Source organism: Sinohyriopsis cumingii, chromosome 6 (assembly GCF_028554795.1).
Source record: "Sinohyriopsis cumingii isolate HCF-2022 chromosome 6, ASM2855479v2, whole genome shotgun sequence".
NCBI lineage: Eukaryota > Metazoa > Mollusca > Bivalvia > Unionida > Unionidae > Sinohyriopsis > Sinohyriopsis cumingii.
The window spans coordinates 113,660,823-113,805,001 of NC_142966.1; the positions used below are offsets into that span (position 1 = coordinate 113,660,823).

A 144,179-nucleotide genomic window follows, 5' to 3' on the forward strand; every position below is an offset into this window, starting at 1 on the left:
CATTTCCGATCTTATCAATGCAATCATCAATTATTGGTAATGGAAAGAATCTATTTTAGTCACACTGTTCACCTTCCTATAATCAGTTAACATACTGAAAGTTTTATCTAGTTTTGGAACAAGTATACGCGGTGAACTCCAACCACTTTTACTGGGATCTATGGAATCGTTTTCCAGCAAATACTGAATTTTCTTTTTTCAAGTATTCCTGTTTGAGAGGATTAATTCTGTACGGATGATGTTTCACATGTGTAGAATTTGCAATTTCAACGTCATGGTAAAGTTTGTTTGTTCTCGTAGGAACATCTGGAAATAAGTGCTCATATTCCAAAATTAATGTTTAAGTTCTTTTCGTTCATAATTTCTGAATTCCGAATTTTTGTTGCTCCAAAATCAGTAGAGTCCGATGATATACCTTCACTTAAATCTTCACTGAATGGGACGGGTATAACTAAATTAATTGTATGTTTAACCTGGCTATCTCTCTCAATAAACTGGTACTCCTTTAAGTTATTTAGATGCCAGGAGTACTATCATTGCAACTTAACTCATTCATTTTCTTCTTAACTTTGTAAGGCCACATTCAGTAGAGACATTTTTTATCAAAACTTTTACTGTTGTTTTAGATTTAATATTTTCCAAAGAAAATTGCCTCTGGAAACCTTGCTGACGCACACATTATGGTCAACAAGTATTGGTTACCTGACTTGGTCTTGGGTAAGTGACCAACATAATCTACCATTATTCTGTTAAATGGTTCGTCAAATGCAAACATAGATTACAGATAAGCCTTATGTATTTTCTGACTGGGATTTCCTACCATTTGACAAATATGACAAGATCTACAGTATTTCGAAACATCACTTTTAATTCTTGACCAATAGAAGTGAGTTAAGATCTTGTGATAAGTCTCTTAATCCCTAAATGACCAGCCAAAGGTTTTTCATGAGCCAGACTAAGTATTTCCTGTTTGTAAGATTTTGGAACTACAACTTGATAGTTCACTGACCACTCGTCAACAGCAGGTACCTCAGGAAGTTTACATTTGCTCACAATATACCCATATTTAATGAAATAACAGACAGGTACTTCAGTGGCTTCAGTGTCACTAATGGCCCTTTGAAACAAACAGGAGATCTCAGGATATTATTCCTGTTTGACGACAAGTGATTTTTTTTGTTTGTCACCCTGATTAGAATAACGAAAATGAGTAGTTAAACGATTATCACTGTTATCAATACCTTTTGATTGCTCCAAAACAAGAGTGAAATGACCTCATCAAAAGCCTGAACAATACATGTGTCAGCTAAAGAATACTTTACTGATCAAAATCATTCTCAAGAGCTTTCTCTGCCACAGTTCTAGTAACTGCACAAGAAGGGTATAAATCAGGGAGTTATTTTTCAATAGAATCAACTTTCTAATCCAAACAAGGCTTGTCAGTTACAAGTGGATTAACCACGACCCTATCTCCAGCTAGGTCGTTCATTAGCAATAAAAGATTGCCCTCAACGGGAAAAGCAGGCACTCTTCCGATTGTCACGGGTCTTGAGACTAAGTCCGATGACAAATTTACACATTGGAGAGGAACATTAACGAAGCTGCAGTATACTCCTTGAATAACAACAATTTCATTAGAAGAAGACATCTCAGGAAAAGGCGAAGTACCTGAGAATAATAACCTCTGAGAAGCTTCTGTGTCCCTTAAAATTGTAATAGGGATGGGAGTGGCAGAATCGCCCAAGAGTGATATAGAACCCTTCGACATGAATGGTTAATAATTCTCCATAATAAAATCAGACTGGAATTTATTAGACCAAACAAATGGATGACCGTGACCTTGACCTTTTAGTAATAAGAGAATTTGGAATAGGTCTGTCTTGATTCTGATGCTTATTTGTCAATTTGTAGCGATTTGAAATAATGTGTCCTTTCGTCTTGTAATAGGTACCCGTAGGAAGAGACAAGGATTTTTGATCAAGCTCAACAGAAGCTCGAATTTTAAAGGTTGTGCCAGAATGTGTGTGTGTGTGTGTGTGTGTGTGTGTGTGTGGGTGGGTGGGTGTGTGTGTGTTTGTGAATTGGATTGTTAACGTAGCTTTAACAATTTTTCAGTCATATCGCTACGATGTCTGCAGTGTGGCAGTTTATAGTGATGCCTACCACTGGGGCATCATGTCGCAGAAATGTAGGAAGATGTCCCACCCAGTCACATTATACTGGCACCAAACCTACCAGTCCTAACACTAACCTCTTAATGCTGAGCGCCAAGGGAGACAGCTGTTAGTACCATTTTTGTAAGTCTTTGGTATGACTCGGCCGGGGATCGAACCAATCACCTCCCGCATACGATTATGCATTCCTAAACCACATCATATTCAGTACTTTGCTGTGGAGATAGTGAATGGTAAATATCATGACCTTTACCAGTAAGTACACATTGTAATAATATCGTCCAATGCTCCCTTGGCCATTTCAAATTTTCCGCAATTTATTTCAGAACGAGGAAAATATTTGTTTACTTCTTTTTATCTGAAAGCGGGCACTAACCTAAGATTCTTTGCAACATCAAAACTTGAATTTGTATCTAAAGTGGGAATGTGCTTTTCACTTGCCAGATCTATTTCTTTTATTCTAAACTGATATTCCCTCTCTTCCTTCCTCTTTGCATTTGCATCTGTCTATGTCTCTCTCTCTCTCTCTCTCAGTCTCTCTCTGTCTGTCTGTCTATCTCTCTGTCTGTCTCCTTTATCTAATTGCATTTGTTTCTCCTCTTTCAGTAACTGAATTTGTTTTTCTTTCTCTCTCCTTTAAATTCATTTGTTCATTTTGTAACTGTATTTGTCTTTCTCTCTCCTGTTTCTCCGCTTGTAACTGCATTTCTTTTTCTTTTTATCTTTCTGAAGTTATAGCTTCCTTAACTCTAATTCAATCTTGTATTTTAATTTTAATTTCTTTACTTTTATGTCAGAGTCTGATACAGACTTACTGATTGAAACCAAAGCACTTCTATCCAAAACACTCTTTTCTACCAAATACTGGACCAAAATATTTTCTAGTTCTTCCTTCGTTACGGACGGAAGCATTTGCCTCAGAAAGATCATATTTTTTTGCAAGTTGAATCAATTCATCTTTTTTCAAAAAGTCTAAGTGTTCGTGGGTAGGATTTCCACTTTTGATGACATTGTTATAAAAGCTTGCTGATTTCACTAAAGACTTCAAAATTGTAAACTAATACTTGGTATTTACAATATTTCAAACACCAGGGGAATTCAAATTTAAAAAACAAAGCTTTCTGAAATATTTTAGCCAAATTCATATTATCATGGACGAGCAACCTAATTTTCCTTGTTACGTTGTTTAGGCCCTTGAACAAACGTAACAAGAATAATTAATTTTCCAAGAAAAACAACGTAAAAATGAGAAAAAGATATTATGGTTTTACGAATCAAATCCAAAATTAATCCAAGAATAATTCAAGATTTAAAAAGTTTAAGTCCTAGTAAAAAGAAGTCCTAATGAAACTCAGTTCAAATCCCGATGAAATCCAAAATGGAGGGCGATAACGTATGGTGTGGTCAGCGTCGTACTGATGTGTGAACAGTTTGTTGAATCACAGAAAATACTATTCCAGTATTTGAAAACTGTGTAAATTTTAGAACTGTCCTTGTCCAATAATTAATTTAGAGCACAAGCATTTCCAGGAGAAAATGATCTCTTGAATGCCAACAAATTTGAAGAAAACAAAAAAAAAATCGCCCCAAAACTTGTCACTGCATAAAACACCTTGACGTCTCTAGTGTTAAGCCAAGTAATGACTATTCTTTCTCAAAACATCTGTAATAAATCTAGCTGCGACAAAAACAGACACCCGGATGTGGGTAAATCCTCTGGAAAAACCTAACTGATACATGTTATTTGTCACGTACTCCATGTATGGCCTCGATTTCACTTTATGAATCTTACTCAGAGAAAGAATATAAAAAACAGGGGCCTAGGGTAACCGAGTGATGTAAGGCGCTGGCCTTTACTCTCTCTCAACTCACCTCTGTCCGTGGGTGTGCGAGAAAGCTTGCCAGTAGCTTCTTGTCGGGCGGCGATTCTTCTCGGTTCAGTTGGTTCTTCCCTCACCTGATAACTGGTCGGCATTTATAGCCTATCGTGTGCTAAAAATTATGCTAAACCTTCAAAAGCAAAAATAATAGAATCGCGAATATTTCCCTAACACATTGATAGGTTCTCATCATCCCTGGCATTATTTACGTTCGAGCTGTGACAATTCATTTATCGACACACTCGCCCGCCTGAATGACCTTTGGGCCAAGGTCATAAGACAGTGACGATAAAGTAATTTATAGCTTTCTTCATGTGTTTAATATATCCTAAACTCATAAATAGATATTATTCTTCCTGGGGTATTAATCATGATAAAGCCAAGACGCGACGCTCTATATTGCCCGTTTGATATCTAGGGCAAGGCCAAAATCATGGAAAGTATGTTACATTTTTTACTAATGTTTTTTATTTGCTTTTATTTTTGCTAAATCCCTTGATTTATATTAAGAAGACACTTTTAGAGTATCCGCAGAAGACAGTTTTTCAATCTCTTTGTCGGGTGGGTGGGTGTGCCGACGTAGAAGCAAGCCTAGAGTCCAACACAGATCTAATTGCAAACCGTTTCGTAACATGGGTGAGTTCGGATGTTTATCAGAGGGGCACTTGGCAAGAAACAAATGTAAATTAAAAAAATCAGTTACATTACGAATTGTTTGTGCACGTCTGTAGCCGCCTGGTCTATAGAAGCGCAGTACACACGTGCAGCCGTGAAAAGGTCATCGAGACTTTAAAGCCACGTGTCAGTAGTTGAAATGTCGATCAGCATGTAGGAAGGCCTTCACATTTTGGACTTATTTTAGTTTATGCAGTATGTCTGTAAAATGTCGTATGTTTGATACATATAAACAATTGTCTTATGCGAAAGAGGGAGGGGTCTTAGTGCAAATGTCAGAAAGGCCCATTACTGCATACTGCATGTTTACCATGTACGTCGAGCTCACAACCCTGTTTCTGAGTCAGTCCACTTTTGTTTACATAAATTTACATTTTGAGCAGAGTCCGTATGTGCCAACAAAACTTTGTTTCCTTGCAAAATTCTCCTGAAAAAGAAAAATACTAAATAAATATTTGCAATTATTTTTAAAAATAACATATGATATGGTTTTGTTGATTTTAACGCCATTTCTGAGCACATGATACATATAGATACAAATACACGGTCACCAGTGTATTTGGAAATCCCTAGGAAGTACCAACCACCCACGAGATGCTGCTAAATTACTGGCAAGCTTTCTCACATACCCGCGTTGGTCAAATCCACATGGACAGAGGTGAGATAGGAGTGATATGTAAATATGAGCACCACGTGGGCCCCGTAAAAAAAAAAAACGGATACAAAGGCTGTATAGTTCGATCAATCGAATGAGACATTCAGGGATTTACACAAGAACTTTATACCCCTCAGAAATATAATATTTTATTCTTGTTGTTGTCATTGTTGTGGGCTACACACAGTGGCCAGCATAACTAATGGAGAAAAACGCCCGAAAAATCTTGTGAAGAACCATCGACCCACGAGAAGCTGCTGGCAAGATTTTCTCATATACCAACAAACGCCGAGCCTGAAACTCGAACCCACGTGGATAGTGGTGAGATGGCAGTGATCGGTAAAGGCGCGCGCTTTAGACCACTTGTTCACCCAGGGCCAAATAAGATCATGTACATAGTTGAAAACCCATTTATTATTATGTTGGATGTTGCATTTTTCTGTGCTCATGATCGTGTTTTGTGTTTGTGTGTGCAGTGACTGCTTGCCTTTGGCAAAGGAACACGTAGGTCCCAAAAGTGCGCCAGCTAGTTAACGCTGGTTTTGCACACACACACACACACACACACGCACACACACACACACACACAACACGCGCGCGCACACACACACACACACACATTCACAACGGTTAACTCTGGTTTGAAAGTTTCAATTTCAATAAATGTTTTCATGTATATGTACTGCATTCCTAAATGACAGTCCCTTGGCTTTATGAATATTGCCAAGTGAAGAAAAAAAGTATGGTCTCCATGCGAGTGAGTTCTCCTGCACCTCAAGTCCTTTCTTTTGATCTGGTTCCTTCGTTTTTTTTACCGCTCCGGTGTCTAGCGGTTAGAGCGTCCGCCTCGGATGCGGGAGATCGTGGGTTCGATCTCCGGCCGAGTCATACCAAAGACTTACAAAAATGGTACTAACAGCTGCCTCGCTTGGCGCTCAGCATTAAGAGGTTAGCGTTAGGACTGGTCGGCCTGGTGTCAGGATAATGTGACTGGGTGGGACATCAAGCTACATGTCTGCGTCTTGATGCCCCAGTGTTATGCATCACATTAAAGTGACACACTGCAGACATCGCAACGAAATGACTGAAAAATTGTTAAAGCTACGTAAAAGAACCCAAATCACATCACATCACAACACACCTTCGTTTTGGAGATGAGTACATGGGGAGAGATGGATTAGGTCTCCGGTTCATGACAGCAAAGCGATGATATCGTTGCTAGAGGCCCGGGATCGATTCCTGCCTAGAGCGAATTATAAGTTCCAACCGGCTTGAGTATGTCGGTGTCATGAAAAAGAAAAAAAGATTGTTTAATCTGAGACTCGTGTTTGTCTTTTTAAAGCGATTTAAATACTATTGTAAACCATTCTTTTTAGACATAATTGTTATGAACCGGAAGATGTCTTCACCACTCCTTCTGGCAAACTTTTAACACAAAAACAAATGAGTTTCTCATTTCACATATAAGAATTATTTATTATCAATCAATAGTGTCACTACATGTACACTAAACATCACAGCCATCGTCCTTCTCCGCCCTAAACTTCCATTGTGTTTTCTTGGATCATTAATCCTGTTTTCCGAAGGATTAAATGAAATAAATCTCAAAATACGCCATCGTTTCTATCTCTTACGGCAGGTTTCACATACATAAAGCTTTGAACTCGCCAATATACAAATCAAAGACTTTGTCGCACCCCACTATTGTGGGTTTAACTGTTAACAATACCCATATCCCAGCGACTTAGACTTTGTTAAGAATTTACTAATCTCTAAATGAAGAAAAATGTATTCAATTTTCAACCGATATGAGAAAAAATACGGGTTTTATATTTCTACAGAGAGCTGATTAGGACAGAATCAATAGAATTTCTTTCTAGTCAAATCGCACTGAAAGCGTAATTGATTCTATCCATTCGTACAGTATCCGATCTTCCACACTGCTAGTTTCCAGCTTTAACCCACTAGGAACAGCGGCAAAAGAGCTAGAAGCCTGTGGACAGTTGACATACGATTCAAATTTACGGGGAATTAATCAAATCGAGTAACACTGATGGAGATAATTTCAATTATTTCCTCCCATAAAAAATCTTAAAGCCTCAATAAATAATTGTCCATTGGCCTATAGGCTTTCTTGCGCTACTCATATTGGGCGGGTGAAGATTAATTTTGACATGTCCTTAAAACTATTATACCGCCTTCTGTATGGGGTAATTAAGTTTTCTTGATGCGCGAATTCGATAACTAAAATGTTTTTTTTTTCTTTCCCATTACGATTTGTGACAAAAGAACTGCAGTAAAAACTAGTGTAATTTTAGACGTAATTCTCTTTCACAGTGTAAATGGACAATATTCTATTTATATATCTATCTATCGATCTGTCTGCCTGTCTATTTATCCGTCTGTTTGTCTGTCTATCTATCTATCTATCAATCTATCTATCTATCTATCTATCTATCTATCTATCTATCTGTTGTCTGTCAGAAAGAGAGAGAGAGAGAGAGAGAGAGAGATCGTTGTTATGTAACCATCATGTGATCGTTATCTTGCTGTCATTTTTTGTAGTTTTGGAAACAGAATTAATATGCCATTCCACAAACCACATGTTAATGAAATAGCAATAAATAAAAAAGAAGCTATATTGGCAGAATTCACTTCGCCAAACGGTGTTGAGTTCAACGTTATCACAGAATTCCAGGTCTTAACCTGACAATGTGAAGATGTACACACATAAATATTTTGGAGGAAAGAAACATTTTTGTTTGCTGTTTGAAGAATAAGACTTCCCAGATCGATTTTAACACCATAAAATGTTTCCATTGTCGACGATATCAGCAGAAGCGGTTTACGTTTCTAGGCATGCGATGTTCCTTGTAAACGACAACATCAGAAGCGTTTACGTTTCTACATAAGCTATGTTGAATGCATATTTGCACGTCATTATTAAACTGACATAATATGATGCCATTATTTTAAGGGACGTAATATGATGTCATTATTGTAACTGATGTAATATGATTTAATTATTACAACTGACGTAATATGATGTCATTATTGTAACTGATGTAATATGATTTAATTATTACAACTGACGTAATATGATGGCATTATTATAACTGACGTAATGTGATGTCACTATTGCAACTGACGTAATATTATTTCATTAGTACAACTGACGTAATATGATGTCACTATTGTAAATGACGTAATATGATGGCATTATTACAACGTAATATGATGTGGACTAAAAGCATCTGCAGATATACTACTGTGTTTTGCACTACATATGATTGCAGGCAGGCCCAATGGGGAGGGGTAGCAGGAGTCTATTATGGCCCGAGCCTCAAGCCCTTAGGGGACTCCGATTTTATGAATAATTATATAATATTAACTATACTTCGTTGTATACTTAGCTGCCTGTTTAATCTTTATATTTTAAATTATATATACTTTTTTGGCATTCGATTCATTTCCAAATTTCAATATTATCAGGACCTATTGGCCTCAAACTCTCAAAATGTCTCGGGCCTCTCTCAGCCTCTGAAGTGGCATGATTCCAATATCAGTTTTTTTCAAAAAATTCAGTTTCATATACTCATTTTGATACAACGAAAAAGATACGTGGGTCGTAAGTAATAAAAAAGAAGACCAGAAATATACTCGAAAAAATTACGATAAAGGCTATATATTCATTTTATGTAAATCAAAATTGACTTTCCTACTGTTTATTTTTTTTGGGGGGGGGGGCTGATTTTGTTATGAAATAACATTAGTACAACTATAAATTGTTACAATGTTGTTGGGTCAGAGCATAGATCTTCACATCATTGAAAGCAGGTAGAGAAACCGAAAAGTAAGTCTGTCTGTTTGTGTCTGACTATATGTATGTCTGAATATGTATGTCTGACTTCATATATATCTGTCTGTTTGCTTGTATGTATGTATGTATGTATGTAGTGTGATCTTATCTCCCAAGCATCACTTTACGTGCATACCGTCTCTCATCCAATATTAGTATTTTTAATTGGTCTCTGTCCTTGTCTGTCTGTCTGTATTTCTCTCTCTCTCTCTCTCTCTCTCTCTCTCTCTCTCTCCGTACGTAATTAATACATATCGTCATCACTGTAAAAAGTAGTCCCTTCGAACTTTATCGGTAATGGTTTGAAGTCATATTCTTTTATGGCTATCATGGTTGTGGTTATTAATGGTTGCTCCTAAATTACTGGTTATAATATGCCCTACCCTATTTGGCTTGAGAAAAATTGATATTAATATGTGATATAATAGCTGGATGGGGCAACTGGCCATATACCGACAACGAGAATGCGAAGTTGCCTTGTCAATTTACAGCAGTATCATTATGTCGGGTTAGATCACGTTGCATTGGGACTCGTCTTATGCAAATTATTATGTCATGCTAGACAATGAGGGCAACTGGTCCTGTGGAGAGGACAAACCCTTCGTTAGTCGAACGACATCACTAAGTTATATCCGTGCGTAAAGGCACATGTGCTTATTATGCAAAGTAGCTTCCGCTGTTGCCACGGCAACGGCCAGGTGTTTTAATTTGTAAAAATTTAAATGCATCATTGTTAGCAGGTTATTCCTAAAATATGTAAGCGAATTGCTTGACACAAGGGAACATCCGCTCTATTGTTTTTTTCTTTTACTACGAGCTTAAATTTCAAAACTATATACGACACTTTTCAATTGATGTCGAACTCCTATTTATCCTTAATAATACAGTATTCCAACCCCGTTAATGCTGCATACAATATCTCCACTATTATTATTATTATTATTATTATTATCATTATTATTATTATTATTATTATTATTATTATTATTATTACACTATTAATTGCAAATTTATTATTGATTTTGGTGTCTCGCCATCAACGAACTTTGTTATATATGCATTTATGCTCATGCACCAGTTTTCCTACACACAAATAAAGATCTTCTCTAGTAACCTATCAAGTGCTATTGAAGCGGAAGATGATGACAACGATAATGAAGATAATAACAATAATAATAATAATAATAATAATAGCAGTAGCAGTAGTAGTAGTAGTATCAAAAGTAGCAGGAACATTATCAGTAGTAGTAGTGGTAGTAGTAGTAGCGAAGGTGGAATGGTGGTGGTGGTAGCGTAAACAACGTTTCTAACTATTTAACTTTAAAAAAATTCTAAGTGTCATCGTTTGAAACAGATCATCTTCCACCGATTAGTTTATTTCCTATTTACGTACTCGATCACGAACTACGAAGGGACTTTTTTTTATACTTATCCTTGTATTATATTATATTATGTTTGTACTTATTTAATCTCGTAAATCTTTTCAAAGAGTAAGGTCGTCATGAAAATAAACCCTGACAGAAAATTAATGAGTCCAAAATGTTAAACTGGATAAAATATTAATAAAACCGCCCAATCAAAGGTCCGAATTAATGAAAAATGAATTTGGCTTGTACCCAGATTAATTGTGCGGGGTTTGTAAGTTTAGTACAATCTTGGCAGCACCACGGGATGCTAGAGTGGACAGATGCTAAACTTACTCCAGAAAGGCTAAAGTCTTTTTTAGGCAAATTTACCCAAATGCCTTCAACAGACCTGTCAGTTCCAGAGACACTTTATATTTTTTTCTTTTACAGAACATAATTTTAATATACAGTGTATACGTTGAAAGTGCCCTTCACCCTCCAGTGTACCTCCACCCTCCCTTTCCTTGCCTGCATCGCAACAAGGGAAAATATATAGAGTTACATGCTATTTTAGAATCGTATAGTAAAATCTTCAAAGTCTACGATGGCTGTAGTTTGAAGCCTTAGAATATTAAAGTTCAACAGATCTCCGTAGCACACTGGACCGGCTTGTTTGGGGCACGAAAAGGGAATAAACATATCCAATATAGTGGTGAAAAATTACTGGCACTATTGTCACTAACCGTTCGACCACTCTGTAGTAAAAACTCTCTTGTGTCAATTGTCCGTTAGACAATTGACCCCAGGGCCAGACCCTTAACAAGAGAAACTATATAAACCATGAAGCCACGATGATTGCTTGTTAAATATTTACAAAGATTTTGATAACAAACTTGAATATATTTGCTATGCTTAAGTGCGATCACTTCATTCAAATAAATACTCGTCTAAGTGGTTCCGTGAATATAAAGGTTAAGCAAACAAACAAGAAGAACGACAAGAAAAAGAAAACGCGTTTGCCATTAATTAAATGACATTAAAAATACAATTAAAGATCATCTCTGTTGGAACACAGATAATAAAAAAAAAACAGATAATAAAAAAATTTCAATTTATATCTTTGTTACGCAAGGTAAAAGAATCGTTTATTGTTAAAGAAAGATTTTATAAAAATTGTTTATCTTCTAACTACGTAGGGACATACTGGCATCCTTACTCTCACTCTCTCTCTATCTATATATATATATATATATATATATATATATATATATATATATATATATATATATATATATATATATATATATATATATATATATATATATATATATATATATATATATATATATATATATATATATATATATATATATATATATATATATATATATATATATATATGTGTGTGTGTGTGTGTGTGTGTGTGTGTGTGTGTGTGTGTGTGTCTGGCAGCTGAGGAATAATAAATACACATATGGCCAGTCGTTTTAACCGACTTTATCACACCAGTCAGACCTGAAATTGATATTTTGGTGTGTATAACTGACTTACTGACTTTGTTTCCACGTCAACAGAGTATGTATGTATGTAGGTAGGTAGGTAGGTAGGTAGGTATAGAACAGCACACCTCAGGTTGTATAACTCTGATTGAAAGTTGTAATTGTTCATTTTTAAGACTGAAAAATTTCAAACAAGTTTCGAAAGAAAAAACATTTAAAATAGAAGTAAACATGCACTCCCATCATGTGAAGCACTACGTAAAGATTAATTTTTGCTTATGTTTTTTCGTTTTGGTGGATTTTTTTTCTTCTTCGGTTTTGGGGACTTTTTGTTGAAAATTACATGCATAAACAGTAAAATCTTTAAAATTTAGATTACATTTTTGTTTAAAAGAACTGCATTCTTTTACAAATCTAAAGATTTTCTCTGATGGTAAATCTTCGAAAACTATTATTTGAATATCTGATGATTAAATGGGTTAAACATATGAGAAACATAACTAAATAAACAGAGTTTAAAGACACAATGCAAGTCTAGAAATGAAAATAAAAAATTTAAGAGATGCAAGATTCTATCAAACCACTTCGAGTTACCTCCCTTCCAATGCTTTATCACATGAACCATGAGATAATCTGTTTCGGCAAGCATGAAGTATTCCCTGTGAATCTTTCAGTTTTCCACAAGTTTTGAAAGTGTCATTTTTATATCATTGATTTAACAAGAAGTTTAAAATTGGCTAAAAAAAAAAGTTCACGTTATATGAACTCTCTAACGCATATCCAAAATAGGCTATGAATTTAGTCAGTATGGAAATGTAGACATTTTGTACGTTGTGCGAGAGAAAGTTCGTTTGATATTAAACAGTACTGTTTCGCTATGTTTTGATGGATGGAGACAGGACGTTCATGGGGGGGGGGTACATTTGCCCCGCCCCCCTCTCCGAATTAGCATGTGCTGTAAAATTGTTGTAGCCTATATACAAAAATTAACAAGCCCGTCAAGTTTTGCCCTCTCCCCATCAAGTTTGCCCCCCCCCCCAAGTTGAAATAAAGTCTCTGGATGGAGATAATTATATCATTGTTAGTCAGTAATATTTTATATTTATTTTATAAATTTTATACCTATCTAGTTTACTAATTTGGCACGGAAACATAACCCTTGACCCAACATGTCAAAGGTTAATACTCAGACTTTCGAGCACAAGATGAGCATACATGGTAATGAAAGACGATGATAACGTTATGGACTCACATGCATAAGAATATATAATAAATAAATACGTCAATAACAATGCCGCTGTCGCAAATTATATTTCTTGGCAGCTTTTATCTCTCCTCCCACCGAAAGTATGTATGAAGTTGATACGTATTTTTAAAAAAAATACATGACTTGAGTATGTGTCGTTTGCAAAAACTTTAATATCTCGTGCATTTAAGCCCCTGATTTCCTCCTGTCTCAGACTTGGCGGCTAAAGTCAACACTGCGGATAACATAGATCGGTCTCTAGGTGGTTTCCCCGCCTCTTGTACGATGAGAAGCCTGCCTCGTTGTACCGGCAGTCAAAACTCAGGCACATTTTAATTTGCCTGGGCCGCTAGTCCATTAATCAATGGAACCCGGTCACAATTTATCAAACACACTTTTACTTCTGTCATAGAAACAAATCAGCTTGAATACTGGCGTTGTGTACGTTAACTCTCTAAAGTCAATATTACGTTACATCGGACATTGCCTCCATGTGGTTTGAATTATAGTTGACGTACATGTCCGATTAGGCTTATAATTTTGTCCAAAGCCTGATCAGAAGGTAAAGGTAAACATCAATCCTTAAATGTGTGAATGGTTGTTTTAGAAATGGACTAATTACTTTTCTAAATAGGGTACCACGCATAAATGCACGCCACGCACGTACACAAGGACATACATACATACATACATACATACATACATACATACATACATACATACATACATGTACAAGAGAGGAGGAGGCCCTTTTAAGTCGTCATATATTATACGCGTATGGTAGAGGGACTGTCGGACATACTGGCAATGAAGGTTCTTCAAGTTAGTCTTCTAGATATACTTCTTTGAACTCGTGCCATGTTCACATTTTGTGACTTTATTTGTTTTGCTTGCGTGACAACGATTCGAAGAAACGGGTGGAAACAGCAACTGTTTTCAACTGGCTGACATTATTTCTCTGTTCTTTCTCTTTTTCTTTAAAGTAAAAGGTGTGCAATAAAAGAATTAAAGTAGTCCGAAGGAGTCTTACTACGCAAGAAACACTCTTATAAAGATAGTTTGAACACGTGACAAAATGAAAAAATAACCAAATCAGATTTTGGAATGCCCCTTTGAAATGTATTGTTATACAGATTCATTCGAAAATAACATGAGGGTAAGCAATGGACAAACTTTGTATTTCACACCAGGAGCTTAGACTTTGAAACGGAAAACTGGGGTTTGTATCCCATATGAACCATTGATTTCGCCGCAACCATATTTAATTTACCATTTACTGACATCAAAATTTGACCGATCCGGTGGCGTAGTGGTTAGAGGTTCGGATGCGGGAGATCGCAGGTTCGAACCCCGGCCGAGTCATACCAAAGACTTATTTAAAAAATGGTACCAACATCTGCTTCGCTAAGAGATTAGTGTTAGGACCGATCGGCCTGGTGTCAGGATAATGTGACGGGGTGGGACATCATGCTACATGTCTGCCCTAGTGATACACATCACTATAAACTGTCACACTGTAGACATCGTAGCGATGAGACTGAAAACTTGTTAAAGCTACGCTAAAAATCCAAATCACACACACACACACACAAATCACACATCAAATTTAATTTGTATACCTCAACGTTGAAATGTTTGAGTTTTCAGCGTATAACGATTTTCATACGACAATATGGTTCTACGTCACAGATCAAGGTTCTTCCAAGCGTCAGTCACGTGTAGATATATATTTGAGATAAACCATAGCATGGTAAAAGAAATGAGGCGATCAGAAAAATTAAAACGTTCTCGAGCTCCTTATAGCCGTCAACACTTCGAGATTTACGATGCCCTTGAAAGATGCCATAATATAATAATGATGATTCGTCACGGGCATCGTTCGTGTGCGTATTTAATCAAATAAAATGTCTTCTCGCGTCAACCAAATAATCGCATTTAAATCGATCGCTGGCGATCATTACAGCCCGCATGAATACTCATGTTTACAAATGAGACGGAAAGTTTGGATGAAAGTGAAATCATCACAGAATATTAAACGCATATTTCGGAGTAAAGATATCGATTTAGATAACATTTAGAACCAAATGATATGCACAATCATAACATCAGTCGAAGTCACGTGTTGTCGAATAAGGGTCACTTCATATTTAACGTGATCAATCGGTCAATTAATTTTGAGGCTCGCGCTCTTTGACGCATTTAATACTGTCAGAACTTGCACGTGTTTCGCTCGGTATAGTTTAGCGATTTACTAAATAATCGATAACAAAACCAATACCTGTAAACTGTGGAGTGGACGATAGTCTTCTAATTTGATTATTCACAACACATTATCCTGTGAAAAAAACGAGCAAACAACGTGTTAACATCACAGAGGGATTGCGATAAAATAAATTGTCTATTGAGAGCGTGCTTGAATAGATAGAATCATGATAAATCGACTTGCCCTGATCAAGTCAAGCCTCTAGACTGCCCCCAACTATACACACAGCCTCGATTTCCAATCCTCGGTAAAAAAGCCGTCACAAATTTTATCCTACCGGATCAAGACGTTTTTTACGATTCCAGCAGATTCGTTCCAAATCCCGGTTAACGGCATGTGTAACTGATCCGAGGTCTTAGGCAATTTTAAGTCTTGTACTTTGCAGTGACTGGAATGTCTAGTCGTGCAAATACGGCTTACACCGTATGAGACAAGACTCCTTTCACCGGCGACTTTACTAAAATAGGCGCTCTATCTTTGCTCGTGAAGACATAAATTTCTGTGGATTATCTTGTCATCTGCTGATTCTTTCTTTATTCTCACGTCCAGAAAATAGATTTACTCAACTAGATTTGTATCAGGGATTTGAAATGCTTGTAAATAAAATGATATCAAGGATTAGATTTAGCTAGCTTCCTCGACTACCTGGACTAACTGGTCAAGAGGATATATTGACAGAGATTAGGATGTGTAGGAATGTATCCTGTCTTCTTCAGGTGTCGATCCATTCGGGAAACTTTAATAATAAAAGAAACAAAAATGTATTTGATGCACTTTAGACTTCAGTCAAGTGCGGCAGGTGATAAGTGACACACAAGAGTATATATAACTAATATAAACATCAATCTTGTCTGCAATTCGGACATACACCGTCTCGTTCATCTCTGCATTATCCCTCGTCTCCTTTTCATTATTCTTTCCCTTTTTCCGTTCTACCTGAATTGAATTTTGTTGTTTTGCAACCTAAATGACCAAAGAGCAAAAAGGCATTCAGTAAGAACACAGTATATCCGAGGCTTTCTACTCTGTCCAGTGGATTCATAAAGACCTTGCACACGTTGTGCCTCCGAAACAATAAAGTCCCTGTATCAGTTAAAAGAACAAACACTCCCGCACAAGCGTACACACACACACACACACACACACACACAGCTAGACTGTGTGCGACAAGAGTACAACAAGTTGTAATTATTGTAGAGTGATTCTTGGTTCAAACCTGTAGGTATGGATAGGGTTAATAGAGGTGCGTGGTATTACCGGTGTACCGGTATACCGCGTTCTTTTTCCGTTGGTAAGTACCACAGAACATTTTCTATACCGATATGTCGGTAGTTTCCGTCAGTAATGAGTGCACGTAGATTACAGAATAATCTTGTTACAGCTTTATTGACGTGTTTTCATTATTCGTGATAAAGTAGTCCAAAATATTGTATCTTTTTTTTTTGCACACATCTTCTATCTGTCAAACATTAATGGTGACTATTGCAACTATAATCATATTTATGATTTTGTAATCACATATCTGACACGTATCACGTATGCCAACGCAGTGGCTAAATGGAATATTTTGAAACATATTCGAGTCAAATCCCACTTTCTGAAAATTTCAGGAAAAAAAACTACATATCGACGTCTAGTTATTTACTTTCGTGTACGAATGTATTAAGTATATGTATTCCTTTGTAAGACTGCGAATTATATTACACATTTTAAATTAGAACACTTCTTTTCTTTTCTGTCTGAACTTTGTAATTTCTCAAGTCACTAAATTTGTTCTCGTGTTGAATGTGTTTTATATTCACTCGCCCTTTATGATCAGTATTTTGCCCAGGCTTTGGTATCCCACTCAAAGTTTCCCTGCCTTTAGATGCTTCAAGATAAAGTCATTAGCAGGCGCTATTCTGCCCATTCCAACCGGATGATGGGAAACCTATTAGTGTCTCCTATATGTGATCAACAAAATTGACCATTTTGAACAAGGCATACTGAAGCAAAACCAGCTTATAAATTAAAAATATAGGTATTGGCATGAAGCCTGTTCTGCGTTATGTTGATTTATGTATATTTTATAACAATATCTTGAGATTAAATTAATTAATTTTAACTTCCAAACACCATATAACTCAATGGTCAATCTGCCAGCACACCACATATATGGCCGCTGATGACGTCATTCGGGATCTATCTATTATTTCAATAGTAAAGCTCACCAATATCAGTACGATGTCTTTCGCATTATCAGCTACAGTGTAAGCTTAATCATCCCACCTTGGTTACAGCATACACTTAGCAAATGCATCTAGTATAAGGTACTGGCCATTTAACTAAGGGTGGGGGTGGGCGGGTTTGTGATTTTCTTTTCATCTGAAACATTCCCTTTTCTTTTAATCTCAATATAATTCATATTTTTCAAAATAATATTATAGACAGAATGTCATTTTATTTAGCTATAAATTAGAGCAAGATATTTCTCCCGCTATTGACAGACGGAAATTTAACAAAAAAAAGTGTCAGGCCCCTTTCCCAGGTCATTAAATTGTTAGCCCTTAATATAATTACGGTATTGCGTGGTGCGTATCGCGGTATGCCCCGAAATACCGCGGTACAAATATTTCGTGTTAAACTCTAAGGGTTAAGACTCTTAACTAAAGGAAACCATGATGGTCAAATCTATTTATGAAAATGGTATTACTCTTCAGAGTGTGAGAACCGTGCACATACGTTATCATTGTTCCATGCATTTTCTTTTAAACAAAGTCCGTAAATTATAATGAAGTTATGAAATAAATTAATAATCGTCAAAAACAAAATAGCTGGGAATTTAATAAAAAAAATGTCTTGATTAGTAAAATACTAAATTATTTGAATGCCACCTTTGAACATTTGTCAAGTTGTATGTCATTGAAACCATTTTTAAAAAGTCAGACCCAGTTAGTTTCGCATGAATATTTTCAGACGTACACAAAAATCCTATTATTGTTAATTACCCTGTGTTAGGGAATGCGGAATACTCATCTGTTTAGTTATTGTGGGTATACTAGCAACAAATCCAATAGGACCAATTGGAAACCGGAAGATAATAATATAGTTTTCAAAAGAGGTTCTTGTATAACAAGATTTAAATTGCTTGTTCCATTGCAAAATTATCTTGCCCGTGCGCATCATTTGGTGAAACCCACTTTGCTTAATTTTTTTTTTTTCTCTTATGGTAGAATTTTCTGTGGCGTCTTAGCTGTGTTTTATTCAGAATTAGGCGACACTATGTGTATACAGGGAAATGCACTATATAAAAATACTGGACGGAATTTTTTTTACGATAAGATATCCTTTGGTTTAACTGATTCTTTCATATTTGGAGCACTGCTCGCTACAAAAGTTTGATTGGGAGTGGGGTTGGGTCGGGGTGGGATGAGATGGGGTGGTGGTGAATAATTCATATAAAATTACATCACACAATTTAGATTTCGCAGTAAGATGAGAAAAAAAGACCTTATATTTGGAAAGTACGAGACTGCTGTCAGGGGGAACTATTTTGTCATTGTCAGGCAACATTCTGTACAGAAATAATTTATCGAGATATCGGATATGGTGATGAATGCAAGCTATTTAAGTATTTATTTGATATACATTTTCGATATAGATTCTTGTTTGTAACCATTTGCTTGGTATCAGCAGGCTTCATGAGGCTACTATGGCAACCGGTCGCCTTTATTTACGTTGTCTTTTGTGTCCCACATTTAGCAATTACGAACTCTACATCAGTCTAGGAATAGTGTTATTCTGTTTTGGTTTAACGTCATTTCTCAGCACAAGATAGGTTATACATGGTGGCCAGTATAACTGGTGGAGGAAGGACTCGTTAAAACCCTTGTAAGAGCCTCCTATCCACTGGAAGCTACTGACAATCTTTCTCACGTACCCAAAGTGGCCCAGCCCTTGACTCGAACCCACGCGAACAGAGGTAAGATGGCAGTAATCGATAAAGGCGGGCACTTTAGACCACTCAGCCACTCAGCCACCCGGGGCCCCTCCTGGAATGTAAACGTTGGTGCCATGTTCTGCAAATGGGTTATTTGTCACGGTCTAAGAAGTTGGAATTTGTCCAGCCTAAGCCGTTTCATTTCCATATTGTACAGTTGCCTTTGGCAATGACTCCAGTTTGTGCAAGATATCACCAGCACCAGCTAGGATCAAAAGGCGCATCAAACAACACTTTTCGCATATTTTGGTGTGTGATTCAACACGACAACGTCGTTTAAGACTTTCTTCAAAAGGACAACATCTTCTATGTGTTGTACTAGAACATTATTTTCCAATTCATCATCCATTTATTTCAGATACTCGTCAGTTTTTTTCCCAACTCTTTTTGTTCTATCCATTGGATTGATTTATTATCCTTGTTGTTATTTTTTTAAAATTATGATTGATTTTGTCAGGCTTCTACAGTAATCGTTGAAATTCAAACTGTTGCTCTTGTCTAGTGATTGTCATTTTGCCATGGTACGTGATGATGACGAGTTGCATGCAGCGTTGAGTGCTGAATTCATCTTGTTAGGGCGTTTTGCTATTGAACACGTGTGAGATTTCACGTGTTCATTAGTCAGTGTGAGCAATAAGGATGCTATATAGGCATGCAAAGGGACTATTTAGGTAGAGACACAAGGAACCCCTTGTTACTGAATATGACAAAATGCTATATTTACACTAACAGTCCCTATTTGTTACGGTTAAGACCTATTTATAGTTAAATGTTCGCTATAAATGGTCAATAACTTTTTGTGGCATGCAAACATAGACTTTTTTTGTGCTGAGTCAGGTCTTAAGATACAAATACCAAGCAACGCGAGAACATGGAAATGTACTGTGGGTCGCACCGGCCTTGTCCTTCACGAGTGCCTTTGTCGTTCTTTGGAAAGAAGCGCATTGTCAGAATCTCTAAAGATGCACTAGATTTTACATCATTTATGTGGCGTGGGAACTCTTACCATATCGTATGACTTTGGTCAGTTTTAAATCAATTCTTTGTAACTGAAGGTTTGTTCTGATGTGTTAAAATTGTACATGGTAAGCATTTTGATAAAGAATAAATTTTGATTTTGCAGTGGCACCAGTTTCTAACATACCTTCTTTTTGCATAAGTTTCCAGTATCCTCATCATTGCATCAACATATGCGAAATTTTCAATACAGCGTATCTGTTCAAAATCTCATATGCTAGTTTCCAATCATTTACATTGTATTTATTATTTCGATTTTATAGACATAATTGGAATAAGCTTAACACTTTGAATGTTGTCTCTTTGTATTTGTTCTATGATGTCAGTTATAACAGGTTATGATATTATTAATATTGTCGTCGCCCCATCAATGTTTTTCACGTGTTCCTTGCATGCTGATCTTGATTCTACATGCTATTGTGAGTTCTCTTGATTACATCTATCTATAGTATTTGTACAATACATACAAATATGCAAACTTACATGCACCATCAACACAATCCGCCGTGCAGATAATGATTTGTATATAAATCGCAGATGCATGTATAGATTTGTATGGATATGCCACTTGTCGAATCGCGGAACCCTGCTTCTTGCAGAATCGGCAAGTAGTTAGGTTGTACAGTTGAACTTATGCCGTGAACGTGGCCTCATCGGTTACACTAAGTTGAAAAATTAACGGGCTAGCTGTATATAGTGTATGAAAAAGATTCACATGTATAAATTAGAAACCTCAAACAATAATTAAACGTTCTTATGTTATTTATTGTGGTATTTTTATGATCTCCCTGCATCTTCTTATAAGCGAAACAAACTTGGTGCAATGATGCCATTTGATTTAGGTTTGGAATTGTTATCATTAAACGTTTCTCGGGTTAATTTTGGCGTTGGGTGCTTGTGATAACAATCTATTTCTGATTGGCGAGAGTTCATTCATCGGGATACGTAAACGTATTGGTATCTAATGCACTAGGAGGACGTGTAAATAGATGTAACAGTTTAAATAATAATTAACGAAACTTTCTCTCTGTCTCGGTTTCTGTTTCTCTTTCAGTCTTTCATGTAATCAGTCAATTATCTTTTAGATGAAGTCTGCAGGTCTTGCATTTTACTCCGTAATTCTTCTAGATATGTCATGCGTATTTTTTGTTTTCTTTCAGTTCCGTCTGAATCAAATAATTTGAATGGGATGTTGCTTCTTGTGAATCCTAGACTGCTACTTTTTGTTTCTTCTTCTGCCGTTTTCGTCAGTTATTTCACAAAATGTTTGCTTTTCTCAAAACATTTTGTTGCTTTTAGGAAAAAACAATTTCAGTAATGATTTCAGTTTGCAAGCCGGTGCACCCACCATGCTATTTACATACTTTGTTAATTGTTAACGAATTATTCTGTATTTTCTCACTGTAACATTGATGAAGAAATCTAGAATGATAAACAGCCTCGTGATCCATATTGACTAAAATTTTCTATTTGCTAGTCTTGTGTAGAAATTCTGATTGCCGTGAGGCATATATATATATATATATATATATATATATATATATATATATATATATATATATATATATATATATATATATATATGTATATAAAGCTCCTAACAATGAAGCGAAAGTTGATATGAAAATGTTTATTGGCCCTTTCATGTATTTGATTTAAATAGAAGTTCTTATCTCTGGAGGAATTAGAACTATATTTTCTTAACCTCACCTTTAAAAAAATACTAACCGGTTAGGATTACTTCTGATTTGGAGCAATGCGAAACTTGTGAAGCACTAGTCAGTATGCCATGCGTTTTGTTTGTTTTTACTTCATGAAACATGTCTTTGCTTTTATCGACTTCATATTGAGTTTATCCATTGTTACACATAATAGAGGACTTCATAGTGAGTTTATCGATTATAACACACAACGGAGGACTTTATATTGTGTTTGTTCAGTGTAACACACAACGGAGGACTTCATAATGAGTTTATTGTAACACATAACAGAGGACTCTTTAAGCCTACTTCAGTGTTGAATTTTTATCGTATCCATATTTTCGTGTAGTTGAGTTCATACTAGATCAATTCTACCGTTTAATGCAATAGTCTTTTGACGTATTTCACTTTTAACTAAATATATTTCATTTTATGCTCTTGTAAAATGAATTATATATTTATTTCAAACATTTCAAACAATAGTTAATTTCGTTTAATGTACATTGCATCACACCGATATTTATATTTCTTTCATGAACTGTATAGTCTTGCATATTTCTCATTGATTATTCCACTCAGCGCGTAAACTGTTGTAAAACTTTTGAACTGCTACGTCGTTTGTCGTTTTGATCTTCTGACTTGATCATTCTTACATCAATCGTAAGTTATTTTCACTGATCTTGTCATGTTCACTATGAATTTGCATCCTGGAAAGGTTTTGTTTTCTGTTCATTTATGTTTCCTTTGAACACTCAGCGAGTATAAGTTCTAGTAATTATCATCTAAACTCAGTAATCTATGTCCTAAAATCATTCGTTAGTATTTTACTTCTTTCTTAAGTTTTCTTAGAGTTAATGTTACAAATCCTTTTGTAACGTATCGTCCAGTGGTTTGTTTTTGTGTTATATTTTCTCAATTTACTTCTCCCAATCATCTATTTCACTGTCTGTTCAGTTGGTTGTAAATACTTTTGAATGTTATGTAATGTAATTTCCGTCACTGCCTGCAAAGCCTGTACATCTTTACACAAGTTATTCAACTGTGTGAGCATTAAATGTTATGTAATGTAATTTCTGTCACTGCCTGCAAAGCCTGTACATCTTTACACAAGTTATTCAACTGTGTGAGCAATTTCTGTACATTGAAAACATCTGTTCTGTTGTCATTCAATCTGTCTGTATATCTCACATTTGTTTTCTGTTCATTAACACACGGTACATTGCCAGCGAATGTATTGTCTCCATTTCGTGTCAGACTATTCTCCTCTGATGCCTAGTGTTTGAATATAAGGTAGACTAGCTGGCTCTGAGTGTTTAACGGATCTGCTACATTAGTATCATGGCTGTTGCTGACATTAAAGTTACTGTTTATTTTGTTGTTGTGGAGTTTAATTATAGTGGCGTGCGCACAAATGTGGCATGTGCCACCATTTTCTGACTGCACCGCAGCCTGCTAGTTGTTCCTGGGGAAGTGAATGGTGCCACCTCCCCCAGGCTTTTATGGGTTCAAGGAACCCTGATAGTTTGGCCTCAGTCTGTGGGTCCATTAACTGTTTATTGATTAACTTAGTGTTGCACATTGATTTGCTGTGTGCTTTTGCGAATTCTCCCACATATTTTCTACGAAATTGGATCCTAAGTCACAATGACCTTTTAAAGAGATGGCTTTTTCGGCATTCATGCTAACGATTTTGATATATATGCTTGTGGCATTCCGAGAACATTCTTCAGTTTCTTTGTGGTACCCATCCCTAAGTGATTCTAACGACCATTAACAGTGTAAAATGCAAATAGGTCCGTAAAAATATATATTTCAAAAAGACTGGTTACAATGGAAGTGGGGTTTAGTGTTGTTGCGATATTCAATGCATTTATACATTTGGGATTTTCAACAATCTACCAACAATATCAGATTCATGTGATGCCACCAATATGGCTTTGGATAATGAGTCCTTGCAATGTATTTTCATGGTCGGTTATATGTTATTCAGAGTGATTTAAACATTTGAGTGTTTCAGACGTTATGCATCCATAATTTAATTCTGGATCTTAAGTACAGTTATTTCTTCTTTGACCAATTGAGATGCTTTACAGGGTTGTAAGTCATTAAGAATTATTCTTGTCATTGTTTTTGAGGTAATCTGAAATATTTGAGAAAATCTGAAATAGTATAATAGCCAAGAATAACTGCAACATTTGCAACTGTACTAAATAAAATTGCAGTTTCTGATTGCAGTTGGATTGATCAGAATTACATCTTTATTATGGAGTCCTTCGATCGCAATATAAATGTCATTAAAGCTATCGGAAGCATTTAAAGCTATCGATTCAATTTGCATCTTTTGCCGTGATTGTGCTCTGCGCATGTTCTTTTAGGACAATGATGATCGTGTTGTCCAAGGACACCATGCTTTCCACAGGTTTCTTTACTGTTTTGTGTAACCGCTCCGGTGGCCCAGTGGTTTGAGCGTCCGCCTCGGATGCGGGAGGTCGTGGGTTCGATCCCCGGCCGAGTCATACCAAAGACTTACAAAAATGGTACTAACAGCTGCCTCGCTTGGCGCTCAGCATTAATAGGTTAGTGTTAGGACTGGTTGGCCTGGTGTCAGGATAATGTGACTGGGTGGGACATCGTACTACATATCTGCGGCATGATGCCCCAGTGATAGACATCACTTTAAACTGCCACACTGCAGACATCGTAGCGATATGACTGAAAAATTGTTTTAGCTACGTTAAAAATCCAAATCACACACACACACTTACTATTTTGTCGTCCATCTTTGTTCATCTCTTTCTGTCGAAGTTGTAGCCATTATCTCTTTATGTGTTTTATGTGCAATAGCTATGTTTTATTTCTCTTTGTACTCTTCGAAATTGGAAGAAATGGGATAAATGCAAGTTTTGGCATCAGTAAGTCCTAATTTTTTGTCCACTTGAACATTTTTCATTTATTAATGGGAAAATGTTTGCTCTTTAATAACCAAAAGATACTTAAAAAGGTGCTTAAAGTTTTGAAATGAAGGAATTTGAAAATCCTTAATAAAAAAGATTGTGAAGATTGCATTTGTAGATATCGAAACCGCAACCGGTAATACTGTCAATACTTTTATTAAGTTTGATGACGAAGTCCTAAGACAATATGATACTGGAAAATGATCCATAGAAACAAAACAAATTCTAGTTCTTGTTATCAAGTTTGCTTGTACTTTGTAATTAAATCTGCGAGACATATATGTACACATATTACGGGTGATATACGGATCACAATCTGGTCATGTGGTTGGTTTGACAATCACCCGGATTGGTGGTACAAATCTATTTGCTCCCAGTACGATAAAGAGGGAAGCAGCAGGATTTGATTTTGAACGAATTAAATGCTGCAGATTTTGTAAATGTACAAGCTGTGTCTGCTTCCATCGTGGCAGATGAGATACAGGATAGACGAAATAGGTGAACGGCTGTTCCCACTGTTTTAAACTACGCCACTACAGTATATACTTAATATGAACTATTGTTATTTCTATTGTACAGACTGTGAGATGTGCTGTCATTAGGAGGGTGTGGGAATGCTGCTTCAGCAGCAGGCAAATACACAATTCTTTGGTTGGCAGAAATAAAAGTGGGTTAATACATATTGGCAATTATTTTTAGAGTTAGCCACACATAGAATAGCTGCAGCAGCTTTACACGGTGGTATTGAAGGTTTATTATGCTGTTCATTTAGCAGTGCTGGCCATATTCTTTCTTACTTGGCATAACATATTTCATTAGTGGATTTGTTATCTGCAGTTTCGATCGGAGGGGTATATAAACCATATAGCAGAAATATACCATGATGTAGGCTATGTATACTGACGTAAAGATTTTACTATATCCATATTTCAAACACTATTACAAAACGCTCACTCAGACGTTGGTATCAGTATAAATGATGGCACCAATGTTTCACGGTCTGTATTGATTTATTACTGTTCTCAGTTTTCATTTGTCATCATACCTTCTGAGGATCGGATTGAATTAGGAGATCTGACTGAAGGAATGTCATCATCACAATCCTTTTTTCAAATGTAATTTTTCCCCCCTTTGTCTTCTTTGTTTTCTCTACAATTCCGTGTCCTACTGTATGCGTCATTTTCAGAGTCTCTGTACTTTTTAAACCCATGTTGTAGACAACGATGCTACTACTTTTCGTAACTATATCACTGGATAACATAAAGGACACCATCAACTCTGAAGTTTTAAACGTATGATTTGATGTAGATTGATGTAAACTCGCAACTCTGTTTTCATTATCGCCATAACCTTGATTTCCTAAAATTATAGGTCACTTTAGCCGTGTTTTCAAAAGTGGCTAAATGTGTAACGGATGTTCTACTGTAGGTCTGTAATTAAAAAATAAATAAATACATACATTTAGTGCGAACCTGCCGAAACGTTTAAGTTACTCACTCATAAAGTAGTTTACCCTTATGAGTACATTGGCGACTGCGACAAGTTTACTGAAACTCGTTTACCACAAATTAAGGTATTTGATTCAACGCTGTCTGGCGACGGAATTGCCACCAAAGACTATGCACATGCAAAGAATGTCCGGTCCTTGTTTGGTTGACAAAATGAAGGTGACTATTACAACCTGTATTTGCACACGATGTTTTGCGTTTCGTGGAACTGCAGTGTAGTAGTATTGGTTGGCCCAGCATACTACTTCTCATCACCGGGAATAGACTGGGAGACTGGCACGCATTGTTGAATAAAACCTGTGTCGAACTGGGACTGCTTACTGACATTGACCAGCATCTGTTTGTGGAACGTGGTATCCGTGGTAGGATTTCAATTTCAAGCCAATGCTACGCTAGGGCCAACAATCTGCTAGGGGACGGATACGACACCTGCTGTACCAAACAGTTACATGTACTTCGACGGCTGTAACTTGTATGAAATGGCGATGATGCATACCTATGTCAGTAGGGGAGTTTCATTTTGTCGATCCCTCCAATGTAGACATACACGTATACGAGTACAACAGCAACAGTGACAATCGATACGTCTTTGAAGTTGATCTAAAGCGTTGGTGGTACCTCGTGGAGGTTATCCCCGTAACAGGGTTGAGTTGTACCCAATTCATCAAGCTTGTCCCGAGTCTTCGGACTGAAATCAACTCTGTTGTCCACATACAAAACCTGCAGGTGCATTGATGCCTCGAAATGCGTATGATGTGAGTCCACTGGGTGCTGATATTTTGTCGGCGTGACTGGAAGGCACCGTGTATACAAAATAAATACGAATCTGCGTACAAAAGCCACGAAAGAATTTGAGAAAGATTTCTTCAAACTGATAAATAATGCTGTGTGTGTGTGTGTGTGTGTGTGTGTGTAAAACCATAGAGAAACTTCAAAAACGAATCCGAGTAGATATTTGTTCGGGAGAGTGGGCAAGACAAACTCAACCGTTTGATTGTTGACCCGGCGTTTGAGTCATGCAAAATATTTGATGGCGGGATCGTTGCCTTACACAGTGAGAAAAGTTAAGCGGAGGTTGCCCAAACCGATCCAATTATGGCTTGTCCGTGTTGGATTGGTAAATATATTCTCGTGTACGAGGTTTACTAAGACTAATTTAAACGCGGCATGGTGACAAAATTAAGATCCTGCGCACGGGTACAAACTCGTTGCTGATGCATAATACCTCCAGTGGCGTGTATGTGGACATGGCCGAACCATGTTTGGTAGATGAGAATTAAAACGATCATTCGCTGTTTATTATCATAAGCAAGGAAGTTGTAGGACATTTAGAAGATGAATGTGCGTGTAATCTCATCGAGCAATGCGCCCAAAAATGCATTCAACTGTGGGTGATTCAGGTAAAAAATATTAGCGAAAGAAATTCGTCGGGCTGTTGATTCAAACGATATTACACATGTCATATCAGTGGAATGCCTCAAGAGCAAGGCGAATGCACACAAACAGCAAATATGATCCGGTCGAAGAAACATTACATGGGTATATATCGTTGCACAAAGGTGAGTTTGTCACCGCTTGTCACCAAGCGATGGATATTACTGGGCTGAATTACCACTTACCCGTTTGGCCATCATGGGGATGTGTAACTTCTTGCGATTTTAGAACGCACCTTGGTGATATTTCTTTATTCCCTGAACCGACTTGCTCTGTTTTTTGTGTACGAAGTCCACTCTGTGTTGCATGCTGCAGTTGTAGAGCAGAACGGTGTCCTGCTCGTTCTCCAGCGTGTCCTACAAAATAGCGTGTTTGCTGTCTTGAAATATCAATCCAGTCCGAGACTGTAAATGTATCAATGGACTGGGTCAGTAGACCAAATTTGCCCGTCTACTAACTCCACCTATCCATACAGATATCGAAATAAATTGTTTACGAGTTGTTGAGAAATCATTTTGTATGTAACTCTGAGCTTTCTGCGCATGATTAATTTAGCAGTTCCTGCGCGTACTGATATCCGAACAATTATTCCGTAAGTGTATCGTTAAATCATTCCTTGATAGCCTGGTCGCAATGTATGTTAACATGTCCAACTCGAACCCACACCTTAAATCTTCTTAACAACGCACAACTCTGATAAATTATTTGACCCAATCCGTCTGCAACTGATATGGCCATGCTAGTGATGAACGTGTGCAAATACATTTAAACGTGTCTGCAATTTACCGAATCTTTAAACGACAACGGTTCCGCTTCTTTGTATCTGCTAGAAACATATACAATGATTTACTTGTCCTTGTATGTGCGCTTGCGTACCAGATTATGCGGCAGAAACAAACGGCCAGTCTGATGAACTTTAATTCATCAAGTCATCCACGGGATATGTTTCTTAGTACGAGAAAAAATTACCGTACGAATCTGGACAATTTCGAAATGTGATAAACTAAAGAAAAAGTTCGGAAAGTCGCGGAAACCACCATCGAAATGTGATAAACTAAGGAAAAAGTTCGGAAAGTCTTGGAAACCACCACAGCGGTGATTAGATCTGAAGAGGAAGCTGGTCCCAGTACGCGTGCGCAAGCACAATTAGCACCGATTCAAAATGGATTAGAGGACATGCAAAAGTATGCTGGAGACGCACATGAGAATCGTTCACTACAACAACCACCCACTTACGAATCAAAGTTAGAAACACTAATTTAAAGCTATAATGAACAGGTGCAATAGGTGATCATTGACTATTTCCTAAGGTTTGCTGCTAGAGTACCTGATCCAAAACAATTAAAAGGTTATATATTTGCGACTGAACTATGCGCGGTTACGTGATCGGGTTTCCTCAACAGGGAATGGGACGGATGGGTATTCCATGTGTCTGAACTAGCCACGGATACGCGACGTGGCTTATTCAACAGGGAATGGGTCAGATGAGCATTCCAGGTGTGGACTGGATTAAAAGGTCATAGAGTAATGATCCTATGTGGACTGATCTTCATAACAGTTTTCAGCTTCAGCATAAATAAGTGAAAAGACCAAACTAAACATTTGATAATTGCTTGCGTACATACCAAAAAATTCATGCAAAAGTTCTAATGATACGGATTTTATGATGCAGCCTCAGAAAGTCGACGCGCCTCCCGATTAAGAAGAATATCTCTCCCCATCGGATGAGGAACCAGGTGTTAGCAACGATATCCGCTCAAATACATGTAGCAAGTTCATAGAACACAGTCCAATGAATATTAACCAACAAAGCAAAGAAGAAACTGAAGGCGTAGTAATTTGAGACTATTTTTCAATGTTGTCGGGAAGCTTTTGATACATATTTCACATGTTAAATCAACATTGATCCTACTGAGAAGAGAAAGATTTCGGTTGTTATTGTACAAAGACGAACTAGTCCGCTGCACTTCTTGGATAAAAGGCATGATTCGCGTGTTTCTAAATAACGTGGTGTCACACTCCCAGAGTGCACAATCAACGGAGACATATATATTGAGTAGGAATATACTTTCTATGATTGCATCACAGTTGTGTCTGAGAAGTAAAATGCTCGATTGGAAATACGATAAGGCCAGATTGTCGAGCAGCCAGTCCACAAGATGAGAATATTAATTGATGAAGTATGATAGACCCTCAAATTTACAAATAAGAAAAACAATAGAAGTGGAGCAACAAATGCGAGATGAAATCACCAAGAGAACCGCGTTACACATGAAATACAAAATGCGTGAGTTGCAACTATCATAGCAACATCAACCGGGATTGTTGTTTAGGGCTATATAGATAGTAACCGGTGTTACGAGCGGTGCTGGTGAAATAATTTCGATACAATTACTTTCACGAATATGTATATATTCGAACTTTTTGCAGCAGCATAAAGTTGCAATACTATTAATAAATTACACTCGATGGCTAGCGAGATAAAATAATTAGAATCTTTTTGTTAGAGGCTTTATCGGCGGAAATGGAAAACGACCGACGACTTCGTGTGCAGATACGAAAACCAGGCACGGACTGATTCACGTGCAGTGAAAATCGAATAACTGTTTGCCAGCGTATATCAATCTACCAAGATGGGAATTGACTTGCCTGACTTTAGCACCTAGCATTGTAACTTCGCTTGTGTGCTCCCGCGGGAGGAGGTTCACCACTGGTTCTTGTAACTCATGCCCTCGCCATTAGAGGGTAAAGTCATGGGGTATATAGAATGCATTGACCCATCACAGTCATGGAAATCCAACAGTCTCATAATGGTACTACTTACACGTATTGATTATCCTGGCATAATGCTTTGAGAAAATATCACAAAATAAATGAATAAGAACTGTTGAAATAAATCTGTTACGTGCGATTGTATCTTAGTTTGTAACTATGTCAGAAACCTAGCAGAAAGGATACTATGCCAGTTTTCACGCTTAGACATCCACCACCCACCCCACCCTATAATAAATAAACAACATACATTTTATTTAATGTTTATCATTCAACGACGCTCAGATGAAACTGCCAGCTAATTTTCTTCAAAGTTGAGCAGGGATATACCATTCCTGAATACATACATGTCAAAAATAAATGGACAGCAGCATCGAAAGAAATGAGAATGTTATAGCAGACAACATGGAAACATGACAAGCTGGAGAACAATTGATATATGTACCCTTCCTGTATGATTTGTACAAGCCATTGTGTAGATTTACCAAAGAAACTAAATATCTTACTACAATCTCTGTCATCGGTTTTATTATATGATATTTGTTTTAAGTATGGAGACCCAACATGGATATTTGTTTGTGTGAACCGTAGAATAGTTGATACAATTAGTCATAATAAGCTTATCAGCAGTTAGTTGTTACTCTTCGACATCTTTCTATACAACTTGGTGTATAGAGCCTAACAAGAAAGACAACTCTTCCTAAAAATTATGCCTAAATCAATGAAACGCATACTCGATATAAGGGCGAAATTGCTGGCAGCTAGACTGGAGGAAGAGTTGATTGTATTTACCTATGGCGTTCATTACAGCAAATACACCGCATGGTTTCAGAAGAAGTATAGGTCATGACCTTTTCAGCTCCACGTGATCATTGTGGCCATGTCCAGAACGGAGTTGGACCGTTCCCTCCGAGTCATTCAACTACCATTTAAGAAAAATGGGACAATGCTTGTTAATAAGCACCGTAAATTCAGTCATTTATACTTGGTGCAGATATATCAACACATACACTGCTAACATATCAAAACTCTGTTACCCGTTGTATGTTACTCAAGATGTAATGTTTTGTGTTTACTTGTTGTTTTTGTATTATTTAAAATCATCATCACAATGCAAACCCTAATTCGGCCCCTATTCGTCAGTCATAGAGAAGCAAGATCGCACAAAACTCGTGACGGATTTATTTCCTGCGAAAATGTGATGGCATTCTGTTATGTCATTTGCTGCAGACGTTGAGCCATTTTTATGTTTTGCTGAGGATGGATCTCCTTAGACAGCTTAAGCTGAAAGGATGACTTCTCGTTTTATTAAGCTTGGACGGACACGAATACAGAATAATGATCTTGATCTGCAACAAACAGAACAGTTACAAAATTGTGTCTAAGTCTTCAAGTCACTTCAACAGCCATGCATATGCGTTAATATTTCAATTCAAGTTTGCTCAGTAGTTTGAGATTTGTTTACGACATCTGCAATATACTACGTGCCAGTAATGTCATATTACATATCCTAGATTTCCTTATGCAAAAATAAGGAATAAATATTGCTCATTACTTATTACAGGTTTCCCAAAAGTGGATGTGGTATGTACTACTTTGGAATTAACCTCTGTGTACCTCTAAACACGTGCGCCGCGGGGGACATACACTCCTGCGTATAATGAAAGGAGAAAGATAACCCTGTTTTGTTCAGCCAACTTAAGCAGGATCACGTGGAATTTATTCTGATTGTGAAACCTACGACTTGACGGGGGTTTATTAATGTCTTTATATACCCGTGTATGGTTCCACCTCCGAATTTAAACTTAGGCCAGACAAAGCCGAAACCTCGGCCCATCATTTCAATTTACCATGATTTGTAATTCAGAATTAATTGTCCATTAATAGGATGAGGCGTCTTCCAATGTCTCGTCATCATTTAATTCACCATTTAGAGTCGTATATTGAGTTTTGCAGACATTCAAACATGCAGAGGAAGCCAAATATATAGACAATTTAAAATTTATGAATAAAAATTACACTATCACCAAACAGATTATGGTGTGTGTGTGTGTGTGTGTGTGTGTTTGTGACGCCCAAAAAGAAAAGTCACAGAGAAATTTCCACTTAAACTTGCCTGAGCTCTGCATACTTCAAGGAAGGTGAACACACATAAACACACACACACACATATCTATCTATCTATCCAGTGAACATTGTGTATATTGTATATATAACACCATCATTAGATTGACATTGTATGTATGTATGTATGTATATATATGTGTATATATATATATATATATATATATATATATATATATATATATATATATATATATATATATATATATATATATATATATATATATATATATATATATATCATCATCATCATCATTAGAATGAACAGTATAGATATCATCATCAGAAAAATGAGTCCAAAATTTTTTATCAGCTCCTTTATTCGAAAGATAATGAAGTCTAATCTAAGTTACGGACAAAGTGTTTTGAACATAATTAAATCTAATCTAAGTTACTGAAAAGCACTTTTCGACCTAATGAAGTCTAATCTAAGCTACGGACATGCGTTTTGAACCTAATGAAGTTCAGTCTAAATTACTGACAAGGATTTTGAACCCAACGTAATCTTATCTAATTTACAGACAAGTGTTTTGGCCCTCGTGAAATCTAATGTAATCTATCGAGCTACGGACAACGGTGTTGCACCTAATGAAGTATACTATTAGGCACGGGAAATTACTTTTCCAGATTCTGCCGCTTATTTTATAAAAACAGGAAATATTAACATATATAATCTGCAATCTGTTTTTAAAAACCTCATAATTGTCAAAATTCTGGATATTCGGAAGTGATATGACAGTAAAAATAAAAACAACAACAACAGCAGCAGCAACAACAACAACAACAATAATAATAATAATAATAATAATAATAATAATAATAATAATAATAATAATACAAATCTAGTGTGGACGCAAATGGTATTGAAATCGTTTAATGACACTGACATTCAATTGATGACACGATATATATGTGTATATATATATATATATATATATATATATATATATATATATATATATATATATATATATATATATATATATATATATATATATATATATATATATATATATATATATATATATATATATATATATAATCAGTTTCAATTGTAATATGCCGCCTATGTGAAGATTTCCATTTTACATATATACATATATACATAATTTGGGTCATTCATCACCCCTTAAATTTGGAAATGAAAACTCTTTGAGCAATAGTCAATACTTTTTCAATATGTCAGACTCAATAGTGAATTTGTTTTCTTAATTGTGTTTTACATCAATCGAACAAGCGTTGTAAGTTTTTGAATTTTGAATTTTCTCACGAAGACGATATGATATAATCCAAACATATAATAAGGGTATCATTTATAGAAGGTAATTGATCACAGTATTTCCTCCTCGATGGATTGACCTCTGGATAGGGCATGACAAAAACTTAGAATTAAAACACTTTTTACAGCATTTATTTCATTGTACGTGAGGAACTCCGTGATGTTCCCCGTCGTTGATCCCTTCTGCAAATTATCATCGAATGTTATATCTAGTTTTAGCAAGTTTCATCTTTGGGGCCGTTATATTCGTTTTCTCTGTTTATCCGTAGACCTGTATTTCACGATTGCTGAATCTTCCAGTTGTAAACGATTCTACATTTTAGTTACTTAACGTTGTCGAGCAATTTCATTTGAAGGGCCTGCGGTGTATAGAAGCTCGTGCTATTTTGCTTCTTACAATGGCAGCAAAGTCTAAAAGTAAGATAAAACAAAATTAAAAGACATTAACTTGTAAACAGCAATGAAATTTATACCAAAATTAGTCAAGAACTTTTCTTTATATAGAAGTGTAAATCTTTTCTAGGGAGATTAGTTCTATCAGATGCACGTTACACTTACATTGAGCAGTATTCAGTTATAGTAAACATCTTGCAGTGTTTAAGTAAAAGAGATGTGCAAAAGGTAATGCTCATTTGCATGATTATTTTGATATTTTTAACATATCGAAAATTAACTGTAATTTAAATAAAATTTCAAGTTCTTGAAATCTTATTATTAAATAGCACTGGCTATTTTCCTGTCTCAATGGACACTTTTGAAATGATGTGTTTTAAGCGAATGTACTCTAATTTGGAGATCGGTTCTTTTAGTTCTTCAGAAGGCTAATTTTAAGTTTGAAACTATACATTTAAACTTTCAATTCGTCGGTAATATAAATCATTTACATTCCTTTTGGCGTAAAAACGAGTTTATGAGAATATATTCTTTCCGAGTTATGGTAATGAGATGAAATACATTGTTTTTAGTGCTGACACTAAGATAATTTCAAATTAGTTTTCCGTGTTTCTTAAGTCATCAAAATGAGGAAAGAGTAATGAGTTTGCAATCATTAATTAACCTGACAAACAGCTGAATAAGCATAATATTGAATTATTTGAGAGATTTTGCTGAATTTTCAATGTTGTTTATATCGGAATATCCCCTTTGCTTTCATTAATCGTATTTATAAATCTTTCGTACCCCATTTAGTTTAAATGATTAAGAAAATTATATCAACAAAACATTAAATAACCTAAAAATATGTCATATCTACATTTTTCTAAACATGATGAATCCATAATATCGGGGGCTTTTGAGGTGGTGGTGGGGGCGTAATGAAGGAGTTCATAGAATGTTTTGTTGCCATTATGCACTCACTAGTGTCACAAATATTTGTTCGTCACTGCATACTATTTGAATATGAAGACAACTTGGAAAAATTGTGTGTATATATATAACGTACGTTCGGACATAGTATTGTAAGAAATCTTTAGCTTACGTACGACTGTAAAGTTTTATGGAATGTTTTGCAGCATTGTGTTAAAAAAGGCAAGTTTTGAGAAACTATACTTCTGTGGTCCACCTTTCTGATGACAGTAGATTAACCTCATGTAATGTCTATTAACATCTGTTATTTTTGTTTTCTACCATGCAATAATTGTTTACCTGATGGAATTTTACTTCAATTACATCTATATTTGTTGCATGATGATTGTTGTTGTTGTTATTGTTATTATTATTATTATTATTATTATTGTTATGCAGAGTAACTTCCCCAAATGAGTCCAGCGCAATCTATAGTTTTCAATTTCAATGATATTATGCATCAATCATTGTATTGTGTCATCAGAGAACTTTTATAATCGCTTGTAAATCTTTTCTAGCATCGAACAAGTTTTTTCACTATTTATTTCTCTCTATTGCAGGTAATCGCTTCGAGATTTTATGCGTGAATGAAATATCCAAACCCGAACGCCAACTTAAAGATTTTATTTTCACTAGTTTGCATGTTATTTAAATATTTCAGACTTTTCCAATGAAAACAAAGAAAGGAGAAAGACAAAAAGTTGGATGAGGAGGAAATGACAGTAAGAAGATTGTTAACGAAATAATGTTTACAAACCTTTATAGTTGTGTCAGTTTTATGTAATATTAATAATTAGTAGTAGTAATAGTATTTGGGTTATTATTATAGTGGCGATATATATGAATATGAAACTGATCCATGTTTCCATAAAGCCGAGTATATCAATTTGTTTTTCAAATTAGTTAATAAAATCAGACCTCTTCTCTCTAGAAAGTTTCCCTCTTAATCCAGATACATTCGAAACAAGAAGAAAAACCTAAAATAGAGGCAGAATAGTTCTGATCATACACATCTCGTATGCTTCGTATACTATAATGTAATATAATATAATATAATATAATATAATATAATATAATATAATATGATATATAGATTTACCGATTTAGTGACTTTTGTGACAATTATTCGATTCTGTTATAAAGATTAAGTTCGTCCGCCCCCCACCGCCCTTCCCCAAGGCACACTGAGAAGTTTCTTGTGAAAAGGTATTACATGGCGTTTGATATAAATTTTATTTAGTTGAAATTATATCAGAGAAACAGGTTTTCTTTTGTCTTTGCTTACGTCTTACACACAAGTCAATGCTCCTCATAGTCCGATGATGGCTATATATCACACTGATACAATACACTGTTTGAAGGAATACTGTAACATGAACGGCAGAGAAAGGGCCACTTAAGACCTACCTACATATATGACTAACCTAAACTCTACAATGTTCAGCAGCTAAGAAAATCAAGCTACAAAGAAATGACACCTGGACAATAATTAAATGTATATTCTCTCATGAAGCGATAACTTTCTCAGACACTCAATTGACGATGAAAGGTTTCGCTGATTTTGTATAATTCTGGAATCAAAGAGACTTTTACCTTTGAATTTGTTCTACCTGACCCAATGACAACATTACCTCTAAAAATGTCATCGGAATTTTATATAAAGGAGAATTATGCCAAACATTAGCCATTTTAGTATCCAATATATACTTTCAAATTTTAGTATAAATCTAGTATATAACTTAAAGAGACTGCAGAAACCAATTTACCAATTTACACTCATAATTAAAGACTGAATCATTGTAAGAATTTCCAAATGAAAAGAAAATTAGAAAGCATCGAACAAGTTTTTTCAATATCTATTTCTCTCTATTGCAGGCCATTCTTGCTTTTTTTTTTTCTTCTAACGATTGAACGTGATTTGTTGTTGGGCGATACGTTATTGCAATACTTTATCTGTTTCATTCAGAGTTTTGAAATTAACTTTAAGTATATATTGAACGATGTAAGCTTTTAAGCAGGAACGAAATCAGTTCATTCACGTGCTTGAAATTGCAAAATTTGTTATGTAAAATGTGAATGAAAGAATACAGAAAGTAAGAGAGGTACCAAGACATTGGTTCTCAATTTCGCCCGGTCCATGCAACCCGATGGTCCAATTTATTTTAAGAATGAATCAGCTTAAGAAATCCATATTACGAATTGTCTTTATAAAAAAAAAATCATACAGACATCTCTTTGGGCCAAAACAACATGTAAGTCTGAAAGCTACTTACGTAAGTCCATTTGATGTTATTTGACGTTATTTATTATGTTGTGAAATAAGTTGCTAGACTTTACTTCTCACTGAGAAATGGTCGACATTGAACTTATTGATTGGTTTCAAAAAGCAATCATTTCATAAACAAATTAAACGTTGAAAAGTATTTTTATTTTCGATTGTTTTGGTCATGAAACTTAACCTGATCTGGTCCGCGATGTGTGCATCATATTTATTATAGAGAAGGAAAAATAGTAAAGATGATAATAATGAAACTTTTGACATTAAAAATACATAATTATACTTATTTTACAATGGTCTTTTAGGCTTATTGAAAACTGTAGTGTTGAAAATTGATTTAAGCATATTTCTTTCTTTATATATATATATATTAATTCTGCCTGTTATTATCAAGCATTCTTATAAAGGAATCTAGGGATAGCACTTTCCATTCTGTCTTGTGTATATTTTATAATTCTCTAAAATTAAATATATATATATATATATATATATATATATATATATATATATATATATATATATATATATATATATATATATATATATACATTGATTTCTTTCATAGGAATCCGGAATGACTGTGTGGATTCATGCGAGTGTGTTTGCTACACACGAGTGCATATAACACGGATTGAGTAACATCATTTTTGGGTAAAAGGTGCTTACTCGTGAGGGAATATGGACTCCTGTGTGCAGGCAAGGCGATGGTTGTCCTTTACCCGTGGACCTTGGTTCGAATATCCGTCGAGTACGAATTAAAAATTATCTTACCTGTTTGCTAGTATTATTTGTATTAGAATATTAATTATGCCACCTATTATCAAGCATTCTTCTATAGGAATCTAGGGATCGCACTTTCCGTTCTGTCTGGTCTATATTTATAATTCTCTCTCTCTCTCTCTCTCTCTCTCTCTCTCTCTCTCTCTATATATATATATATATATATATATATATATATATATATATATATATATATGTATACAATAAGTCTAAAGCATAAGGAATACAACTTAAAGCAATTGCATACACATTTATTTCCTGTTGAAAACTGGAAGCTCTTTAGTGAAACATGTTTTTTTTTTTAGATAAATGCAAAAATGAGGAAATAAGTGAAATAGATCACAGATCACGTATGTATTTCAATGTAATTAAATGCATGAAATAGATCACAGATCACGTATGTATTTCAATGTAATTAAATGCATGAAATAGATTACACGTGTATTATGATGTATTTTTAATTTCCCACTCGACAAATAAACAACATATAGGCAAATAGTTGCATGTAAAGCCTAGTTTCATCCCAGGTCTGGGTCTCCCATGAATCTCAGTCATCAACAACAGGTAATGAACATGAATCTTTTTTGTAATCAACTAAATTGTCTTATGTAGAAATTTTCTGGCGATATATATTCGTATGCATATACTGTAAATTTATGCTTTTCATAATAATGGCATGCCACAAGAGTTTTGCCCCGGGAAGTTGGATTCATTAAATCACCTTTCCCGGAAATCTGAATACAATTGAAGCGGGAAGCATATGAAAAAGAAACAAAAATAAAACTATGTTTCTTTTTTATTCAGAACTGAGCCTTTATTCGTAAATTATTTGAATGGGTGATTCAAACAAATTTCAATGAATATTATATAGTGCATGTGTTTTAATTTGAGATATTTGCTTTTAAAATCAAAAGCAATCTTCGTACTAGACACGGCTGCTCTTCAAAATCCGCTACAAATGTCAACCAATAATAGAATCTTAAAATAGAGTCTAGATTAAGAGTTCCAAATTCCAAAAACAGTTACAATATTCAAAGATTATGATTTAAGAGACAATGTATTATCATGAGTACAAGTATAATTACTCTAATTACCCTACAAATTAATACAAATATAATTACTCTAATTACTCACAAATGAATACAAATATAATTAGTGTAATTATCCCACACGAGTACAAGTATAATTAGTCTAGTTATCCTACGCATGAGTACAAGTATAACTAATTTAATTACCCTAAACATGAGTACAAGCATAATTCTAATTATCCGACACATGAGTACAAGCATAATTCTAATTATCCTACACATGACTACAAGTAAAATTAATTCAATTATCCTACACATGAGTACAATTATAATTAATCTAATTATCCTATACACGAGTACAAGTATAATTCTAATTATCCTACACATGACTACAAGTAAAATTAATTCAATTATCCTACACATGAGTACAAGTATTATTAATCTAATTATCTGACACATGAATACAAGTATAATTCTAATTATCCTATACATGAGTACAAGTATAATTCTAATTATCCTACACATGAGTACAAGTATAATTAATCTAATTATCCTACATATGAATAGAGTATAATTAATCTAATTATCCGACACATGAGTACAAGTATAATTATAATTATCCTATACATGAGTACAAGTATACTTCTAATTATCCTACACATGAGTACAGTGTAATTAATCTAATTATCCTACATATGAGTACAGTATACTTAATCTAATTATCCGACACATGAGTACAAGTATAATTCTAATTATCCTACACATGACTAAAAATATAATTAGTCTAGTTACCCTAAACATGAGTACAATTATAATTAATAAATTACCCCACACGAGTACAAGTATACTTACTCTAATTACCCTATACGTGATTACAAGTATAATAAGTCTAATTATCCTTTACATAAGCACAATTTTAAACGAATACAATTATATTTACTCTAATTACCCTACATATGAGTAGAAGTATAATTACTCTAATTACCCTACACATGAGTCCAAGTATACTTACTCTAATTACACTACAGAAAAGTTCATCCAGAAATATTAAAAACCGGACAGTTGAAACCGTTTATGTATTAAATGATATTGATAAGTATTTAATCCTAAACTCTGCTCATTATCGTAAGACTTTCTTCAACGTTTATTAATAAAAGTTGATATTTTTGTCAAGAAGTAATTCCGTTACTTACAAGGTTTTAATATTCTACTTAGGTTTAATCATCAGAAAAGGGCGTCTTCCAATTTGTAAGTCAAATAGTAGTATTTAATTAAAAGAAATCTTTCCTAATGTGTTCAGTAATTGTTTTAAGAAAAGGTAGTTTGTTTATTTACTTCTATCCGCCTCTTTCCTTTCCTTTGTCCCGAAACTCCTTTCAGTTAGGTGAATAACATGCTAACCAATAAAGAATTCTTATATCGGGAAAGTGAAATGGTAAGTAGGAAGAATCACTGCATGTTTTGTTATTTTAATTAAGTTATTATGATTAATTAATTAGTGCTACAATATATCTGAATTACATTGAAGACCGTCCATACGGATCTTCGCATCAAAAATAACGTTCTTGCGATGAAGAGAAAGAGCAACATGTTTACCAAGATAGGTGACAAGTGCAACGGAGAGCTTTTCGTGCATTAAATACATTTTGCAGTAAGTCACTATGACCATCCATGTTTGTAAGCTGTCCACTGAGTCAAGCATTTCTACTAAATTAAATTCTTCTTTCTCATTATTTCCAGAGCCTATTACAATGTTAATAGAAGCCATTGGTCAGACCTTTGAAGACATCGCATTAATTGAATTTCTAGTAAATGACTGTATGATATTCAGTAAGTCTCTCAGATAGTCAGTTAATAAATAAAACAAAGCGGGTAATTAAAAGATGAAAAGAGTGAAAGTGGTCATGTAGATGGAATTTAAGAATGCAAAAAGATATTAACCGGACGGCCTGGTTTTAAAAGATGGAAATGAACGACTGAAATACGAATAGGACAGAAACAAGCAGTATCCACACACACACACACAAAACATTTAATTAAATGCTTAGACAATAAATAGAAATCCATGCAAACGATTAGAGGAGAATAAATAAATAGATAAATAAATAAATAAATAAATAAGGGAATCTCATACTATCATCATATTATGTTGAGCTGGTCAATGTTGATCACACATACATATCAGCAAATTGCATTCTGATTGGAAATACTATTCACTGTGTTGTTTATTTTTCTTTAAACATTTATCCTGTTTTTTTTTTTAACTAGGTTGAACTTCTTAGTTGTTTCGTGCGTTTTACATTCTTACAAATTGTCATTGGTTACTATCTACTGTATATAACTAGATTCGCAAGAAAGACCAAGACGGGTAAATAGCGTTGAGTCCGTCACATTGCGACCTTGGTTATTTTCGAGCAGAAATTTTGGACCGGGTATAGTTACAGTATGTATCGATTAATGTTGGTGTTTGTTGGCGGGCCAAATTCTCTCATATCCAGGAAAGAAAGGTGTGCACCCCGATAACACACTGCCGGTCTGGGGCTGCCGGTACATGCTGATAAGTACCTCTACACCGCAATCACAGGTACCGCACTTAGTATCGTGTTCGAGATCTAATGATTCAATTTATGATACTGGCGCAAAAACAAAAATAAAATCTATTCAGCCATATCTTGTTTCAAGGAATGAATGTAAATGAAACGCTATCAGCGGCGGTATTATAATTTGTTTTTAGATCTATATTACAGACAAGGGAATTAAGCAAAAATAACAACTCAGATATCTGAAAATGTTGCTACACGTGCATAATACTCATTTAAAATTAAGTAAAATACATACTTTTCATATATTTTTAAGGTAGGTATATTTCTTACATGAAATGTAGGAGCATTTTGAGATAATATTCAAATGCAACAAAGTTAAAAAGTTAATTTTAATATAGCAATAACTAGTTACGATTTTAAAGATGTTATTATTCACTGAGTTTAATTTATATGTATGTATAGAGTAATGTATAGAGTCCTGGACCAACCAGGAATCCCTGACACTGGCTTGGAAAGATTGATGACTGCATGTTTCATGGTTGCTTCATGTATTTTAAACATTCAAAGATATAGAAAATAGTTTCAATACAATCGATTACCAGTCTTATAAACTAGAATGTCATTGTAATGTAGATATATTAGGACACTGTTCGGATTCTGCTTCTCGTGGCAGAAGCGTGAGCGTAAATTCCAGTGCTGTTATTGAGGTGACCCGCATGTTTCACTACAAATTCAATGTGCACAGAAATTATCCGAGTGCTTCGTCTACGACCGTGCGAGCACTTCTATTTCCGATAAGCGGCACATCACGTAGTTAGATAGTTTTCCTTACACTTAAAGAGAAGCAAGATACGTTTCGGGTATCTGAAACTATTTTGTTATGAGTCAATGGTAAGGGTCAAAGGTAAAGTAACGGTAGCCCCGTGTTCGCGCTTTCCCTCCAGAGCTTACAGACGACACTCAAACGGAAGCCATTTTGATTGGATACCTGTCATTTCGGACGTAATCTTACATTTGGGAAATCAATAGGTGTTGGAATAGCTCAGATTAAGTAAGTGTTGACGAATTTGAACTCGGCCTATGACATGCATATCGAGGTAGAGTATAGTTTAAAGTTTAACAGTATTTCATTATTGTGACAGACAAGCCATGAAGAGTCAACAATTCCTCAGTGATGATGCAGTTTCAAGCTGAACAATTGTTTTCAGTAATGTGACTGACTAGCCATGAAGAGCCATCTATTCCTCAATGACGATGACTATAGAAATAGTTATATATTGACAATAAATATATAACACGGTTTATTGTCGGTATTAATGGAAAATGGACGGATCTAGTGCCTATTACAACCAACATATGTATCCTCACGAGACGTACACGACTGTGTCCCCTGTAACGGCCGGCTACCCGGGCAGTCAGCCACCGGCATGCGTGTATGCACAGACCATCAATCATCACGGAGGTGGGTACGGGGGACACAACATGGCGGTGGTGGAGGGGGTACTTAGGGGTACGGATTCCCCAACTTCGATCCCTCAACATATGCAGCATCATCAGCAGCAAGGAATACCTGTGACCCTGGGGCATGGAGCCATGTCTAATACCACTCCGGCGCACATGCAGAACGCGCACCTTACTGCATCTTCCATGACACAAGTGTCCCAACCTCCCCCTGCTCACCAGCCTCAGAGTGTTCAGATTAACTCCCAAACAGGAGGGGTTGGCAGTACCACCCAGGGAAGTAATAACCAAAACAATCAGAACAATCATTTACAATTCCCCTGGATGAAAACGACAAAGTCGCACGCTGCACAATGGAAGGCACAGTGGCCAGGTAAGATAATTTCAATATGTTATATTATACTGTATGCATGTCTTCCGTGTGTGTGTGTGTGTGTGAGAGAGAGAGAGAGAGAGAGAGAGAGAGAGAGACAGAGACAGAGAGAGTTTAGTTTACGCAAAAGGTTCTTTTAAATATTACACTTTTTATTCTTTCGGGTTTATTAAAATACCTGTAATCAAAATTTGTTATTTCACCTTTTAATGACAGTCGTTCATCCGTGTTACAGTCATTTGAATAATGACAAAATATTAAACCAGACAATATTGCAAACATTCGTTTTGAACTGCTCATATTCCTAAAAGTTGTAGCAAGTCACTAGATTTCTTTGGTATTTGTTTTCATGAGTTCCTATACATCAAAATATATATCTAAATGTTCCGTTCCAGTACGTTTAAAAACAATATCAGTCCCTTCTTCGGTTTGTACAGTTTAAAACCGCGTGAAATAGGTTTGTCGGAATATACACTTTTGTTTGAAGATTACATATTATGTAAGCCCATAGGTATGGACAAGATTCATATTAAATTTTTTGATTTCACTTTTGCATAAAAGTCTTTATTTCTTCTTTGCGAAGTAAATCTTACATATTTGAACAATATCTTTTATTTCTGCATCGTTGTTTTCTTTCTTGTTAAATGTTGCAGTCATTATAACGGTTTTGATAGTTATGATGCTACCTTAATCTTAAATATTTTTCAATTTTGAATAAATATATAGACTTCTTATTGTATTTGCTTTTGCAAGATCGGTAACCTTTCTAAAAAGTGAAACCTTCCTAACTCAGTTTGAACAAATTCTCTTTATTTCTTATATTTTGATCTGACAATTGAGACTAACTCCATTTTCTTGTCAAGAATTATGATAGTTTGCTTTGCTCATGGCTAAAGTCTTAACGTTAATTTTTTATATATACAACAAATTATTTAACTATAGAGCTTTTCAATGGCAATATTGCTTCTTCGGTGACCAACATCTTTGGGTTTTTTTTCTTCTTGTGTGTGTCTCTCTTTCTCTCTCTCTAAGCGGTGTGCAGCTTAGCGGTCAAGTATACTCAGATATCAGTGTCGAGAGATTTACTGGTATCAAAAACCCCAGATTACTGACTCTCCAGGACTACGTTAAACCTGGATCTTTGACATGCGAAAGTATTGACATTCCACATCGCATCTAGAGAGGACCCTGAGTAGTACCATGGAATCGTCACGGTTCCTACTTTGTTTATAATAAAAAGTGAAAACCTATTTATTTATGTTGTGATACCTGCTGGCCTCGTTTGTTTTTACTTTTATCTGCAGGAAAAGTAACAAATGCACCCGAAATATACTAATAGAGCATATGTTTAAGCAATTATCTCCGCTGCAAATTCAAGTATAAAAAAGGAATACATAATTTAAATATGCATATGCCACCTAATATTTCAGACCTGCTTGTTATATATAAACATACCGTAGTTGAAACAACGTTTGTACTTACTTTTTCTGTAATCTTCGTAAATGTGTGATTTCCGAGAAAGTATATCCTGCACAACCGATGTACAGTTGGGGAAAAAAAGAACTAAAATGATGCCAGGAAAACCGCTTATATACTTTCAACAATAAAACATTTGTAAATGGTTATTACTGGTGAAGAAATTTGTCTAATGATAGTTTATCTCCTCCCCAATCCTATACCCTAGTTGATTAAAAGTGATCAGAAAGAGGTAGCCGAGAAAGCTTTATTGGGCAACACTTAGGGCTTATTGTGTTGGCCACGAGCTTGAAAAACCTACGGCATTAGATTTGATAAATTTGGTATTAGTTTTAGCACTACACATTAATTTGAAGCTATTATCATTAATCTAGAATGAAAAATAGTGGTTTCACTGCCCTATTTCATTTTCTTGCGGATATTGAAATTATACGCCGTCCCGAGTCCTGGCTAGCAACTTCAGTCGCTCATTGTCACTCTCAAGTGATAATCAAACAGTAATTAATTCAATATTTTCCTTTTGTTAGACCATGGATTTACATGGCAAACTTCAGAGCTAAAAGTCAGCTTGTATCTGGCTCCCTTGTCTTTGCCGCTTGGATACCGGAATGACTTTTTATTGTTTCATATGCTATGGCCATATAACGCGATGCTGCTATTTTTGTTGTGGCATTCTTGTAATTTTTTCGGAGCACTGCTACTTCCCATTTATGTAGTCTTACTTCCTATTGATGAAAACGAACATATCGAAAGAAATTGTTATAACTAAATCATGTGGTTTGATGAAATTTTCTGTGGCTCACCACATGGCATAACTCGATCATGTTGTTTTGTAATCATGTCTTTCAAGATTTACTCATCATGACGTTTGTTCAATGATAACATAAAACCATTGTTGACGTCAAGAGATACAAAACGAAGCAAAGTGTGAGGTGTTAAACCAGAAATTGGTGTGAGCTTTTCTTAGAGTAAATAAACTTTCTTGTAGTTTTGGGAAATTCTGCACATTCCAAATGAATAAAATAGATGCCTGAGCATTATTGTTTGGAATATTTTGCTTCAAGATACGTTACGGAACCTTATATCAGCATTATGTCGTTGTCATACACAAATCATTTAACAATTTTAAAAATAGGCATAATGTTGTAAATTAATTTTTATTACCTTTTTGAAACTCAATATCGACCCAGGCAGTTTGTGTTTTCAGCAAACTAACTTCTATCTATCTATCTATCTATCTATCTATCTATCTATCTATCTATCTATCTATCTATCTATCTATATAAATCATTTAACAATTTTAAAAATAGGCATAATGTTGTAAATTATTTTTTTATTACCTTTTTGAAACTCAATATCGACCCAGGCAGTTTGTGTTTTCAGTAAATTAACTTCTGTCTATCTATCTATCTGTCTATCTATCTATATGTCTAACTATCTATCTATCTATCTACCTGTGTGTTCACGTGTGTGTGTGTGTGTGTGTGTTTGTGCTCCAAAGCGTTATAACTATACGCCGACAATCTACGCAATTTACTTAGATTTGTGTAAAATCATTTTAAATCCTGTGATTTATATCTAATCATGTATATAATTGAGAAAGGAATGAATACTTGATTGGTTACGATATAGAGAAAATTAACCATAGCTTAAACATTAAATCATGAGCATTAAGTACTACTGTAATTGTGCAACTAATTTCAATTTGGTAATCAGACAAGATGACAATTTCTTTTAAATAAGAAATATTTATTTTAAATTACATAATTTATTTCTTAAAATTACTTGTTGTAACGACTTTTGAATAAAGATGGATAGAAAAAAATAGGAATACAATATATCTAGATATTTAGTCATAACTCTCATATTGCTTAGATCGGTTGGACAATGAGGAGGTTTTGAGAGGAGTAACCTGTCTAATACAATGAACCAAAATTAAACACATAACTCTTTTAAAAAATCCAGACTTTTAATTCATACTATGTACTGTTAGAAAAACTAACAGCATTGCATTTTATTGTCATTTGTCAGTTTTTCTGTAGGATTATTTAAAAAATGTCAATATCTAAATTTTTTTCAGATATATACTTGGGTCGTGCCATCATGGAACATTTGTTTCAACAACTTCATTTTCCTAGAAGAATTATATTTTTATTTTAAATTATACGTTTTCATTTTCGGTTCAGGATAGACTCTGCATATTTAAATTTGCCGGAGAAGCTTGTCGTCCAGTAAACATTCAACACTCCAGTTTTATGGAAAATTTAGAATATGAAATTTATCCTTTATTGTATTTTGTTTATTTTCGATAGTTATAAATTTTCAAATAACCGTTATTTTCTATTACTGCGTATGGTATGATTACCAGTATGTACGGACTTCACTCTATGCTTTATGCGCAAGTGTATGTCTGTATGTGTAATATATATATATATATATATATATATATATATATATATATATATATATATATATATATATATATATATATATATATATATATATATATATATATATATATCCGTAGGGTGAAGGCTTTATATAGGGCCGAGAAATCAAAATCCTTCACAAATAGGCAATAAACTTTATACTTAAACTCAGAGGGACTAAACCGTTCAATGGCCAGCACACATTGTCACATACTAAAACTTCTAGAAGATTATACAACAGACATTTAACCAACAGTGCAAAAACAACATCATTAATAATAATAATAATAATAATAATAACAGGAATAGAACAACTAATACTACTACTACTACTACTAATAATAATATTATATTTATCATTATTATTGTTACTATTATTATTATTATTATTATTATTATTATTATTATTATTATTATTATTTCCATAATGAAAACTATACTATGACATAATCAAACTGAACATCGACAGGGGCTATTAACTAGGACATAGCATTGTCTGTTTTCACTCGATTCCTTGAAAACAGGAAATGATAACATGGCAATTTATTTTGTTTTAACAATAAATATTTATTTTATTTGCCCTGGGTTCTCTAAATAATTCATTGGCATATGTTGAGTGATGGTGCTGAAGGAACATACACTGCTTTAGAAATCAGTGATCATATGCTAGATAGGTACTTGTTTTGGGTCAGGGGTATAAGACCGTTCAAACTTTGAAACATAACGACGCTTCTGTGAAGAAAAAATCGTTAAGGAAGCAGTTGATAACAAAAAGTTACCAGAATACATTTTGAGAGAGTGCGTGTAAAAAAAAACAACAGTTTTACCAATGAAACTTTATCGTTGTCCTAAATTGTGCATGCATAATCACATACAGATTACATTCAATGCTTGAAAGAAACAAGCTTTATATCTTGGGCGTAGGCAGGGTTATTTCCGAAGATATATTCAATATGAAAATAGTTCGAGTTTCCGAGTGAAGGCTACTAGAGCTGGGTACCACGAAACTTTTTTACCGCGCTATACAACGGTATTTCTGAACGCAGCGCGATACATGCCACGGTATACCGCGGTATTTCTGAACGTACCGCGATACATGCCACGGTATACCGCGGTATTTCTGAACGTAGCGCGATACATACCACGGTATACCGCGGTATTTCTGAACGTAGCTCGAAACATACAACGGTATACAAAAGATCAGTGTTCTGGGCAGTACCTTATATGAGATGACTTTACTATGTGTATGTTAATTGTTGTATAAGTTGTAATCTGAAAGATCTAACTAAAGTGGGATGATTAAGCTTACACTATAGCTGATACTGTGAAAAACAACATGCTGACATTAGAGAGACTATAGATAAAAAAAAGGAAGTGTTGATACTGAATCCTGCAGTTTTTGAGCTTCACTATTGATGTAACAAGTAGGGAAACTTTGAGTGGGATGCGAGTACCAAGGCAAGATATTAATGAGCGAGGGCCAGTGAAAATAAAACACTAATACTCAACGAACGAGAAAATATTTAATGGACTTGAGAAATTACGTAAAGTTGAGACAGAAAACAAGTGCGCTTCTGAAATTCGTAATTGATCGGGATTGATTTGTACTTTATTCTTAGGTTTCGTGTTGTCATGATAGTATCATCAGAAAAATCAAACCGATAACACAAGTCCAGCACGATCGTAAATGATATATCGAAGAGCGTTGACCATGTTTTAGATATTCTTGAAATGTTACATTAACGTTTAAAATTGCATATTCCATGATTTGTGTCATTGCTTTCCATCAATCTGTCTTTCAGTAAACATGTCATATGACAATTTGCTACCATACTGAAAACACGTGCTAAAATTTAACCTACAAATGCCTTCATAATCTGTATAAAGCTTCTTCAGCAACGACCCAAGTATATACGCCAGTGAGTTTCGATCTGGCACCAACTTGGCAACAGTAAAAGATGTATACCCTTTTCGAAATTGTAGTACCTTTTCACTTATATAATTACATGTGATATTTGATTGACGATAAATGCACGTTACACCGACAGAAAAGTGCTGGAGGAAAGGAAAACACCACTGAAAACTGGAAGCCCAATTTTGTGTGACAGATCGTTCAACAATTCATTCTTGTCTCCTCGCTATTTACTAAATGTGTTTGCATTTAGTGCTCTGTTATTTGTATGACACTTCTGCCAACACCGTGCTAATACATTTTCAGTGATAGTTCAATATATTAATGTGACAAAGATGTGCCCTGATATACACTTACCAATACAATATAAGTAAAATTTCTTAGTCGAGAAGTAAACCATATATACAAGGTTCTGAACGTGTAATTGAAGGTGCACAACTCAGATGCTTACATGGGCCAGCTCAGTCTTGATTGGACCTAAGCGGGTCGAGCTACGAAGGTTTTGTCTGTATAATAAATACATAAATACGCATGAGTAAAGTTACTACACGGACTATCTGATTTTGTCACTATTTTTTTTTCTCCAAAATTAAACAAAAAAGAATTTATACTCTTGAGTAATAATAGTACCATGTTGTTTTTCATTGAGAGGACACGTTACATTTTATAATAATTGTTTCCATATTCTTAATAGTACGAAGAAAATATACCACTAATTATTTATTTATTTATCATGTCGTACCAACTAAATCACCAAATTAATACTTGATTCATAGTTGATAAATGTATTTGTTCCCCTTTCTTTCGATAACCAATGCAATGAAAAGCTTTAAAACTGGACATATATCATCTGTCTTTATTGCTTAAATCAAAACAATATTCAGACAAAAATATGTCAACATTTATACACAAGCCGGAAACATTTTATTTGTATTATTGATGGCAATCTGGAAAATATTAATTAAACAAGTTTTGTTTTATTTCCATATGATCTGGCCTGAAGTATCAAAGCAACAACATCAAATATCTACCATTTTTACAACAATATTAATGATAATGCTAATAAATTGAATAATAAATATAAATGACGATTAAAATATAGTTTCGATGTTTTCTAGTCAATTTAATTAGAGATGCGCAGTTTTAGTATATCAGTATGGTATTTCATTTAATGTTATACATGCCATGGTGTCATCACTTTTTGCCGAACTATGAAGTTAACAACATATGAGTAATTGTGTCTCATAGAAAAAGTTATGAATTAAAACCAGTGAATTCACATGTGTTCGACGAAAAGAATGATTGTATAATATAACTGGACGAAACCAAAAATAACTTTGTTATGACCTCAAAATTCCACCGGTTATACGTTCGCCTTTTCGAAGTTGACCGATGTCGACACACATCCAAAATAAATAATTTTTTCGTAAACAAAAGCCATGTACCTTAATGGTATTGGTTTACTGTTTTATCCATTTATAAAACTTAATTTTGACAAGAAAAACCAATAGAAAACGACATACTTTTCAATAAATTAAAAGCGAAAAAAATATATGAGCGGCAGATTGAAGTATGAATTAATTTCCAGTAAAGTTCTAACGTCAAGAAAATATGAAACATTTAGCCTACTTTTATCTCGACTATAGTAGAATGTAAATGTTAGTGCTTACATGCTTGTTCTGGCATATTCAGAAATAAATGGAGGGAAACACTCCAGCACGTGTATTCTTTAAAATAAACGATTTTACCGTATGCTGTAATACGAATCATATAAAGGGATTTTATTATCTGGAAGAGACTTAATTTCTATGGATACTGAACCACAGACGATAATTATGATGTGCATTCATTTTCCAGAAAGTTAAGATAAAACAGTTATCTCGTGCACTACACATGTAAATGCTAAATCAAATATATTTAAACGCTGCATGTGAGGCATATCGGTCAGGTTCATTTTTCTTTTTGAGTGCTCCCCGCCCCTCGGAGCTATTGTGCATACATGGAGATTTGCATTGATCTAATGCAGAGGCAAATAAATGTAGGTCACTGTTTCAGTAGGAATGAGCAGATTTTTCTTATCCTCTCAGTGCCTTATTTATGTTATGAAACAATTTAGAACTGTGTAATTAACATCATTCTATAACTTGATCATACAGGTATATTACTAATATGTTTTTGCATCAAATTTGTTTGGGTCAGAATTTATCAAATATTCGTAAACGGTCCCATTAAAGTGAACGAACGATGTATAGATAAATAAATGTTCGTTATTTGTATGGTTGCTTGTCTGACTCTAAGTATGTTTATGTGTAGGTATGCTTTTTCTCTCCAGTTTATCTTTAGTATAAGTATTTATTATATACTAATTTCAATTTTAAAAAAGAAAGGTGAATTATAAGCAAAAATGCTTTACACTATATGCTTTATACTAAAACGAGGAAAACATAATATGCTAAGTGTACGTGAATTGATTCAAAGATGATTATTGTAAAGAGAATTATATTCATATATTAAAGCGAATAACCCTTAAGGAATATTTTATTCTTTGTCGCCGTTATAAAATGGTTTGTATTTGAAATTTGTTTTTATCTTAAAGTTCTACTCAGACACTAATTTTCTGAAGAACAATATTTGAGCTCGTGTACAATGGGCATAGGCAATCGTTATATAAAGCATGAAGTGCATGTTGCCCCTGGAGAAAATAATAAGACCTGATAAAGTAAATTATGTCTCCGAATTGATTAAACGATGCAGTGTACACACTTGATAGAAACATGCTTAAAAAATGAAATCACAGACTGGTTTCGAGGTCTGTTTATATTATCAGTTCTGTATAAAGACTGGGCAATATCTTTAAATAAAGAAAAGATGCCATAATATAGCTTTTTCTAAAGCGTGAATGGCAACTTGGAGTAAATAATAATAATAATAATAATAATAACAATAACAATAATGTTTTTCTTGGCCAATAAGTCAGCACACAAAACAATTATATTTTATTAGATAATTTAATATTCTTGATGATTTTATGAAAATTTGGGGAACTGCGATAACCAATATGCTTGGAGAACAGGAGACTGCCAAAAATGGTAACTGGGTCAAAATAAATCGTGAAAGTTGATGATAGAGTTAAGTGAAACAAATTTGAAATTTTACTCCAATCGAAACGGGACATAATTATTAGAAATGGCTTAACGGATTCAATCACGGTATCGATTTTCGGTATCGTTATATCGATAGTCAATCGACAAATAGTTGATTATAATCGTTTTGTGGAGAGTACAGATGTAGGACTCAAAGGAACATGAAAATAATTGAGTTGGTGGGCGAAAAACATTTCACCACAGCACCATACATTCAACTATACAGTCCTTTTACGTGACACCACAAGAGCTTGACTTCAGATCATTATCCCATTTTTCCATACAAATTCTTGCGATGATCTTTTTCTCACTCTCCCGTTGCCATATTATTGGATGGTAAGAAAACAAACATGAACAGCAGCCACCTTTGTTCATCTATGGTAAAACCAAACATACAACTGTCGGCTACGCGTTATTATAATATATTACGTGCTTTAGACGATTTGTAAAAATTTACCATAAATACCAACAAAGGCATGAAGACTCGGTGGAATGGAAGTTTAGCTCAGGGCTAGAACTGAATGTAACGCCTGGTCACTTTGGTGAGAACATTCAGTTATCAGTTAAGTTTGTAATGTGATGCTCCCGAGGTTGAGAGTCAGTACACACCAGTTCTAAATTCAGCTTGAAAAGGTAATTGAAATGTCGTTGAAATATATATTTCTAAACCATCAATTGCCTAATCGATTTTAATATGTACAGATTGATCGATTATTGTAATAAATACGATAGCGGTCAAAATGCTCATAGCGGAAAACGTTCAGTTTTTGATGATTTAAACAAATATCGACAGCCATTCAAGTACCTAAGAGTGTAAAAATTACACTAAAATACTTGACGTGACCACTAAAGGTTTAATGCTAAAGCATATTTGTAATTTTAATCATTATTCATTCATTTCTTCATCCATCAATCCATCCATTCATCCATTCATTCATCCACCAATCCATCCAGGGATACAAACACATACCAATTGTACTATCAGAACTCGTAATGTATTATGACTCCCATAATGGAGAACGGGATAAAATTTATACAGCTATGCCAATCTGCGTTATATAAATGTACATTGCTATATATTTATTGAAATTAGGATTATGGACTGTCTCTGTGGCATGATAGCTAAATGTTTAGGGCAGCAAAACTTGCATGGTCCTTTGAGAGGCTATCTCATTAATTCAAGAGGGAGTCAAGTTGTGCCTCTGAAACCCGCTGTGTACAAGAGTCTTTAAAAACGGTAAATCAAACGAATGTTAGATTGGGTCAGACTGATATCATCAAATATTTGACCCCTTTGGATGATTGTTGGGGGTTATTTAATTCCCTGCCACAACGTGCACGCATGGTCGATATTAAAAGCACAGTGCATAGTAAATGTATAGTTGATGGTTTATAGCTTAATAGAGCTTGTGTTTTGTATGCTTAATCATATGCACTGACTTAAGAAAGATTAGTTGACTTGACTTTAAGATACATTTCTCTCTATTCTCAATTTTTGGAAAACCATCGTGTGACTATCTTCCACACATATGTCAGGTTATATATTTGTATGTGCATTAGAAGACTGCAAAGAGGAACTAAAACTATTTACTTAGTTGCGAAAAACACAAAAATTAGCCAGTAAAAGGCAAGGGTTTTGTGGGGTGAGTTATTAAAATGAATCTAAATGTTCTATCTTGTGTGGTTCTTTGCGAGTTATCAAAACTGCGTCAGGTAGATCTACATGTGTTGATTTGTTATAAGACGATTATCTATTTTTTTGTGTGAATATTACAGAATTTTTATGCAATAATGTTTTCCTTCGCATTTTAGGAAATATCATTGTTTATTTTTGGTGGGTTTTTAAAAATTCTTTTAATTTTGTATTCCTTTAACAATAATGGAGCTGTCATCACCAGTCTGTCACTACCTTTTCAAACTCACGTTGATAGGTAGGCAAGCAGAAAATTGCTCTGACATTAGTGAAAAACAGAACCTTATATTTATCTGTTTGTGATGATAACAAAATACCTTGAAAGTTTCAGATTTATCCTGTTAAATAACGTGTAAAGCAAATGAATATATTTGCTGGGTGAAAGAAGACTATACAGTTATCAAAGGCAATACAATTATTAATTAATTAATTAATTAATTAATTTATTTGTTTGTTTGTTTGTTTGTTTGTTTGTTTATTTATCTATATAGTCCATACTTTTTATGTTGCACAAATGTACCTTCATAAAGTCAAAAGCAAAATATAATAAAACGACTTCGTCTAATTAGATCATTTTCTCTAAGATTTGATCAGATAAATGTAATTAAAATATTTGCAAATTAATACGAAGTGCCTTTATTTTCTTTTCTTGTGGAGCAATCAAATAAATGCAACACATAGATGGATGGATGGACGGACAAACAGACGGGTGGATGGATAACAGAAATATACACGAAAAAGAATGAATATCATATAATACAATATAACTGAAAATATTCACCTACAACATTTTCTAATATTAGAATATTTAAAATTTTAATATCTATCTTAGTGTTTATCTCCAAGTAAAAACTGATGGGTCGTTCCAAATAACAGTCATAATTGTAATATATATATATATATATATATATATATATATATATATATATATATATATATATATATATATATATATATATATATATATATATATATATATATATATATATATATATATATATATATATATATATGTGTGTGTGTGTGTGTGTGTGTGTGTGTTTGTTTGTTTGTTGTTGAATGAATGCTAGAACTGTCCAATGTATTTGTCCTGACGTTACTAACCCTAATATACCATCAAGTGATGACCATTTGTCATGTATTTACTCATCAGATTTGTTATGTAACGTTACACTAATTTAGAGTACCTGAAAATTGTATTTCTCTTTTCTTTAACATTAATCGACTATTTTCAAGCTTCAATAATAATAATAATAATAATAATAATAATAATAATAATAATAATAATAATAATAATAATAATAAATAGAAGTTTATGTAATTCATGTTTCTCCTTCTGATATTATAAATCCCTAAAACTGTTTTCCATTTGATTTCCAAGAAAATTTAATCACTAGCGATGGGACATAACATTTCAAATATAGTTTGACAGCACTTTAAAGGTTTTGCGTTTTTAATATATTTGAAGCTAGAATTTCAGAATAATTGAATAGCACATATAATTGAATTAGGTTACTGCGTTTTAAAAACTGAAAGAGAAAATGAATTATGACAAAATACTGTTAAGAGTGTGGTTAATATGCAAAGACGGGGAAAATGCATTTTCTTTATGAACCTGGAAAAGGACCAGTCATTCGATCAAAGAGAGACATTTGATTTCACTGAAATACGATACACTGCAAATAGTGGTAGGGGAGGTGTCCTTTATCATAGCGATGTCGCCTTTGCTTTTGCAAACGATTCATTATATTTTAAGTTTTTTGTAAGCATATTTTTTGCATAATTACAAGTAATCACTTTCATCATATATATATATATATATATATATATATATATATATATATATATATATATATATATATATATATATATATATATATATATACATACATACATACATATATATATATATATATATATATATATATATATATATATATATATATATATATATATATATATATATATATATATATATATATATATATATATATATAGTGCAAATAGCTTGGTTCAAATAGAGATATGATCAGTCAGCTACTATATGTATATATGTCATAGATATGTATAAAACTATATGTAGATAAAGTCTAGATAACACAGCTAAAATAAATTACTTTTGAATATTCCGACTTTGCTTCAATTTATTCATTAATCGCTTTTGTGGCAAGGTTTTGCCAATATCGTATCATTGTAAAAACATTATTGTAATATCACATGCATATGATACATGGTGTCTTTTATAAAATACAAGAATTTTAAGTGAAGGCCCCAAACAATACGACACGATGAAGAAATAATAAGTTGTCTGTAAGTATCACTTATCTTTCGTAATACCAGGTTGTCTTATTCATCCAAAATAGTGTTTAGTTTATTAGAATTGCGCGTGTTACTAAACTAAGGTAGCACGCTCAAAATAGTATTTCAAGGTCAATTTCAAGATGACAAATTTAAAAAAAAAATTGATTTTAAAAAAATGTCTTGACACCTGAATTGCACTTTACATTTTCTTATAAGTGTATACTTCCATTCTTTTACTTTTTACAGTGCTTTAGGGATCAAGTTTATTCTTAAAATATACATTTCTAAAGTTCTCTGGCAGATGGGTTGTATACACAATCCCATTAATTAATATGTACATTTTCGGTGAGTTTCGTGATGTTTGAATTTTTATTCCCTTGAAAAGCATAATGAGTGTAGTGTTTTGTACAAGTTTGCCCAAGACATTTTACATTTTGACAGGCTGACAGTATGCCCAGGATGATGAGTATAGTGTTTTGTACAAGTTTGCCAAAGACATTTTACATTTTGACATTTTGACAGGCTGACAGTATGCCCAGGATGATGAGTGTAGTGTTTTGTACAAGTTTGCCCAAGACATTTTACATTTTGACAGGCTGACAGTATGCCCAGGATGATGAGTATAGTGTTTTGTACAAGTTTGCCCAAGACACTTTACATTTTGACAGACTGACAGTATGCCCAGGATAGATATAATTTTTATAATCTGTCTTTAAAGCAGTATAGTTATTCAAGAAAATATTAGACATCTTTTGAAGCCACATCCAATAAATCACAATTTGAATATTTCTGTAAACATTCTATGATAATGACGAATGGTATTTCAAATTTGAAATCCTTTTATAAAAATTGCAAGACGATGTATATATTGAATGCATAGCTTCGTAATTATATTTTTGTGTATCATCTATTAACAACTAACTAAAGGACTGAATATTAAAGTATAATCGGTCGAAGTATAATGGATACGAAGAAGTATAAGACGTTTTAGGAACAATTGTAAAGTAATTGCCGAGGAGCATCGATTTCACTACATGTCCGTTTACCCGTCAAGCTCCGGAGAAATGATCTCTTATATTCTGGAAATATGGACGGATATCGTGAATTATTAAGAAAGATTAGTGTCATGAAATCAAGACGACAGGTTATGATCTGAACAGGATTAGGAAAGACTGAGTTTGTGTAATTAGATTATGTTCTGGGGGAAAAGAGGAAATTAAAATCTGAATTTGAAACATTTTTATGAACTAAAATGTCGCAGAATTATTGAATTCAAAACCATGGACTATATTGTAAAAACTAAACAGGAAAGTCTGAAATAAAAATAAGATAGATCATGTAGTACTAATAATATCATGAATATTTGACGGTGGCTTCTTCCGTGACGATGAAAGTAAATATCTTGAATCTGCGGGTCCCAACATGATGGCACGAGACAGTTATTGGTAATAGCACGTGCCCGTGATTGATCAGGGATAATATTTGCACATGATTCAAGTTGGAGTGAGTGTCCCTTCAACGAATACGTCAAAGAGCGGATAACAGATTGTCAAATTAACTTTAAAGTACTGGTAGAATATGAGAGGAAAGAAAACATATTAAAAAGTCGTACGAGAACAGCAGCATTTTTCACAAATATTTATACGTAAATACGGCAACAGAAAGAAAACAAATCATGCCTTGCTTTTATAAATATGTAACTCATTCCATATAGAATACTGACCAGTTGACCATTGATGCTGAGCCCGTATGTAAAAGAAAAAATGCCGAGGAAGAAGGGAAACGACACAAATCATAAATTCTAGCCCGACTTATGTATAATAATAATAATAATAATAATAATAATAATAATAATAATATTTATTTATTTATAATATAGGCCTCTGGCCCATGATCATATCCACACATCATGCGGGACAAAAAGATGTTATAGTGCGTAACAAAATAATATCATATTTATAAGCAGTAATATACATGAAAGTAATAATTAATGCTTTTTTCGGATATAGGTGAGATACAAGTATATCTTGCACAGTAATCAAACAAACGGATTTAAGACTAACCCTAAAACTTGTGGAGCAAGATTTGTGATATTGATCTAAAGTCTTATGTAGCAGGAGTCGTTGATAAAACAGTTTCTCTAATCTTTTAGGCTTTTATAGTAAACATTGCTAAATTAGTCATCAGAATTTTACTAGTATCATTATGTATAAAGGACATACATTTTTCTAAAGTTGGATTTTTTATATACAAAGGTGGGTAAATATTTTATTCGTATTTCTCCATATAGCGGACAAGCAGTAATAAAATGGAATTCATTTTCGATGTTAACGTTACAAATTTGACACAATCTTTCCTCATAGCAGATACTTTCATATCTTCCGGTATTACCTCTGATTGGCTATGATATTGATAATAATAATAATAATAATAATAATAATAATATGGTCAGGAAAATTTCACCAGACCCGGGGAAATTGACTATTCGAATCTCAACATTACTTTCCACAATGTTTGCACTTGTTCCCAGTTGTGTAGATTGACATGTATGTCATTTCTTGGAAGCATGAACAGTGTTAGTAACATAGTTTGTTAGTGACTGTATACAAGATTTACGGGGTCGGTATGCAATTAGTACTGGCCGATGCGCTTTACACTTTTACATAAAACATTTGCTATAAGAGTTTGCACTAACCCCATAAATCTTCTTTACGGTCACTAATAAACGGTATAACGAATTTATCCCATTTAAATTCCTTTGCATTTACTGAAGTAACAGCGATAAAAACAATGCACTAAGTCTGTTTAACACTTTAAAGTACGGGTGGGTGTGTTCAGTGTCCTCCTACCAATAGATGTTAAAGGTTTTCAATGAGAGCCTTGACATTTTCATTGTCTCATCGATAGCACTGCCTTTAACAATTTGAAAACGTTTGTTATGAGCAGGGCTTTCCAAATATATGCACAAATCTGTACCTTATGTTCTCTGTTGAGTTTATTTGGTAGATTTCTACGTCAGGTCTCCGTGCCTCTAAGTAGAAGAATCCAAGCGTCGCTGCTATACGAGCATTATCAAAAGTTTCAATGTCGATACCTTCTTTCTTTTTGAAGAGATGTGTCTTGCAAGGCATTGGCAACACGATTATTTAATTCGTATATCATTGTTAGAGTTGATTTTCATCCTTGTGTCTTCAATTTCTGTTTATGTAAGATCTCAGACGCTTTTAGCTGCCATTGTAAGGAACGAAAGGGAGACAAGTCAGTTTGGCAAAATTAATACGGTGGACCTACTGCGGATTCGAACCGACGCACACAGTATAGGTGACTTATATGGTCTCCGTCTGATCTAGCTTATCCAATGGTATTTAAAAATGTATCTGAGGTAGGATGATTTGTTATATACCTTTATGTAACTATCAGCTAAGTTTATAAAAGTGTTTCCCCCAAGTTCACCGGCTGTTATATATTATGGTTTAGACTAGAAACAAAAAAGAAGAAAAGAAAGCAAAACAAAACAAAGCAAAGTAAAACAAACTCAATTTTGTTTTAATCTGAATTCATACGGTTTCGTTCAACACTATTGCTGACAGAATTAGAACAACAAAATTTGACAAGAAATGTTTTACCAAAAAAATCATTAAAACTTATCCTTGAAATGGAATATTTATCAGTGTATAAAAAAGGACAAACCCGACTTTGTTCTGTCTTGGAAATCTACTCTTATTTAGCTAGTGATGTTCTTTTTTGAGAGTCACGTGCACGTGAGGAGAAAACTAAATTTCCCAGCTTTTATGTCATGTGATTTCAATGGCTTACCTCTATCCATCTTATATTTTAGACAGCTGTTACACTCCAGTCTGGCGCGAATTGTTTGCTAGATTGCCTGTTTTGTAGTCAGCTACCCAAGCCGTCTTAAGAGTTCAGACCAGAAAGACTTAAGTCAAATTTGGCAACTTACGTCAGATCCAACAGTCCATTTCAATGATATTTTTTTTACAACTGTTTGTTTACATGACCTTGTTTGAGATTATGCTGGCTTGATATTTTAAAATAGTATGTCAGTCACATCTTTGAGGCAAATCATAATAAAATATACTAATACAACAAAAATAATTAAATTTAATTGCAGCCATTTCTCAGTAATATAATTCTTTTGGTCCATTACCTAATATCCGAAATTCAAGTAAACGGAAAAACAATATTCGACGATTATTGGCTGATAACCACGAGGTGTTTTTAATTTTACTATCAATACCAAAAACATAATCATTTTAATATATTTTTATTTAAACTGCTTCACCAAGAGGTAAATAAACGACAAGTCAAACAATGATAGTCTAGAAATACTTTTTCTGAAGGAGAAACCCTTTTTAATTTGTCAAAAGGAAAAAGTGTAACTAGTGAATTACCCTTAATTCAGTATAAAATATTAAATTTGTCAAAATTTGAACAACCTTTATTATTTTTATACGTAGCATTTTAATGGTTATTTTCAATAAGTTTACGTTTCTTCTTAAATATGCTTGTTTTATAAAAGAATGGAAATGAAAATAAAATTATGTCCGATAAATTCTATTACCGATACATCTTAGGTGATGTTCGATGTACATGAATAAATCGACAGATGGATAGACTGATATCGATTATATCGATTAACAGGTTCAATACAATCTAACTGTACAGTCCAGCACGATGTTTAGTATACAAAAGATTATAAATAAGGGGGTCTTAAAGGGAAACAAAATACTAAAGAAAAACTTTAGATGTTTCATCGGTATTGATAAATAGACTATCAGTTATCTGCTGTAGTTATATAAAAAATTTTAAAAAAAATAAAAAAACAGGTCTTAGGAGCTTTCATTTTACTTAACATTTCCAGAAAATCATGTGAATATTATGTTATGAAACTATTTATGTGCCCACTGGTTTAATATATCCATTGTGTCATACGCCCGGTTTTACTTGAACAGTCTGAAACAATGGGCATACTTGACTGAACATCATCTTATTAAGTCCACTGTTCGAAAGGTTTGTGAAGTTGCGGAGAAAACCCCAACCCCAACCCCCCAACCCCAACCACCCAAACCAACTAAAAATCAGAACTTGGCATAATGGTCTTTTTAGGTTAATCTTAATTTTACTAAAACTTTTAATAATTTTCATATTACGGTATTGAATTAGATACTCGAACTGTGCACATAAAAAACCCACATCGTAATAAGTGCACGCCGACGATATCGTAAACCGTGATCCTTTCTCGCTATTGGTGCAACTTTCCTAGAGTGATGTTTGATGTAATTAAATAGATGAATGGATGGATGGATGGATGGATACATATATGCATACATATAATATATACTATCGCACTAATCCAGCATACTAAGAAGAATATATGAAGATTATTAGAAAAGGTCTGAAAAGAAAAACATACAATGCCACAGAAACATGGCGTAAATTACACCGCCACAGGAATTCCAAAGTCAATTCTAAAATGATTCATTCAAAATTGTATATATTCTTCTTCGGTTCTCTTTAACAGCAAATATTCTGCTCAGTCAAGTCATTCTCCTGTGAACTTTGCTGTAATTTTGTACTGATACGCTTAACCAGGTTTTATTTATTTTTTTCTACACCGCTACGGAAGCGAGATGTCGAGGGTTCGAACCCCGACCGAGTCAAACCAAAGACTTACAAAGATGGTACTAACAGTTGCCTCGCTAGGCGCTCAGCATTAAGAGGTTAGTGTTAGGACTGGTCGGCCTGGTGTCAGAATAATGTGACTGGGTAGGACATCATGCTAAATGTCTGCGGCATGATGCCCCAGTGCTAGACATCACCATAAACTGCCACACTGCAGATATCGTAGCGATATGACTGAACAATTGTTAAAGCTACGTTAAAAAGCCTAATCACACACACACACACACACACACACACAATTCCTTCTGCAGCAATATGACCGATAACTAATACGCATGACTATGTTTTATTTATTTCTGAAGCAGTATTCCCGATAACTGATACGCATTACCAAGTTCCATTTATTTCTGTAGCAGTATGACCGAAAACTGCCACTCCGTTCGTAAAGTAAGTTCAGTTTCCTCCATATATTGTTTCTTTTTTCGGCCTTAAAACGATACATTATATCAAAATTTCACATTTTTTTATCACTTAAATATCTTTTTATATATTTAAATCCCCTCTCTCTGTCTCTTTCTGTCTGTATGTCTGTCTTTATATTTATTAAATGTGGGTTGTTCTTCATTTATCTTTCTTTTTAAAGTCTATATGTATGCTGCTCAACTGTTAAACTTTATAAATGTATAACTTCATTACCATAAAACTTTGTGATTCCAAAATAATATTCGTTTTTTTGAAAAAGAAATACAGAAACTAAAATGATACAACAGGCATCCGTACACTTTCTGTTTATCCATTAATGAAAAAGGTTTGAGAAATTTGGCAATGCAAAATAGAAAACTAATAGTTTCGCATTGTAAACCTCATAAAGAGCCAAGCTTACTTAGAATACTTCCTATTTCATAAAGATAAACATTTGTTCTAATTGTCCTGTGTAAATTTTGAAACTGCGTCCATCTAAGTGTCTGGTACTTGGTAACTCTGTAATAAACTAGAAAGAAATGTTTACATCATGTTTAAACAAAATTATTAATTCCGCTTTCTTCCAGCAGATGGTGTTTCGGATACTTTTTCCTCTATATTCCTACAGCTTTTTTATATTCCAAAATGAAGTTTAGACATGGATTTATTCATGGCCGATGTATACATGGCCGATTCAGGATACTATCAAAAGCTTAATTTAGTTTATGTTTCTTTAACCTTATATGCAGATGATATAGCTTGAAAACGTATTTTAAAAAAATGAATTACCAGAGCAAGTTTTGTTTTGAAATCGTAATATATATTTAAGTATCATTTTTATTCACAAAGCCATTCACATTCTGTATTATTTTCTCAAACGATTGTTTTCACAAAAAAATTTACACTATATCTAAATATTTGAATTGTACCATATTTTCATCGCAAAACCTGGTCACCATTTTTAATTGTGACTTTCTTGTTGACTTCTATCAAGGCTGTAACACCTTATGGCGAGAATTTATATAATCTTGTATTATTAAAAGACATGTGTCCCGAATGAAGAAAATTAATCGATATTCGTGACTGAAATTTGCAAAAGACGTTTTCATTTTCAATCTGGCCGTAATAGTCTTCTCAGGCATATTAATTTCAGTCAATCAGTAAAATTGATAATATCGATCATATTTAGTACGCATTATTTATAATCCGTTTTACAATGTTTTGTCTCCTTTTGCCCCTTGATTTATTTCGAGTCATCTTGTAACAAACGTAATACTCAACTCGTTTCAAATTTGTTCAGACTGATTTTGGAAAGGATAATACCATATGACTAATTATTGAAGAGACTTTATTACTACTTTTTGGCCAAAAGGTCTAGGTAGTTAAGAAAAACCATCTTTCTAAATAAATGAACATTTTGCCTAGAATACTAACCTTTGTGCAATTACAATTTAAATTGTATTCGGGGCAGAATTTTACTTTATTTCCTGTTCTACTTCTGAACTGATTACCTTAGGTTTGTTTTAACATTTATATTTATACCAGAATATATAACCAGAACATATAGATTATTGGTAGAGAAAGCTATTGCAGTCTTCAATCTTTTATCTGTGAATTGGGATACAAGTTTATTTATATCATTATTCTTTATATCTTCAAAATCATTATATTTCCTAGCCATGTGAACTCGAATCCTGCACCCATAGAGGAAAGTTCGAAAGTTATTTCCAGTGGTTTTGTTACACTAAAAGGTTTACACTTTCCGTTCTGGTTTGTATTGATGGCTGCTGTCCAGTCGTCGAATTAAGAAACTCTTTTAATTCTTCTGAATTTCCCCGGTGGCCAATTGGTCTAACGCATTCGCCTTTGCAGATCACTGACATGTTACCTCTATCATCGTGGGTTCGAGTCAGTAACTACCGTGGTTCTTATGGGGATTTTCCCAGGGTTCTTCCTCCACCAAATATGCTGACCGCCATGCAGAGCATATCATGTTCTGAAAACACACAAAATAAATTATCTTTTTCGAATGAGCAAAATGAAGAAAGGTGTTCTTCATCTGAATGGATCCATATGAACAAAGCAGTCCGTTTTCCTAATGGATCAAAATTAAGAAAGTAGTTCTTCCTAATAGGTCAAACTGAAGACGGCATTTAAATGAGAAAAAAATAGTTCTTCTTCTTCCTAGTAGGTTCAAGTGAAGAAAGTATCATAAAATAAACCTAACTTAGAAAAACTGTAATTTCTGAGATACGTTGAACATATCCAACTATTATAATATCTTTTCCTAAATGATAGACAGATAACTGGATTGATAGATATTTAAATGATCACATGTTTACGGGTGCATAATAAAAATACGCTTAATTTCTGGTACCGGTTTAATATGACGTGAAATCGTATGTCATGTTTTTGTGGTGAAATACTATTACAAATACAAGTTGTAAATATTGTGTGCAAGTCTTTGGTTGAAATTGGCAATTGTTGTTTTGCAAAAGTGTTTTGTTTTACTATCACGTGTTTATAAAAAAATAAACAAAGAAACGAAGTAAACATTGACTAACATCAATCACTATTCTCGTCAGGTCAAGTAATCAGACAAGTAATTCATCTTTTTTTAAATTTCGGATACCTTTTGTCTTTCCCCTCTTGCATTGATTATAAACTTGGATCAAAATAAGAGAAGCATAACTGTCCCCCTTGTCTTTATTTAATCCTCTTCTCTTCTTTTTAATCTTACATCTGTTCGTTTTGCTGCTGACACCACCACTACTACTGCTTATAAAACTAATGTGTGTACTGCTACTGGCGCTGCTACTGCTGTTAGTCTTTTTGTTTATTGTCATGTGATATTTACATAGGTTCATGACCTTGTCATTTTCATTCTTGCGCATTCTATTGTGAATGAACAATGTTTGTACAGTCTTTGAATGAACAATGTTTGTACAGTCTTTGAATGAACAATGTTTGTACAGTCTTTGAATGAACAATGTTTGTACAGTCTTTGAATGTAGAATGTTTGTACATTCAATCTGTTCTTCGCTCTTCGATACCTCTACTTTGTGTCAGGAAAATGAAAATGTTTTCCAATGCATTATCTTGTTCAGATAAAATACTGTGATGTTTATTCATTTCTACTGATGACAGTTGAGAGGTCGAGAAACAGTAGCAATATCAGAGAGAGAGAGAGAGAGAGAGAGAGAGAGAGAGAGGAGCATCTGCATTGTCATAATTGTGCATTGGACCTCTTCATGGTCTTAATCCCTAAAGTCGCTTCGTTGAAGACGGTTTGTGAGCTTGGTTAAATATTGTCAATGCATCTTTAAGTCGATTTGTTTTCAAGATGAACACGATATTAAAACAACACTTACTACGATGCAAACTTTTATCAAACCATGATAAAGTGGTCAATGCAAATATATTTTATTAAACCAAACATCCTAATCGTTCGTATGACAATTCATTGGGTTCATTTTGTCTATACATTACGCAAAACCAAGTGACGAAAGGAGCAACAAGGGAACCGAGGTTAGGCTAGATTCATCGGTGATCTTGAAGGATTCACGCTACATAATTACTGTGACATGATTATTAGGTTCCACTGCATTCGCATCACTCCACCTTTCAGCACAAACCTGTAGCCATCCATATGTGTTAATCGTCAAATTAGTTATCTCGTGGTTAGAAAATGTATGTAATGTATTGGTTCGATTAGTCGATCCTCTTCATATATACTCAAATAAATGACTAATAGCTGTTTCAAATGTTACTAGATTATTGTCAACACTTTAATTAAATATATTTTGCGTCTGTTAGCATATACGAGGGCAAGAAAGGTTTAAAAGAAACAAAAAACACCAAGTCCACGAAAGACTGGAAAAAACACTCGTTAGAAACTGGAGAGCTACGACTTTCTCACTGTGCAGACTTAGCACAAGTTGTCTAGATTTGGGCAAGTTTTTACATATGTACAAATTGTCTAGATTTGGACAAGTTTTTACATATGTACAAATTGTCTAGATTTGGACAAGTTTTTACATATGTACAAGTTGTCTAGATTTGGACAAGTTTTTACACATGTACAAATTTGGTTTGCTTCTGTTCAACCATGTCTTTTACGGGTAATAAATTATGGTCATAATGTGGAATTAAGGTATGTGATGGAAACACCGTCTTCGAGATCAACGACAACAGTTAAAATTGCGTTCGATGTCATCATCATCAACGGCATTGTATTCATCATCTATTAGTGAGATGAAAGAGTCTAAATGCAACTTTTATTCTTAGCGATGTTTGGCAACTGAAATCAAGGTAGATCTTGCATACATGTATTGATTTATACGTTCATTATTTATAGACATCCATCCATGCAGGTACACAAGTAAACACATTGGGATAAACAGACATGTTTATACCCTCATCATGACACGAAATTTATTGTTTATTCACTCTGCAATCCATTCTTTCTTATTATTTTTTCAGAAAATAAAGACACATACTTCCCCACACGCAATGCAATAGCAATGAAAGGAATCTCGAATAGATGCAGAAATATGTAAAGAAGAGAAACTTTACGCATATATTTGAAAGTGGCGTGTGTTTTCATTTATATACTTGTAAATGGAATCGAGGTACAAGGCGCTCTTTTCGTTGTCCGTTGCACTCTGATTACAGTACTCTCTATGTCGGGAGCCTATCGTATGCCATGTACATCATACATTTCATTTCAGCTTAGAGGTCAATTGATAGAAGAATTATTTTGCATGGGACTTTGTAAAATAAGACCTTTTTTTAATTTCTATTTTAATTTGTTTCATTACAATTAAACAGAGTTAGATCCCTTGCTAGACTTAGACATTGCTAATGAATAGGTAATTCATGGATTGAAACAAACGTTTGTGCGAAATTTATCAAGATATACCTATGTGGTGTCTTTTAAATCTGACTCGCTACGATTGCTTAAGTCTTTGCAATTTGTTCTTATGTCTTGCATCATGATTTCATCAATTTTGCCATATTGGTAAAGGGGAGAGCCGTTAACGAGGCGAGGTGTGGTGGGGGGTGTCAATGCCCACTCTTTCCCACTTACTAATTCTATTTTTCCTTTAACTTTCCAATTCTACAGGGAAAAGAAAACCCAAAATAAAACAGAGCATAAATTTGATTTGTCAAACCATTCATTTCGAACTTGTCCGAAAACGCCTGAAAATCTGATACCATGTTCTCTGCAAATCTGATACCACGTTCTCTGAAAATATGACACAACGCCTGATTTTGTATGAAGAGTACCTTTTATACTATATATAGTCATTATCCAAGAAAATGATCTGCCAAAGGTGCATACATACATACATACATACATACATACATACATACATACATACATACATTTAATTATCCATATAACTGGCACGTATCCATTCATCCATTCACATAAAGATAGAGGAGACAACTATATAGAAACGTATGCATGAGAAAATCATAATAAATGATGGACTTGCATACACATATTGTCCAAAATTAAGAAGTTTGCTAAAGTTACAAAACTATCCTTATATATTTTCTGGTCTAAATGAGACACGGACACGTACAATAAAATACGTGCTTGTGTATTTTTTTTGCAATGCGTCCGCTTGGAATTTACACACCTTTCAAAGTTATATCTTTGCATTTGCTTCTGCACTACTTCGGGGTTTTGTGTAGATTTACACATTATGGAAATTTAAATATGTGCAAATACGTTCACATGACATAATTTTTCCCATGTATATAAATATACACACTGACATACATTTTTACATATATATACAAAACTGGTACATTAGAATGAGGGTATTATATGGTTGATACATTAGAATGAGGGGATTATAAGGTTGGCTACATAAGATTATATCGTGTAGCAAAATTAATATATCAATCAGACACATTAAAATGATCCAAGAGCCTGCATCTGTGTATACCGGTCGTATGTAGTTGGCACGTGATTTCCAGCTGGCCTACATTGGTGTATACCAGTGGTATGTAAATGGCACGTAAATTTACAAGTCGCCTACATTGCTGTATACTGGCCGCGTGCAGTTGGTACGTGATATACGTCTAGCGTACATTGGTGCATGATTGTGTTTTGTAATCGGCACCTGCTCTACTGCTGGTCTCCATTGGTGTATACTTGTTGTTTGTAGCTGACACCCGATTTACAGCTGGTCTACATTGGTGCATAATCTCTGGGCCGACAAGAGGGGGGAGCAACCGGGGATATATCCCTGGCGCCCGGACCTCTAAGGGGGGTCGGGCCGTACAACACTTTTTTTTTTTTAAAAGAAAAAGTTTGTTTCAACAATAACTAAGAGAGGCCCGGGTGTTTCTTACCCCAGGGCCCGTGATCGCTCTCTACGGCCCTGCATACTCTTGGTATCTGTCATTTTATTTATACAAGTTAAAGGAGACTAGAAATCAAAATTTTCCTTTTACGTATGCAATTCTCTGCAGATTTTAATTCGATTGTCGTGTTTATAAATTAAATATCATAAGCGGGTAGTGATTTTATTTCATGGAAGATACCACGATTCCGTAAATTGCCGAGTTTTTCCGAGTTTTGATAAGACGACAGATCACGTGGTACCGTGACGCATTACTAGCCAGTCCTCGAATACAAACATAAACATTGGTGAGCGAGGCAGACGGAAGGAGACCACATTTGGGTTGCACATTCAAAACTTGAATCTGCAGCCTGATATAATAGTTTATGTACAGCGCTAAAAGAAATTTGTTTAGGCACAGGCCCCAGGCTGGTGACTTAAAAAAACTCAAGCCCTGACTGAAATTCCACAAGCCCAGACAGTACATACCTGTCAACTCTCATGCCGGGAGAAAAACCTCCCGATTTTGGGAGTATTTCCTCATCTACCTCCCGATCTCGTAATATCTCTACAATTTTCGCAGCGAAGTCCCGATTATTACATTATGTCTGTCAATCTTCATTTGTCAGAAGAAAAACCCAACCCCAAACCATTTATAAATATAACGTATGCAATCCACAGTCTAAACTGCCACACTGCAGACATCGTAGTGATATGACTGAAAAATTGTTAAAGCTACGTTAAAAATTCAAATCACACGCACACACGTCTAAATCCGGCACTGGACGAAATAATTAATATCACACAACAGTTTTTTCTTTTTTTCTTCTTCAGTAAATAGAACGTGAAAATTAAACATTATTCAAGTAAATTTCAGATGTTTTTAAACAACTACAACAGTACTATAGTATAAAAAAATTATAAGAATAAAATTGTCACCAATTAGCTTAAATGAATGATCACTGTGAAATTTTCTCTGCAAACAAAATCCCATCTCCATTTCCGCCAAAGAAACTCGGCCAGTTAACACCTGACATTTCTCTACCGTATATGTAAAGTTTAATTACCATGATTAAATTACAAGGAATAAAACAAAATATACCATGCAGTATATGTGGCCCTAAAGAACTAATTCTGAATAAATATTTTGTTCAGCAAACAGTGTTACATGCATTAAGACTTAAACCTGAAGTCCATGGCATCGTAAGTAACAACAAAACAGGCATCGTTTATTTGGCAATCAATTGCTGGTGCTTACACATACACACACTGTCGAACATGGTTTCTTTGAACTATGTCTGAAGGGCAGTCCTTTTCACAAGATCAATGCAAGGATAAGGAGTATGTTCATTAGTCACACCGGCTTTATTGTTTGCGTACTTAAATCAAAACTTTAGCTATTTTGCAATTTAGCCAGAGCTGACCAGAATATGCAAAATGGGCTTGTCCTGGGGGAATAATAAGGCGTATCACATGGAGAAAAGGTACGTCCCATGGGCGCTCGCACATTGGGGCAAGGGGTTGGGGGTTGGGTCAATAGTCTCCCCCCCCCAGTTTCTATTGTCAGCCATTTAATGTGAAACTTTGACCTCTTTTCTTTTAATCGCTGCTATTTAAACTGCCCAAGGAATAGTTTTATATCAGTTCCAATCATTACAGATTACCGTTTATACATATTACATGTATACAATGATTTTTTTTTTAATTTGTACTTTTTATAAGATTACTGAAAATTGTATTTTCTCGAAACACGACTGGTTTAGAATCTTATTTTGGCAAAGCCTCCATTTGATTAAAATCAGATCTAAATTTCACCTTGGACAGTAGTGATTTGATTTAGATTGTGCCGTGTTAAGGCTAGCTACGATGTCGTAGCCTCAACTTGAATTGTTGTGGTTGAGGCTACGAACTGATCCCATATCATGTAATGGAGCAAAAAAAAAAATCATCATTAAAGTCAGAAAAACAAACAGTGTAGAAATCAACTACATAAGTATAATCACGTTGTGAAAGAAATTTGGCTGATTTTGAATTTATTAAGCCCTTACACGATAAAATAAATTGGCATGGTAACTCTAACCGTATCCTGTCCGCCATGACAGATAACGCAAGACTCTCGCCGTGACCCCTTTTCTACTTAAGGCTTGCCAGACCATATTTTGGATATTCTACGCTATATTATTATCAATTAAGTGCGAATAATCGCTTCTTGGTGGAATTTCAAAGTTGCCGATAAACCGTATTTACTTTTAATGCGCAGAATTTCTGACCCAAACGGCGCCAAATTTTTACTACGATTTGTTTACATTTCCAAATATGGCGTCAATGTCCTTATATGGCACACAAACAAACGAGGCTGAGAACGGAAGTAATCATTATTTGAAATAATATGGCGGACGATCTAAACGAAAATATCGGCTAAAAAAGGTAAACGAGATTTTACAACTATTTCTACAGTGATTTTCGATACTTCCGGTATTAAATAAGAGGACTACTCAATTTATTGGATTATATGCATGGACTATGTTTAAAGTGTTATTATTAGGCTAAAAGAGTGCCGGGTGTGAATCACACCCGGCTTGCTCCATTAACACGTATATGCTCATGTTAGTACCCTGTCCACGAGGTACGAGTAAGGGTACTAATATTAGTACTATGTTAAGGCATGGATGTCAACATCTTGAAAATACATTTACTTATTTCACCAGAGCGATCAAAGTTTCCTCAGGCAAACAATTTTTGTTTCGACAAGCCTGACGGGCACCTCACTTTAAATACAGGATGGGCCGGAACTAAAACCAGAGGGGCCCAGGGTGTCGGACTATCAGATTTATTTTTAGCACTGCTGGTGTAGATAAAAGATCTGTGAATTGATTGTTGCATTTTGTGGTCACTTACTCGGCCTTCTGCCCATTTTCGTATTTCGCACGTTTAACACTTTTCCCAGGATTTAAAATATTCAACGTTATGTCTAGAACAGCGACAACTTTTAGTCTAGGCCTAGCATTTGCGTATCCTTGAGCTGCCATTTTTTCAGAATCCCTCTCGTAACAGTCCTTTGAGAAATGTAACGATCACAGAGTGCTGTATGTTGTTGCTATGAAATCGACTCGTTTGTTATAATGTATCCATTCTTTCATTATGCCTTTATCTTTCGGAAAAGAAAAATAATGTTGTCCACATGCTTTTCTTAATGTTCTATTACACCCGTAAGCAACGCAAAACGGTATAGTCTTTTACTCTGGCAACTCCCACTTGGGCTGCTGGAGTAGCTACTATGACGTCACATCCCGAAAGTAACCGAATAGGCGCGGAAATTTTGCATACGAAGTCACGGAAATTCAGCTCCTAGAAGATAGGCCAATATTTTAATATTGGCATTACGGTCGCAGATGATATTTCGGAATAAGGTTTTCTGCTATAGTACTTTTATTATTATTCTATATTTCCATTGGTTTCTGGTCTCCTTTAAAGAAGCATTTTATGTAGTTCATCATAGTTCTCATATGTTGTCTTTATCTGTTTGTGTGTTGTGATTTAGATTTGTAATGTGGCTTTGGCAGTTTTAGTCATATCGCTACGACATATGCAGTGCGACAGTTTATAGTGAAGACTGCACAGATTTTGGATCACTAGAATGTCATCGAAATACTAATTAAACTAAAGAATAAATATCGTACAACGCTTCCAAATGGGTGGGAGTGAGAATTCCAGGCTCAGTGGGGGCCAAAAATACCAAACAACTTTTTTATTCGGAGGGGCCTTTTCTCATCTGCCTGAGGATATTCACGATGACAAAGTCTTGGACGTTTTAAAAGAGTTAGATTTATAACAACAATTATTTGAATTTGTATCTGAGGAATGTTACCGTTATTGTGCCTTTATCTCTGTGTGTGGGGGTTGGGGGTTTGGGTAATGCCTAAGCATACACGGCAGTTTGTAACGAGGATTGTACTTAAAACATACACATAAATATAATCGAATATACGTACATACTGTTGTTTTTGTTCTTCGAAATATTTTTGAATAGTTTGCTTCCCTATGGTATCATGATTCTGTTCGAAACGTTTTTATGATAGTTTTAGTGTTATTAAGGACAGGATGGTAAGTCTGAGGAAGTCCTTCTCTATTGCATATCAGTCTAATGTACTAGGAAGGTAGGATTGAGGAAGTGATTCTCTATTGCATATCAGTAAAACTTCCTAGGAAAGTAGGATGAAGAAGTCTTTCTCTGTTGAATATCAGTCTAATGTACTCAGAAGGTAGAGCTGAAGATGTCCTTCTCTATTGCATATCAATCTAATGTACTCGGAAGGTATGACTCAGGAAGTCCTTCTCAAATCCATATCAGTAAAACATTCTAGGAAAGTAAGATCAAATCCTTCTCTATTGCATATCAGTCTAACTTATTAGGAAGGTTGGACTGAGGAAGTCCTTCTCTATTGCATATCAGTCTAACTTATTAGGAAGGTAGGACTGACGATGCCCTTTTACTGCATATCAATCTAAATTACTTGGAAGTTAGAGTTGAAGACGTCCTTCTCTACTACAGATCAGTCCAAATTACTAGGAAGGTAGGATTGAAGAAGTCCTTGTCAATTTCATATCAATCTAACTCTACAGTTAAAAATTCACAAATAAATAGTAGCAGTTTTTGAGATGTTGCATGAATTACTTTAGGCAATGTACTAAAATTCGCATGTATTTTCTTCACTCAGGACGTTACCGAAGCAATTTTTATCAGTCTGAAAGACACAAAGGGAAATGTTTGGTTTTTCAATGCGTCATGAAAACCATCTACCCACAGATTTATCAATGACTAATTACGAAAATGATAACATTCATGACTTCCTTTAATGAGTGTATCCCCGGAAAAGATGTCTAAATTTAAACTGACAGAAAACCTGCAAATATCGGCACACTTTCTTCAATGTCCTCGTCTTGCAGATTTGACCTCTGGTGGCCAGGTTTTATAGAGGATGACTTTTTGTAATCAGTTATACATTCCAACAGGCGTATTGTTCGACACGTCGTTTGAGATCCGTTTAGAGTACTTTTGTGTATTTATTTCGCTGTTTTATTTCTTTTTTTATTGTGTAATTTCCTTAGTAAGACTGACAATCGAAATTATTTCGACTGCACTGTTTATATCATGTGTTCTTATGTACGCCTTCGACTTTGTTCCCACAGAGCACATGGCGATGTAGTTGTTTAGTTCGTTTGTGCATGAAAGCACAGAGATAGGTGCCGTTTCTTCGGCATGAGGTCGGTTCTTGCTCAAAAGGAATCCAAATTCTTTAATCTGTTTGATTATATTGGTGTAATTCTATCTGTATTTATTTCATATGTTCATGAATCCGAGTGTAGTATCCAAAGACAAGGGCTATATCCTAAATGTATAATTATTAGCAGATGTTTTTTTTTTTTTAAATTATTATTATTATTATTATTATTATTATTATTATACCACTACGCCATGTTCTTGATATACTTAGTACCTCCAGGCATGAATGACATCATGTATAACTTTACCGGGATATAATTTCAGATCTACATTTTAGATGGCGTTTATTTTTCGTCACAGATTGTGTCCGTCCTTTGTTCCCAGCATGGAATTAGGCCAAAACATTTTCCTTCGCTGTATGATAGGCACGAGAATCCGTTCTATCATTTGTATTATCCAAGTTTGTTGGACTGATGTTTACGCGTTTAATTGTGTCTTCTTTTATTCCTCTACTTGGTATCTTTCGTTTGCTTATTTCCCCATCATTTAAACATGTAGGAGTCAAGAACTATTCTTGGCTTTTGTGTTAAGTATTTGTTTTGTTTATGTAAATTGTTTCTTTGCCACACCTAGAGCTTGTTTACCTCGAAAAGTTGAAAAAAGATTATAGAAACTATTTTGTATTGGCACCATTATCAATTTCTCTCTCTCTCTTTCTCTCTCTCTCTCTCTCTCTCTACATATATATATATATATATATATATATATATATATATATATATATATATATATATATATATATATATATATATATATATATATATATATTAGAGCCACGGTATACTGCAATTGTATAAGGAACGTACTATTTAATGTTCTAAGACAGGGGCCTGACACTACTTCCATAAAATAATTCTTAAAAACATCTGCTAATAACCGGAACAAATATCTTGGTCTTATTTACAGCAAAATAATACCATTTTGTATCTAGTATACTATTTAATAAAAAATATTTATATTGAGATTAAAGAAAATTAAATGGCTGAGGTGAAAAGAAGTTCCCATCGAAATCATCAATCCACGAAAATTAGATAGCCAGGAAGTTAAAGAAGAGGAACTTTGCTATGTGTATGTTAATTATTGTATAAGTTGTCATCTAAACACTTGAACTAACGTGAGTTGATTATTTATATGCTGACATTATATCTGACATGGCCCAAAAGACATTATGCTGACATTATAGCTAACATGGCCTAAAAGATATTATGCTGACATTATATCTGACATGACCTAAAATACATTATGCTTACATTATAGCTGGCATGGCCTAGAAGACATTATGCTTACATTATAGCTGGCATGGCCTAAAAGACACTATGCTTACATTATATCTGATATGGCCTAGAAGACATTATGCTTACATTATATCTGACATGGCCTAAAAGACAGTATGCTTACATTATAGCTGGCATGGCCTAGAAGACATTATGCTTACATTATAGCTGGCATGGCCTAGAAGACATTATGCTTACATTAGAGAGTTTGTTGATGCAAATAGGAAATGTTCACACCGAATATTGCACTTTACAAGATATACTGTTGATATAATACTCGGGATAACTTTGAGTATGATGCTAGCAAGCGGTGGAAGATACTTATCAGCGAGGGCAAGTAAACATAAAACACACTGGTTCGACTAATGTAAAAACATTGAGTGGACTTGAGAAATCCCGCAAAATTAAAACAGAAAACAACGATTGTTCTTAAAATCTTAGCATACTTTGCAGTCTTACAAAGGAATCTTAACACGTTGACATTGGCTACTAAATGACTAAAAATGGCATTTATTCTTGATTCTTTTATTCCCAAATGCTAAAAAAATTTGAGGTTGAACCAATTCTTTCACAACATCCCATTTAGCCACAACATTGGCATGTGTTGCACGTGTGAAACGAGATAAAAGGATCATGACTGTAATTATATATGTTATATTCAAAATTAATTTGTGACAAATAAAATTGCTTTGTAAAACTATAAAATAACATGATGTGAATAGCATTTTATCCGTAACAATATTACTCGGAAATTTTCATTCATTCTTATTGACCGAAATCTACCGAAATACCAGTACAGAGAGAAGTACCGTGGTAGGTACCACTATGTATATGCACGTACTTAGAGCACCAGCCTAACAGGGCACCAGAAACAATTCAACTAATTATTGAAGAAAACACTGTTTGAATTATATATGATCATTTCGATCTGCATGTACGAGTATTTTGATTTGAAATGATGGAAACACTGAATTATTGCCACCTATTTAGCTTTTAATATTGTATTTTTTTCCCCGTCACTTTCACATTTTGTAGGAAGCACCATAATATTTTCAGGGCCCTGGAAAGCCTTAATCCAGCACTGTATGTATGTATGGATGTATGTATGTATGTACGTATGTTTGTCGAAAACGTGCAAAATTAGGTCAAAATATATTGGTTCGCTATGTGGAAGACACATTAATCCGCTCGTTTATTACTGATACATAACTTTTTATTTTTATATCTCTTGTTGTAATTTCCCCTTGTGATTTTAACATGTAGGAGTCCAGAATTTTCATAGATTTCGTGTTTAGTGTTTTGTGTATGTAAGGCGTTGATTCCACTTGCGACTAGCTTGTCTAGTTCGGAACGTTGGAAAACCGTTTTGAATTGTTAGTTATGAAGTTCTGTGTGTGTGTGTGTGTGTGTGTGACTTTTGGAACCAGTTTCTTAATCTATTTAGAAAATATATCTGCCCATAAATATGTTATTCAAACCCAGTATTTCCATGCCTTTGTTTAATTTATTTTCTTTCTCATCTCCTTCTCTCTCACTCTGCCTCACTCCCATCCTCTTTTTGTTTCCCCATCATGCTGAACAAATCTTAAAATGTGTCATGACTTGCTTGTGATATCACTGAGGAGTCACCGTTAGTAATGCCTAAACACGAAACAACAAAGCATGCTTCGCGTCAAGTGTTAACTTCTACATAAGTCGTGCAAAGTGTCCGTAACTGAATTGCCACCACCCCTATCCCTTTCCCCCGTTGATCCAATGTTCTGTGTTACTAGAAACACCGAAATACTCAAAAACCGAAATGCACCGAAATACACTCAAAAATCGAAATGCACCGAAATACGCCTATTTTTACCATAATAATTATGAAGATAAATGTATTGTGATTTGTACGTGTTTGAACAATGATAAAAAAAGCAAAATAAAATTTAATTTTAGTAATTTTATAGGAATTATTTACATTTTTCTATTTATAGCCCCATTCGTGTAATGAGGTCATTCGATCGTACTAGACTGGACAGCTTTTACCTAGTTTTGTATGTCAGTTACATCTTTATTTACTTTAAAATGCATGAGTATATTATATTTACACCGAATATTTGTAAATACGCGTTCCGGATTCTCACAATCTTAATCCCACTCTTACATTTTAAGTTCTGGCCGATTCGCGACTTATCATACCTGTCTAATCGAGTAAATCAAGTACCGCCATGACGTCATTACATGAATTGCGCCAGAAATTGGTAAAAGGTAAATAATTCGTTAAAAAAAATCGCTAAAATCTAAGTTTGTTTTGCTCATTATTATTATTATTATTATTATGATGATTATCATTATTATTATAAATCATAATAGTGAGGTGTACACCAATATATACACCTAAAACATGTAAATAATTGTGTATTTCGTTTTTTTTTTAGCGCATTTCGGTATTTCTAGTTACCGAATTGTCTTGACTTTCACTCTATATTTGGCAGACCCATGGAGGATACGGCTCGGCAGGCTAAGATTTGGGAAAGTGCTAAGATTAGTTCCGTTACAGGATCACATAACGAGACTTACCTGCGTAAAAAGAAACAAAGTGCACCTGTCGCGTAACTCTAAGCCCATTCCGTTGCATCAGCGACGTTTATTATGGCCACACCCGGACATGTGGCATCACTTCGCTCCGCATTTTCTACTTGTTCCTTGTTGTCCGTGGAGGCTAGAATTGGCTTACATAAACATAGAGGGCGGTCACCGATAGCAAAGCCTTTGTAGTTTAGTGTTTACAGATAAACCTCAATCATGCCAGCCGTGTTCATACAAATGGAGTTTTGGTTTGCAGCATACTGAGATGCGATGCAGCAGAAATAATTGGTTACGACCTGAAGTGATTATGTACATATATTAGCAAATATCTGTAAGGCAGATAGGGTAATAGTTACAAGATCAATACCTTTATGATAAAGTTTGTAATTTGCATGGGTTGTGTCAATGGAGAGACTGAACATATAATTGTAATAGATGCTGGTATAAAATAAAGTAGCATTTTGATCCAATCCAAGTAAGATTTGGAAAGGTTAAACAAAAAGAAAAACAACCAAGAGAAGAAAAAAAATCTTCATCATTTCAGGCTGGTAAAAAATAAGTCATAATTCCTTGATTAGAACTTTTGGACATTGTTTTGAAATACAAAGACTCGACGTTAATTACATGTCTCACGGCAATAGTCAGCAGTCAACAGTTAATGTCTCATGGCATTAGTCAACAGTCAACAGTTACATGTCTTATGGTATTAGTCAGCAGTCAACAGTTAATGTCTCATGGCATTAGTCAACAGTCAACAGTTACATGTCTCATGGCATAAGCCAACAGTCAACAGTTACATGTCTCATGACATATGCCAACAGTCAACAGTTACATGTCTCATGGCATTGTCAGCAGTCAACAGTTACATGTCTCATGGCATAAGTCAACAGTTAATGTTGCAAGCAGTGAATACGTCTTATTTTATACCTCTCACTTCATTATTTTATCTTTTACTTGGAAGATCATTCCTTCTTCTAAATCTTAAGTTGATTTTTCTACTGATTACATAATGATATAAATGTATATGGATAGGTAAATAAAAGTATATGGACAGTTAAGTAAAATTATATGGACTGGTAAATAAAAGTATATAGACAGGCTAAAAATATATGGGGAAGTAAATAAAAGTATTTGGTCCGGTAAATAAAAGTATATCGACAGGTAAATAAAAGTATATAGACAGGCTAAAAATATATGGGGAAGTAAATAAAAGTATTTGGTCAGGTAAATAAAAGTATATCGACAGGTAAATAAAAGTATATAGACAGGTCAATGAAAGCATGTTGACAGGTGAATAAAGGTATGCACAAGTAAATGAAAGTATATGTGTGTGTGTGTGTGTGTGTATGTGTGTGTGTGTGTGTGTGTGTGTGTTTAATTTTTAACGTAGCTTTAATAATTTGAGTTTATCGATACGATGTCTGCAGCTTCCCACCCAGTCTCATTATCCTGACACCAGGCCGACCAGTCCTAATACTAACCTTTTAATGTTGAACGCCAAGCGAGGCAGCTGCTAGAACCATTTGTATAAATATTTGGTATGACTAGGCCGGGGTTCGAACGGACGCTCTGACTACTTTGGCCAGCGGAGCGGTTGAAAATATATGAACAGGCGAATAAGGTTTATGGACAGGTATATTACAGTACAAGGACAGATAAATACAATTATATGAACGGGTGAATGAAACTATATGGACGGGTGATCAAAGTTATATGGACGGGTTAATGAAAGTTGATGGAAAGGTGAATAAAAATATATCGACAGAAGCATAAACGTATATGGACATGTTAATACAAGTATATGAACAGGTGAATAAAAGCATATATGCAGGTGAATAAAATTATATAGACAGTTAAACTAAAGTATATGGAAACGCCAATAAAAGTGATGTCAAGATGCCAAGATTAATGAGCAATTCCCATTTGATGATCAATAAATGAAACGTTCCACCGCCATAAAAGTTACACACACACATACACACACATATCTCTCTCATATATATATATATATATATATATATATATATATATATATATATATATATATATATATATATATATTACTTAACATTTTATTGAAATACAGAATTTTAAACCACTCTGACTTACCGGATATGGACACGTTTTACGTGAAACAGTTGTAATACGCTGGCTGAAAGAATGCCTTGAACACTTGAACACTCTACTACGTGAAAAGGGTAATACTAGAATTGTCATTAAGGTATACACATTGTGGAAGAAATGTATTTTATTTTAATAATATTCAAATACTTCTTTCTAAAATGTGTGACTCAGTGACGCTGGTACTCTTTTTTTTTATTCTACTGTTTAATAAAAAAGTAGTGTATATATCGTTTCTGGGTCTTCTCCAGTAGTTTACATGGATTCTGTTTTGCATTCTGTTTTTTCAAAGATCTTCTGGGGTAAGTGATTAAAGTATTTCCAATGATTCTTCCCATCTGAAGTGGAATATCATAAGGAAGTATAGCACTCGAGGGAATTATTGCCACCATGAGTTTTCCAAAACATGCATACGAGGATTATATGAACGATAAGCACCTGCATATAGATGTTGAAGTAGGCCATATAATCCTGGTTATGGGAAGGTTTTGCTGAAGCGTCGATACTTTACATACCTGCGTAGGAACTACCCGTAGCACCTGCAACGTTGCCTTTGTATTGTTTTGCCTGTTGTTTGTGCGCATATTTCGATAACGGGAGGAGATAAAAGGCCGTAGATAAGATGTTAAGGGATATATCTGGCCCCATGAAAACTATTCCACTTATCGAGAACTTCCCGCGAAGAACAGTGTTTGGATAACAGAGACAATTTCATGTCGATTTGATAGTTGAATGGGGTTATACGTGTTATGAGTGGGGTTGGACAAGTATGCTCTATGTAAACGGGTCGATAGCAAGCAAGGCGAGTTCGTGGTCGGCTAGGGAAGATGAAAGAGCACCAACATTATTTCTCTACCTATGTATTCTTTGATCAAATAAATCGCGTGCTAAAGGTCATAAGCTTCTGGCATGGGACGGGAAAAGTACATCATGGTGGTGGTTGTATCAATCAATTTATTTAAAACAATTCACGAGCGTCATAAAAAAAACCAGACATTCCTCAAAGTAAGTAGACTTCCTTACGGTATGGCTCGTGCCATGCTGTAGTCATGCTTCATGAAGCACAGACAGCCGTCAAAGTAAGTTCACTTCTCTATCGTGCGGCCTCTGCCACGTAGTAGTCAGGCCGCATGAAGTATAAACATCTGTTAAAGTAAGTTCACTTCTTGAATCGTACGGCTCCTGCCACGTAGTAGTCAGATTTTCTACTACGGTTAAAAGTAGAGCTGGGTACCAAGAACATATTTGTTTGTACCAAGGCATACGGCATATCTCTACACATACCTTTATATACGTGGCAAGTTTCAAACATGTGATATAAGGGTTGTAGCTGTACTATTCAAAGTTAATATGTGAGAAACAGCTCTTTAGGAAAATAATAATAATAATAATAATAATAATAATAATAATAATAATTTTGGGGATTATATTGTCAAGATAAATTAAAACATTCTGTTAATATCATTCAGTTTGCATTAAGATTGCTCGGAAAGTTCGGTACATTCCTTTCTGTGGGAAACTACCGAAGTACCGGTACAGTGAAAAAGTACCGTGGCACGTACTACTGGAGAAAAACACCGAGGTAAACTGGTATACGGGTAACACCGCGAATCTCAAGTTAATATTGAGACCCCACCCCACAAAAAAGTATAGATTTTTTCAAAACTTGCTGCATGAATTTTTAATGTGGCCTAATTTACAATAAACAAACATTTTAACAGAACGATTATTTATTAATTTATTTACATCTGATTAGACATATTTTAATTGAACAGACAATACTTCTTTAGTAATGTAATTAACTCTACATAGCTCGATGCATTCCGACATTTTGTAATATCAAGCCATAATAAGCTTGCTAACAATAAAATATCCCCAAAATCACGAAATATGCAACCACTGAAATGTTTCTAGCAAAGGTGGCTATTCGATTGTATTTTCATTGTCTTTTTTCACAGAGCTAAACTTTAAACTCCTTTAAACTCAGGTCGGTAACATCAACTGAAGAATTACTTATTGCTATTTTATTGACAAAAGTTCAAACACACACACACACACACACACACACACTGGATATATAACATCGTATTCTAGCATAATACAAACTAATATTACACAGGATACCTTTGTCGGTTGAAAATCTGTAGGATGAATTATGTATTGACACTATTATTTTCACATATTACAGTATTCTAGCTTACAGAAATAATATACGATTAAATTAAAAATGACAACCATGACAACACGAACGTTCGGTTATCCGAGCAGGTAAAGCGATGCCAGTTTTTGTTTAAACATATTTGTGATAGACAAGATTATACACGGAAATCCATATACAAATCAATCAGTTGTGCAAGTTATTCTGGTAGATTGTGTGCAATGCATTCTGGTTAAAAACTAGTACAATGTTATACTTTCACCAGTTCACTTCCTATATCAGCGTAAACTTCTACAAAGGAGAATCTAGTATCAGTCACCCATAACCCATAATACCAAGCAAAAATAGTATCCTTATCGACTCACGAGATGGCCGATTTCTCTAGAAATTTCCACGTTTACCGTCGTCTGGCACAAATTATAATTCTGGCTGGAAATGAGTTTTCTTTATCAGTTTGAAAATGGTTTTCCTTTATCAGTTTAGACTCCGTCGTATTGTCAAAGTTTGTAGAAATCGTTTAAAATTTGGAGAAGGAATTATTCAGAACACTACAATGCTTCACCTTATCAGACCATGGTTGAAATACAGTTTACTGTCGAAACGTAACATCATCAAGTATTCCTCGTCTGACCACTTCTGTTTATTTATTCACAACGTGGATTAATGATTATTTAATCCTCAGAAGATTATAAAAGTTATTTCAGATAATACAGTTATACCAAGATTACAATGAGTATGATTGAGAAATGGCGCTTATAAGAAAACTATTTAAAAAAATAGTTGTGCTGGTAATTGTTGTTTTAAAATAGAAAATCGGCTTCATATACATGTCATACCCTCACCCTTGTATTCTTTGTCGAAATCAGAGAATAAACTCCAATAAACTCTAAATATTCTCATTATATCTTATATCGCTATTATACGAGATTTCCGTATTTATCGGTATTTACCTTGAGTACTGCCATGAAAAGTTTTATTTTCTTTATCCGTCACGATTACCATCTCCTCAACAGGAGGCAAATTTTGATCATGTTATGGTATGCACTGTCGAACAAAGTTTTCAGTTATTTCTGTTGTGAGTGAAGACGAGAAATGGTCAGATTTGTTGCACAGCGTTCATAATGGATAGGTCTTAAAAACAATTACACGTATTCTTAAAATATACCAAGAGTACTAAGCATCATAACAACAGACAGAGATGGTAGGAACTATGCAATAAAATAAATGGCCGGTTACTATTTTACTAGAAAGCTTTTTCTCAAAAGGGGAAGGTGGTGGTCTATAATACGTTATACAACCCCCTCAGAATTTGTGTATTGTTGTACAGAACCGTATGTTTCTACTCCACGCTTCAATTTCGTGACCCTGTTTCTTGATATTCCAACGGTTCCTGGGATGATTGACATTGTCAGGTCGCTCACTGCCTGGTCTGTGTTAAGTGGCTACCCGGCTGGCCAGATGTAATAAATAGCTTGAAGGAGACTAACCGATTTACTCAGTATTATTAGATCATGTCCAAGACAATAATAAAGGATGATATACATCCGCCTGTGTTTGTAAACCAGCGGGAAACGGCATTTAGTAGCAAGTAAATAAACCAACGAAAATCTCAAAACCACCAGACACTCATAATTTGCTCTGAATCGCCAATGGATACAAGCAGAGAGGCATACAAACAAATCTAGTCTCTGATACAACTAAGAAGTTAGATGGGACAGTGCTTGAAAGTGAATCACCGTTGATTTCCAAATTACTTAGCAACGCAAGCTCCAAATACCGTAACATTATATTTTCAGCTAGTGGATATTCATTCCTTGGGCAAGACGCAAGCTACACGATTCATAAAACACGAAGGGATACACCATGCCTCAAAGCAAATTAATTTAAATGTATAATGCCCGGATGTGTCAACTATAAAGAAGTTACCTCTCCTGAATATTCTTGCAATAAAAGGAGAAGATAATCTCAACATTTAAATATTTTTGAGTTCTTCATAAATTCGAAAAAGTACACAATAGAATATGTTCTTATCCTTGATTGTGTGTGTTCAAGCACGACCGTAATAAGGGTATAAACACATTCGTAACTTCGAGGTGAATCCTACGAATCCTACTTCGAATGTATGTCCGCAGCTGCCATTCGGACTGCTTTGGATATTTACCAAACAATGATATAGTTAATCCAATCGTAGAAATAGCCGAGATGTTCTAAATAAGTTTGTTTTCTATTTCCTTTCTGGGAGAAATAATTACGGAATATATATATATATATATATATATATATATATATATATATATATATATATATATATATATATATATATATATATATATATGATTTTTCTGTGCATCCGAGGCATATTTTTGTTTCGCAGAAAAAGTCGAGTTAGTTCCGAATGAGTATAAGCCATCAAAACTGCACAGTACAACGGATTTGCTTTGCACAGCAAGATTGTAATGTCATGCACAATTCAAGATCATGTTAGCAAAGTAGGCTAATTTGCGGCATACCTGTCCGATTGAATCTTTCGGGTCACAGATCAACCTGGAACTGTGAAAGGCTTAGTGTCAATACCAAGTTAAGGAAAAAAATCAACTATAATATGCACGAAATATCATTTAAAAGAACTAACAGTATCAGTATTCCTTTGACAAGTAGGTGTCACCTTTCAGTTACATATACAGGCCTACTTTTATTTGGGATTAAAGGCAGGAATGTACATGACTTAGTATGCTAATACACTTGGGAAGAGTGATATTTTGTGTAATTTAATATATGAATAGCCCATTAGGAAATACATGAATATAATGCACTAAGAATTGTAATTTTAGTGAGTTGTATCTCACTGGCTCAAATCATACATACATACATACATACATACATACATACATACATACAGGCATGCAGGAAGGCAGACAGACAGACATACAGACATATATACATTAATACAACATTAACACCTTTATCGAAATGAATTTCGCGATATATTACATTTAGCTTAGAGACGACTTCGGTGGCCTAAGTGGTTAGAACATCCGCCTCGGATGTGGGAGGTCGCGGGTTGGAACTCCAGCCGAGTCATACCAAAGACTTCTAAAAATGATAACAGCAGCTGCCTCACTTGGCACACAACATTTAGAGGATAGTATTAAGTCTGGTCGGTCTGGTGTCAGCATAATGTGACTGTGTGGGGCATGATGTTACACGTCTGCGGCACAATGCCCCAGTGCTAGACATCGCTACGAAAATGCCACACTGCAGACATCGTAGCGGTATGACTGAAAAATAGTTAAAGCTATGTTAAAAATCCAAATCTATCTATCTATCTCATACAAACGCACACACACACGCACACACGCACACAGTTAGCTTAGAAGAGGGTCTACCTTTAGTTGCGACCTATCCTACCTTGCATCATGCTCCACATCAGCTTATTCTATTGTATATTGCAATGTTTTGCAAGGAAATAATTAATAAGAACTTCTGAAAGCTATATCAAAGTTTAGGCAAAGGTAGTAAAAAGAAGTGAATGAACAGTCAAGATCGTTATACATGTTGTTTATCTTAAACATGTGTAATCATTCTTAGTACTACCGTCAGTTTATTTTCTTGAAGCAGGTAACACATGGTTGGTGACTATACAGTGATTACTTGCAACGTGTTGTAGAGGGTCACAATTTGACTTGCTTTCGTTGTGTAGCCACACTATATTGGTTGAGAACGCTTTTTAAGTCCACGTGTTCAAAGATGGATGGGTTTATTTAGATTGGTTGAAATAAATAAAGCATTACTTTTATCAATGGCATCTTTAGCAGTGTGGTTTACGTTAAATACTTAATGTGAGCTGTTTGCGTAGCACGGTCTTGCGATATGTCTACGTAATACAAGTAACGCGGTTGACTCGTGTTCAAAAGTTAGTATGACGGACGTAGAATGTGGCGTTATATACTGAATACTGTATTAACAAGAATACCTTGGCATCAAATCACCTGGCATTAGACGAGATTGTTGTTTTATCAAATAGGTTTTGGGCGTTTAATCGAGGTTGTATTTTAGTTATAAACAGCATTGCTTTCCTCATTTTATAGCTATAAGTTTTTAAGCTAAAATTCTTTCGATTCTTTCAATATTAAATAAGTCACTGTTCTAGCTCCAACATATAATTTTTTCTCCAAATTAAATTGTTGGGTTTTATTGACTCGCATCATTGGCTTTAGCCAAGCAATTGGTTGCATATGAAAAAAAAAACTTATTAAAACAACCTGTGAAAATTAAAATATGTTTGAAAAACATGCACATCGTCCTTTCAAGCTTGTACAAACAACGAGGTACAATTTCTAGTTGAAAAGTGTAAAAGATAAATTCATTATTGCCTCCATTTAAATTATTTGGTATAAAAATAACGAATAAAGAGTTGCAAAACATTATAACTGACAGAAACCAAGGTATCTCTTCCATATTAAAAGTCCTTATATACGTGGTACACGTGAAGCGTATTATAGTATGGTTACAATAATTACGGGACACAAAGAAATAATCATGATCAACCTATATGAAATCATGATCCTTTATCACCAGATGACGTTGATGACATTCACAGAAAGTTTTGCAAAGAAATTGAAATTAAAAGTAAAATTAATGATAAAACGGCAGTAAAATAGTGAAACCATATTCGAATTTACTGATACCTGCAAGGTTCCAGTTTGCTGTTACATGTAATGTTCGAGTTTACTGATACCTGTAAGGTTCGAGTTTACTGTTACCTCTAAGGTTCGAGTTTACTGTTACATGTAAGGTTCGAGTTTACTGATACCTGTAAGGTTCGAGTTTACTGTTACCTCTAAGGTTCGAGTTTACTGTTACCTGTAAGGTTTGGGTTTGCTGATACCTATAAGGTTCAAGTTTACTGTTACCTGCAAGGTTCGAGTTTGTTGTTACCTGTAAGGTTCGAGTTTACTGATACCTGTAAGATTCGAGTTTGCTGTTGCCTGTAAGGTTCGATTTTACTGATACATGTAAGGTTCGAGGTTACTAATACCTGTAAGGTTCGAGATTGCTGTTACCTGTAAGGTTCGAGTTTACTGTTACCTGTAAGGTTCGAGTTTACTGATACCTGTAAGGTTCGAGTTTGCTGTTACCTGTAAGGTTCGAGTTTACTGTGACCTGTAATGTTGGAGACTTTCACCCTTACTTTACTTGAGCAGTACTCGAGTCCAGATGTAACCTTTTTAAAATGCAATCAAAGTTTGGTTGCCCTGGAAAACTGTACTGACCCAATATATGGCCTGAATCGTAAAGGGACACGTGTTCAGCAGTGACTGATAACATTTTTTTGTATTATTTTCTAGAGTCTTTTTGTTACCTTTGTTATGCCGCGTGTAAGTGATGATTAACTCTATTAATTCTATGTCGTGCAACATTTGTTATTTCAATGTTTTTGAGTATTACGATCGTGAATAAGTATGTATGTATGTATGTATGTATGTATGTATGTATGTATGTATGTGTGTGTGTGTGTGTGTGTGTGTGTGTGTTATTTGGATTGTTTAACGTAGCTTTAACAATTGTTCAGTCATATGACTACAGTCTCTGCAATGTGGCAGTTTATAGTGATGTCTAGCAATGAGGCATCATGCCGCAGACATATAGCATGATGTCCCACCCATTCACTTTATCCTTTCACCAGGCCGACCATTCTTAACTCTGACCTCTTAATGCTGAGCGCCAAGAAAGGCAGCTGTTATAGTCTAGGTTATGACTCGGCTGGGGTTCGATCCCGCGACCTCCCGCATCCATGTGGCTAAGTGATTAACCTGTATATGAGCTGGACAGGAATATAATCATGGTATCTGCAACAGTGTGGATTGAATGAGTTGGACAGCAATAGAATCACGGCGGTATTTGTAGCCGCGAACATTGAATGAATTCGACAGAAATAGTCATAATATCTGTAGCAGTGTGCATGAATTGGACAGCAATAGAATCAGAGTATCTGCAAGAGTGTGCTTGAGTTGGACAGCAATAGAATCACAATATCTGTAACAGTGTGCATGAGTTGAACAGAAATAGTCACAATATCTGTAACAGTGTGCATGAGTTGAACAGAAATAGTCACAATATCTGTAAGAGTGTGCTTGAGTTGGACAGCAATAGAGTCACAGTATCTGTAACAGTGTGCATGAGTTGAACAGCAATATAATCAGAGTATCTGTAACTGTGTGCTTGAGTTGGACAGAAATAGTCACAATATATGTAACAGTGTGCATGAGTTAGACAGAAATAGTCACAATATATGTAACAGTGTGCATGAGTTAGACAGAAATAGTCACAATATCTGTAACTGTGTGCATGAGTTGGACAGCAATAGAGTCACAGTATCTGTAACAGTGTGCATGAGTTGAACAGCAATATAATCAGAGTATCTGTAACTGTGTGCTTGAGTTGGACAGAAATAGTCACAATATATGTAACAGTGTGCATGAGTTAGACAGAAATAGTCACAATATATGTAACAGTGTGCATGAGTTAGACAGAAATAGTCACAATATCTGTAACAGTGTGACTGAGTTGGACAGCAATAGAATCCGAGTACCAGTGTACACTGAATGAGTTGGACAGTAGTAGAATTACAGGGTCTCTAACAAGTATATACTGAATGAGATGTTCATTCTTAAATATACCGTAAACAGTGACCAGTTTTGCGTACATCGATTAATTACTGCTACTCCTTATGTCACAAATAGCATATTATCTCAACTATTGGTAAAGAATAATTTTGAATGGTAGAATACAAGAAGTCTACTTTAGATTTGAAAGATACTGTCGAGTTAACCATTTCTATATGCTACTTTCAAAGATGGGTCATAAGTCAACAAAATAAAAGGTTGAAAACGTTCAAAAATTGTTCGCGACGTGTAGTAGTACTCTGATAACAAGAGTGTCAATTCGTAATTCACTGTTAAACTAAAGATGACACAGATCGTATTCTTGGCATGTATGTTGTACGGTGTTTTTAAGATTGATTAAAAAATGTATATTTTGTAGCTCGCTTTCAACACATACATGCATAGTATCACAGGAATTGTCACGCCAGGAAAACTTGAAGATAGATACACGATAAATCGTTCACTACGGTTGGATGCAGTATTGCGGTATAGAATCCGCAATGCAGTGTACGCATCGGCAATGCATAAAACTGCAGGCAGCTTTTGTATGTTTGTCTCATGTTTAAACAAAAGGAATGTCGATATAATAACTTAAAAATATCGTTTTCGTTTCATCCAATTAAAACCACGATGCTGACACTTTTCATTGATTGACACATCTTTCTTCCATTGGCAATGACAGAGATTCAGACGACGGACGATGCCTTAAAAGTTTCATTTGAAATCTAAAACAATTTTGATTTTGTCACTTATACCATTATTATCTTCGAGCACCATTCTGGCAACTATCCGAGAAGTTTTCATACCTTTGCATTATTATAACCAAAATCAAAGACCGTATTCCTACTAGATCCTAATGAAAAACCTCATAGAACTCTTTACTTTGAACTTTATTTTTCATTTTTTTTTGTGGTTAAATTATAAAATATTTGGCAAGAACACTCGCTTTTAAAGTGCTCACACATGCCCTATCTAACTGACTGGATGACAGGTAACGTAATTCAATATGACAATGATGTCAATGAATGACGACACAACCCTGTTTCTCTAGATCATATTTTTGTACAGTTATAATCCAAAGAATAAAGAGAAGGTGCTATCAAAATTTATAATCAGCTGATATATGTGTATTAGTGTTTATTGTCACGTCATCATATTAATTGCCTAATGGGGCCAATTAAAGTAACGTTAAAGAAATGTAAAAAAAACATCCCCAACCCTCCCACAAATCCAACAACAGCAAATATAACAAGAATAACCCAAAAGCACGAAATGCAGGTAAACCCGTCAATACGAATGTACACACGAAGAGAGGAAAGGTTTCTAGCATGGCTTTAAACATAAGAATGAGACTGAAGCCAGTCTACTCCAATCTACTCACCCACCCACCCCCTGCCTCCTATAAGTCCATCCATACACCTGGTACGGTAAATCGATTAAATTACAAGTAGACCAAATATGATCAGCTGATCTCAAGGCTTAACCATGAGCCAGGGGTCCGGATTACGTGGATTTTCTCACTTCCCTCTGTCAACGGGGAATTAACGTTTGCAACCAGTCTGCCGAGTAGAGGCGTAACCTGCCGTCACTCACCTTTCAGTGCGAAGAGAAAGTAAAATCGCGTAACTGCAAGATACCAGTGGAAACTTCAGTACTGTTAGCAGATAGTATGATTTATAATTCACCCAGTTAGTTAATATATTTAGTAAAAGATACATACATACATACATACATACATACATACATACATACATACATACATACATACATGCATGCATGCATGCATACATACATACATACATACGCATGCAAAATTATGTTAATATCACGCGATAAGCAGCCTAAAAGCTTATATCATTCCTGGTATTATAGTTTACTATGAAGAACTTTTAAACGCATTGATCCTAATACAAATCAATCAATAAATGACCATTACGAACCGACAGGAACCTAAACATTCAACTATAGTTTGTGTAGACCACGTACAGACGTAGACGATTCCTATCAAGCTTGGTTTACCTTTTCACTGAAACATAATTTTTCAAATTTACATAAACAGTATCCGAGAATATTTAAGTGTTGATGTGTTCTGATGTTTCTGAAGCCATGGAATTGTTTCCGAAGCCATGGAATTGTGATACATTTGTGTCGTTGCTTCCATTCGATTAAGCACGTTATTGTTCATGGTTATTATTTAAACGAAGTTAATTGGAGCCATTGATTCACATAGGACACCTCTTTGAGCGCTTGAAAGTGTAGTTTGTTTGGAATTAGGGGCCATCCATTTAGTACGTACGCAAAAATCTGGCAAAGCTTTACCCCTTCCCCAGCCCGTACACATGCGCACTATTGTATCCCCCATCTGCGCACGTACGCTTGACGCACACCAATCCCGAATTCTATTGAACGGTCTGTATTTAAACCACGCAGTAACGATCAAGGATTAATAATATTAATAAAAAAAAGTCCACCGACGTTGATTATGTGGCCCATCAAATAAATAAGCTGCGTAACTGTGGCTCATTTGAAAGCCAGTGTATACAAATTATTGAGGTTTTATCCCCTCCTCCCCCCCCCCCCATTTTCTATGCGTCCATACATTATCAGTAGACCCCCCCCCATGCAAACGTATGCATTTGGGTTACCCCCTCCCCCCTCCATGCGTACGTACTAAATGTTCTTTTTGTTTAGCATTTATTTTTCAAAGTTACTGCATCTGCACTATGGTCGGTTTATTCCGTTTTCTGTATGAAAGCGATAAGACCTGAAAATTATGCTTGGGTATGCAGAGGAATTTTTATGTACACTTTGAAGGTGAAATGTCTATCAGGTTTCGAAAAATACAATTTTGCCCCTTGATACCCTCATGCATCATTCTTGGGGTCATCCAGCCTATTCACTTCTTATGACCCTGGAAACGTAGATAAGCGCGGGTGCTGGGATAGGAAAGGGAGTGACGGCTCGCTGATTGTGCTGGATTTCCAAGCGTGCGGCATGCAGTCTGCAAAACTTGCCGGGTTCGATCTGGTGTGACTTTTATAGAATGTCTTACCAAAGAAAAGGGTGAGACATATGGAGATAGAGGTTTAAAACCAAACTTAGAGATTCGTAGAGTTTGTGACATGCCAAAAAAAAAGCAAGCAATAATATCATGTAGCAAGGAGTTTGATATTTAGCGTAGGGTTAATGTCAAAATGTGTATCACGTACCAGTGTCACTGTCTGGAATTGTATTATCTGGCGCCTAGAATACATAAAATTAGAATTCACAATCCCAACTCAACTAATTTTTCTGACACCGACGAATCAGGCGTCAGAATTTCTGAGCCGGAGTTTGAGTATGTGAATGATTTTTAATATTGGGACTTAATGCTAAACCTGAATAAGTTTGTCAAAACCCAATTTATCTGCCCTTAAAGACAGTCTTTGGAACTAATCCTGCAATAACCGCATTCGTAAAAACGTATAAAGTTTGTACACCGAACCGTTTGGTAAAGTCACGTTAATTCAGATACTATTTCCCCGCAGTAATTTCTCATTGGGCGGAGTATCAAACTAGTGAGTGTGTATGTGTGTGTGTGTGATTTGGATATTAACGTAGCTTTAACAATTTTGGAGTCATATCGCTACGATGTCTGCAGTGTGGCAGTATATAGTCATGTCTAGCACTGGGCATCATGCCGCAGACATGATGCATCATGTCCCACCCAGTCACATTATCCTGACACCAGGCCGACCAGTCCTAACACTAACCTCTTAATGCTGAGCGCCAAGCGAGGCAGCTGTTAGTACCATTTTTGTAAGTCTTTGTTATGACTCAGCCGGGGACCAAACCCACGACCTCCCGCATCCGAGGCGGACGCTTTAACCACTAGGCCACCGGAGCGGTACCTCGGACTCGTAATCCAAGGATCCTGGGTATCTGGGTATTATATTCACGCAGGCCATCCCGGGTCAACGGGCATTGTGTCCTTGGGAAAGGCACTTGACTCTCAAGATATAGTCAATACTGTGTTAAAAGTACCGTTAAAACAAAAGTCGCCCCCTCCCTCAAATCCTAACTTTGCCGCCTGGGGTCGATGGTTCCATGTCGACACAAATGAGAGAAAAAGGTATGTGGGGGTGTGAGGAGAGTTAATAGCTCATTTGTGTTTCATTTCATTTCACCACCTTCCACCCATATATAATGCCTTTGTGTATATATATATATATATATATATATATATATATATATATATATATATATATATATATATATATATATATATATATATATATATAACTTGCTTCGTTTTGTTGAGTGTAATTGGTTTTTCTTTTGTACAAGCAACGCAATAGTAGAACTTGTTAGCAACATCACTCTTATCATGGCTCATAAATGCCGTATCTTGCGATATTTTGTGTGCTTATTGTTACGATTATGTGTGGTAAATACTTACCGAACACCTATAGGCGAACACTCCGAATTTATGAAGGAAAGGCTTTTCTGATTATACTGTTTTCTGTATATTTTATTTATACAGAGAGTATAATTCATCAGTGATTTTTTCAATTTCCTTAAAGTGTACTTTACCCTTTATAAATATCCTTTTTCAGCTAATTTTGTCCTTGTATCCCTACTGTAATTTTTCCAATATATTTAGAATTAGGCAAGTCAGCTGAAAATGCTAATTCTTATTCAAAACAAACACACAACGTAATAAATACAGGTGATCTCAGTACCCTTAAATCATACATTTTTCTTTGTTTTCTTTTTATGCAATTTCATAAGTAAAACCTGTATATTTCTGACGTAATAATTATCTAACCGCAAAAATTATTTTATCTAAAACCAAATACTTTTATAGTTAAGATATTTCCATTGGTGAAGCACTGTTCCTCTTTCTTTCTGTAATAGGTTTGTTTCTTTCACTCTGCAGGTGCTCAGTTCTCAATTGAAGATGAAAACAAACGGACACGGACAGCGTACACTCGGGGTCAGCTTTTGGAGCTAGAGAAAGAATTTCATTTTAATAAGTACATTTCCAGACCAAGGCGAATAGAACTCGCTGCCATGTTGAACCTCACTGAGAGGCACATAAAAATCTGGTTCCAGAACAGGAGAATGAAATGGAAGAAAGATGAAGCCAAGCGACGACCAAGACCACTGTCCACCTCGAATGTTTCAACTGATTCTCCGAGTCCGACAGGATCTCCTGTCGGTTCCCCAACGATAGGTTCAGGAAATTTGGACAATAATAACACGCAATCTCCGAAAGAAAAAAAGATTGAGGATAAAGTCAATATATGTTCCATTAATAGTGACACACATGCAAAAAAAGTACTGATGAGTGAGGACAAGGTATGCAAGTCAGATTTGGACGCTCAAAATAATGTCTGACATGAGGACATACATGTAACATATTTGGCTTTATAGTACTGCAAATCCTTGAATTTAAACGTCATGGCTGGAGAAATCTATTCCGACCTGATGGCAACGATGTGGACGGAGATGAAACATTTTTATATTCATACACAATATGTCAGATGGCCAGATGCCTCTCAGATTAGATCCTTCCAAAATTCCAGACAGTCATGACTAGGGTTTTCTCCGATAAAATTTCCTGGTTGATTATTTTTGGAATTCAAATGGAAAGCGGTACAATTCCACGTCAGTGTAGGTCGCACTAAAGTATAATTTGAGGTTATAGTTTGTGTCACTGAAATTAGGAACTGGAGAGAAGTTGAGAACTAACTTAAGTGTAGAAGTACACCAGATATGCAAAGACTGACGAAATATGTGTGTATCGCTTCTTATGCAGCATACTGGCCATTGTTTTGACAAGGACTTCCTGTGTTACTAGTTTTTGTTTTGTTAAATGTTTAATGTTTTCTTTCGAACAACTAGCTAAAACAGATAAGTAATTATTTTTCAGTTGAGACTAGATGGAACAGCATACTTTTGAAGATAGATGTTAATAGAAACATGACACAACGTTGTATGCAGCTTTGCTTGTAGCTTTTAACTCAGCAGCTAGTAGTATCATAAACCGAACAATTTTTCATTTTCATTTTCTACACCTTTTCAGAAATACATTGATAAAATAAACTACTGCATAAAAATGACTCAATGTTGCATATACGTTTCGTTTTATAGAAGTGGTACTTAATACGTACGTTTAACCATCACGTTTTGATTGCAAAACCTTTCGACGTAGATCCACTTAGTTTGATATTATATATATATATATATATATATATATATATATATATATATATATATATATATATATATATATATATATATATATATATATATATAAAAACAAGTTTAGGTGAAGAAATATGCTAATGCATGTGTATAATTATATACTTTTATTTAGGAAGTTTCGTTGCTCCTTAGTCCAATATAATTCAAGCAATATTAGGTGCATAAGACCGTTTCAGCAGTTTTTTTCTTGGTTTATGATTATGTTTCTTTGCGTTACTTTTGTTTCACTATATGGTGACTTGTGACGAGTTATATATGCTAAAGAGAACAAATCCTTTTTGTACCTTATTTACATATTTCACTGCTAAACAGTCTGTAGTTAGCATCCCTTTGTTGTTCAAGACGGATAAATGAATAAACACTTCGCAAGAAAAACAAAATACAATTATTGTCAGTTTCACACGGACGTCTATGAGATGGTATTCATAGTAGTGAAAACAGACATAGGAACGACTTAATTATTTCATTAAATAAAGGTCCATGGGCTCGCTATCTATTAAATAAAGAGAGAGAGAATTATAAATATACACCTGACAGAACGGTATATATAATCGAATTCTGCCAATGAACTCCCTATTGAACTCAAAATTTCTTTTTAAAAGACTTTATGTAACATTTGTATTTATTCGTTCCAGAGGTTCGCTGCTTATTTTATTTATGAACAGTTCGGTGAGCATCCTTTGCAGCTCAATTTCATTCGTGCTAAATATGTTGGTATCAGCTATAATATAAATATATCGGTATCAGCTATATATAAATCTATCGGTATCAGCTATAATATAAATATATCGGCATCAGCTATAATATAAATATATCGGTATCAGCTATAATATAAATATATCGGCATCAGCTATAATATAAATATATCGGTATCAGCTATAATATAAATATATCGGCATCAGCTGTAATATAAATATATCGGTATCAGCTATAATATACATATATCGGTATCATCTATAATATAAATATATCGGCGTCAGCTATAATATAAATATATCGGTATCAGCTGTAATAAAATATATCGGTATCATCTGTAAAATAAATATATCGGTATCAGCTATAATATTGCAGTCACTGGTTTCCATATTTAGATATAAATTTTTTTTATCATGGTTAAGAAGTGCTGACAAGCGTCTTCAAACAGTAGTCATCAATAAAATCAAGATACTGGACAATGCCAGACATATCCTAAGATGGTATTAATAGATGGACAATAACATTTACATCGCAAGGATATGAACCACTTTTGACCAAGGCAAAGGTAGATTACATGCCCGTTTGGGGAAACGACAACTCGATGTACCCTCCACAATTTCTTGAGCAACCCGAATTTATGTTGCGCGTACCTAAAAGGGGATTTTATCTCGCTAGAACAGAAATTCTTTATACAATATAGGAGCAAATGAACTTTTTGAGGGTCATATTCCAGCATCGAGAGCTTAGAGGTTTATATATTTCATTTTGTCACAGCCAGCTAAGGCTCGTCTGCCAGTACTCTGCATGTCCTTGCCGTAACTCTTATTCCAACAGAAACACGGAGACGGAAATTGCAGTGTAACTAGTAAAGGAAATAAAGGTTTTAGCGCATTCATATTATGTCATCATCTCATATCCCTTAACGAGAAATAAAGTTTAATATAATTAATTACTAGACGAGAGTAATACTTCTTAGCACTAATGCACACGTCATACGAAAACACTAAAATAGAAAATTAAAAAATAAAACAATTGCTAACATACTGGCGCAGTACAATATTTGTACAAAACCACTGTTGTAGTGGTATGATAACAATACAATAAAAAATAAATATTATTAGCACAGCGAAAATAAGTAATAATTTGACCGATTTTATACTCTACAAAGTCATTGCACCGAAGAGCGATCGATGTGGTCAAGGGGAATCAATTCTATGGCATTTAGGTTTTGCTCTTACGAGTTACATCCCTTGATAGTGCATGTTACGCAGCTGACTCCACGCCATTTTTTCCTCCTGATTTATAAAATATAGAGATGATCGAGATACTTCATAATATAACAAACTTAAATAAAGTATTTATTTGCATCAAACTTTAAGAATTTCAAAATGGACTTGTAGACTTTAAGCTTATTTGACAAAACATTCGAATTTAATTAACAACATTGAACTTAAGAATAAACAGTGACAAGAATAGTATGTACGGAAATTAGAATTTTTAATTAACTACGAACATTCTCGTCTGTATCGGTCACAATACAATACAATACAATACAATACAATACAATACAATACAATGCAATGCAATGCAGTGCAATACAATACAATACAATACAGTGCAGTGCAGTGCAGTGCAATACAATACAATGAGCGCAAACACATTCCGGGATCAAATAAAAATACAATTGTACTAAATATTAATTTCGTTATTTTATAATGTTAACAGATTTTACGTCGGTCACAATCAAGAGTTTGAAGAAGTTTAAAAAGAAATATCGATTCCAATTAACAATCGAACCTGATTAAACATATCCTGCATATACACAGATATCAACCGCACACGGAAAGCCATGTATAGATTTGGTTGAACGTGTTAAGAACATCAGAACATGAAATTAAAATATAAATTAAAAAAATAATTGATTTTTCGGTTTATCAGAAAATTTATTAAAACATTAAAGACTGAGTTATAATGCATTTATGTACATATGTATGCACGCATGTATGTATGTATGTATGTATGTATGTATGTATGTATGTATGTATGTATGTATACATAATCTATAAACATATGCTTATCGGAATCATGATTACTTTATTAAACAGTTAATACATTCATCTGTTAGAATCTCCGAAAAATGCTTTAAATATTATTTTTTGAGGTTCTTGCGATGTAGATACTTCATTCTGTTGCTAAGCAAATCGTGGTCTTACAGCTGAATAGTTCAATGTATGAGTTCAATAACATACAATAGAAATGATCATACAAATGTGGTTGTTCTTTGTCTGCACTTATTCCCCTTTATTTATAATTAGTTTGGGTGTGTGTGTGTGTGTGTGTGTGTGTTTGAGTGTTGGATTTTTAACGTAGCTTTAACAATTTTGGAGTCATATCGCTACGATGTCTGCAGTATGGCAGTTTATAGTGATGTCTAGCATTGGGGCATCATGCCACAGACATGATGCATCATGTCCCACCCAGTCACATTATCCTGACACCAGGCCGACCAGTCCTAACACTAACCTCTTAATGCTGAGCGCCAAGTGAGGCAGCTGTTAGTACCATTTTTGAAAGTCTTTGGTATGACTCGGTCTGGGATCGAACCCGCGACCTCCTACCTCCGAGGCGGACGCTGTAACCACTAGGCCACCGAAGCGGTCCATGTTTAGTTTGGAATAACAAATGTGTAGTAAACATCACCTCAGTCACGCTGAAAGTGACAGAATTTAATTTATTTTTTTCATTGTTAAATAAAATAATTCTCGCTATATTGGAAACATAATAAGTTAAAAAAAATTATAGTCAATACAATTTACATACTTCAGTCTTCAGTTCACTAAAGAAAATTGGCATTTATAGATTACAGAACAGAACAGGATTTGTTATTCTATTAATTAATATAGTTATCTGTTTAGTTCCTTACTTTTTAATTCAATCATTTGTGATTTTTATATTCAGTGTTACTTGTTTAGGCTCAAATAAACAGTAAAAAAAAAGAACGAGTGAATACAACAAGCTTTGAAAAGTTTTACAAATAATTTATTTTCGTGGAAAAACACTATAAAAATGAAAAATTAAGAACTTACCTTTTAAGAATCAAATCCAAAAATAATCCAAGAATAATCCACGAATTAAATTTTAGAAGTCTTAGTAATGAAATGTTCTAATGAATTCAAGTTCGAGTCCCGACGAAGAATCCAAATTGGAAGGCGATGACGTATGCTGTAGTCAGTATGGTGTTGTATCGTCTACAGTTCTTTTTTTTATTCCACAGTCAATAATATTCTGCTGTTTGAATTCCGTATAAAATTTAAATATCTTTGTCTAAGAATTCAAATAGTTTCAGGAAAAGAATTAATCTTTTAGAATACAAATAATTGGAATAAAACTTAAAATGTAATTCGCAAAGTGGTCACAAACACACACTTTCCAGTGTAAAGAAAAAGCTCCAACTGAGAAAGATTTCTCTAAGCATCACTATTATAACTAACAAATGCGCAATTTCGGAAAGCCCAGAATTGCGATATGGAGGCTGTTTACATATTTACAAAATCACGTAGCCCCAGTATGACCTTGATAAAAACCAATCATTTTACTCTGAGAATAATAACAAAATAATGAGTTGTTTAGTTCTCTCAGTGATTTCTGAATCAAGGACGGGAACTAAGTCAGAAATAGAAACAGTGTTTCTATTATTAGATATTGAGGAAAAGATTCAGGTCAAACTGAATTTTCTGGAAAATATCAAATTCCTAGTAAACAAAATTAAATTACATTGACATGTAATAAAATTAAAACTAAAAATTAAACATTTAAAACTCACAAACAGACAATTACATTAAATCAAATGAATTAAATCAAATATACATAACATCAGTCATGTACCTATATTGGGTACAAAGTCTAAAACATTAGTGAACGAAAGAACACGTGAACAGGTAAAGGTATGGCCATTGTTGCATATTTTAACTGGTATGATTGATAACACGTCGATCTTCGCAAACAAAATTTTGGTTAAGTAAGCTAAGTGTATAAAAAGTTTTAAAAAAAACATGATATAAAAAAGTGACGGAAAGAATGAAAACTCTGGACACTGGATAATCATTTTATGCCGTGAAATAAATGACGGGTGAAAAACACATTTCTTAGAGAGGCCATTTGTCAAAAGCATACCTCTCAATGCCAGACGATATCTCCATCTGAGAGAGAAGAAATCACAAATTATATATATATATATATATATATATATATATATATATATATATATATATATATATATATATATAACATTTATTTTTAGAGCATTTTTCGAAAATCTCATTTAACATTGTAGGTTATTTAAGTTAAATAATCATGTCTGGGTATTTGTCGAAGAGTTTAAATTTTGCCTAATCACTCACAAAGTTTATAAACCCGAAGTACTTTACGTCAGCGTTTGTGAGTGAATAGGTAAAACTAACGCTTTGAAAAATACCAAACCATGTAATCCTTGTAATTCCAACTTTTCCCTTTCCTGTCATCAGCCCAGTTGATTCCATCAACAAATATAATTTTAAGCAGCATGCACTTGTCATTTTAGCATCTAGACAGATGGTCAGAGTGTCTATCCCCATCTTCGTTAGATAAGGGTCGCTGGTCCATTCGTTTATCATTGATGCGGGACTAAGCGAAGAAACATCCCAATTCTAGATAAGATGACGAAGCCTCTACCTGATAAGAATGATAAAGTTTTATGATTTTACAATAATTTTGTTTACATATGTCAAATGCTCAGGATTTATTGGGCTCGCTTTCTGCGCATTTCCGTGTGTCAAAACAAAACCTGTGGGGTTTTAAGGAGCTCCACTGCTCTAATGTCGTACCACCATCCCACTGGAGAGCATCTAATTAAAGTACATTGTCAATGCCAAAACGTAATAATTTATGACGGGAGAGGTGGTCCTAAAACTACCATATACTTTGTTTGGCTCACAAAGTGAGTGCTGGGGTGCAGGGAGAATCATGCCATTGCAGTGTCTGATATTCTAATCGGAAATGTTATATGGATGTAAATTCTTGGCTGAAGTCATGAGTATGTGTGCGAATGTGGGTATGGAGTGGAGGGGGTGCTGTTTTTCATATTTCAGTAGCTTTGAGACAAACAACGCTTGACCTAAAGTACACTGGAAAATAATCGAAACCTAAAAGTAGTTCCCAGAATATACTAATGTATACAATATTCCAGATCCGTATCACGTGACATTGTCCAGCTAATTATCCAGAGCAGTATCACATGGCTCTTTACAACTAATCATATAGCCCCCACCCCACCCCAATCCCCCTCAATTAGTTCAAAACCAATGGAATTATAAATAAGTAACGTAGATTTTTTTTCCACAGAAACAGTGCAACAAAATGACCACAGATGCACTTGCTTAAGGTCAAGAATTTTCTAGAAGCAACTATCAGATAACATTTCCCGACTTCTATGTAGCCACACCAGGAGAAAAGAAGACGAAAGCCATTAAACTATTTTGGAGTGAAAAATTGTAGAGTGAAATGGTAAAATGGCAAAGACATTTGATAACAACAATATTTGGTGCTGAGTACAAGAATAACGTGCATGATACTTTTCTTCCATAACGAACCAGCTTCTAGTCTAAAGCATGACCATGATGCATCTCCATATTTGCAAACCCAGGAAATGTCGTAAATCTTGATAAAAATTTTACGATATCCAAAACTAAACGGTTTATACTAACATTCTGATAAAATGGAGAAATACGAGTAGTTATTTATTGGACGCATTATGATGGTAATGTCGTTATGAGTGTTAGTGTGTTACTTACAACCGGCGTTTAAAGTCTCTAACTTTTTTTGATAATACATATTAATGAAGACAACGTACAGTAAATACGCATATTCTCACAAGCAGGAACATCTAGTTGAATGAGTTAAATATGAAAGTAGAAGGAGAGTCTGACTACGTCGTGGTAATTAATGATCTTTTCAAGTAGAAACACAACATCATCTTTATGAAAAACAATATTTGTTGTTACCTGAAAAGGTTAGAGCAATGTTTATTGAACAAGGTATCGTTAATGATAAAACAAGAAAGTAACAACCAGGGGCAATTAATGTATAAGCAAAATGGCATGAAAGCTACGCAGTTCCAGTATACGAAGATAAGTGTAGAATACCGTTATGATACTAAATACTAACAGTCCTTGTGCTCTTCCGTAGGATTTCAAATTTGGCATAACTCTTGAATATAACCCTGAAGTAATAGAATACAATAACCAAGACACTGAATTGAAGAAAAAAAAATATGTATTACTAAATCACTACGAATATAACTGTTGACCTAGCACCTAAGAAAAAATGAGCAAATTTCATAATTTATTCTCTCAGAATGAGTTTTAATATTGTTTTGAGGCTGTGCATAAAGAGTGGGGAAGGTAATCGGGAAACAAAGGCACACATTTTGCAATAAAACTTTTGATAACTATGGAATACATGCCAAATATTTTGAATTGGGTGAGGAGCAGAATGTGTTATTTGATGAACAACAAACGCAAAAACATTAAATTATTAATCTAAGAGTTTTATACTTGTAACCATCAACATTCACTTTCTTTGCGAAGTACCCCCAATATCAGATTGAATTGTTGTGGTCTTAAATTATCTTAGTTCAAAATGATATTCAAATTCAAATCATAGTAAACATGTTTGTGCTAAAAATACATATTTGTTTTGTGACTGATGCTAATGAACACATTAAAAACTGTTTCAACTGTGTCTGTCGTATCACAATGCATTTGAACCCCGTGTGCGTGAGCCCTCTCGCGGGACGATTACGGCAGAGGCTTCACGTGTAGGAATCTTATTTCAACGATTAATTCTCTACAGACTATATTTGGACTTAAGATGAAAAGATTGAATACATAAACTTTTTTTGACTACACTATTACTCTCTGTTCGATCAGAAAGATTTTTTAGTACAAAGCGGTTAATTAAAGACCAGAGGATGATCCTGAAATTGATATCTGAGATAAATTTGACATGTGATCACAGTTAATATTGATGCCGGACACTGTTAAAAATGAGACAAGTGATTACAGTTAATATTGATGCCGGACACTGTTAAAAATTAGACAAGTGATCACAGTTAATATTGATGCCGGACACTGTTAAAACTTAGATAAGTGATTACAGTTAATATTGATGTCGAGCACTGTTAAAAATTAGACAAGTAATCACAGTTAATATTGATGCCGGACACTGTTAAAAATGAGACAAGTGATTACAGTTAATATTGATGCCGGACACTGTTAAAAATTAGACAAATGATCACAGTTAATATTGATGCCGGACACTGTTAAAAATTAGACAAATGATCACAGTTAATATTGATGCCGGACACTGTTAAAACTTAGATAAGTGATTACAGTTAATATTGAAGCCGAACACTATTAAAAATTAGACAAGTGATGACGGTTAATATTGAAGCCGATCACTTTTAGAAATGAGACAAGTGATTACAGTTAATATTGATGCCGGACACTGTTAAAAATTAGACAAGTGAACACAGTTAATATTGATGCCGGACACTGTTAAAAATTAGAAAAGTGATCACAGTTAATACTGATGCCGATCACTGTTAAACATTAGACAAGTGATTACAGTTGTTATTGATGCTGAGAACTGTTAAGAATTAGACAAGTGATTAGAGTTAATATTGATGTCTAACAATGCTATAATATTTTGTTTATGCATAACAGCGGCAATCTGGTCGATATAGAAACTGACTTTGAAACATACTGAAATATAAACATTGTACATCAGCAATCTGCATAAAGACAAACAAATAAACTGTTTAAGGAGGTCATGCAATTCCAGAAGAATTAGCAGGATAAATTGTAGAAACTCTGAAACAAAGCCACCGAAAAAACATTTTAATGAGACTTGCATATACCTTGGTTATATAGTATTTGTTAGCACAAAGGGCTTCTAGTCTCCTCGTGGTTATACAGCCCTCATACTGTTAATAAACCCAAAATGAATTTAGTTGATTTGATTCGCTTGTTTTTCTTTTTAAAAAAACTTACTATTAACATCAGGTCGACATCAATAAGTGTTCTCCGGAAAAATGATTAAACATTTTGCCATTTAAACAATTTATTTATATACGTACATATTTTTATAGTGTTCTTTTGAAGAGATTATCTATACGTTTATCCACAAGATTGATACATATCTATCTATCTATCTATCTATCTATCTATGTACCTACATGATCGATACGTATCTGTCTATATGTGTTCCAGGTTCCAAAAAGAATTTTTAAAGAGTTAATATTAAATTCAGAAATAATGTTGATTCAGATTCTTCTTATCTACGTAACCCCTGAGGAAGCACACAATTTAGAAAGGATCAGTTTCAATCCGCCACATTTGTACTATTTGACTGCAAGATTTCTTGTGACTGTATTTTTTGGTCCTTTCCAAAAAATCATATGGAAGAGAATAAAAGGCTTTTTCGAAATTTGCTCTGATGGGTCAGGCAAGGATGCGAATAACTTGTTTACATCGTTTTTTCCCAGATGTGTAAAAGATCATTTATACCAATGTATTAATATTTTTTGCACTCCGTGCAACATTTCAGTTCACGTCTAATGCTACTCCTAGACCAAATTACCTTCACCTTTTTCACATTGATAATAACACCAGAGTATTTGCAAAACATGTGGAGAAGAACCAGCGTTGTATTTAAGGATTTCTCAGACCCGTCATCAGCAAGAGATGTATTAGCTGCATTTTGTACTATGTAATAACCAGTTTTATTGAACTCTATGAGATAACATTTTCTTATCAAACTGTAGCTTCAATACTTTTAGCTTTTCCTCGTCATGTAAGCAAATATCCCCTCAGACTGAAATAAGTGTACGAGGAGAGATCGAAACCTCTACTTTAAACTTTACTGCATTGCTTAACTATGTAGGGGACGATCTTTTACTGCAGATGATGTTTTCATGGTGTTTTTTTGAAAAAGCAAATTGTGCTCATCATTCTGTCAAATCCATCGTTGGAGTTTGTGCCAAAGAGTATGGTGTCAGATTGATTCATCGTTCAGTTAAATTATAAATAAACATCTGAACCACGAATCTGGTTTCAGTGTCTTTGCTTGATCCAATCCCAACCCGACTTCATCCTGTTATAACATTGCATCTTACATGTTGTGGGACTGGCGATTAAATATTTGACTATTATGAAACTCTGATGTATGCACTTTTAGAGTTGGAGAGACAAACGATTGTACAAAGGGCATTAAAAGAAGCTAGCAAAATAATGAACCTGGTCCGTCAAAGCAGCTTGTGAAAGGACTCTAATGTCCTTCATTTCAGTGCCAACCAGGAGAATCAAAACACTGGAAACCAAATATTGAGAGATATAAACTTAGTTCTAAAATTTCCATCAACGCAATAGCGTAGAATGGGTAAATAGCGGGGCGATGATGATGACCCTAAGGAGTTTTAGCCCCCCAAAACCTCTGGCGCTCGGGACAGTCCTCCCCCTTCCCCGTTAATACACTAGTGCCTAAACTTGATACTTTAGTGTCAATTTTATCCTGTCTATTAGAATAAGCCGGGAGTTTGTGCCTATCACCAACGTTTAATCACCAGCATGGTAATTTGAAAATTGAAAAAGCGAAAATATGGCCATAACATAAAGAGTTATCACGATGACGCAGTTTTCCCTGACAAGAGTTAATGTAAAGGCTAAACCATTCGTTCGGGATCCTTTTAACTTTGAAAATTCTATCTTGCGTGTTGCATGTACATAATTCTTTTTCGTGAAGAGTGTCGTTACCATTTATCTATCCTCACCTACTTAGCCATTTGGTAAGCAGGTAATGTTTTCCTTTTAAAGAAATTCCTTAAATAATTTCCATCGTCAATTTTATAAATATATATATATATATATATATATATATATATATATATATATATATATATATATATATATATATATATATATATATATACAAGCTATGTCAGTCAAATCGAGATGAATGGTGCATCAAAGCTAATTGCTTGGAACGTGTTTTTGTCGTCTGTAGCAATGGTATTCAACCCATCAACATCAGATACCATAACAATGGCAAAAATAGAAACATGTGACATCGTCTTCGGGTTCCTCGCTAAGGTTAGTGTCGGGTCGGCGTCATTTGACTGGCCGACAGTAATAACGATAATGACCATGGAAATGTAGTGTTGGGCCCCATTATTCTTGTCCAGGCATAAGTAATGCACGGTTTATGTAAGTCTCTCCGTCTTGATAGATTGATCTGTTGACAGCTGTTAAGTACTTCACCCTTGGTCTGATATTGGTTCAGGAAGAACCCGTTTTTCACGTTAGTTGAAAATACTGCAAGTCCAGTCTGGGTGTTTTTATGTTGGACCTGAAACTGCTTAATAAACTTAGAAATGTTCACAGCATCTATGATGTTGTTATGAACTTTAAAGTCGGTAACCTTTTGGCAACGTAAGTTTCGTGCGTGTGCTTCGCTGTCTCTTGCGTTGTTTTCAGTTATTATTTCTCAACTATTAGACTGCTCTTCAGAGAACGCAGCAGGATTGACGTTTTTATGTCTCATTGCTCCAGAGAATAATTTTCAATCTCGGCCGAATCACTTTAATACAACATTTAGTGTTATATATATATATATATATATATATATATATATATATATATATATATATATATATATATATATATATATATATATATATATATATATATGAGTATTTTGATTTGGAATGCTTTTAATATTTATTTTTTAAAGGCCATAATCCAGCACTGAATGGTCGCTAAGAGATACCAAATTCGTTGTATATTATCGTCATGTCTTTGATCATCTCTCTCTCTCTCTCTCTCTCTCTCTCTCTCTCTCTGTATTCGTTTTACTTGGCTTTGACAAGTGTGAGGTTAGAATTGGTATGAGGAGTCCTAACGGACAAAAGCTGATCTGATCAAAACGTTGCCGTTGCAATTTTGATGTCATATGTCCAGAATTCTAATTTCACGTGTTGTATTAAAACTCTTTGTCCTTAAAGTTCCATTTGTTTGGTCGAGATTTTAGATTATATGTTGAAATAAACAGTAGTGGTTGAAAGATATATTTTCTATGTCGAGGTTTTAGATTGTGTCGTTTGAGATTTCAAGGTGATACGTCGAGAATTCCTAATTTACGTATTGGATCAAAAAGTGTATGTTGAAAGTTTGATCTCATATTTTGAGTCTTTAGATTTAGTCTGTTGAATTACACAAAGCTGGTTGAAAATTCGTTGTCTAATGTCGGGTTTTTAGACTGTATCTTCTGAATTACACGGCGGTTGTTGAAAATGTAATGTCATATGTCGAGAGCTTCAATTAAATATGTTGAATCACATTGATTGTGCTGAAAGTTCCATTTCGTATGTTGAGTTTTCAGATTGTATTTATACCGCTCCGGTGGCCTAGTGGTTAGAGCGTCCGCCTCGGATGCGGGAGGTCGTGGGTTCGAGTCATACCAAACACTTACAAAAATTGTACTAACAGCTGCCTCGCTTGGCGCTCAGCATTAAGAGGTTAGTGTTAGGACTGGTCGGCCAGGTGTCAAGATAATGTGACTGGGTGGAACATCATGCTACATGTCTGCGGCATGATGCCCCAGTGCTAGACATCACTATAAACTGCCACATAGCGATATGACTGAAAAATTGTTAAAGCTACGTTAAAAATCCAAATCACATCACACATCGGATTGTATCTGTTGAATTACACAGCGATAAATGAACATTGTATTGTGCTTGTCAGAATTGTTATTGTTATGTGGTGAAATGATGTGTTGGTGTTAAAAGTAACCTTACACAATATCCACATGAACAATTCAAAATAATATGGAGTATAGCAGCAGAGAGACTGAGCCCACCAACTATTTCGTTTCAACAGAACCCCTATCGAAAACATTTCTGATAGAAGGTCTTATTTCACAAAACCCTCTATTCAGAAAACTATGATAAATAACTCTTCTCTGATGACTAGATGAGTTATTTCATGAAAAATAACTCACTATAAAAATGTTTCTTGACTGGGGTTTGGTCGACGAAACACTTGGTGGCTCAGTCTCTCTGCTGCTCTCAGCGAGAATATTTTTTAACTAAATAGTGTATCAGTGGAATTAAAAATTTAAGTTAACAATAATGGCCAACATTGGAGAAGCATATTCTGCTAGACTAGCTCGAGAGCGACTAGAAGCAATAAAAAAATTTCTTCCTGTGCGAGATAGTGTCAGAGAAAAATTACAATTGAGACAGCAAATTCAGGAAGGTTTCGCAGAGACCACAGGGGAATTATTTAAACCTATCACTGCAGTCACTGGAAAGGTTTTAACTGCTATCAAAGGAAGAACTCCTGAAGAGGCTGCAATTGAGGGTGGAAAACCAGAGCAAGGTTTGCTTCAAGCAATAAAACAACTTAGTGAACAACAAGTAGCAGCCGCAGCTGATCCAGGTGCAGTAGGTCCACTTGCAACTGTCAAAGAAATATTTATAAACAAATTTACCGAAGATGGTGTCAACGAAATAAAAAATATTCCATTGAGTAACGTAGATGAACTTAAACAGTTTTCTGTTTGGATCGTCAAAAATTATAATCGCAGACATGAATGTCTAAACCCAGGGGCTGCTAAGGGTATGTCTCAGTCTGAGTGGAGGGATTATGTGTATAAAATAAATCGAGGTATCTCCCGAGTATCTCCAACTGATGATACCTATAATTTTATAAAAACAGGAGTAATTGGGGTTAATAAAGAACTGAGAGAACAAGCAGAAAAAAAAGAAGAGAAAAAAATCGCGAAAATACAAGCGAAGGAAGAGCGAAAGAAAGTTACAAGACAGAAATATCAACCACTGCCTGAACAACAACAACAACCTAAACGACGTGGAAGACCTAAAAAAGAGAGACCAGCGTCATATTACTCTGCTCTAGAAGTAGAAGAGGTTCCGGAAAAAAGAGATGTTCTTAAAGATCTTGGGATGCTGGAATCTAAAACCGGATCGGGTTTTATTTCCTGCCCCGATAATATTCTCAATGATGTATCACGGTTAGAAGTTCTCATCGGAGGAAAACGAGCCGGAAATAACTCTCCGGAAATAATTAATGAAGCCGCAGATATCTGTCAGCGACTATTTCAACGTGGTATCATGGATACTCATATCTACCGTGAACTTATTAATGAACTCGCAGACGGTTACTACAGCGACTGAAGGTCACAGTAATTTTAGTTAGAGAAACAGCAATTGAATAGCATGATTATACAAAACGCTCAACCCATTCCAGTCAGAGTAGTAAATTCACGATTACCGGTCTATCAAGTAACATACGGAGATGGTCTCGGTGATATTGTTACTGGTTTGTTTAGAAGAATGGCCCCCAAGGCGTTACCGATTGCAAAACAATTGGCGATGAAGGCTATTGATGTTGTTAAGGATAAAGCTATTGGAACTGCTGGTAATCTTGCCGGAAAAGCATTTACGTCAGTCAGGGATAGACTGTCACGGTTAGCACGCAGACCAAAAGCGGTTAAACCACCACCAGTAAAATTACCAAGCACTGAAACTATGCCCACGGATGTCAGTAAAGTAATAAATGAAGCCGCAAATCAAAAACTCACATCTCTTGTAACTCAACAACCCGAACAAATAAATACGAGTCTGATATCAGGAAGTGGTCTTCGTTTTAGACGTCGATAATTTATATAAAATGTTCAAACGAGTATCAGATCCAGCGTTCGATATGGATGCACCAATACTTAAAGATGTGTCTGTGCGCGATTATCAGTATTATTCTTATGAAGCAAGATCACCCAATCAGTGCGGACGAATTGAATTACAAGTGCATGATACAAGTAGATATTTCTTACCCGCTGAAGCATTCCTTGAAGTTACGGGTGAAGTTGTAACAGATGTTATCGCTAATACACCATATGGAGCTAATTTCCAGGTTGGTTTTGTTAACAATGGCATTATGGCGCTATTCAGAAGTGCTTCATACAACATCGATGGAAAGGAAATTGAAACGATTCAGGATAACGTTGACGTTGCTACAACAATCGTCGGATTAGCACGATACTCAGATGATTACACTAGATCGGCTGGTCCGACTATGATGTTCGCTAAGGATAATAATGATCATCCGGAAGGAATACCTTTTACTAGATATTCAATGTTAGCTAACTCTTTTGCAGCAACTAACGATAAATTACCAGGTACTCAAGACAAATCAGCAGCTGTCACAGCTGTCTCGGCGTCAAATCCCGAGTACAATCTTGGTTTTGCTGTACGTAAATCAATGTTATCGGGTAATCGTAGAAGATTTTCATGTGCAATTCCGCTCTCACATCTTTGGATTTTGCAGAGGTGTCAAAAAGGTTATTTTTGGAGCCAAGCATACAGTTGTACTTGTTAGAAAAGGTGATGATAACGACGCTATCTGGCGAGAAGGTGCTGATCCTGCTGTTAATGCTGGTAAAGTAATATTATTCAAGCTTGCGTTGTGGATGCCAGTAATGTCCCCATCGTTAGCTGAAGAGCAACGGTTACTCTCTTTCATGGACACAGGTGGTAAATTATTGTTATCATGGTTAACAGTGTCTACAGATTCCATTCAGGGCGCCAGTGCTGGGCAATTCACGTGGCACATAGCATCACAGCAAAGGGTGTCAGCACCACGACATCTTTTCGTAGCACTCCAGGCTAACGCAAGAGTAAATAGTCAAATACGTTCGCATATGATATTTGACAAACTTGCTGTCTCTGAAGTTTCGCTGCGAATAAACGGACATCAAGAACCATCCGAGGATATAGTGATAGATTTTGAAAATAATCAAGTTGCACGTGCGTATCATCGTCTGATGACATTTATGGGACGTGATCAAAATATTGATACCGGCTTGCAGATATCACAGTTGGATTTCACAACGTTGTATCCGATTTATTACTTTTCGCTGGAACATCTTGATCTAACCAAACAATCGGTCGTTGATATACACTTCAAGGCTAACGTTGGTAAGTTTCCCGCTGCTGGTTTTAGAGCGATCGCTGTCATACTTTCCGATAAAGCAATGCTACTTGAAGGTGTTGGTGGACGAATGAGAGTCATCGATGCTCCAGTGGAAAATATGTAATATTGCTAGCAGCAACGTGTAAACAATTAGATCAATCTCGTATTAAATAAAATGTCATACAGTCATGTTAATGTCACTCTGACTCCTGGTCAGGTGAAGAAATTACAATCGAAAAACGCGAGCACATGTGGGACATCAATAACACTAAAACACGATCAGCTAGCGGGTGGTTCAAACAAACTGTCATTAACTAAAACTCAGCTAAACCATTTCAATAAAGCGAAAAAATCAGCGACTGGAGTTCGACTTGATCTTTCTCCAGCCGCGGTCAAAGATATGGTTAAAACAGGTGGAATACTTCCATTTATTCCAATAATTGCCGCAGCACTAGCACCAGCAGCAGCCGCAGCAGCAAAAGCAGCAGCGTTAGGAGCAGTTGGAACCGCAGCAGGAATGGCACTTAAGAAAGCAGTCGGAAAAGGATACAAAAAAAGAAGGGATCCGGTCTAAGATTACCGGGAACTCCGGCGTCATGGTATCCAAAAAAGTTCTAAGTGTTTTTACACCGATGTCAAATTTTGATTTGCTTGATGCTGTTAAACAATTGCGCATAAAGAACTTCAGAGGCGTCTTTATGCGAGATCAATTACCAGCACGACCGAATAATCCAGAAACAGGAAATATTAATCTTGATAACAGCGATGGGCCAGGAACTCACTGGGTTGCTTACGCGATCGATCCACGTGGAATTATCTATTTTGATTCGTACGGGCTAGCACCGCCAGTTGAGTTTCTCAGATACACAAAAAAATCCCCCTGACAAAGTCAGGGACGCAGTCAGGGTCAGGTAAGATTTGGTACTCAACGCTGCCAACACAAACACTAACCAGTAACATTAAGTGGAATGACATAATTCGCAGGGTTCTTGGAGCTACCGCGGACAACATCGTTGTATTCACTGACAGCGGCAGAATCAGAGATTCGTTGATATCAATCGCGGCGCTTCGAGATGATGCACAAAAAGCTGCAGAAAGACGTGTAGCAAAGACCGGTGATACAATGACAGGTGAACTCAGCATGAACAAAAATAAAATAACCGTTTTGGCGGATCCAACATCCCCGGAAGATTCCGCAAACAAACAATATGTAGACACCATTGACGGTAAACTAACCACGTTGCGGGCAGAGTATGATGATCACATAAAAGCGTTTACAAATCTCCGTAGAAACTTTAGGAAAGCTGATGAGTCCATTGATAAGTTCTTTGGGGTTCCTCCAGTCATCGACATAAAACTTTCTGAAATCAAAGAAAAACTTACTGGTAACGCCAGCGAAGTCAACAAGATTAATACCCGGTTAGGTGTAGTCAGAACAGAAAAAAGTTTTTCAGATCAAATTCAGATAATAGAAAATAACATTAACACGATCAAACAAACACAGCAGGATATCGTATCGGGAATTCCTGAGATCGTTAACAAAACCAGTTTGATTAAAGTCCCCACTGGAGTTACCCCCGGGCATTTTACCAATATCGTATGTACGGTATCATCGGGATTCGCAACATGGTCCCGACAAAATAATTCACTCAAATATACAGCAACAGCCACTGGTGTGTATAGACTGTCTGTGTTTTCCGCCGCTAAATTTGAAATATTTACAACATATCCCTGGAGACATTCCACTGACAAATATTCCGGGGTTGTAACTGTAATACTAAACAGCGGAACCGAAGAAATATTTATACTGGAAGCCGCAGACAGGAAATTAACCGCAACATCTTACTGGTGGTGTTTGGAATTCGTCGCAGAAACACCTCAATTGGTTACCCTGTGATTTAGTCACAGGGTAAATTAATAAAATGAAATCAGCATCAACGACAACACTGTCATTAGGCGCTCAGCAATATAGATATGATCAGGTACGCGAATGGCAGTCAACGCTAAAAAACACTATTGACAAATGCGCAACAAAAATAAAAAAATACAAACGGCGTGTAACTACCATAGACACAATAGTGTATTCGGTGTCCGCGGTAGTTGCATCCACGGGTGTGTTATTATCAGCGCTGACACCAGTGACAACTGCAATCGCGATTACAATCACAATTTCAGCATCAACGACGATTGCAGGAGTTGCTAATATAATCGCAAAAAAATATCCTCGTGCGCGCTAACAAAATTACACGAATATGAAAAGTTAAACAACGTGGCCAACAGCGCCTACTCGAAATTGTCCTCGCTGATATCATCCGGCCTTGACGATACAGTTATATCAGATTCTGAATTTACGCTGATGTCTAGCATATATAACGATTACGAGCGCGCAAAGAATCTTAATTTGAAAACGATGAAGATAAATAATGAAGAGATACTTCAAGAAATAGCCGCGAATACAGCTCCGGTAAAAACATCAATGATAACAATATCTTCGACGCAGCCAGAATTCAATATTGATTTTCCAACTGCAATTCCAGTAAAAGAAATCGCGCTGGCACAATTACGAGTATATCACAGTTGGCCCAACATCAGGTCGACATCATTTCACGGACAATCGCCGAATAATTCATTTGTATTTTCGTATCAGAATAAACCTGACGGCACACCAGATTGGAATACTATCACACTTCCCACAGGGAGTTATCAGATAGAAGAAATCAACAAAGAAATACAGCGTCAAATGAAGCGTATCACCACAAAAGAAGCAAAGATCAGCATAACAGCACATGAACCAACGTTGTCAACAATCATTGAAATTTTCAACAGAGGGTTACCACGTAGACATTTATAACAGTTCAATCAGAACAGTATTAGGATGGCCAGCGGAAACCCCTGATGTAAAACTGCGTCAACCAGAACCTGTAAAATCCGATTACGTAACTGATAACAAATCATATCATGAAATTCAATCACCATACATAGAATTTGTAAATGCAATAAAGAATCCAAATTATAGAGAAATTTATACCGATTATGTTATTGACAAACCTGATGAGAAATTTTATTATGATGGGCCGGGTTGGTCTTTTCATCCAGAACGTTTACTCCCTCCAGAAGTATCTAGGGGTCTTAGGTATTATGATATAATTCCACCGGATATTGGAAGGTATTTTGATGAAATTAACAAATTGTATAAAATACAACTTAAAAATCTACAACAATCCTTTCAGAAACATATTTCTGATTTATACGTTCCACGTAACGAAATTATTAAACAAATTGAGATAATAAATCAACTCGTAGATGATATGGAATATATGAACCTCCGGTTTATTCAGAGTATATTAAATGCTAAAGAGGGTTATTTTAGAACACATTTTGCAAAATGGTATAAAATACGTGTAGAACATATCCCAACATTTAAATTCCCCGGATATAACGTACCCGAAATGAAAAAAATCCCTTAGTGATCTCATCGATCAATCCTTCGAGGATATTCTTGCCGCGTACAAACGAACACTACCAGAACCCGTTATCCTCAGACACGATAATTCCACAGCGAGCGATGGCCGGCATATTTCTCCAGGTATAGTAAATATCACCGATGTTGTCGCGGTTAATCTTGTATGTGATGTCATCGATGGCAGTTACAACATAGACACGACAACATCGAATCAAGCCCAGCAAGGGTTTATATTGTATTCATTTACTCCTAAAGAACCACTTGGGTTTTTGATTGTGCAAGAGCCAATCAGTCTAGTATTTCTGCGGTGTCATAATCCGACGCTGACAAGGATGAATTTTAGAGTCACTGACCAACGGGTAGACTTTTGGACCTACGTGGCGAGACGGTTAGTATTAATCTGCTGGTAAAATCCTAAAGGATTTCCGTCGTAAAAAATCGAAGATTTTTTCAGGGACTTTCAATTAATAATATCATATCATAATAATGTCCAAAAAATCTTCGAATTACCAGAAGTATGATGATGATGATGAAAATCTCTCTGACAGTTCTGACGCTAGCGTAGAAACACAATATGTTTCCGACGACAGTGATTTTATTGTCAGTGATGAAGATGTCTCTGACAGTGATTTTATTGACAGCGACAACGACGACGATGATAGCACTGTGGGAAACGCTAGAGACATCACCATCAGCGACAGCACTGTCGTAATAAATTATATTAAATGATAAAAAAAAAATATAGTATGTATCAACACGTGAAATGTTCCATCGTTGACAAGCGCGCGCTTGAAGAATTCATCCGAAAAATATTTACCGGAAATCATTTACCGGGCGTTGTTAAAATAATCATCGATAAGTACGGCAATGATGATTTTTTACTGACAGATTTTCAGCTGAAGCAATTCCGCGAAAACAATATCACCATGATTAATTGTGACGCAGACCAAATCCTTAATTATGTTCACTCGTGCATTTCACGGGATCATCTCGATGAAATACTGCAGTAGAAATATCGAAGATATTTCCATCCTTTAGGATTTTTAAAAATGTCTTTGAAAATATTTTACTTTATACACATTTTTTTACCACTGACAATTTCGCTGATTTTCATAGGGTATTTGTTAGTAAAAACCAGAGAGAAAGACCAAAGTCATAGATTTGATAGGGTAATTGCTAGTAAAAATCAGAGAAATCGTCCAAAGTCACGGATTTGATAGAGGTTTTGCTAGTAAAAACCAGCGAAATTGTCCATTTTCCTCGTTTTGATAGAGGTTTTGCTATAAAAACCAGTGAAAATCATGCAGTTTGTATAAATTTCACATAATAATTATTTCCTCTGCGGGATTTTATTTTTTATTATAGTATTTTTCTGCAACAGACCAAAGTCATAGATTTGATAGGGTAATTGCTAGTAAAAACCAACGAAATTGTCCATTTCACTGGATTTGATAGGGTATTTGCTAGTAAAAATTAACAAAACAGACCAAAGTCACGGATTTGATAGGGTAATTGCTAGTAAAAATTAACAAAACAGACCAAAGTCACGGATTTGATAGGGTATTTTGCTATGAAAACCAACGAAATCGGACAGTTGCATAATTTACACAGTAAAAAAAAAATATTACTTTTTTTTTACTTTCGATTTCACTTCCAGGTACCCGATTTCACTTCCTTGACGAAGTCAAGGAAGTAATGCAATCAAGGTGAGGTATTTACTTCCTCGTCAGTGACTTCGTCATTGGTGACAAAGTCATCCTTGATTTCATCCTTGACGCTGTCAAGGGACATACAATGCTTTAATTTTCTGACCCGATTATTAATTATCTTCTTTGTTTCATACTCAGCTGCCAGTGCCAGCCTGATCTTTTCGATTGCACGAGACAGTGGAACAAATTCATTTATTTGTGTCTCGGCTACGCTGGCCAGTGATTTATACAAATTATTTTGGATCATCTTTATGAATCGATATTGAGCAGGAAGAATATAACGCCCTGCGCATTTAGCTTCGTGTAATGATTCAAAATCTGACAGAATAGTTTCAACATTTAGTAATATTTTAAATCCTTGTTTTTCTAATTTTTTAATAGCATCAATCACATTATTGATATTTTCTCGATTCATATTTATGTATATTTTTAGATCTTTAAAATAAAAAAACATCACATCTCCTTGAGCTTCTAGCTTATCATATGATAGGCTACCAAACTCAGGAGGGAGCGGAAACACTACCCCCATATGAGCTCCTAAACTGCCAAATAACAGTCTAGAAAGCCCAGAGGGTGTGTTTGCGAACGACGAGACATTCCCCATTTGTGAACCTCCTAGCTTACCATTTGATATGCTAGCAAGGCTCATATGGGGACAACACATAACACATAACTTATCCTAGTACTTAATTCTAACTTATCCTAGGGACGGCACAAACATATAGTATTTACAATAATTACAGTAGAAGCTATTTACAGCAGCAGTTGTATTTACAGCAGTAGAAGCTATTTACAGCAGTTGTATTTTACAATTGTATATATAACTTATCCTAGGACGGTACACAAACATATAACTTAATTCTAACTTATCTTAAGACGGCACAAACATAACTTAAATCTAACTTATCCTAGGACGGTACACAAACATATAACTTATCCTAGGACGGTACACAAACATATAGACAACACAGACAGATGCGGGGTTATAATTCTACATCCAACGAAGTTGCACCCCTACCCCCGAAAATCAATCCCGTTGGGGGCAAAAGATCACCCCTGACGGGTGATAACGGAGAAAGTTGTGCAACTTCGTTGGGGTTCGACCCCCCAACTATTATAAAAACCCTATAAATCGGGCCCGTCGACAGTATGTCCGTAACGAGGATTCGAACATGACATTTTATAGCGCCGGGACGAAAGTCAAACGCGTTGCCATTGTGCCACTTTCCAATCTGATAATACAGGGTTTAAAAATTACTGATCTACCTGTGAAATTTATACAGGTAGTTATTTACTTCCTTGTGCAGAAAATCGTCTGCTCGCACCTGTAAAGTGTTATAGCGCGCTGTTGACAAAGTCAAGGTAACAACGGGAAAATAATTGTATCATTGACCTTCCCACAGTCACTGCAGAGTTATCTCCGCTGGAAAATTCTCTCGATTATAGTAAATTACCTAACAATAATGAAATATAATTTTCTGATTATTATACTTTTTTGCCAGAGCTGATTTGGTAATATTTTCTGCAACCTTTTGTACTGAAGCCGCACAAATACCGAAATACTTGCCAGCTGAGGTCATTGAGCAAAATATTATTTCTTCGTTTGTATTTAAATTTATAGAAACAACTGCCCTAGACTCTCTCTCCCCCCCAGTATTACCAGCCCTACAATTTTCGCTCTGCGTCACAGCTCTCAAATTGGATAAATTATTATTAAGTTTCTGTCCATCAATGTGATCGATCACAAGACCGTTTTTGATTATCCCAAAGAAACACTCGTACACAATCTTGTGATTATGATAAAGTTTCCCGCCAGCAGTAAATCTTAGATAACCAGATTTTTCAACAGTACCAACTGGTTTTTTCCTTCCGCAATGTCTCACTATTCCCTCACGTGATGCTTCGTAATTTTTAATGATAGGATGTGAGACAAATTCTTGATTCATTTACACTATAATGTATTTGTCTAATTTATAATTTGTCTGAAAACCTAGTTATATAATCACTTTCGGATTTTAGCGCGTCTCCGTTATTTTTTTTATTGTAATATCGCTTGAGTTCACGGTATCGTTTTCCCCCGCACCCCGCACATAATTGTGTTTTACCCCTGACACCAATGCCACATCGCAGGCAGGGAATAGGTCCTGTGCTTCCTCGTTTGATGCTCTGTATGTGTTCACCGCAGAATTCCTTCCTGCAGGACTTACCACAGACTGTTACAGATCCAACCTTTAACCACTTGCACTTATACATTTGTATATACAATATTTTCTTATTTAAATATTTGTCTTAAATATAATATGGAAGAGTTTTCGAAATTATCCGTAGTTGGCGCTGGGAGATTCGATCTTGACAGGCTAAACCCGGATCCACGACGACGTCATCTAACTGATCTGTTTAATATTATCAACGAGGGTATAAAGGAATTCCGCGACGACGGCGCATCTCATGTATGGTCGACATTTAAAATTATCCGCGACGTTGACTCAGTCAATATCATTGACGAACTCTTCTTCGGTGATGAGGTCATAATCGATGCTACAATGACTGATGCCCGAGCAAAAACAATTATTGATTATATTGATTTTCATCAGGGTAAAAAGAAATATTTTTTCAGAATAAAATTTATCGTGAAAGTAGATTCCGATGAGTGGATTATCCGTGACAAATTTGACCCTGTTCTTGCTAACGGAAAGACCGTTCTGTTAAGTAAAGATTCCAAACCAGGAATGCTGACCGGGATTGATATACCATATTACGCTCGATCGTATCCTGTAACCGCAGTCATTTATGGAATATATCTGGTAAAAAAACCAAAAATTGATAAACTCACCCCGATGAAAACTTCGACGGTGTTGAATTGTGTAGCCGAGCGAGTAATGGAACATTTTAAAAACGCAAAACGAGGAAACGGTTTAACCGATTTGCGACGTGAAAAAATAACATCATGGGGTGAATCGGTTAAGAATACCGGGGCAACAATAAATGATGTTGCTGCGCTATCAAGTAAATTAAAATGTTCAATAACAGTAAAAACACTAACCGGGGAAATATTATGCAGTTGGAAGCATTATAAAAAGTCAGGAACACCGATTGAAATTATTGATCATAATTCGCACGCGTGGACTGATGCGGTTACAATATTTCCACGAGATCGTGTTGTCAAGTTTCATCGCGGAAACATATACGAGGTTATTCACGCGCTGAGTAAAACCGATCCTGTGTCGGTGTGGTTATTTAGGAGCTCTGAAGATGGCGACTATGATCAATTTGTGAGACCCAACGGAGAATTATACCGGACGGAATCGTTGCACCAGGAAATGAAAAAACTCGCAAAAACGTATATGAAAAATGCTAGCGAAGAGCAGTTATTGGTTAATTGTTTTACAGTTCCAAGTGTTGCCGCTCACGCCGCCAGAGAAAGAAATTCGTGGAGACCAACCCGAAGTCAGTTTCTTTCAGATATACAATTAAGTTGTGTCGAGTATGGTCATGGCGGGTTGTGGAATACCCGATATGACTACCGGGATATGATTTCCGTGGATATGATTGCCTGCTACCCAGGAAGCTTTCTCGGGAACGGCGAGTGCAGCGAATACTTTAAGCGATTCGGACATCCCACGAACTCGATGACACGAGTCGCCGTAATCGGCAGTTTACCCGATTTTGATTTGACAGGATTTGCTCGTGTGACTTCGTTTGAATTCGCCGCGGGACTTCATCCGATTTGTTATGTTTGGTTTGGCAGACACTTCGTCGAGAAGCGCTGGGTACCAATAGTGTTATTGCGATATATGCTTGACAGCGGCATGCTGTTGTCGTTGACCGTCAGCGAAGCAATTATATGTTATCAACCGCAGACATCAGTTTGGTTACCAACACCAGAACGTGTAACTCTCGATGAAGTTATCGAAGAATGGACACAAGCACGTCCAGAAACTCCTATTGATGCTATCCGCGAAGGAGCTCCTGAAATTCTCAAGATTAAACTCAAAAACAGTGAAAGCACAGCGAAAGATCTCGGACGAAGAATAATCGGTAAATTTACTCAGGGTGCAGCATTTGATCATAAAATGCATCACTCGCGGTTGATTATCGATGAAGCTGAATTGGATTTTATAATCGCCGACGCGGTTGCCAGAGACATATTTTGTAACAGGGAGGATGTGTTCTTGTCCGACGGGAAAAAGTTGGGCACAATTGTAAGTTATATCGACGGAGAATCGCCTCAATACACACATTTGAGATCTTCAATGCTGGCTTATGTTTCTATAAATTTGTTATCGATGGTAAATCGATTTCCTGACCCATACCATACTGGTATGGCAGTTAGAGTTGCAACGGATTCATTTTATATCGATAAAAAATATTCAGAATCACTGACCGATATAACGAAATTCTGCGGCGGAGATGAATGGAGTTCGTGAAGAATAAAAACCGAGATGTTACACGAGTATTGTGAATCCGCTGATGTTGCAATAGAGGATGATTATTATAAATCCGAGATGCCAGAAATATCTTCCGCACCATCTGTGGATGATCCAATCACCAGACATAAAACTGTTTATTTAAACGGGCCGGGAGGGTCTGGTAAAACAACTCGAGCGATTGAATTATTTCGAAATTCAGATATGATTGTGCTAACACCTACACACAGACTTGCCAGGGAGATGAAACAGCGAGGAGTCAATTCTTGTACTTATCACAGCTTTTTCAAATACAGCGGCGGTGTATGGACTCCTGAGCGAATGGGCACAAAATATATCAATGATATAATAATTTGGGATGAGATATGTACGGTACCGCTGGAAACGTTAAAAACATTTCTTGATTGGCTGTTAACGAAAAATACCGCAGTGATTATGTGCGGCGATCACGGTCAACCACCTCCGTTTGTCGGTGCATCTCCTCATGATTGGCTGAGGAATTTTGTTGATTATTACCAGGAAGTAACTGATGATTACCGAGCACTTGATGCAACGTTGAAAGAATTTAAAACACTAATCAGGCTACAACCGAATAAAATTCAATGTGAAATCATGCGCGAGATGATTCCTGAAACTTCGATGAGCGACTTTTTACGCGTGTGGAAACCAGACGATTTGATAGTGGCAAGTAGAAAGATAGTCAGAGACACACCACAACAACAGCTATTTCGGTTGCAACAAAAAAAGTTTCCAATGCTGCCAACGCCGTTATGTTATAGACCAGCTGATACGCGGTTACAAAATATAGATGTTGATATTCCAGGAAAGACAGAGAAACAGAATTTAGTGCTGAATGATATTGTGCTAGTTGACATCGATGCTGTCGAGGATGCACTAGCGATGAATAAATCTCCGTGGACGCTAGGATACGCAATGACAATTCATTCATCTCAAGGACTGACTATCTCTGATACAACTGTCTGGATTGTTGATGATCGAATCGAATGGTCAAACTTAGTCTACTTAGCTGTGTCCAGAGTCAGAAGAATATCTCAACTGCGAAGAATTGTCTTGGATGAATCAAACGCTGATAAAAACAATGAAAACAACAGCGATGGTGATGTAATAAGAAAAAAACTCGCCGGTTACAAACAGAGTGACAAAAGAAAATAATCGCGATTTTGATCTTGACGCTGATTTTATCAGTGTGCTGAAACAACAGCAGAATAATCACTGTGCGAGCTGTAATTGTGTAATGCTATGGCAGTATTCAAATAAAAATTCAAGACAATTTACCGTAGATAGAAAAGAAAACAGTCGCGGTCATACACGTGATAATGTCATGTTGACCTGTCTTGAGTGTAATCGACGTCGGGGTGCCAGCGCTAGTTAAGTCACTTCAGTGATTTTGGCGGCAATTGTGTGTCCTCGGGAATTACCTGAAGTTGTTCACGTGTGAATCCGCGTTGAGGAGCAGTTGAATCTAATCTATAGATTGCTGGTCTGCCAGTGGATCTTGTCACGGTGGATATCTTATGTGTGGTAACACTCCAAATGGGATCAGTCGCTCTTCGTTTACCACCTTCAAGTTCACCTGGTTCGTATAAATATCTAACTGTAACATTACCCAGTATCGGCTGTGCTGAAGAATCACGTCGTACGGGTATATTTCTTTTCGTGATCGCGATGGCAGGTTTCATGTTGGTGGTTCGGGTAATTTCATTATTTAGTGCAGTTATCACGCTTGGTAATCTTGCAACCCATTCGCGCGATCTCGTATCCTGAATAAATTCTTTCGCGTATTGATATCCAAATAATCTTTCGGCGAGTGTTCGATTAAATCTCTCAACGATTGCCTGATCACGATGAATTTCAGTGTGTCCTCGTCGTATGGTGACGTTATGTTGCTTCATCAACGATGATACTGCACCTTGAAATTCTTTGCCAGGATCAACTTGTAATAAATTTGGCCATCGCAGAGGTCCTCGCCGATAAATTCTTTCAAACGCAGAAGCAACCTCAGATGCTGTTTTAGTTGTTAGCGGTTCCGCATCTTTGTATCTACTGGCAACATCAACTATGGTTAACGCGCACTTGTATGTGCGTTTTCGGATAATATCATGTGGTAGAAATAATATATCAGCTTGATGAACCTCATTTGGTACACTAACATCGAAATGCGCGAAGTGAATTTGTTTAGGGCGCTGTAGATAAATTTGCCATATTGCCTGTCGGGATAACCAATTTTTGGCAGTAACTTTTGTAACTTTTGCTGCACTGGCAAGTTTACTAATTGCTGCGTTACCTCTCCAGTATCCGCTTGGGGAATAATAAATCGACTCCATTGGAAATGCTTGCATTTCTATTAATTACCCAGCGCCTAATACAAGTTTAGATTTCATTGCGGATTTTACTAACCAGGATGCTAACCTCTCCTTGAAAGATTTATCAGGGATGGCATTTAACGCGTGAATTAATTTCACGTCCGCGAGATGGCGCTGTTGCAAATCCTTGCTTCGGTAAGCTACATCATGAGCATGACACGCCTTATCAATAGCGTTTATCGGATACTCACCTGGTTTGGGTTGATCCTGAGCATCAAGTCTGATATCAAGTCGGGTTCCAGGACCACAGTAATTATATCCTGGAAAATGTTTTTCTCCTGGGTATTTAGCCCACGGTGTTCCTGGTAATTTTCCTAACTTGGCTGCGATGTCACCTCCGTTTTTTTTTTTTAATAAATCTAAATTTTTTTATACCGCATCGTTCACACTTGCCCGTGAGCGCTTGTCGATTATTTTTTGTTGTAATTGTTGTTGTATCCCCAGTTGGGGTATGTGCTCGGCATTTCACACAATATAAATTCATATTTATTTTATGATATATCTAATGGAGATCACTGACTTTTCTGCGACAAAGCGAGGAGAGCCAATCAAACATAACTCAGTGCTACCAAATTCAATCCGAATGATTATTATAGGTCCATCTGGGTCGGGTAAGACGCAGTTGTTACTTAATTTAATAATGAAGTGGATGAAGTGGAATAAATTATATTTGATAGCCCCGTCAGTGGACGATCAGCGATGTTATCAAGTGCTAAAAGATTTTAACGAAAGTGCAAAATCGATAAACGACGAAGATGTTATTAATTTTATAACTGATATCAATGAAGCACCGAGCATCGATGATATCGATGGGAGTATTGATAATTTAGTCGTGTATGACGACATCATGTTGGACAAACAAACAAATCCTGCCAGGATATTTTCCCGCGGTAGGCACAAAAACGTTGATGTGATTTATGTAACTCAACGGTATACACAAATTCCGAAAGTGATCAGAGATAACTGTAACGTTCTTGCGGTGTTTAACGGAGTTGACGCACACACGTTACAAAATATTCATCGAACTTGGTGCGGCGGTGACATGGACTTTAATAAATTCAGAAATTTCTTTAGTCATGCTCAACGAAAACCACACGGTTTTGTGACGATAAATTTACATGATCCTCGGACACGATACCGAGTTGGGTTGGATACAATTTTTAAATAGAAATCCTAAAATATTTACATAGCTAGCAGCAGAGAGACTGAGCCACCAAGTGTTTCGTCGACCAAACCCCAGTCAAGAAACATTTTTATAGTGAGTTATTTTTCATGAAATAACTCATCTAGTCATCAGAGAAGAGTTATTTATCATAGTTTTCTGAATAGAGGGTTTATTTTGTGAAATAAGACCTTCTATCAGAAATGTTTTCGATAGGGGTTCTGTTGAAACGAAATAGTTGGTGGGCTCAGTCTCTCTGCTGCTAGTATTAAGATACATCATTCGTGTATTCAATTATGAGGGGCTATTACACTTCATGCATTTATAGTTTGAAAGTTACCAGGTCGAGAATTGCTATGAATTTCTTCACCAGAGGTCGCTCTCGTGAACGGACCGCGTTATTTTTAAACAAGGAGGCTGCTTCTCGTTGCTGTGAAATTCAAGAGATGAAGTCTAAATACTCGCCATATGAAATGGAACTTTCATCACAAACAGTTACATACAATGTGTGAATTAGGGATTCTCAACATATGATATAATGTAAAACGTCGACGTCGACGTCGACATAGGAAATAGAACTGTCAACCACTACTAAATAATTCAAGATATAAAATCTAAAGTCTCGATCTCTAAAATGGAACTTTAAGGATATGTAATTTGATTAAACACGTGATGTTGGATTTCTCTCGTACGACATCCAAATTTCAACTGCAACTTTCTTATTAGACCAGCTTTTGTCCGCTACGGTGAATCATAGATTGGCGTTATTTGCTTTACATTAATGAATTGTGTTTACGTTTTCTGGGTGAATTACTGCTTTAGTTTTAATCTCGACTCTTTCATCCTTCCAGTCTGTATTCAGTGTCGCTGACCTTGCCGATGTGAAAGTAAACTTGCACTGTATCGGGTAACTGACGATAAGGGGTTGGAGCCTAGCTTTACTCGGACTTCCAAAACCTGCAAGTTACAGAGCTGTTGTTAGGCGCCATCCCTAATCTATTCCCAATTAAGCGACATTAAAAGTCATCTAAACATCAAAGGTAATTTCAGTGGCCCATAATGCTGTTTTGATTATATAATGTTGAAAATTGACTTGTTCTAACGAAAAAGAACTTAAAAGGACATTTCGTGACGAAACGTAACGTGTTTCGGATATATCTTTCTCAAAAAAAAGATTCTATTCCTTTGAATATTTTTTATATTAGTATATATTAGTATAGTTGGTGGTAATTAGAACTTCATTATGTGTGATATTATTTAGTACACGTAATTGTATGACTTTTGTCTTATTGATGCACGGATATGAACTCGATTTAACCAAATATTATAATATTCCTTGTAAACGGGTATGATTTAATGTTAATTTTAACTATATTGTCTCTGACTTTAGAACACGCATCTCAAAACCGAAATGTAAGAATTTAGTTTTCTTTAAATCTTAACAATTTTAATATTGTGCTTTGATATTTAAAATTAACGCTAAAAGTAAAAGTACATAATTTGATCAAGTTATTTTATTAAATATCTAAAAGCCATTATATTTTCTCTTCATTTTCTCTGTTTAGTTCCTCTGTCTGTCTGTCTGTCTGTCTGCCTGTCTCTCTTAAATCTGCAGGCAATTATTTCAAGGCTGATGTTATGCAGGAACCGTTTGCTGAACTGTGGTATCGTCTGCTTGATCCTCCCCACCCCAACACACACACACACACACACACACACACACACACACACACACACACTGTACTTAGTGTTGCTGACCTTAATCAGGTGAAAAGAACACTTGCAGTGTTTCAGTAACTATGGAAAAAGGTAGATCTTGTCTGTGTTCTAACTTCAAAACACATGGAAATTCCAAAACACATGGAAATTCCAAAAACATGGAAGTTAGGGTACGAACATTTAGGCTACTCCACCTGAATTATTCTGGTCTTTGTGTTTTAAAACGGCGTGATCATTAAACAAAATTTCACCTGCCCATAATAAAAACAATTTTGATGCCAAAACACATTATATTCTGTACCTAAAAAGACTACACTCGCGATAGGTCCTGTCTCGCACTCAGATCACACTTACATTCTAGTACTAATATTAGTACCCTTACTCCTGCCTCGTGGACAGAGTACTAACATGAGCATATACTTGTTAATTAAGCATGCCGAGTGTGATTCACACCCGGCGCTCTTTTAGCCTTATAATAACATATTCCTTGCGTATAATCCAATAAATTGAGTAGTCCTCTTATTTAATACCGGAAGTATCGAAAATCATTGTAGAAATAGTTGTAAAATCTCGTTTACCTTTTTTAGCCGATATTTTTGTTTAGATCGTCTGCCATATTATTTCAAAATAATGATTAAATCCGTTCTCAACCTCGTTTGTTTGTGTGCCATATAAGGACATTGACGCCTTATTTGGAAATGTAAACAAATCGTAGTAAAAATTTGGCGCCGTTTGGGTCAGAAATTCTGCACATTAAAAGTAAATACGGATTTATCGGCAACTTTGAAATTCCACTAAGAAGCGATTATTCGCCACTTGATTGATAATGATATTGCGTAGAATATCCAAATATGGTCTGTCAAGTATTACGTAGAAAAGGGGTCACGGCGAGAGTCTCGCGTTATCTGTCATGGCGGACAGGATGAGGTTAGAGTAACCATGCCAATTTCTTTTATCTTGTAAGGGCTTAAAAAATTCAAAATAAGCCAAACTTATTTCACAACATGATTATACTTATGTAGTGGATTTCTACACTGTTTGTTTTTCTGACTTTAGTTATGATTTTGTTTTGCTCCATTACATGATATTGGATCTATTCGTAGCCTCAACCACAACAAATCAAGTTGAGGCTACGACATCGTAGCTAACTTACATTCATACCATGTTCACATTCAAACCTTGCTCACAATCAGAACACACTCGTAATGACACCCAGACCTAGCTCACACGCAGACCTTGATCACACTCATACTTTACTCACACTCAGATTTTACTCACACTCAAGCCTTAATTACACTCAGACCATGCTCACATTCAAATCACAAACACACTCAGAGCTTTCTTACACTCAGACCTTACTCAATCTCAAATCTTACTTACACTCAGTCCATGCTCACATTCAGATTGAACTCACGCACAGACTATACTCTCTAACGCCTTACTCACACACAAATCTTACTTTACACTCAGACCATGCTCACATTCAAAGCACACACTCTGACCATACTAGCACTAAGGACATACTCACGCCCAGACAATACTCACACTAAAATATTATTCACACACAGACCTTACTCACACTCTGACGATACTCACACTCAGACCATGCTCACATTCAGATCACCACTCAGACCATGCTCACATTCAGACAATACTCACACCAAAGCATTATTCACACACAGACCTTACTCACACTCTGACCATACTCACACTCAGATCACACTCACACTCAGACTAATTTTCGATTAGATAGTTATAACGTGAGAAAAGTAAATTATATTACGTAAACTAATAAACGTAAACAAACGTAAGTCATTATTATCCGAGTTTGATTATGATTCACTAAATTTGGTGTTCGTGATCAGTAGGCAAGTTATCACTGAGTTAATATAGCCGTGGAACACATCCTTGTGAACATTAATGGTTGTTTTGAAGGATTCTGCTTTGTGTCGGTTGCTGTTGTTATAGGTCTTTCTAGCAATGCTACTTGGAAACAGTACCGGATTAAGGCCTTCAAGGGTCCTAAGCACTGAAGATATTATGGTTCCCCCCCACCTCCTACTAAATGTGAAACTAAAAAAATTAAAAGCTAAAAATGTGGGGAAATACCAGTGTTGCCATAATTCCAAATCACAATATTAGTACATGAGGACAAAAATGGGCAGATATAATTATTCATTCAATTTTATCATCAACAATTTATTTGAATCTTTTTTCTGGTGCCTTAAGGATGTGCTTAGTTGTGCTTAACGGGTAATCTGGCACTGCTTGTAAAGTATACATAAGGAACAAATTGTAATCAATCAAGAAGCTTTAGGTTGATCTGTGCCCTTACATTTTATTCTTATTTCCTTTTGACTGATTTCAAAACACATGTAGGTCCTATTCAATCAGTTTTACCAGCTTAAGATATCTTTCTCTTCAATAACATGTATTTTATAATATACGTTTTCTGTTGTAAACTTTTAAGAAGATGTCAATTAAGTTATTTGCTACACCATATTCCAGTGGGTTTGACGGGTGACTTTGTCTTTAAGAGTGTGAAGTCTATTTGGGTTATAGGCCTATACGTGATAATTTGAGACCTTATTCATAGGTGATCTAAAGTCGGAAAATAATTCCAGTATGTTCACTTGTACTGAACGGATCAATATCAATAATGATGTATATCACACATTTCTGATTCAACAAAATCAAGCATGGGCAGTTTATTTCCTTCACGTTTACCGGTTGGTATTTCAACATTTTGTTTCAGGAATGTTTCCTCAGTTGCTAAAGAAATTGAATGGGCGTATATATATATATATATATATATATATATATATATATATATATATATATATATATATATATATATATATATATATATATATATATATTGTACAATTTTTATATAACTAATTGTAGCTTAATTTTCGTGCGTAATGTTGCCAATTTTCAGATCATTAAATAGTGTCTTTCTTTCAACGGAAGCTAGAAGGCTTCGAGAACTATGAGTGGCAGGTATATACGGTATATATTTTTGAGACCAACGGTTTGTCCTTCCTATATATTGAAATCAGCACTACACTGACTTCGTCCCCATAGGGAATAGCAGCTTGTATCCAAGCTGCCATCTTTATCTCATTCTTTAATGATGCGTAGTTACGGCCGGGATTAAGGCCTTGGGGGCTCGGGAAACGTAAGATGGGGGACCCTGATATATATATTAATACATCTTAAATGCAGTCCTTAAAGTGTCCTTTATTTGTGTATAATTATTAAGGCTATATTACGCTAAGTATTAGACGGTTTAGACCTATATGTGACTTATTTAAGCATATGTAATTTATCCACGGCAACCAAACGGGCTCCATGACTGCGGGAGGCGGGGGTGGGGGTGGGCGGAGCCGGGGCACGTGCCCATATATTCCAATTAATACGGCCCTGTACGCAGTAGCATTTGTGAAAATCCAAGCAGCCTCCTACCCGCAAAATGGTTGGTCTCTTAGCAGATGGCAAATAGACATAAATCGGATAGGTGTTGGGTTTTTCCTTGGGGCAAGACACGAGGAACCAGTAACAACAGAGGCTATTTCACGATATTTTCTTTTCAAAATAGGCTTTATTTTTATAAGACTTCATTTACTATTTACTGTCTATTCTGAGTCCAGATGTTTGATATAGCTTCGTTCGGTCTCGTCGATATTTTCATTTTTAATGTTGCGTCCACCTTGTGTATAGATAGAATAGTATACATTAGATAGACCATTTTTTTCTCCTGTGGTAGACAGGTAAAACAGTTTTGGTTTTGTTAGTTTAATGACATAATACAGTATGGGCTATATCATGTGAAGTAAATGAGAACTAAGTGATTCTCCCAAGGAAACACAGAGACAGCCAACCCATACTGGTTTCGGTCGGTATCGAAACTGCTACCCTTAGAATAACACTGCGATAAGTCCGTTTTTGTTTATGAATACTTTTTTAAAATCTCATTCCCATGGTTCTTATTTGTAAATGTTACATGTATTATGTAATTATGTAATTTGTTCCAGTATTATGCATTATATAATTATGTAATTTGTTCCAGTGTCCTACATTATCGCAATAAAGACATTCCACTCTCTAAGTTCATTTTCTCTACTCGATATTTGCTTTTTTGTACTCGATGTCTCGCCTTTTTCAACTTGATACTCGCATCTCTCTACTCGATACTCGCTTTATTCAACTCCATACTCGCATCTCTCTACACGATACTCGCATTTCTCTAATCGATACTCGCTTTATTCAACACGATATTCGCATCTCTCTACACGACTCTCGCAACTCTCTACTCGATACTGTTATGTATATTTAATTAAATTATTTGTTTGTAAGTTTAATTTTTTTATTTCATTACATGTTATTGTAATGTAACATTGTATGCTGGACTTGACCTTGTCCAAATCTGAGTTCATTTCTGCTTGACCTGATTGACTTTTTTATTTCATTTATGTCAACAACTAATACATGACTAAATTATTCTCTACGTGTATGAGCTTAATATCAGGATTATTATCCAGGTAAACAAGGAGGAGTAAATAAGTTGATTTGGGTCGGGCTTTAGAGAATCCAAGGTGAATTTTACAGGTTAATCTGTTGTAAATAAACAAGGCTCATTAGATCATTCTAGAAGGGTTTTTTGTCCGTTAGGTAATTTTTTTTTAAATAGAAAATGCTAATTGTGACCTGAGGTCAAGTAGAGAACTATACAATCTTGTGACTGAGGATTTTACCAGTCGTGCTTTAACATCTAGCACCTTCAAGCTATATTATGTTGTGACCAGTTTAGCCTGAAGTTTCTTTTCTTCAAATTATTGAATTCAAATGATCATTTTCTCTGGAAATACAAAAGTGCTCTGATAAAATTCTTGGATAAAGACATTAACGGGAATTTATAATATATTGAAACCTGGAATTATATTACTGTAATTCAACAAGAGACTTTTGACACATCAGCACTCCATAAGCTATAACAGACACGTCATTGTCTTCAGTCTTGGATCTCTTCGGGACGTGTAGAGTTTTTTTCAAGACTTTAAATTACTAGGTATTGTGTCTGATCTAATTCTTGGATTATTTTGGGATTTAATTCACAATACCGTAAGTTCTTTTTTCTCGTTTTCACTTTGTATTCTAGAGAAATAAATTATTTGCTAAATATTACAAAGCTTGTTGTCTTTCACTCTTTACTGTTACTTAGTTTCAGAGCATAGACTTGTAACAATACTCTCTTTATTCAAAACGATACTCGCATTTCTCAACTCGATACTCGCTTTTTTAACTCGATACTGACTTTTCTCTACTCGATACTCACCATTGCGAACATAATTCTTGCTTTTCTTTGCTCTGAAATCTCTCCTTTTTGAAGTCGGTTCTCAGTTTTTTAACTCAGTTCTCGCTTTTCAACTTGATACTCTATTTAACAGTTCGATAGTCACTACATACCATAGAGGACAAAAATGTATGGACGTCTCTGGAGTGAGACAGAACAAAATTTGGATTTTCCGAAACTTGTTTAAAACTTTGAATTTTTTAGAGAGGAGACTGACCTCCAAACTGGCTGTCATACTGTATCTCAGCTTTTTATATCAATGTAGTTTGCTTGAAAAATTAGTCATTCCTTCCCTATAATCCGAAGTGGAATCAGCATTTTTTATTGTGTGCAGTTTTAGTTTGGGTGGATTTATTTATTTAAATTATTCACTGGAATTACAAAGTGCTCATTAAAATGTATAGGACTCATTTATTAATTTCGAATTATACTGAATTCAGTCAATGAAATTTTGGATTATGTTATTGTGGTAAATCAAAAGTCTGTTAACAAATCGCCACATTCCAGGCAACTGGCACAACAGCACATTCGAAAATGCAGGCATATCAGCACATTCAATATTGGAATTATTTGGAACTTCATAGAAATTCAATAGGAACTCTATACATTCTAACTTGCGGTAGAACTTCAAGGACTATTTGTCATTTAATTCACAATACTATGAGTTCTTTCTAAATTTTCACTTTGTATTCTAGGGAAATAAATTATTTGCTTTGCCACATATCGCACTTAGCTTTACAGTTCCATTCAAGGTTCATCAAAACACGAGGCACAAGTTGATATAGGAACATGTATTTTTTTAGCTCTCCACTCTATACTAATTTGCAACTAATTATTCACATTCTTATATATCCCGAGTTTTTTTCACCACTGATGTTGGATACTAGATTTTGTCTAAATCAGTCTTCCCTGGTGTTGTAAAACCATAAGACACAGGCAAAAACCATTGCCAAACACGTGATAACTTCTTTCTTTTATTTGTGGATCAAGAGAAGTTCATTTTTTACATATAAGGATTGATTCCCTGTGCGACACCCTTTGACAGAACAGGGCCGTGTTTATAAAGGAGAAGTACGGGCCAAACCGTGTACTCGAGGTGAGATCCGGCCTTTGTGTGTGAGCCATATAGATCACGGTTAAAGGGTTCATAGAACTGACCACGAACTCTGTCAGGCACCCACTCCATAGCGATAGGAGGTTCAAGAACACACATCCACCAGCAGACTTCCATGCACCTCTCAGCATATGCTATGGTACGCAGGCATTCTGTCACAATATTACGTGGAAGGATTGTCGGATACTTTGTTTGAAGGAAGTCCTGAAATAAAACCAAAATATAGTAAAACACACTATTTCGTAGTAGGTACATATATTTTAATGGACAAAACTATGTGCAGACATATAATCATAGAGTTAAATTTTATAATATAATGTTAACACACCAAACTCAAAGAGCAAGAAAAAACGCAACCGTCGAGTTATACATAAGATCAGTCATAAATGACCGCGTTAGACTATGAACTGGTTTTAACATAAAATAACAGATGTCGCTCGCTATGGTTCATCGATTTCTAGATCAATATAAAATATCTTCCAGCATCGGCAACAAGTAATAGGCATGTACAGTTTTGCAAAGACAACGGTTTTGCTGTTTTATTTGTTTGTCTTGTCTATGTTTTTTATTTGCCTTTGAAACAGACTCATTGAGAGTCGAAAGCGCTTAAGCTAGTTAGTTACTAGTTTTGCACTGTTCTTAGTCAGTTTATTACAGTTATCTTAATCAATCCCTGACAAACGTGATCCCTTGCTGGATCCAGTGCTCTTGACAGAACTGTTATTCGCCATGTTTTTTATTCTTTACACACACACACACACACACACACATATATATATATATATATATATATATATATATATATATATATATATATATATATATATATATATATATATATATATGTGTGTGTGTGTGTGTGTGTGTGTGTGTGTGTGTGTGTGTGTGTGTGTGTTCTTGAAGTTCCTTCCATATATAACCCCAAACGCCCGATACTTTCCCAAAAATCACTGAATTTTTTCCCAAGATTATTTATCTGAAATGAAGTTGGTGCAGTCATCTGCATTTTGCACCATCTTTAGTTTCGTTAATAAATTAGTAATTTTAATTCCTCTTATTTTTTTTTTGGTTTTTCGTCTCCTGTCCCTTTACATATAAACTGTTATTATACATTCTCTCAAAGTTGGTGTCATTTCGTTGTGCAGCATTATATTATTGTAGACATATTCTAAAATAATTGATTGTTGGAACGAAAGGTAAAAGCCAGACGTAAGCCCTTATGACCCTGGAGATTTCCCCTTGTGTAGTTACTAAAATGCATTCTGTATTTCATTGTGTGTGATAGTTTTTCACATCTGGTCATATAGTTTTGAGAAATATTTAAGAAATTAATACTGCTACACTAATTTTCAATCTCCTCGTGTTTGATATATTGTTTGGCGCGTAAATCTTCAAAACTTAGAAACCTCATTCATGATATATTTCTGCTCATTTAGTACAACCCTTATACTTCTAATGATTTCATACCCCTGATATTATCCTTTTTTTAAATTCCTGTTTCCAATAGATTCCCCTTGTTTTGTTGTATAATTCGAACTGTTTCCTTCTCTAATTTGTATCCCTCGTAGTTTACATTCTCGTAGTAATCATATTCTGTTTTTCCTGCAACTTTTTCTTTTTCTACATATTCATCATTAGGACTTTAAGACACCAAAATTCACGTCCTATCCTTTGTATGTGTTTCAATGTTCAATATCTTTCGTATTTCTTTGAATTCATTTTTTAGGCCCTCACATTCTTCTAAAACTTTTGAACATTGTTCAGCAGTTCGATTTTTTTTTTATTTGTCATATTCCAGTATTGAGTTAATCAATTTCCTTGTCACTTGTCTCCATTTTAATGTGTATAAATACGGCGCTATGATCTGAAATACCCGCATGTATAATGTCGCATTTACTTGCGTATATTAATCCCGAATTTGATATATGCCATTTAACAATCCCACTGCCTTGATCATTATATTTATATGTATAGTCTTCCTTTTCTGGGAAGTTTTCCCTACATACGTCTGTAAGTTTGTTTTCCTTTATATAGTTATAAATTCAATGCTATTGTAATTTGTCATTTCCGTTAAACCGTCTGCTTCTATCGTTTGGTTTTTTGAAACAGTTGATGTCGCATCCAATAACTAATTGTTGAGAATTTTTTGAGCTATTCCATTAAATTGTATATAATTTTTTTTGTATTTTTTTCTTAAATTTAATTTGACGGAATATATATATTTAGTAGCCTCCGTCCGTTTATTCTATATGAATCGTCCTTCGAATGAACTTTTCGTCAGCTAGTTAGATTGACTATTGTAGTTTTAAAGCATTTTGTTTAGGTATACTGCTACTCCCGATCTTTCGGACGTTTTAAAATTGTTAATAAAATACTGTCGCTTCTAGTCTTCTTCCAGTTGTTTTACTTCGTTAGCATCTATATTATGAGTCTTGCAGGTGTATCACACACATCGTATCGTTTTGCTCTTTCCCTTCGCTTATTTATTTTTCCTTTAATTTCATTTACATTTAAGGATATCGCACGGACGTTGTGTCATTCCATGGTAACCTTGAAATAGTAATGTGATGGTCTAAATAATCATTGTTTAATTTTTAATGTCGTTAAATATATTTAGTTAGAGTTACTTAAGTCATAGTTTGCTTGATGTTGTCTTTTATCTTTGTATTCTCTGTATGTTCTTATTTGTTGGCTAGTCTCAGTAAGAACGGTTCTGGCGGCCTTGGACGGCCTTTCTTAATTATTTTTGCCTATTAGAGGGGGTCGTTTGTTGGTCTGCCTCGACGGCTGATTCCTCACTCGATGGCCAATTAATTTTGGTTTCCCCGCTTTTGGGGGATTCGTATTTGTTACCTGTCTAATAAGCTGGTTTGGCTGCAATGGTAGTGACCATGTCTTGGGACGTTTGATTTACTTCCTGTATTTCTTGGAATTCTACGCCCATTGCTCTATCAGATTGTATTCTCTGTGTCTCCAATGTTGCCTTATCGGCGTAGTTTATATTTTCCCCACTACAACTTTTAGTTGTTGGTCTTTTTGACAGTCCTTCGGAAGATGTCCTGTTTATCAGCATTTTGTATATGGGTCCCTTGAACTAAGTTTTGCACAGGAAGCCCATAGACCCATAGTGCAAAAGAAGGTTGGCAATTTGATGGCTTTTATGTGGTAAAGGTGATTATTATCACTCCTGTACGTATAGATATATAGTCCCTGAAGGTTCTCATTCATGTTTTCATTTTGTTCAGTAATTGACTTGAGGGAATTTCTAAGGTAACCCTGCATCTCTCTGAGATTTTTTTCTATTTCCCTCTCAGTTGGTGTGGCCTCCATAACCCTTACTTTTTTCCTTAATTTAAATTATTCATCTTTGGAGGACTGAGTTACTCCATTTACATAGAGGAAATATCTACCATTTCCTTAATTTTGCAGGGCAGCCGTACTCGCCTTTCTCTCAGTGACTGAAGAACCTCTGCAGGCCTTGGGCGCGTCTCCCTCATTTATCTCAGAACAGTCTAGAAGTTGACATCCCGACCTTCTATGTGCTAGGAGCATTATATCTGTTCCTTCATGTCTGATAGTTGTTGTAAAGTAATCATCACGTTTTGCATCCATTGAATATTGTTGAGTGCTTGTGTGTGTTATGTTTAAGTAAGGACTATCTCCTAATAATGAAAACTATGTGTGGTTAGTAGTGTTTACGAACAATTTTAAACTAATTATAAACACTATGAAAACAAGGAAGCAGTTATACTCAATTATTCTTTTGAGTTACATAAAGCAGTTCACTAATAAGCAACGAACAAATGTAGCTAACTATGACTGCGTACATTGCACCTGATGATTTTGTGTTCACCTTGGGTAAGCGAAAATCATCATTTAGATATATACATAAGTGAACCCTAGAGAATACATACATGCTTCAAAATGAAAAGTTTGGAGCGCCAAAATGATAAAGTATTGTAAGAGAAAATATGAAAGTTGCAGTGAAATGATGATAAACACAAATGAAAAATTGAAGAAGAAAATAAAGCAGTGTGCATCAACAGAGACTGAAATATGGCATTAACCTCTCTCCCGGCACGGGAGTCCATGGTAAGTTACTATATGGAAAGGCTTTCCAGTCTTTCTTTTGTAATCCTATATGAGTGGTTGATGAGATAATATGATTTTGAAATGATATAATACAAATTAGGAATTTGAATGGGCCAAACAGTGGACTCTTTTTAAAAAGTAAATTGATATTCAAATACCCATCTATATAGTCCAAACTTTAGTTAACTGGTATGGCCAATAATTGTACTATGTGCGTTGGGGAAACGTAATATCCAGCTCTTTCCAAGCAACCAGTGGGGTGAAGCAGGGAGGTGTTCTTTCCCTTTTGTTATTTAATATGTACATAGAGGAGTTAAAACGTAAGCTCAGTCAGTGTCACGTGGGGTTACATCTGCTATCAAATGTGTCATTTCTTAACAATGTTTGTTTTGCTGATGATATGTCATTGGTAAGTCCTTCTGTTGCAGGTTTCAGGAAATTATTAAAGATATGTGAACAATACGCATTAGAGAATGATATCATCTATAATACACAAAAATCGGTATGCATGGCTTTTCACTCAACTTCTTACAAATCAACATCTCCTCCCCACCGTACATCTTAACGGCCGTGCTCTCGCGCATGTCGCCAGTTGCACGTAGTTGGATCACATTTTAAAATCCAGTTGGTCAGATAAAGAAGATATGACAAAACATTACCGATTTTTGTGTACTCGAACAAAGATACTTACTTTAGGAATTGTTCATTGAATATCAAAATTAGATTATTCATCTCTTATTGCCGCACGATGTTTTGTGATCCTCTGTGGACAAACTTTCGTGAATACAATAAAAGAAAAATAGTTATTGGTTATAATAATAATATTTGCTTTCTATTAAGCCTTCCAAAATGGAACATTGCCTGAAACATGAATTCAGACCAAAACATTGATGGATTTTATTATTGTGATATATCAAAAGACTGTTAGCACATCATCACAATCCAGACCATTGTTACATTAGCACTTTCGAGTCTTCAGGAACATTAACACATTCAATATTGGAATTTATCTAGCTTGCCACTGGAATTTAATTGGAACTTCATATTTTAATTTGTGATAAAACTTTTAGCACTATTTGGTATTTGGTTCACAATCCTGTAAGTTCTTTCCAATTTTTCACTTTGATTTCTAGGTAAATAAATTAGTATATATTCCTGCTCAATAACTCACCTCGCGAGCATACGGAAGCATTAGCGTGGCCTTGATGAATCTTTGTTCAATCTGGCTATTCCTATGTGCCTGGAACTCTGTGGTATTGGCCCCATACAAGCCGCTTTTCTAAAAAATGGTTATAAAACGTTAAAAAATTAATACGAAGATTTTGCTTCGCTAAATTGAATATATGCAAAATGACTGAAGTTTGGCCTCTTGTTTTTTTTTAACAGTTTTATGACACTGCCTCTATTAAACTTTGTCTAAATTTAATCAGAAATTTCATTGAAATCATTGTACAGTTAACATTTTGACTCCAAGAGATCGCATTAAAACATCACCCCTATCTCACATCATTAGTTTTAAATGGTATACTATCAGGTTCAGATAATTTCAATTCGGTAGTTTGAAGGAAAGTAATTATGACGGAGTGACGGATATGAGAACGGACGGATGAATTGAACGACATTCACTGGGGCAACATAATATCCTGCTTTTTGTACAAAAAAATTAAACTATGGTGAAAATAATATTAGATGTGACCTTTATGTTTGGATTCTTTAAAAGCATTTATTTAAAAAGGAAATTTGCTTCTATTCAGTAACGTACTATGTACAATCTGACAGTCGACCGATCTGTATCAGATAATGATAATTCGATACATCTTCGGTGGTAATGATCTTTAAAAAAGAAAAGAGATCAAAGTTACAAAAATTGAGATAAGGAAACAAATTTCATATTTATGTTGCAAAACATGAAAGTTTGAAGAGAATAGTATGAACACGTGTAAAAAAGTATACTTGTGTTTTACCCATAATGTGTCTTCCTGTGACTTCCGGTTCTGTGCTAGATTCAGTTTTACAGCAGCTCGACAGTGTTCATACGCTTTCTAAAATGAAAATTCACTGGAAGGTTATCGTTCAAAAAATTCATATCATGAAAATGTATTAAAACAATATGGTACATGCAAAACGAAGGTGAAATGCATATACTCTCCACAAGAATACTATTACAGACTGATAAATTGGAACGATGTTACTGAAATATACTACTCAGGGATTGATTGATTGATTGGTTGATTGATTGATTGATTGATTGATGTTCTTACAGATAATAAAACACTGAAATTCTAGATAATTAAACTTTTCAAGGCTCCAGATGATTCTTCCTTTAATATCTGAAGAGGTCTCATAATCAATACATAATTAAAACGCGTTGACCGTTTTATCCAATTAAGAGTTTCTACCTTCTGTGTTATAACATAAAGTTTCACTTTTCTATTAGGTAGGTTTTGCGCCTACATCAAACAAATTTCGGCAAATATTGAAAGCAGTGAAAATAATAAAGTACCGTAACAATCTGCAACAAACAGAATACAGTGTTTCGCTCTTTCATGCCACGTGTCGTCAGCTCCTCATATGCATGTGCATATTCTCTCAAGTAAAGGTCTAAGAACCCCTCTGCCAGTTTGGAAGGGCGCAGGTGGTTGTAGAAGCCCGACACATGAAGCTTGCCGTCCCTCAGTAATACACTAGTTTCTAGACTTCGTCTGAAGAAAAGATGAAAATCGTGTTGTTCAAAGTTGCTTTGAACAGTTAGATGAGACGAAATTTTGTTGGATTTTAAAGAAACCTTTCGGAATGCCTTCAATGTTTTATCGGATGAACAGATCTGGAAAAATGAAGTGAGCAAGTTACTAATAATAGAACTGTACTCTCTACAGCTCCTTCTCATACTTATGATTGTACACTTCCGTCACATACATATGAATGTACAACTCTCTCTCTCTCATATATAAGATTGTACACCTCTCTCATACATAATTGTACACCTATGTCTAATATATATGATTGTACACTTCCGTCACATACATATGACTGTACATCTCCCTCTCATATGTATGATTGTACATTTCTCTCTCATACATGATTGTACACCTCTGCCTCATACATATGTGTACACTTCCGTCACATACATATGATTGTTCTCCCCTCTCTCTCTCTCATATGTATGATTGTATACATCTGTCTCATACATATGATTGTACACATCATTCTCATGCATTTGATTGGATATCTCTGTCTCATACATATGATTGTACATTTCCGTCACATACATATGACTGTACACCTCTCTCTCTCTCATATGTATGATTGTATACATCTGTCTCATACATATGATTGTACACATCTTTCTCATGCATTTGATTTTATATCTCTATCTTATTCATTTGATTGTACATCTCTCTCATACACATGATTGTACACCTCTGTCTCATACATTTGATTGTACATCTCTGTCTCATACACATGATTGTACACCTCTGCCTCATAGATATTATTGTACACCTAATAACATAACTTTACTCCCTACAGCTCCTTCTGATACTTATGATTGTACACATCTGTCTCAAAAACATATGATTGTACAACTCTGTCTCAAAAACATATGATTGTACAACTCTGTCTCAAAAACATATGATTGTACAACTCTGTCTCAAAAACATATGATTGTACACATCTGTCTCAAAAACATATGATTGTACAACTCAGTCTTAAAATATAAATGTAGAGTCTAACCCAAGGATTAAATATGGTCTATCACTTGAATTGCAAAATTTAGTTTACTACAGCAACTCAAATCATCGGTCCAGTCTAATAAAAATCAGATATGGACAGTGGAGATCTCATTTGAATCAAATTGATTATCGATCCCATTTATCTGGACTTCCCCCTTTCCAAATATACACCTTTCGATCATATTAAGATTAAATTTCCACAGTCATATATCAGGGGTCATCCTCTGGTAACCTTACACTAAGCAAATCAAGCTGATTCAAGGTTTTAAAAGTCAATCTAGCTCTGAAGCCTGTATTGCAAGTTCACAGGATCTGATTCAAGGGGTAGCACTCCATCGTCCCCGAGTATTATCGTCACTCATTAGCTTTAATCCTCTTACTCGTACAGTGGGTAACCTAATGGCGGATGGTGTAACGAGAATGCCACCCCTTCCCCCTTTCAGATTTTTTTGTTGAGTGAGTATTTAGTCTACTTGCAACCACTAAATGTAACCTATGGTTCTTGTACGTAACATATGTTACAATTATTCTGCAAAATCAGACGGTACTATTTGTTCAGAGATCTCGAAAATATTATTGGATATTCCAAATTGCAAGGACGGGCACGTTAATGAAAACGATCAAGCACGTGTACGTGTAACTTTTCAGCCCCCCTCCCATCTGCAAATTTTATCTATAGTTTGTTTTATTTACATATGAAAAAAAAGCGCAGAAAGAAGCAAACAAATTAATCTAATTTGTTCAGACTTCAGATAATTTATTTTTATGTCTGACTTTTGTTGTGTAATGCATAAAGTATGCCAACATTCTCTAAGCAAAAATAAAATATGTAGTTTTAATAAGGTAGATACTCTGAACCTTACTATTGTGACTGGTCTGGTGGCTTTCAACGCCATTTTTCAGCACATGGTCGGTTACACATGTCGGCCAATCATTTTCATTTGAAGCAGTTTCAATTATACTTGAGTCTTCATTTTGATTTGATTTTCTCTTCACTCATACATGCATATATGTGGAAAAATATGTCCTTATGTTTTCAAGTGTAATATAAGATTTCCCATAAGGCTTGATTGTGTGATTGTGTGCATCTAGAGAAGTTAAACCTGTAGCTAGAAAAACAAGCACTTTATACTTTTTATACATGCAGGAAGAATTTGTTGTTGTTGTTGTGGGGTTTAACGCCATTTTGCAGCACATGACAGGCTATACATGGCGGCCAGTATTAATGGTGGAGGAAGAACCAGAGAAAACCCCGGAAAGAACCACCGACCCACGAGAAGCTACTGGCAAGCTTTCTCACATACCCACATTGGCTGAATATTAGACTCGAACCGCCGCAGACAGAGGTGAGATGGCAGTGATCCGTAACGAAGAGCGCTTTAGACCACTCGGCCACTCGGGGCCCCCATGCAGGAAGAAAACTATATATATATATATATATATATATATATATATATATATATATATATATATATATAGATACACACACACAACACACACACACACACACACACACACACACACGCTGTTTATGTTCACCCATTTTTTGACTGGTTCCTCGTTTTTAAATATAAGTCCTTATCCCGCTATGATGCTTTGCTGGATCGAACTTGTTATGTCGTCAGTAAGGGTCCAAATACATTACAAAGTGTAAACAATGTAATTTACTGTAACATATTAGGACCTAGTGAGTTGAATTTAAGGAACGAGCGGTGGGGGGGGGGGTGATCTGATAGCAATTTTAATATGCTATTCTTCAATTCAGGAGCACGCTTGGTAAAAAATTAAAAGGGCAAAAATGTATTTTCCTGTGTGTATGTGATTTGGAATTTTAACATAGCTTTAACAAAGTTTTCAGTCATATCGCTACGATGTCTGCAGTGTGGCAGTTTATAGTGATGTCTAGCACTGGGCCATCATGCCACAGACATGTAGCATGATGTCACACCCAGTCACATTATCCTGACACCAGGCCGACCAGTCCTAACACTAATCTCTTAATGCTGAGCGTCTAGCTAGGCAGCTGCTAGTATTATTTTTCATAAGTCTTTTGGTATGATTCGGCCGGGATTCGAACCCACGACTTCTCGCATCCGAGGCGGACGCTTTAACCACTATGCCATCGGAGCGGTGTATTTTCCTACGTAAATTCCGGATATAATTGATGTCGTAATATAGAAAACGATATATGTTAGCACGATATATAATACGAATTGGGTAATACGTTTCGTAACTTAACTCATTATTTAAGCTGTCGTGGTCGTCAGAACGTAACTCGCCATGGCTGGATGTCAAATCACCACGTGATATTGTCATTAGATGTCTGATGTCGGATTTGAATCAAATTGAACATCACATAAAACCGTTAATTTACTGTAACCACTTATCCCTTTGTATACAGATCACATCACATTTGTATCGTTACACACATTTTAGCAGATGGATTCACTGTGATTCAGTCTAAGAAAATCAGGACATATCGTACTTATATGCATTATATCCATTTGAATACAAGTCGCTGTCGCGGATATTCGGACCATGTCGATTCAAAGTGTCCTTTTTCCGAGCATGGTTATCCCCTCCATTGATAAAGTTAGGTCGAACATCTTCAGGGGCAGGCAGCCAGGGTAGAACCTCGTATTGACTCTCACTAATAATAAAAATAATAGAAATAATAATAATAATAGCATTATGCGCGGTTTATCGTGTGCAAACATGTGCCGGAGCAAGGATTTAGAGGCGGCTTCAAAATCTTTCCTGCCTGCCCTGTAAATATATGGTCTGTATTCCTACATGAACAAATAACAAATATACAGTAATATTCCAAATGCCTATTAAAATAAAGATCAGGTTGCTTGAACACAGAGAAAGTTTTACTAAAACACCACGTGCAGGTCAACATTTACGTACTGTGAAAAGTCAACATTTATGTACAATCAAAGTCAACAGAACTCATGAGTCAAATTAGTTGAAAAGGAATGTATGTGTTTTACCACATGGCTAGTTTGAGCCGCGCGCGCGCGCGTGTGTGTGTGTGTGTGTGTGTTGCCTATGGATATACATGCTCGTCTTTAAAACATTATTTTATTGCAGTTGATACGACACTGAAAGGAGATGTCAATAGTTTGATTTCATTATGCTAAACTTGTGACTTAAATTCGTGTTTTTGGATTTATTGTAAATAAATTGCAAGGAGAAATTTAATACAAATCATGAGGCTTTTTGTTCTTCCGTATATGTTGGTAGTGTTTGCCCTTAATATTTACACGCAGAAAGTTTTGTTGTTTTTTTTAATTCTAAGAACTCTTGGCACGGATTTTTTTAAATATCACAATTAC

General features: G+C 35.3%; 2 protein-coding genes and 1 long non-coding RNA gene across 5 annotated transcripts in view; 1 reads left to right on the forward strand and 2 right to left on the reverse strand.

The window, feature by feature from the left end:
* Positions 1-34,480: 34,480 nt before the first annotated feature.
* On the reverse strand, positions 34,481-45,802 carry LOC149797750 (uncharacterized). The gene is made up of 2 exons (XR_016421874.1): positions 45,654-45,802; positions 34,481-34,775 (listed from the first exon to the last, which is right to left on the reverse strand). It is a non-coding gene; the product is annotated as an uncharacterized LOC149797750 (long non-coding RNA).
* LOC149797751 (uncharacterized) lies at positions 43,132-95,760 on the forward strand. Its single transcript, XM_089962697.1, has 2 exons — positions 43,132-44,171; positions 94,575-95,760. The coding sequence occupies exons 1-2, from the start codon at positions 43,661-43,663 to the stop codon at positions 95,033-95,035; spliced, it is 972 nt and encodes a 323-aa protein (XP_089818823.1). The 5' UTR covers positions 43,132-43,660; the 3' UTR covers positions 95,036-95,760.
* A 36,582-nt stretch (positions 95,761-132,342) lies between these two features.
* LOC149797752 (uncharacterized) overlaps positions 132,343-144,179 on the reverse strand; it is a 16,449-nt gene continuing 4,612 nt past the window's right edge. For all 3 annotated transcript variants that reach the window (XM_089960475.1, XM_089960474.1, XM_089960473.1), the window contains 5 exons: positions 143,327-143,491; positions 139,614-139,812; positions 139,075-139,152; positions 138,282-138,389; positions 132,343-133,222 (listed from right to left, as the gene is read on the reverse strand). In XM_089960475.1, coding sequence (XP_089816601.1) covers positions 132,908-133,222; positions 138,282-138,389; positions 139,075-139,152; positions 139,614-139,812; positions 143,327-143,491 — 865 coding nt within the window. In that variant the 3' untranslated portion in view covers positions 132,343-132,907. The remainder of the gene's footprint in view (positions 133,223-138,281; positions 138,390-139,074; positions 139,153-139,613; positions 139,813-143,326; positions 143,492-144,179) is intronic.

Excerpts from the sequence above, each read along its gene's own strand:
- LOC149797751 (XM_089962697.1), top strand. The coding sequence starts at position 43,661 with ATGGACGGATCTAGTGCCTATTACAACCAACATATGTATCCTCACGAG. Across the intron at positions 44,172-94,574 it reads ATGGAAGGCACAGTGGCCAG|GTGCTCAGTTCTCAATTGAA; the intron begins GTAAGATAATTT and ends TTCACTCTGCAG.